Genomic DNA, 144,179 nt, shown 5'->3' on the forward strand with positions numbered 1-144,179 from the left:
AGCCCTTTTGGAAAACAGTATGGATGCTTCTCAAAAAATTAGAAATTGAGCTTCCATTTGACCCAGCAATACCACTCCTGGGAATATATCCCGGAGATGCAAAAAAGTACAGTCAAAATGACATCTGCACTTCTATGTTCATTGCTGCACTGTTCATAATAGCCAAAATTTGTTAAAAAAAAAAACCCGAGTGCCCAAGAACAGATGACTGGTTAAAGAAACTTTGGTACATCTACACTACGGAATATTATGCAGCTGTTAGAAAAGATGAAGTCATGGAATTTGCATACAAGTGGTACTACATGGAAAGTATCATGCTAAGTGAAATGAGTCTGAAAGAGATGGACAGACATAGAAAGATTACATTCATCTGTGGAATATAAAGTAACAGAATGGAAAACAAACACCCAAGATTAGTTGAGATAAATACCAGAAGGTTGAGATAAATACCAGGCGGTTTGCTCCATGGCTTGGAAGTCAGCAGAACATGCTGGGGGAAAAGGCAGCTGAGATATGGGAGGGAACATCAAGTAAAGGGTATTTGGACATCCGCTCTGGATGGGAGATGCGTGCTGAAAGTAGACGATAGACCATACATGATAACCACTCAATACGTCTATTGCAAACCACAACACCCTAAATAAAGGAAAGAGAGAGCAAAAGGGAATGCCCTGCCACAGAGGCAGGGCAGGGTGGGGGGTAGTTTGGGGGTGGAGAGGGTGAATGGGATCATGGGTACTTGATCATTGTATAACTGAAACCCAAGCATGAATGTTTGTAAGTTGACATTGGTACCTCATGGTGTCTCACTAATTAAAATTAAATTTTAAAAAAATAGTGTTCACGGAAACAAACCATGAAGTACACTGATATTATAAATGTACTAACTTTTGCTGAATTGATATCATTAAAAGACCCAAAGACTGTTCTGTGAAGTTTCTCAGTTCCCTATGAAGCATTTCTGATTCTTTAATAGCTGATGATAATCATAACCTCGGCACATTTCAAACTCATTATTGGAGGTGTTCCACACTTGAATATGATTTAACTTTTTCCTAAAAAAGTAATGATTCTGGAATTGGCATCTGAATGTTATTAAAATGACAAGTGGTGATCAGTGTCACCTTAGATAGTGTTGGTTAAAGGTTTCTCATTTACCAATATGAGCAGAGATCTTGCATGGATGCCCATTAATGTTCCTTTCTTTTTTAAAAAAATTATTATGTCTTTTATGATGTAACAGAGTAAAAAATTCTGATATTCCACAGCTCTTGCTTGAATGTTTCTATCTGAGAGTGACTCAGCATTTGCCTTAAGGATTTTGCCTGCTTATCCTCACCTTTTTGATTTCCAATGACATTATCAAGCAGTTGAGAATCATAACAATGCTAATTAGTTTCAAACTGGCTATGAGATATGTCAGCTGAGGAGTTCTGGAAGTCAGGAAGTCTTGGAGTTCAAATGAAATGTATTACCTCAGTTTTTAGCATGTACACTTAAAATTATTTGGTTGTTGGCATTTGATTTACATTAGATTCCTCTGTAAATACCATAAAAAGTCTTTAGAATTAAGTGTACTTAGGCAAGAAATAGATTCTATCTTTTAATTTTCTTGTGTATCATTTTATTCATCATTTGATGACATTTACTAATACAACATGACACTGACTTTTAGTTATTTAAAGCAATAAAAATAATTAAGAGTTAATAAAATATTTGGTCGATGGTGCTGAATCCTTTGCGGAACCCTGCTTGCTCGCATGGTTGTCCTTCATCTAGTGTTCTGCCAATCCTATTTAGGATGACTCGAGTGAACATCCTAAACATCCTCCGCAAAGGATTCAGCACGATTGACCATATCCACACAATAACCAAGCTCATTGAGGTTTCTCGGGAGTTCAAGATGCCGCTCTGTTTAACGTTCATTGATTTAAAGAAGGCCTTTGATTCTGTTGAGATGGAAGCGGTCATTGAAGCCCTAGCCAATCAGGGCATTCGAGCCCAATATATCAGGATCCTCCGTGAGCTGTATTGCGGATTCACTACCAGGATCTCACCATTCTACAAAGAAGTGATCGTTGATGTCAAGAGAGGGGTGCGGCAGGGTGATACCATTTCACCAAAACTCTTCAGTGCCACCCTCGAGAACATCATGCGATGACTGGAATGGGAAGGAATGGGAGTGAAGATAGATGGTCGGCAACTACACCACCTCTGCTTTGCTGATGAGATTGTTTTAATACCACCAAACATCAGCCAAGCGGCACAAATGCTGGCCTACTTTGACCGTGAGTGTGGAAAGGTAGGACTACAGCTGAATCTTACGAAGACAATGTTTATGAGAAACAGCCTTGTTCCTGATGCCCCATTCGCTCTCAATGGAACGACCATCTCCGAATGCAACAGCTATGTGTATCTAGGTCGAGAGGTCAACATGACAAATGACCTGGCACCCGACTGCGCAGGAGGAAGAGAGCGGCTTGGAACGCCTTCAAGAACGTCGAAGAAATAGCTAAGAGGACGAAGAACCTCCGGCTCCGGGCACATCTCTTTGATTCCACTGTTCTTCCTGCAGTAAGATATGCCTCAGAGACCTGGGCCCTACGCAAACAAGATGAGAACGCTATTCAGGTCTCCCAAAGAAGAATAGAAAGATCTATGCTTGGAATATCACGTTTCACTCAAATGAGAGAAAGAATACGGAGTTCTGACATCCGTCGACGATCAAGGATCAGGGATGCTGTCTCATTTGCCAAGGTGTCCAAAATCAGATGGGCTGGTCACGTAATGAGATTTGAAGACGACCGCTGGACTAGAGCTGTTACTGACTGGATTCCACGGGATGTCAAAAGACCGCTTGGCCGCCCACCTACTAGATGGTCAGACTTCTTTGTCAAGATCATGAACGATCAGTTTGAGGCCCTTCATGTTCCCGGAGCAAACAGATGCCATTGGGCTACAGTACGCGACAGGGACAAATGGAGACGTTACTGGCGCCCGCTCGAGCAAATCGATGACTAACGGGAAGTTAAGTGATTAAGTGATTTAATAAAATATTTTAATATTAAAATCAAAATTAGTTGTTTTCCTTTAAGGAATAACAAAAAATTGCTACTATTTTAATTAGTTTATAATATACTTGGTTAAGGTGCATCAAATTCACAGCAAGAATCTACTTTCCTGATCCAAGAGATAAAAGAAAATGAAGATTTGAAAATGGATGTTAATAAAGACAGAAATTGCACCTGGGAAATAATTCAAAAGGCTGGAGTTTTATTCTGGCACCACATGGTCCCACAAACACTAAGGTGTAGCTCCCTGAGGAAAACTGATAAAAGCTATCTTAAGTACTCCATTTAGTTAGGAGGTTGGGTGAAAATAGTCAGATAAAAATAAATGTATACTTTTGTAGTCTCAGCTGACTAGTAAAATGTAGAAATGGTAGTAATAGTAGTATATATATACATATATATTTAATTTTTATTAGTGAGACACCATGAGGTACAGTTGTATACTTACAAATTTTTGTCCTTGGGTTTCAATTATACATTAATCAAATACCCATCCCTCCACCAGTGCCCATTTCCGACCACCAGTATCCCTCCCACCCCTCATCCCCCCCATCCCACCTCGCCTCTGTGGCAGGGCATTCCCTTTTGTTCTCTAATGCCAATTGGTTCAACCCTTTTGGAAAAATAATAGTATATAGAATATGAAGCAGCAGAAGATATTTATGGCATATTTCATATGTCTAAAATTAAAACCACCAGAAGCGATTTTTAAAATGGAATACAAAACATGAAATGTATTAGAACTTGTTTACATGAGAAGACCATTCCCCCAATGAATTAAAAACTGGGTAATAACTAACCAATGAAAACCATTGTCCTGATTTGTTCAAAGTCTATAGTCTATCTCAGTACTTCTCAACCTTTCTTTTTCTGTGGTGCCCTTAAAACCTTGATTGAATTCTTGTGCCCCTGTGCCCATTCTACCGACTGACCCCTAATCTCATGTCATGTCCCCATTTATGTAATTTTCACTTGTGGCTCCTTGTAATATACAAGGGTTTTAGGAAGGCATATGATCATAAGTTAAGAAATAGTGATCTAAAACATATGATTTTAATAAATAGGCAAAAGTAAATTTTAATATTTAATAGGATTGAATAATATTTTAAAGGATCTTAAAGGGTAGAATTATTCTCAGATACTGTCACTGTCAACGAACAACGGGAGGGCCTTTACCTTTACCTTACCTTACTGTCACTGTCACTGTCACTGTCCTCCCATTGTTCATCGATTTGCTCGAGCGGACCCAGTAACATCTCCATTGGAGACTTTGCTGTTACTGTGTTTGGCATATCGAATACATCACGGGTAGCTTGCCAGGCTCTGTCGTGTGGGCGAGATACTCTCGGTAGCTTGCTGGGCTCTCCGAGAGGGATGGAGAAATAGAACTCTGGTCAGCCATGTTGGCTGTGTGCAAGGCAAATGCCCTACCACTGTGCTATCGCTCCAGCCCCCAGATACTGATTTATTCAAATAATAATTTCTCAAAACCTTGCTGCGATCTGACAGATTTAGTGTTAAAGATACAGAAATAAAATGATATGTGCTTATTATAGAATTGAAATATCAGTTGTAAAGGAGCTAGAAAGTCATATACATGCCCAAGAGTGCTTGGATATACTGTTTGTTTTTTCCAAAAGGAACTGAAGTCAAGTTTTATTCAATCAAATGATAGAATTTGGACATTTCTGTCAAGCTCCTAATTTAAAGCACTGGAGGCAATGATAATTATCAGGATATTTAGTTTAATTTTCTTTAATTTTGCACATATTTTGCAAAATATGTAGTGTTTTAATACAGGATTTTCTTAATCTAGGAAATTGATGGAGTTATATACAAGATGACTTGTTTTGCATGCAGTTTTTGATGATACACACATATGTATATATACATATTTATTCTTTGTCTTTTAAAAAAATTTAGGTAGTACCTAGCTGTCCTCAGGACTTACTGTCTCTCTGCTCAGGAATCACTGCTGGTGATGCTCAGGTGATATATGTGTGCCTGAGATTGAATATTTGTTGGTTGTGTGCAAAGGTACATACCTTATTGTTGAAGTATTTCTCTCCTCCCCATAGTTTATATATTTTCATAGAGCTTAGAATCTTGACATCAAAGTACCAAAGAGATAGTAGTGGAGGGAAGGCTCCTGCATTGTATTGCATATAGCTGCTTTGGCCTTAAATGGTTTTTGGTGGTTCAAATCCCCAACACCACACATGGTCCCCTCAGCACCTGCAAGGGTTACACTTGTGAATAGCCACTGAGCGTTGCAGGTGGGGCCCAGTTTTTACCATATTGAAATTTATAATGGTAAAATCTCATAACTCTTTATTTCAGTTTCTTTTGATTAAAGTAGTTTCTTTAGAAGACTCCAGTTTCAGTCAATAGAAAATAAAACTTTTGATATGGAATCCCCACGAATACAGATAATTTACCACAAATTTCTGTTTCAGAGAAATTTATACAAGAGAATATCAAGTAAGAAAGCCATGGTATGCAGGATATCTTAGATTGCTTACAAGAACTTTGACTCTCCAAGGAATGTTGTAACCCTGGGAAATCCTCTAATGCTCTTTTCCCTGAAATTGATATGTATTTTTATATGTATTATTGATACGTATTCACTTAGTATTATGAAAAGAAATTTTTTTCCCAGCCTCACTTAATCATTCTATCCATAAGGAAATGGAAATACCATCGCTACATCATTTCCTAAAGAGGCGAATTAAAACTTCATATAAAAAGTGAAGTAATACATTTTTTGGTGTTTCACTTAATCCAAGTTAAAATTCTTGCATAAATAATAATTGGGTTAAAAACAGCTACTACTTTGCCTATCTACTTTTCCTTACTTAGGTAAGTAGTCTATCAGATAGTCCTAATTTTTAATGCCTTTTTGTCACTAACAAAGAGTATAAAATAAAATTTTATACTGGATCATACGTATTCTGAAGGAATATAAGACATAATATTTAAAGTTCTGAAATGTTTTGAAAAGTTGTTACAGGAATATGGAGATTTCCACACACAAGAATGCTAAGACAGAAGAATTATTCTGTATTTGTTTATTTTTGGCTCCATACCTGGTTAAGCTGAGGGCTCACTCCTATCTCTGTACTCGGTCTCACTACTTCTAGGCTCAGAGAGACTATAGGTGGTGTCACAGATCAAGCTCAGGTCAGCTGTGTGCATGGCAAGCATCCTATTCCCCGTACTGTCACTCTCTCTCCTAACATAGAAGAATTCTTTTTTTTAATCCACAAGGTTTCTGGCCACTTATATTGGTTTTCTACATCATTGACAGCAGTTCAATCTTATGTTACTAAGTAACAGCTCACACAGTAGTTCTAAATGAGGATGAGGGTGGAGGAGTTGTAGAATCAGGATGGGGAGTTTTTCCAAACTACATATTCCCAACTCCATTATCTTAGCAGTGATGCTGATATCCTCCTACCAACTCCCATTTGAGAGTCACTTACATATAGCACATCCACAAATTTTCATTTGTTCCCAACTGGCAAAATTTAAACTAAGATTTAAAACCAAGCAGAAATTTTGCTAAGTAAAAAACTTTCTATGGCATCAAATAGTAGAAAGAGGAATCACATTTTTTATATTTGGAAATCCATTTGCAGTTTTATATTTTATATTTTATTATTTTTAAAATTTTTTATTAGTGAAACACCATGAGGTACAGTTATAGACTTACAAATTTTTGTGCTTGGGTTTCAGTTATACAATGATCAAGTATCCATCCCTCCACCAGTGCCCATCCTCCACTACCACGGGTCCCAGCATCCCTCCCACCCCTCATCCCCCTCATCCCACCCTGCCTCTGTGGCAGGGTATTCCTTTTTGTTCTCTCTCTCTCCTTTTGGGTTCTGTGGCTTGCAAGAGAGGCATTGAGTGGCAATCATGTTTGATCTATAGTCTACTTTCAGGATACTTCTCCCATCCTGGGAGGATCCTCCCAACACCCTTTATTTGGTGCTCCCTTCTCTATCTGAGCTTCCTTTTCCCCTAGTACATGTGACTGGTCTCCCAGTCATGGAGCAAAATTCCTGGTACTAATCTCGGCCACTCCTGGGTGTTAGTCTCCGATTTTGTTACTCTATGTTCCCCAGATTAATGCAATCTTTCTGTGTCTACCCTGTTCTTTCTGACTCATTTCACTTAACATGATACTTTCCATGTAGTACCACTTGTATGTAAATTTCATGACTTCATCTTTTCTAACAGCTACATCATACTCCATTGTGTATGTGTACCAGAGTTTCTTTAACCAGTCATCTGTTCTCGGGCACTCAGGTTATTTCCAGATTCTGGCCATTGTAAAGAGTGCTGCAATGAACAAACAACTGTATCTCATGGTGTTTCACTAATAAAAATAAAAAGAAAATAAGTAAAAATTTAAAAATAATAACATTAGAATCATTATTATTTTTAAATTTTTATTTATTTTATTTTATTATAATTTTTATTAGTGAAACACCATGAGATACAGATGTAGACTTACAAACTTTAGTGCTTGGGTTTCAGTTATACAATGATTCTATTAGTACTCTGTCAGTGCCCATTCTCTACCACCGATGATCCCAGCAGTCCTCCCATCCCCACAACCCCATCACCTCCACCCAACCCCACCTGTGTGGCAGGGCATTCCCTTTTGCTCATTATTTCCTTTAGAGTGTTGTAGTTTACAAGAGAGGTATTGAGTGGCCATCATGTTCGGTCTATAGTCTACTTTCAGCATGCGTCTCGCATTCCCATGGGAGTCCTCCAAACATCATTTACTTGTTGTTCCCTTCTTTATCTCAGTTGCTTTTTCCCCAGCATGTGCTGCCTGCTTCCAAGCCCTGAAGCAAGTTTTATCTAAACTATTCTTGAGTGTTGACTCCCATTCTGTTACTTTATATTCCCTAGATGAGTGCAGTTTTTCTATGTCTGTTCCTCTTTTTTTCTGGCTCATTTCGCTGAGGATGATGCTTTCCATGTAGAACCACTTGTATGTAAATTTCATGACTTCATATTTTCTAACAGCTGCATAGTATACCATTGTGTTGATGTACCAAAGTTTCTTTAACCAGTCATCTGTTCTCGGGCACTTGGGTTTTTTTTTCCCCAAATTTTAGCTATTGTGAAGAGTGCAGCAATGAACATAGAAGTGCAGATATCATTTCGACTGTACAGTTTTGCCTCTTCAGGATATATTTCCAGGAGTGGTATTGCTGGGTCAAATGGGAGCTCAATTTCTAATTTTTTGAGAAGCATCCAATATGTTTTCCAAAAGGGCTGAACCACTCGGCATTCCCACATGCAGTGAAGGAGAGTCCCTTTCTCACCACATCCATGCCAACACCGGTTGCTTTTGTTCATTTGGATGTGGGCCAGTCTCCATGGTGTGAATGATATCTCATTGTTGTTTTGATCTGCATCTCCCTGATTATTAGTAATGTAGAGCTTTTTCTCATGTGCCATTTTGCCATTCGGATTTGTTCTTTGAGAAAGTTTCTGTTCATTTCATCACCCCATTAACTGATGGGGTTGGATGTTTTCTTCTTGAGGAGTTCATCCAGTACTTTATATATCCTTGACATCAACCCCTTGTCAGATGGGTATTAGGCAAATATACTTTCCCATTCTGTAGACTGTCTTTGTATTTTGGTCACTGTTTCTTTGGAGGTGCAGAAGCTTTTTAGTTTAAGATAGTCCTATTTGTCTATCTCTGTTTTCACTTGCTTGGCCAGTGGCATGTCATCTTTGAAGATACCATTAGTTTCAATGTTGTGGAGAGTTTTGCCAACCTTGTCTTTAATGTACCTTATGGATTATGGCATGATATTGAGGTCTTTAATCCATTTTGATCTGATTTTTGTGCATTGTGTTAGGTCGATGTCTTTTTCCCAAGAATTGTTTTAACTATTCGTGGGGGTTTATTGTTCCATATGAATTTCAGGAGTGATTGCTCCAATTCTTTGAAGAATGTCATTGGTGTCTTTATAGGGATCACATTGAATTTCTACAATGCTTTGGAGAGTATTGCCAGTTTGACAATGTTAATACTCCAGATCCATGAGCAGGGATAGTTTTTTTTTTCATGTCACTTTCTTCATGTCACTTTCTTCTCTCTCATTATTTACATATAGAAAATCCATGGACTTTTGGGTATTGGTTTTATAGACTGCAACTTCATAAGTCTATTGTTTCTAGGAGTTTCTTGGTAGAGGTTTTAGGGTTCTCTAAGTATAGTATCATATCATCTGCGAATAGTGAGAGCTTGATATCTTCCGTTCCTTACTGAATGCCCTTAATAACTTTTTCTGCCTAATCTCTATTGCAAGTACATCCAGTATTATATTGAATAGCAGTGGAGAGAGTGGGCATCCTTTTCTCCTCCCTGATCTTAGAGGGAATGCTTTTAGTTTTTCCCCATTGAGGATGATGCTTGCCATAGGCTTTTGGAATTTGGCTTTAACTATATTGAGGACAGTCCTCTCTATTCACTTTTGGTGACTGTTTTCATTATAAATGGGTTCTGGATCTTGTTAAATGCTTTCTCTGCATTTATTGATATGAACATATAGTTTTTACCTTTTCTTTTGTTGATATGATTGGTTATGTTGATTGATTTCCGAATGTTAAACAATCCTTGCATCCCTGGGATGAACTCCACTTGGTCATGGTCTATGATCTTTTTGATGAGTTGTTGAATTCTATTTACTAGTATTTTGTTGAGAATCTTCACTTGCGAGTTCATCAGGGATATAGGCCTGTAGTCTTCTTTTCTTGTGGTGTCTTTGTTTGCTTTTGGTATTAGAGAGATGTGGGCTTCATAGCAACTGTTTGGGAGAGTTTCTGTTTCTTCAATTTCTTGGAAAAGCTTGAGAAGAACTGACAATAGGTCCTCGTAAATGTTTGGAAAAATTCACTAGTGAATGCTTTTGGACCTGTTTTTTTTTGGGGGGGGGAGACTATTGATTAAAGTTTCAATTTCCTTGATATTAATATTCAGGTATTCTAGATCTTCTTCATTCAGTCTTGGGAGATTATGGGAATCCAGGATTTAATCAATTTCTTCTAGGTTCTCCTGTTTCGTGAAATACTGAGTTTCAAAGTAATCTCTGATGATCTTTTAAATTTCTCTGGTTTCTGTTGTGATATCCCCCTTCTCACTTCTCATTCGTTTTATTAGGGTTCTTTCTCTCTCTTTTTGAGTCTTGCTAGTGGTTTATTTATCTTGTCTATTTTCTCAAAGAACCATCTCTTGGTTTTGTTGATCTTTCAGATTATTTTTTGGGTTTCTATGTCATTGATTTCTGCTCTAAGTTTTATGATATCTTTCCCTCTGCCTGATTTGGGCTCCTTTTGTTGAACATTTTCTAAGATCTTGAGCTGTTAGGTCAAGTTGTTTATGTGGACCCTTTCTTCCTTCCTGAGAAATGCTTGCAGAGCTATAAATTTTCCCCTTAATACAGCTTTAGCTGCATTTCAGAGGTTCTGATAGCTCGTTTCTTCATTCTCATTTGTTTTCAGGTATCTTTGATTTCTTCCTTGGTTTCTTTCCTGACTCACTCAATGTTAAACATTGAGTTGTTTGATTTTCAGGTGTTTGATTTGGTTTTCTGCATCTGTACATGATTTACTTCTATCTTCAGCACATCGTGGTCTCAGAAGGTAGTTGATACAATGTCTATCTTCCTGATTCTGTTGAGGTATGCTTTGTGTCTCAGCGCATGATCTATTCTGAAAAATTTTTCATGTGCACTGGAAAATAATGTGTATTCTTTTTGGGGGGTGTGTAAAGTCTTATATAGACCTATTAGCCCTTTGTCTTCTATTTCTTCCTCAAGAGCCATTATTTCCTTGCTGAGTTTTAATCTTATTGATCTATCTAGGGGTGATAAGGCAGTTTTGAAATCTACAACTACTATTGTGTTGCTTGTAATGTCCTTCCTAAGGTCTGTTCGCAGTGATTGTAGGTATTTGGCTGGTCCATCATTGAGTGTGTATATGTTTAGTGGTGTGGTTTCTTCCTGCTGTACATATCCCTTGATTAATAAAAATGGCCTTCACTGTCCCTTCTAATCTTTTCAACCTGAAATCTATGTTGTCCAATACTAGAAAGGCCACTCCAGCACTCCAGTTTTTTTGTGGGGGTTGTTTGCTTGAAGGATTGTTTTCCATCCTTTGAATTTGAGTCTGTTTTTGTTCTGATTGTTCAGATGTGTTTCTTGTAGACAGCAGAATGTTGGGTTCTGTCTCTGAATCCATTTTGCCACTCTGTGTCTCTTAATTGGTGAATTATACTGCTGACATCGAGAGAGATTATTGTTATGGGTTTTGTGTCATCTTTCTGTAAGGGTCTGTTGTGCTTGTAGGTTTTTCTTGTCTTACAGTAGCCCCTTTAGCCCTTCTTTTAGGTTTGGTCTTGAATCTAATAAGTTCCTGAGCTGTTGCTTATTCAGAAAATAGTGTACCGTTTCTTCGAGTTTGAGTGAGAGTTTAGCTGAATAAAGTGTTCTTGGTGAAGTGTTCATTTCAGTGAGTTTTTTTTTTCACTATATCCCCCCATTGCCTTCAGGCTTGGAGGGATTCCTCTGATAGGTCTGCTGTAAATCTAAGGGGTGTTCCTCTGTATGTGATTTTCTTCTTTGACCTTGCTACTTGCAAAATTGTGTCTCTATCCATGGCATCCATCATTCTAACTATGGTATGTCTTGGAGTGTTTTTGTTAGGGTCTCTTTTAGCTGGCACCCTTTGGTCCCTTGAATCTGGATGCCTGCACTGTCCAGCTTTGGTAACTTTTCAGCAATGATTTGTTTAACCATGACTTTTTCATTGGAACTGTTTCCCTGACCTTCTGGTACACCAGTGATTCTATGTTGTTCCTCTTAGAATCATCCCCTAGGACTCTATTTGCTCTAGAGCTGTTTTGAGGTCTCTTGCCATTGTTGTTGCCTGTAGGTTTTGTGCTGATAATCTTTCAGCTCACTGATTCTGTCTTCAGTTGTAGCTATTCTACTGTTGAGGGCACACACTGAGTTTATTTCATCTACCAAATCTTTTATTCAGGACATTTCTGTGTGTAGCTTTCTAATTTCTGCTCTCATTTATTACTGTATTTTCCTGATTGTTTCTTTCATATCCTCCTTTAATTTGCTGGATATCTGTCTCACTGTTTCATTAATTTCAGTGAACATCTTCATTACTTCATATCTGAATTCTTTATCAGAGAGCTCCCTTAAGTGAGTAACACTTAATGAGGCTTCTGGACTCCTTTCATCGTACCCCCCCTCGTGGTGGGGATTTGCGTTGTTTCTTCATGTTGGTGTGGTGGTATGGAGACTGAGAGATTACACAAGGTTATCGGGTATGAGAAATTTACCTGTGCCCCGAAATTAGGCTATGCCCACTTCTACAGAGGCCACACCCATTTCTGAAGTGGCCATGCCTCCTACGAGTACCTGGTGTGTGTGTCGGGTACAACCTGGGAGGAGAAAACCAGCACTGTATTGAGGACAAACAGGAAGAGGCTCTTGGATGGTGTGCATCCCAGGGTCCTAGAGGACGCCTGGGGCATGTGCGCAGGGAAAGAAAAGTCCCGGGTTCGAATAATGAGTAACCTGGGAGAAGTAGAACACTGGTGCTGCATTGGGGATGAACAGAAAGAGGCTCAGGGATGGTGGGCAGTCCAGGTTCCTAGAGGTTGCCCCAGGAGCGTGTGTGGGGAAAGCAAAGTCCCCGGTTTGAATAATGACTGACCTGAGAGAAGGAGAAATTCGGGCATGGCGCTGGGGACGAACAGGAAGAGGCTCCTAGAAGAATTCTTAGTTAATAATTGTCCCTGCAATGAGCATTCAGAAAACCAGAAAAAAAGTATATTTGACAATGCTTTTTAGGTTCTCAAGCAGTTGAGCACACGAGCTCTCAGCTCTTTCCCTGAATATAATTTTTTTTGCATTATGCTTCTGTGAGCTAATACAATGGAGTTCTAGGAACAACATTTTCAGTTAAAATAAAGAAACCTCTGAGAAAGATGACAATATTAAGACTAAAATAAAAATGTCACTGGATCAGTTAAATAGGAAACTTGATATTAAAGCACTGAATATGAATGCAGATCAAGAGAGATTAAACTGCGAGTAACCAAGGAAATATATGGAATAAACATGAATCACTTTTCAAAAATTGTTGAATTTACTAAATGGTCCAATGTGCATACTTTTGGAATTTCCTAAGGAAAAAAATACTAAACATGATGTAGAAAAATATTCTAAGTAGTAATGTAATATATGATAGAAGATCAATTTAAGGGACTGGAGGTGTAATATGGAAGGGAAGTCTGCCTTGCATGTGACCAACCTCAGATGGCCCCTGGCACCACATATAATCCACCAATCCACACCAGGAAAGCTCACTGAGCATGGAGCCAGAAGTAATCCCTGAGCACACAGGTATGGTCCCAAACCAAAACAACAAAACAGGAAAAAATTTAAAAATCTGAGAATATCATCATAGTTATTTCGGGTGAGTTTTGGTTCATACCAAGTGATGCTTAGGAATTTCTCCTGGCTCTTCACTTAGGAATTGTTCCTGGAGGTGCTTGGTAGCCGGTTTGAGATGTTGGAGACTGAACACAGGGGGTTGTGTGCACGCAAACACTCCAGCCCCTGTACTATCTCTTCAAACCTCAAAACTAAAATATTGTTAAGGAGAAGCATGAATAATGTAAAGAAAATAATTGCTGGAGATATCATAATCAAACTTCTGATAAGCAGAAACTTAAAGAAAATCTAGGGTCAAGAGATAGTTTAATAGGCCCGAGTGCATGCTTGCACACAGATGGCCAAGTTTGACCCTTGAAACGGTTCTTGAGAATGACTCTGCACAGCCATTGAGCAAAAACCTAGGAACACATGTCAAAAAAATAGGGGATCTCCAAGTGTGGCTCACCCCTTCTCCCAAAATAAATCTTGAAAACAAAAAAAAAACATATTCCAAAGAAAAGAATAATATAATTATTATCATAAATAACTTTTCATCAGAAATATTGGAACCCAAAGAGAAGAGAACCATTTTTAATTTTTTAAAAAAGATTTTATTATAAATCACTGTGAGATGAACCCTTACAAAGCTATTCATGATTAAGTTTCAGTCATACAGTGTTCCAACACCCATTCCCCAACCAGTGTCCCCAGTTTCCCTCCCATAATCCCCCACCCCCACCTCAGCCTGCCTCTGTGTAAGCTTCTTTTCGACTCTCTCTTTCTCTCTCTTACAAGAACCATTGTGACTGACCAGGCAGCAAGCTAGACTCCATAGGTCTTGGTAAGGGACATTTATAACTTATTGATTAGTCTGGCATCACTTTCCCCTGCTCCCATCAAAAGAATATGCATGCACCTTAAATGCAAATGCTCAGACATTTCCAAACCTGTGGCATAAGGTGATAAATAGCCAGTAAGTGCCTTTAATGTAGAACATAGAAGTTGTAGAAATCTCCTAATCTATACTAGCAGGGTGTTTCCTGCTGGGGCACCTGTTTTCAGCCCTCATTATTTAAATTAAGCTAATGATTTTTTACCCAGGGAACTATCCCGACCTTGGAGCTTTTATTAGAGGGATGATTTCTCATATATGTATATGTACAAAGTTTTAGTTTTTCAAAATTTGTTTAAAGTGAAATAATTACTAAAGATGAAGTAATAAAATTTTAAATCGTGGTTTATAAAATATTTAGAACTATAAGTCATAATATAGCTTAAGAGACAAACAAGTATAGTTATTGGAGATATATCCATTTGTAGTTTTATTTTGAGATATGAAATCACGATCACGATCACGACCACCCTGTTGTTCGTCGATTGCCTCGAGCAGGTGCCAGTAACGTCTTCTTCGTCCTAGCCCTGAGATTTTTTTTTTTTAAAGTGCCATGGGCTGGAGCGATAGCACAGCGGGTAGGGCGTTCGCCTTACAAGCGGACAACATCAACATGGCCAACCCGAGTTCGATTCCTCCGCCCCTCTCGGAGAGCCCGGCAAGCTACCGAGAGTATTCGATATGCCAGACACAGTAACAACAAAGTCTCCAATGGAGACGTTACTGGGCCCGCTTGAGCAAATCGACGATCAACGGGAGGGCCTTTACCTTACCTTAAAGTGCCATATTCAAGGCTTTTTCAGGGTTAGGAGAATGAGACCCATCATTGTTACTGGTATTTGGCATATTGGGTGTACCACGGGGAGTTTGCCAGACTCTGCCGTGTGGGCATGTTACATTTGGTAGCCTGCCAGTTTGACCGAATTAGGAATGAGATGATAAGATGATAAGATGATAAGATGTCGCGCTTCCGGGAGCTGAGTGTGATAATCTCTGGATCCTGGCCGTTGTTGGAGTTACACGGCAGTTGGTGGGTGTAACTGTCTAGTTACTGGCAGGTCCAGTCCCAAACTGTACAGGCTTGGAGATCTCAGCCCCGGGTCCCACACACCTGGGTTCTTCTGTCAGTTCTTTTATGCGTGAGGCTCATCCAAGTGTGTGGAGAGTGCTCCCAGCATGGCCTTGGCTGGGCCTCGGTGGTCTTCAGCTGTTGGGCCCTGGTGGAGACAGTCAGGCATAGGGTAGGAGACTCTGTCTTGTGAAATGTGAAATGAAAAGTCTGACTTTAATAAAATGAATGTTATATATATTTCCTGAATAAATCTAGTGCTAAATAATGTTGTATTTTTCCAGTAATGGAGATGAAGTCAGATACAGACAGAAGAAAGCAATGTAGAATGTATAAAGTGATGGATATAAACCCAATCATAATAATATACCCTATTAAAGGCAGAGGTCATGAAGTCTGGTGTAAAATTGTTTCCAAATAAATATTGTCTACAAGACATGGTCTTTACATATATAGACACAATCGAGTAAAAGGTGAAATCATACAACTTGTGGCTGTATCTGGAAATTATCTTTAGAACAAGAGGGACATACAAAGGATGATCTCTTGTACTTCGTATATAAAGTAGATAGAAAAGGCTACAAATACAAATGGCAGGCACTGAGAACTGATCTTTAATAGGGGGGACAGGATGGGGTGGAGACACAGGGACACTGGGGCATGGTAGAGGGAAGCTATCACTCTCCTGGAGGGGTAGTGCTATAATGTGTTTTGCACAAAACCCTGCCATTATCATTAATTTAAATCATGGTTCCTAAAATAATATTTTTAAAAGATGCAAATGAACTGAGTATAAGTAAAATAAACACCCCTTAAAGCTTATGTCTGAGTGAGTGTAGGATAACACTGTTTTGTCCTTCCTGCATAGCTTCAGATAGCTTAGGTTTATTGGGATGGTCCCATCACAGTATTCTTATTCCTCTGTGTTTATTTGTAACTTCTTTCTTTATGCTTTGTTGGCTTGTAAATATTGTTTTTCTCTTCTCCCTAAGTCCTTTGCATAGTTTATTCAGAGCAATGTCCTTTTTGCATGGACACAAGAAGACTGCATATGCTATGCTTTTGTAATGTGACTCTCAGTGATATTTTATTCCTGGGCTTCTGTTCTTTCACCTACGCCTCAGCTGCCTTTACTTCTTAGCACCCCCAAATACAGGGTCCCGACGAGGGACTGGATGGAACCAGGGCAAGCGGTAAGCTATATACTACCCTGGCATCAAGATGGGCCTGGCCAAAGCTCCATAATGCTTAACTATAAGTTAAGAGCTTGGTCATGGACAAATGCTGTCATGATCCAAAAAGTAATAACTAGATTTGAACCCTGCTAGGGTTAGGAATGATTAATCTGGCCTGAAGGCTATAGTCTGAGTCTGTGGCAAGATGTTCCCAGGAGAGCTGCCCTACAAGCCTCAATGATATCTCTTAATGTGTCCATACAAAAACAACTAGTATTAAGATGTTTATAGTTATTGCACTGAGGAAAGGAGAAAAACACCTTAGGGGGTATTTTGTCCTTGGGCAGTCAGGGAGGGCTTTGGAATACCTTTTAGATGGTGTTCCCTTTGAACTTGGTGGGCCCTCAGGAAGGGTTTTCTTATGTTGATTTTGCTACTGACTGGGTGCAGTGTCAGCCCAGAGTGCTGGGGAGTTGGAAAGGCAAGAGAGTTGGAGAATGAGAGAGAGAGAGAGAGAGAGAGAGAGAGAGAGAGAGAGAGAGAGAGAGAGAGAGAGAGAGAGAGCAGGGCAGCATGATGGACCACAGAGAGACGAGAGAGAATGTAGAAGAAAAATACAGGAGCAAGCACATGGAGAGAGAGCCCAACATGCGAGATGGAGAGCAGAGAGATGAGCAGGAGAGACAGAAGGAGACAGGAATGAGGAGCAGTGAAGACTAGAATAGGAGGCTCAGAGAGACTGGGGCAAGAGCACGGGGAGAATAGAATAAATGGCATCTAATCAACCGACCGGCCTGGACCCTTGTCTCCTCCACTGTCTGCCCCATAGCCCGAGCTGCCCCAGCTGGATGAGCGGCCTGGGCCCCCCAGAACCTGGGTGGCCAGCGGAAGAGCCTTCAGGGCCATCCCCTGGCCACCCTTGGAGTTCTTTACAGATGAGCAAGAATAAATTCATTACACCAGACCCACATGATTTTTTTCTTTTCAGAGAGGTGGGCTCCAAGTAATTTGCAGGAGACCTGCGGCCTCTCATGGGTGATTTTTGGCTTATTGGACCAGCAGTTTAGTATGTGTTCCAGACTATGGTGCTGGGTGGGTCCTACTGTGCTGTGGCTTACCTGTGTCTCTGACTCAGAGGCCTTCGGAACCACAACCAGTGGTTCCCTTCAGATGCCTTGGTGACAGAGACAAAAGTGGGTCAGTTACATGCAAGGACAGGGCTTAGTGAGGCATGCATCTATTCTCATGCTCTCTCTCCATTCCCCAGACATGGAAGGTTTTAAGACAATGTCATATACCTGGGTGTCCAACTTAGTACAGTTTAAATGATAGTTTGTAAAGAAGAGAAGCCTAATTACAGAAATAAAAAAATTTCTAAATTTATAAATCAAAACTGACATAAAAAGGAAAATTAATTCAGTATCAATATTGCAAACCACAATGGCCAAAAGGAAAAGAGAGGGTGTGTGTGTGAGAGAGAGAGACAGAGAGAGAGAAACAGATAGAAACGGAGACAGACAGAGAGAGAGGCAGAGACAGAGAGAGAGAGGAGAAAAGTGCCTGCCACAGAGGCAGGCTGTAGGGTGGGGGCTGATGGAAGGGAAATTGGGGACATTGGTGCTGGGAAATGTACACTGGTGGAAGGATGGGTATTGGAACACTATACTACTGAAACCTAATTATGAACAGCTTTGTAAGGGGCTATCTCACAGTGATTCAATAAAAAAAATTATCAGAAAGTAATTATATTTTAATAGAATTTTTTAAATAAAACCACATTTGAAGCATGATTGAAGTACAGATAGTGAACAAAGAAAGGCTCTATAAGTTCTTAAGGTCATGATAATAATTATATGAAAATTTTTATACTGTCTATTACTTAGACCTTAAGATAACTCTAAAATACAATCCAGGTATGGTGCTTTGAAAGCTCTGAGGTGAACTTCTGAGAGTGAACTATGAGGCCGTGTTGCTGCGCACTTCTGCAAGAAGCTCAGAAAAATACTGAAGCTTATCCTGATTAGCCCTAGACGTGTTGTCTCATTAACTAAATCTATATATTTCATCACTAGGCTCTATTTAGCTCTGAGTAATATACTTTAAAGTATGTATAGTCAGGGTTCACCCATTTTTTTTCTCAAGAGATCGCAGGGCAATAAACATGCTGACAGTAGCTTCCAGGCTTTTTGTTAAGAGCTGTGATTCAAAGAAACAATCAGTGTTTAATTTCAGAAGAAATTATAGAACAAAATAACTTACAGCACATAAAATCCTTCTAGAATATACTACTGTAGCTATGTTATTCAAAGACATGTTCTTATATAACTCTGTGTGATCTGAATATTGTGTATGCCTTTAAAATGTGCATAAAATGTTTTGTTCTAAAAGTTCCTAAATACTTCTTGAATATTCTATGAACATCTCCGATAGAGAGTCTTGTAATCAAGCACTGATTTAAAGGTCAGAGGAGTGACTGTAAATCTGTTATTATGCCCCAGTTTGAGCTTCTCTAAAGCCATGGTCTCTACACTTAGTGTAAGTCAGACTGACAGATGAGACACTATATCCCTTTGTCTCTTCTATTTGAAACTGTTCTATAAGACTTCATATGTTTTAGGTTAGAACTACCGAATAGATAAATGACTTACAGTCTGTCAAAATTATTATGGTCACAGCAATTGTTTTCCTTTCCATGGAATTCTTTGGCAGAATACCAACTATTCGTTATTCTAATGTACAATATTAAAATTTATGAGACTTGATCACTTGACATCCTGTCTGTTATTTATCGATATGCTCAAGTGGGCCTCAGTAACGTCTCCTTTTGTCCCTGTCACGTGCTAGTGTAGCCCAATGGCATCTACTTATTCTAGGAACATGAAAATCCTCAAAGTGATCGTTTAGGGTTTTGATGAAGAAGTCTGACCATCTCGTAGGTTGGAGGCCAGGTGATCTTTTGACGTCCCTTAGAATCCAATCGGTAATGGATCTAGTCCAGCAGTCATCTCCAAATCTCATTATATGTCCAGACCATCTGATTTTCAATGCTTTGGCAAACAAGAGAGTGTCCCTGATTCTCGATCGTTGATGGAGGTCGGAACTCCTGATTCTTTCTCTCATTTGAGTAAAGTGTGATACTCCAAGCATAGCTCTTTTGATTCTTTGGGAGAACCGAATAGCATTCTCATCCTGTTTTCATAGGGCCCAGGTCTCTGAGGAGTATGTTAATGCAAGAAGAATAGTGAAATTGAAGAGATGTGCCCGGAACCGGAGGTTCTTCGTCCTCTAGCTATTTCTTCAATGCTCTTGAAGGCATTCCAAGCCTCTCTCTCCTCCTGTGCAACTCAGGAGCCAGGTCATTCGTCAACTTGACTTCTCGACATAGGTACACATACTTGTTGCCTTCGAAGGTGTTCATTCTGTTGAGAGTGAATGGAACATCAGGAAAGAGACTGTTTCTCATAAACATTATATTCATGAAATTCAGCTATGAAGTCCGACCTTTCCACACTCACAGTTGAAGTTGGCCAGCATTTGTGCCACTTGGTTGATGTTTGGTGTTATTAGAACAATGTCATCAGCGAAGAGGAGATGGTGGAGTTGCTGACCGTCTATCTTCTCTCCCATTCTTTCCCATTCCAGTCATCACATGACATTCTCGAGGGTGGCACTGAAGAGTTTTGGTGAAATGGTATCAACCTATCAAACCCCTCTCTTTACATGGATGATCATTTCCATGTAGAATGGTGAGATTTTGGTAGTGAATCCATAATACAGTTCACAGAGGATCCTATTGTATTTAGTTTGAATGCCCTGATTGCCTAGGGCTTCAATGACCACTTCTGTCTCAACAGAATCAAAGGCCTTCTTTATTTATTTTTTTTAACTTTTATTAGTGAAGCACCATAAGGTACAGTTGTAGACTTACAAATTTTTGTGCTTGGGTTTCAGTTTTACAATGATCAAGTACCCATCCCTCTACCAGTGCCCATTTTCTACCACCACGGGTCCCAGTATCCCTCCCACCCCCATCCCTCCATCCCACCCTGCCTCTGTGGCAGGGCATTCCCTTTTGCTCTCTCTCTTTCTTTATTCTTTTGGGTGTTGTGGTTTGCAAAAGAGGCATTGAGTGGCAATCAAGTTTCATCTATAGTCTACTTTCAACTTGCTTCTCCCAACCTGGGAGGATCCTCCCAACACCCTTTATTTGGTGCTCCCTTATTTATCTGAACTCTCTTTTCCCCTAGCATTTATGGCTGGCCTCCAAGCCATGTAGCAAAATTCCTGGTACTAATCTCAGCCACTCTTGGGTTTTAATCTTGTATTTTGTTACTTTATGTTCCCCAGACGAATGCAATCTTTCTATGTCTATCCCTCTCTTTCTGACTCATTTCACTTAGCATGTAGTAGCACTTGTATGTAAATTTCATGACTTCATCTTTTCTAACAGCTACATAGTACTCCATTGTGTATATGTACCAAAGTTTCTTTAACCAGTCATCTGTTCTCGGGCACTCAGGTTTTTTCCAGATTCTGGCTGTTGTAAACAGAGTTGCAATGAATAAACAAGTACAGATGTCACTTTGACTATACATTTTTGCCTCTCTGGGATATATTCCCAGGAGTGGTATTGCTGAGTCAAATGGGAGCTCAATTATGAATTTTTTGAGAATCGCCCATACTGTTTTCCAAAAGGGCAGAACCAGTCAGCATTCCCAGCATCAGTGAAGGAGTGTCCCTTTCTCGCCACATCCACGCCAGCACCAGTTGCTTTCGTTCTTTTGCATGTGTCAAAGGCCCTCTTTAAATCAATGAACATTAGACAGAGAGGCATCTTGAACTCCTGAAAAACCTCAATGAGCTTAGTTATTGAGTGGATATGGTCCATCGTGCTGAATTCTTTGTGGAACCCAGCTTGCGCATATGGTTGTCCTCCATCTAGTGTTCTGCCAATCCTATTCAGAATGACTCAAGTGAACAGCTTGTAGATGACAGATAATCAGCAGTTTGGGCGATAATTGCCAATGTTGTGGATGTCTCCTTCTTGTACAGTACTACAGTCCTGCTGTATTCCATTGGGACGGAACCTTGCATTCAGACAGGTAGCATGTGAAGAGCCAAGCCAGTGTATTGATGAGTACTGAGGGCAGTTTCTTCAGTTGTTCGAGTATGACCTTGTCTGGGCCGGGTGCTCTCCGCTTCTTTACCGATGAAATGGCATGTCGGATTTTGTAAGGGAGAACATTGGGAATGATATATTCATACTGTGGAATTTGGTATGTGGGCAGGTGGATGTGGCTAGCAAAGAGATCTGAGTAGAAGTCATGGGTGATCTTCTCCATTGCCCTCCTGGAAGATGTGATATATCCATCAGAATGTTGGAGGGCAGTCATCTTCGTTTTATAGTTGGCAAAAGAGGGGGTGTTGCGAATGCTTTTCCCAGCTTCTGCCGCATCTACCAGCATCGCTGCTCTTCTCTCTTTGAGGACTTCCTTTATTGCTTCTCTGCACTTCTTTGTGAGCTCAGACCTTCGCTTGTGGTTTCCTGAGGCTTCAACAAGTCACTTTGGCAAATGTTCTCAAGAGTTTTCGAAGACAGACTTCTTTTTCTGTCTATCTCTCTCTTGGCATTCCTTGCACAAATCATGGAGGTGCTTAATCAGTTGATTGTATTCCTTGTCAGTGTTGTCAATGACAGCGTCTTCCCATGTTGTCACAATAGTGACAAAGAGCTCGCAGTTGGTGGTGGTACTGGGAGTTCTCTTCTTAAACTTTGCAGCTCTTTATCCCCACTCCGTGAAGTAGAATTTTGCATGATGGAGACGGTGGTCCGATCCTGTTTGGAATTTTGGGACAACAGCAACATAAGTCAGGCAATACCATCAATTGAATATGATGTGGTCAATTTCATTGTGGAACTGTCCACTGGGAGACTCCAATGTCCAATGTTTAGATTCAGCCTTCTGGAACTGTGAGTTACCATGGATAGTCTTGGTCACATGAACTCAGACATTCTCTCACCCTGTTCATTGCATTGTAGGCCATGGGTCCCAATGTGGAGTTCTTCGGCTGATCTCCTCGGTTCTATCTTGGCATTAAAATCACTGACAATGATTTTGTAGAAGGTGTGACCTTCTTTATAGAACTTCTCCAGCTCCATGTAGAACTTGTAAATTTTTTCTTCATCATAACTGGATGTTGGTGCATAGCCAATGAAGATAGAAACTTCTAGCAGTGACCCATGTCTATTCAAGTTTAATTGTCTGATTCGGGTTGTTAGGCATTTGAATGAATCAATGCTCATGGCCAAGTTCATGTTGACAGGTACACTGACACCACCAATGCTTCTCTTGTTCCATGTCCTGAGGAACAGTTCTTCTCCAGTGTCCAAAACGCATGATGTGATTGATGCCTTCTTGTCTCTGTCAGACCAATGACCTCTACTACCTCCACTACTCAGCTGCTGCCATGCTCCTGGATGCTTTCTGGATGTTCGGACTGAGACTCTAGCACTAGTGAAGACCCACAGAACCAGGTAAAAGATACTCTGTGACCTTGGACTCCCGGATCAACAGGAACATAGATCCTCTGCCTGCTCCCACCAATCTTTGGCGACCAAGGTATTAAAACCAGAAGCATCACACTACCCTGTCCTGTCCACTTCCACCAATCTCCAGCAACCCAGGGATTACACACAGAAGACCCACCCTGCCAGTACCAGATAAATACCTCATCAGCAGACCTCCACTACCTCTATTGCCTCCACTACCCAGCTGCAACCACGGTTCAGGAAGTTTGCCTGCTTTGTGGCCGCGTGACACATCATAAGAAACTTAATACCCATCTTCCAAGATTACTGCACCATATTTGATAGTGCTCAAATATCGTTTGAACCACGGGGAACACCTGTAAGGGCAATTAGAGGCTGCCCTAAAAGCTTCGATTCATCTCGGAGAGCCTGGCAAGCTACCGAGAATATCCTGCCCACATGGCAGAGCCTGGCAACCTATCCATGGCACATGTGATATGCTAAAACCAGTAAGTACAATGGGTCACATTCCCCTGACCCTGAAAGAGCCACCCATATGGCAGCGTTAAGAAGGATGATGAAGGAGAGGCTGATAAAATCTCAAGGCTGAACTAGGCTGCCAAAACAAAGGACAAAAATGACTGTCTGTACTTTCAATGCATGTACTCTGGTATCAGATGCATCAATGGAAGACCTGATGTTGCAAGTGCGAAAGATTAAGTACAACATGAGACTATCCAAGAAAATATAACTTTTTATTTATTCAGTTTTTTAAAATTTTTATTGGTGAAACACCATAAGGTACAGTTGTAGACTTACAGATTTTTGTGCTTGGGTTTCAATTATACAATAATCCAATACCCATCCCTCCACCTCTGCCCATTTCCCACCACCCATCCCTCCATCCCAACCTGCCTCTGTGGCAGGGCATTCCTTTTTGTTCTCTCTCTCTTCTTTTGGGTGTTGTGGTTTGCAAAAGAGCATTGAATGTCGATCATGTTTTCTCTATAATCTACTTTCAGCATGCTTCTCCCATCCTGGGAAGATCCTCCCAACACCCTTTATTTGGTGCTTCCTTCACTATCTGAGCTGCCTTTTCCCCTAGCGTGTGCGGCTGGCCTCCAAGCCATGGAGTAAACCTCCTGGTAGTAATCTTGGCCACTCTTGGCTGTTAGTCTCCTATTTTGATACTTTATGTTCCCCAGATGAATGCAATCTTTCTCTGTCTATCCCTCTCTTTCTGACTCATTTTGCTTAGCATGATACTTTCCATGTAGTACTACTTGTATGTAAAATTCATGACTTCATCTTTTCTAACAGCTTCATAGTACTCCATTGCGTAGATGTACCAAAATTTCTTTAACCAGTCATCTGTTCTCGGGCACTCAGGTTTTTTCCAGATTCTGGCTGTTGTAAATAGTGCTGCAATGAACAAACAAGTGCAGATGTCATTTTGACTATACATTTTTGCCTCTCTGGGATATATTCCCAGGAGTGGTATTGGTGGGTCAAATGGGAGCTCAATTATGAATTTTTTGAGAATCATCCATAATGTTTTCCTAAAGAGCTTTCCCACCAGCAGTGAAGGACAGTCCCTTTCTCGCCACATCTGCTCCAGCACCAGTTACTTTTGTTCTTTTGGATGTGGGCCAGTCTCTGTGGTGTGAGATGACATCTCATTGTGGTTTTGATCTGCAACTCCTTGATGATAAACTGTGTAGAACATTTCCTCATGTGCCTTTTTGCCATTCGGATTTCTTATTTGAGAAATTTTCTGTTCATTTCATCGCCCCATTTTTTGATGGGGTTGGATGTTTTCTTCTTGTGGAGTTCAACCAGTACTTTATATGTCCTTGATACCAACCCCTTGTCGGATGGGTATTGGACAAATATCCTTTCCCATTCTGTAGAATGTCTTTGTATTTTGGTCATTGTTTCTTTTGAGGTGCAGAAGCTTCTTAGTTTAAGATAGTCCTATTTGTCTATCTCTGATTTCACTTGCTCAGCCAGTGGCGTGACATCTTTGAAGATATCATTAGCTTCAATGTCATGAATGGTTTTACCAACTTTGTCTTCAGTGTACCTTATAGATTCTGGTCTGATGTTGAGGTCTTTAATCCATTTTGATCTTACTTTTGTACATTGTGTTAGGCAGAGATCTGAGCCCATATTTTTGCACGTAGATGTCCAGTTTTTCCAGCACCATTTGTTAAATAGATTTTCCTTACTCCACTTCACATTTCTTGCTCCTTTATCAAAGATTAGATGATCATATGTTTGAGAAGAGATGTCAGTATATTCAACCCTGTTCCATTGGTCTGCAGCTCTGCCATTGTTCCAGTACCATTCTGTTTTAATTGTTAGGGAGCTTGATTGCTCCCATTTTCTTTTTCCCAAGAATTTCTTTAGCTATTCCTGGGGGCTTATTGTTCCATATGAATTTCAGGAGTGTTTGATTTTTTTTCTTTGAAGAATTTCATGGGTATCCTTATAGGGATCACACTGAATTTGAGCAATGCTTTGGGATGTATTGCCCTTTTCACAATGTTAATTCTCCCGATCCATGAGCAGTGGATATCTTTCCAATTTTTCGTGTTCTTTTTTATTTCCTGAGGTACTGTTTTGTAGTTTTCTTTGTGCAGGTCCTTTACTTCCTTAGTTAAGCTGATTCCAAGGTACTTGATTTTCTGGGGCACAATTGTGAACGGGATTGTTTTTTTCATGTCACTTTCTTCTCTCTCACTGTTTGTGTATAGGAAAGCCATGAACTTTGGGTATTGATTTTATAGCCTGCCACTTTACTATACAAGTCTATTATTTCTAGGAGTTTCTTGGTAGAGGTTATAGGATTCTCTAAGTACAGTATCAGATCATCTGCGAATAGTGAGAGCTTGATTTCTTCCTTTCCTACCTGAATGTCCTTAATATCTTTTTCTTGCCTAACTGCTATTGTAAGTATTTCCAATACTATATTGAACAGCAGTGGAGAGAGTGGGCATCCTTGTCTCATCCCTGATCTTAGAGGAAAGGCTCTCAGTTTTTCCCCATTGAGGATGATGCTTGCTGTAGGCTTGTGGTAGATGGATTTAACTATATTGAAGAAAGTCTCTATACCCATTTTGGCAAGGGTTTTCATCATAAAGGGGTGCTGGATCTTGTCAAATTCTTTCTCTGCATATATTGATATGATCTTATGCTTTTTATCTTTTCTTTTGTTGATATGATGGATTATGTTGATCGTTTTCCGAATGTTAAACCATCCTTACATCCCTGGGATGAATACTTGGTCATGATATATGATCTTTTTGAGTAGTCATTGGATTCTATTTGCTAATACTTTGTTGAGGATCTTTGTGTCTGTGTTCATCAGGGATATCGCCCTGTAATTCTTTTTCTTTGTGGTATCTTTCTTTGCTTTTGGCATCAGGGTGATATTTTCTTCGTAGAAACTGTTCGCAATTTTTTTTCATTCTTTAAAGATTTGGAAGAATTCACAAGTGAATCCATCTGGGACGGGATTTTTGTCCTTGGGGAGACTTTTTATTACCATTTCAATTTCCTTGATGGTGATAGGTCTGTTCAGGTATTTCATGTCTTCTTGGGTCAGCCTTGGGAGTCTATAGGAATTTAGGTATTTATCCATTTCCTCGAGGTTTTCATGTTCCATGACATAAAGCTTCTCAAAATACTCCCTGAGGATCCTTTGAATTTCTGTAATTTCTGTTATAATGACCCCATTTTCACTTCTGATTTGATTTTTTAGGGTTGTCTCTCTCCCTTTCTTTGTGAGTTTTGCTAAAGGCTTATCGATCTTGTTAATTTTCTTGAAGAAACTTCTCTTGGTTTCATTGATCTTTCGAATTGTTTTTTGGGTTTCCATCTTTGCTCTGAGTTTTATCATTTCCTTCCTCCTGTTTGGGTTGGGCTCCTTTTGTTGGTCCTCATCCAAGCTCTTTTTTTTTTGAGTAATTTTTTTTTATTAGTGAAACACCATGAGGTACAGTTGTAGATTTACAATTTTTTGTGCTTGGGTTTCGATTATACAATGATCAGATACCCATCCCTCCACCAGTGCCCATTTTCCACCACCATGGATAATATCCCCCCCACCCCCATCCCCCCATCCCCCCCTGCCTCTGTGGCAGGGCAATCCCCTGTGTTCTCTCTCTCCTTTTGGGTGTTGTGGTCTGCAAAAGAGGCATTGAGTGGCAAACATGTTTAGTCCATAGTCTACTTTCGACATGCATCTCCCCTCCTGGGAGGATCCTCCAAACACCCTTTATTTGGTGCTCCCTTCTCTATCTGAACTGCCCTTTCCTCTAGAATACCCGGCTGGCCTCTAAGTTATGGAGTAATCCTCCTGGTGCTGATCTCAGCTATTCTTGGGTATTAATCTCATATTTTGTTATTTTATATCCCCCCAGATGAATGCAATCTTTCCAAGCTCTTAAGCTGTGAGGTTAGGTTACTTATGTGGGCTTGCTCCTCCTTCCTTAGGAATGCTTGCAGAGCTATAAACTTTCCTCTTAACACAGCTTTTGCTGTGTCCCATAAGTTTTGGTAACTCATATCCTCATTTTTATTCGTTTCTAGGAATTTTTTGATTTCCTCTTTGGTTACCTTTCTAAGCCACTCGTTGTCCAATAGTGCACTGTTTCCTTTCCAGGTGTTTGATTTAGTTTTCTGTTTTTCCATGTGATTTACTTCTAATTTCAGCACATTAAGTTCCGAGAAGATTGTTGATATAATCTCTATCTTCTTAATTCTATGGAGGTATGTTTTGTGGCTCAGCATGTGGTGTATCTTGGAGAGCATATGCTCATGTACACTAATTATATTAACATTTATGTTTAGTGATTCATAGAACATTTGTAAGTGATTTGTAAACACCTAGCTATTTTTAGTAGTTATTTAATAATAATATGATTGTAATCACAGATGGAGTGTATTCACCCATCATTTGGATTACCCAAATATTGAGGGATAAGAGCTAAACTGCCTGATCAAATAGCTACCAAATTCACTCATTGTTAAGGGTCAACTTTTAGGGTAAATTAGTGAGTCCACAAAATAATCAATATAGCCTAGTTGATTTTCCACAGGAAACATTGAAAAGGGACTTATAGATAAGACAGGTAACCTTCCTAGAACATGAAACTCAAGGAATTTTACATCAAATTCTTCTTATGCTTTCATATAAGAGAAAACATATACTATTGGTTACCTTCAAAATTAAGTGATAAGTGTTACTGAGTTATGTATTTTCATGATTTTCTGCTTTTATGCTAGAAGGGGAGATTTAGTTCTTTCCTTTATTGTCATCTGCTAAGGAATTGAATTTGTTTATATACCTTATAGCTGGAACTAGAGAAAAAGTAGTGTGAAAAGATATAGACCAGCAAGATGATAGGCCATATTGTGGGACTATAGGGATAGATACTTGGACTGTGGTAGGAATAGATAAATGTCTTCATGTTGGGACCTTGCAGTTAAAGAAGACAGTAGCAGTGGAATTTCTGGAGCTCCCTCAACAATAGAAAAGGGAAGAACATCTATGAGAGGGATGTTTTATGAGGTGTGTGAGCATGTGTGTATGTGTGTGGATAGAGAGAGAGAGAAAAAGATAGAGTTTTGAGGAAAATATTGTTAATCTTAAAGAGTCTTTCTTAAGATAGTTATGTGTGATTCAATTAAATTGAGTTAGACTCAATTAAAGTCATTGAGTCTAACCCAACAGTTATATCAGTATAAAGATAAAAGCAAACTTTTCATAAGTATTCACATAAATAAATACTGTTCTCACTTTCCTCATATCCACCTAATTATCCAGGTCTAAGAAGAGTTAAAACGAATAGAGTGAGATTAAAGAGTGAGAACAATCTTATCTTTATACCTAGTCAGCAGGATAGCAAGTCTAGTCCACATAAGAAGCGTGCAAAATTTTAATTAGGCATGTTGTAAATTCTAAAGAATACATCATAATACATCTTAGTAACTATTATTCTGATTTTTCAGAACTGAAAGTGCCTGAAACTTAATACAATTGGCACAAGCTGTTACCAAAAAAGCCACTGAAGGAAAATTTGCTAACTTCATTGTTTGTGTTATAAAGGAAAGAAGGACATATGCAAATTTATATATCTACTTTGCACATCTCTTTAAAATTACACATTTTATACACTTAGAATTTATGATTAGATGTGATGACCTTGACATTCAGATTAAATCAGAAAGTTTCTCTACCATTTGTTAAAATATGAATAAAATGTGCTGTTTAGGGAATAGAAGTTTTCTGTTCTAAAGAGATTGCTTCACAGTGATTTTTAATTAGATTTTTTGATACTGATAAGATTTTGATAGGGGTAAAAAGTTTCAGAAGGTTTTATTCCTAAAAATGCTGAATAATAATCAAATGCTGGTATCTCAGGAAATTTTTTAACCAGGAACATTTGAGATATACATCTTAGTGTTTATCCCTTCCTTCTACAAAGACAGAGAGAAAAATCAGTGCTCAAATTACAAAATAATTGTGATTAAGATAACTTTATTTGTTCTGAGTGTATAAAAATACATTTTATGGGCTCGAGAGACAATACCCGGGTAGGCCATTTGGATTGCATGAGGCAAACCTGGGTTTGATTCCCAGCACCCCAAATTGCCCTCTGAGCCCCTTCAAAAGTGACCCTTAAGTAAAGAGTCGGGATTAAACTCTGAGAACTGCCAGAAGTGACCTCAAACCAAAATAATAATAATAATAATAATAATAATAATAAAAAACAAGTACATTTTACATGTTAAACCTCTTACAGAATGATACTTTCAAAAAGAGACCACTTTAGTGATTATGGTCTCATTAGAGGCCATTTGAAAAAAATATTTATTTTAGAATTTATAAATGAGATATCATGCATATCACTTTCCCTCCTTTCAGCCACCATCCTCCTCCGGAATGACCACGTTCCTTCACCACTGTCTTAGTGTTCCCTTTTCTTTGCTTTTTTTTTCTTTCATTTTGGGTCATACCCAGCAATTCACAGGGATTACTCCTGGCTCATGCACACAGAAATTACTCCTGGCGGTGCTAGGGATATGGGATGCTGGGAATCCAACCCAGGTTGGCCGCGTCCAAGGCAAACACCCTACCTGCTGTGCTATTGCTCTAGCCCCAGTGTTCCCTTTACTGACCTATCCCTCACTTCTGCCCCACAGTATCTAGCTTCCTCTTACAAACTATTTCTAATGCTGTTTCTATTTCCTTTGGGCATGTTATCCCCGTACTATGTTTCTTTATATACTTCATATGTGAGAGATCATTCTATGTCTGTTTCTTTTCTTGAGACTAACTTTACCCAGCATGATACTCTGCAGATCCTTCCACATCGCAGCAAATTGTTTGATTTCATTTTTTTCTAATAGTCCTGTAGTGTTTCATCATATATAGGTGCCATAGCTTCTTTATCTAGTCATCTATTCTTCTGCACTTTTGTTGTTTCCAGGTTTTGGCTACTGACCTGCAGTGGGCATAGAGAAGCAGATGCCATTTCTACATTGTGTTTTTGGGCCCTTTGGGTATATTCCCAGAAGTGAAATTGCTGGGTCTTGTGGAAATTTCATCTCTAATTTTTTGAGGAATATCCATGTTGTTTTCCAAAGAGGCTGGACCAATCAACATTCCCATTTCCTCTCATCCACAATAATAATGCTTATTGTTTCTTTTTGTTGAATGCCCATTTCTCAATGTGGGATGAAATTTTATTGTTGTTTTTATTTAAATTTCCCTGAAGCTCAGTTCAGAGAAAATTAAATAAAATTTAGAACATTTTTATATGTCTTTTATTCATTTGTATTTCTTCTTTGAGGAAGTTTCTGATCATGTCTTCTCTCCATTTTTATTTTAGATGGAATTTGATTTTTTTCTTGTAAAGTTCTACCAATTCTTTATAATTGTGCCTCATAAAATCAATTACCAAGGAATCAGCTTAATAAAAGGTGTGTAAAACCTATGCAAAGAAAATTTCAGATCAGTTCTTTTGCCTCAGACTGTGACACATCTGCTATAGTCAGACAGAGGAACACAACTTAGACTTTGATTTCCATCACGAATTGCTTAAGTTTATATATTGCTATTGATTAAGGGGCTGAAAAGATAGTATAGCATGTAGGGTGCTTGCTTGAAAGCCATCAACCTGGGTTTGATCCCCAATACCTGGTATTGTCCCTGGAGCACCACCAGAATTAATTCCTGAGTCCAGAGCCAGGAGTAACCCCTGAGCATTGCTGAATGTACCCCCACTAAAATAAAATAAATATCTTGTGGCTGCAACTCTTAAAAAATTATTGGTGAATAAATTAGAGTTTCGGAGGACTGAAACTTGGGCAAATTTAGTTCCATTTTCAGTTAATGTCTTACTCTGCAATCAACTTGAAGTAGAAGGGTGTAATATATTATGAGTCTGAAGTAGATTGTGTTACTATGACCAATGATCTACTTCCTTGCACTCATCATAGCTCTTACCCTGACTCCTTGTAGTTTATAACATTCTTGTTATCAGACTAGGACAGATGACTTTCTTCTCTAATAAGCCATGAGTGGATTTAAATAGAAATGTTGAAAGTTATTGTATTTTATTGTTTTATTGTTTCCTTTTTTGCTTTTCTTCAGGAAAGGACAGTATGCACCAGTTAAGGGCGATATTATTGGCCTAAATTTGAAATAGAAAATAGATCTTACTCATTATGATTAGTAGATTTTACTCATCATGAGGAGTAAATTTTATTATTTTGAAGCCCTAAGACAGTGATTTTTGTTACTGTAGCTAAGAATAGCTAATTCAGAAAATGAGGCAATAACTGAATCCATTCCAGGGAAACAGTAAATTTGCTCTAAAGGGAGTGGTTTTCAGGGAGAAATTCTAGAAAAAGCAATTCAGGAGTTAACTTGTATATATATTTGAATTTTAGGAACTAGCAAAGTGTAGAGATTTGTTTGGTACTAGGATATGAAGAGAGAACCTAATGCAAAAGTCACTTTATTGATTCATTTATAAATGATTTATGAAATACCACTTAATGAATAAAACATGCTATGCCTTTGACAAGAACATAGTACTGTTCATTTTTGTTCACTTTTAAGCGCTTCTCAATTAGTAAATCTTATACTACTAAAGATGGTAGATCACAAGTATGCAAAGTAATTAAGTACCTAAAGAAAAATGAAATTTTGTGTGGGTCATTAAAGATTTTCTTACTACATAATACCTGAGATGAGCTTAGTAAGATTAATAACAACATTTCAGGCAGACAGGAAAGTGGAAAGATATTACAAGTATACAAAAAATATGTTAGTACCTATTGACTAGAACAAGATACAAAATGTTCACTGAAGTTGAAATGTTAAATGTAAACTGTCCACTGAAGTTGGAATGTTAGATACAATGCTATAAAAATAAACAATTAGGATCAAATCAAAGGGAGCCATTAATACTGAACTAAATAAGCTGGCAGTTGTTCTCTGTAATATAACTTTGTATGGAAAAATTTTAGTCAAGGAAGACGTATGGTATAATTTTCAGTTTTGAATGATCACTTTGGTAGTTAACAAATGGTCAGTTGAAAAGGACCAAGATTAGATCCAGAGGAGACTAAGAATCCATTTCAGTTGTTTTTAGAAACATTCAACATAATAGAGTAATGAAATGTGTGCATGGTTTAAATTCTAAGATAAAAGGTAAAGGTAAAGGCCCTCCTGTTGATCGTCGATTTGCTCGAGCGGGCCCAGTAACATCTCCATTGGAGATTTTGTTGTTACTGTGTCTGGCATATCGAATACTCTCGGTAGCTTGCCTGGCTCTCCGAGAGGGGCGGAGGAATCGAACTCGGGTCGGCCATGTTGGCTGCTTGTAAGGCGAACGCCCTACCGCTAATTGAAAAATAGCATATTACTCTGGAACATTCTTGAACTTTCTCATCGACCACAGCAAGAAGTCCAGCAGAAATATTTTTGCTCCGATTTTGAATAGGTAACAGTCTGCTACTAGTTCTTTTTATTCTAAGAGCAGTTAAATCATCGGATGTTTTTTAAATGTTTACAGTAAATGCTAGGACTTGTGATTCTACCAGAAAAATGAATTTTTCTGGACAAAAATTACATTTGTATAGTTGAGGAACAGTATATATTATGATAGTAAAATTTAAAAAAAATTTCTGCTACATATTTAGAGTATTTTTATAATAAATTACTTTTGGAGAGATTTTACTAAGAATTTTCAGGGATAAAGCATAAAAGAATTTAAGCATAGCCACCCCTAAAGTGACAAAATAACTCAGATATTTGCTTTTAAATATCAAACAATGACAAAAATAATCCAAAGAGGTTGGAGATAGGTGTGGTGACTGTGATACTGATAGAAAAATCTTTTGATCATTTGAATATAAAAAATGCATACTTTAAAGATAAAATTCCTTTTTTAAAACATCAATATGGGATCTTCAAAGGCTTAGTTACCACAAGCAATTATCACAAGATGAACACTCAAGAGTGACATTGGCTTTTGAAAAATAGGATTATTTTTGGAAATAGAATATAATGTTCTTATTAATGCCTACATAAATTAATTTTCCATGATATATAGGATGCTTTGGTATCTATTCTCTTTAACATGTGTTGCCACAAAGAGAGACAATTTTTCAATAATGCAGATTTATAATTATAATTAACTCACTCACAAGATATTTGCTTTTTTATTTCTTAGTTAAAAAGTCTTCATACATTTCCAGTTATAACATGAGGAATTTTAATTCCATATGCACTGCACTGTAGCATTGTCCTCCCGTTGTTCATCGATTTGCTCGAGCGGGCCCAGTAACGTCTCCATTGTGAGTCTTGTTGTTACTGTGTTTGGTGTATCAAATATGCCACAGGTAGCTTGCCTGGGCCGTAAGGGCGAGATACTCTTAGTAGCTTGCCAGGCTCTCCAAGGGAGGCGGAGGAATTGAACCTGGGTCAGCCAGGTTGACCACGTGCAAGGCAAATGCCCTACCCGCTGTGCTATCACCCCAGCCCATATGTGTTCATATATATATATATATATATATATATATATGTGTGTGTGTGTGTGTCTGTGTCGTTGTTGTGGTGGTTTATGGATTTCTAACTTTGCATTTCTGGTAGTTAAACTATTCTAAACTGAAAGGCACTTCAAAGGCACTTCAAAGGCACTACAAATGTAGGTCATTTAAATTATTTCTCTCTGATGGAAGAAAAAATTTAAAAAAGATCTGAAATTTTATTGTTCTTTATTTATGGAAAAGTATGTATTTTATTTTTCTTATTTACAAGTTCACAAGAAGGCTGAAGGGTAATAAAAATGATCTTATGTCTTCAAAGTATGTTTTATCAACTGTGATATTAAAATGGAAACAAATTAAAATGTATAATAAGTGGAATAATAGACACTCTTGTGTTTTATGGGATCTATTTTTGAATTAGTCAATTGCTATCTAAAAGTTTAATGATAATAGTATTTCATTTACTTTCTATTTTACTGCCTTGTGGATTTCATGAGAACTTTGTTTAATTATGCAGAGTAATGAAGATACTTAGTAGAAAGTGATCCTTTTGAGAAAGCTGATTAAAAGGGTTAGGAATTTCATACTTATTCTCTTAATTTTAGTTTGTATGATGGATCTCATTAATGTCTAGAGACAATGAAATAATCAGAATTGTGGTCAGACTTTGATTTCTCAGGATTTTTCCCCTTATTTTTCTAATTTTCCTTGTTTACATGTAGCTTTGGGATATTTGGTTCATTCAGATTTAGTTTGATATTTCTTTTGTTACCAACTTTGATATAATTAATTACTCTAAATTAGGTCCTCATCAGAACCTGGCAAGCTTCCCATGGCATATTTGATATGCCAAAAACAGTAACAACAAGTCTCACAATGGAGATATTACTGGTGCCCACTCAAGCAAATGGATGAACAAGGGGACAACAGTGCTACAGTGCCTGGTTCTTATCATATTGCACCAAGATTACATAGGAACAACTATCAAACTGTTCTTTTTGATCTTTTCTCCATAAAGATCTTGATTGCTCTACATTTCAGTGAATTGAAAGTAGGTGATTTTAAGCATGTTTGATAATCACTGAGTCAGGAGAGGTTTGTTGGTGGCCTCCTATGGATAAAAACGTTCTCTTTTCAGAGCCTCCACTATGTTGTCCTTGTCTATTTGTTGAATTTTTCATCTGTGTCTCATCACCTCATTTTCTCCATTCCTGTCAAATCTATCTAAGTCCTCGAAACCCCTTGAATTCCTGAAATTGTGTTAGGATCTTATATCTATGATTCCATACACTAGAATGTTTCCTTTATATGTTGAACATTAAAACTCAACTCAGATAGGTCCACCATAGAGAAGTGGAGTTCATCCCTTCTTTAGCTCCTGCCCCTAACCATGACTCCCCTGGCACATATTACAGAAACAAATCTCTTTTACTTATCTGTTTATGTGCTAGTCACTGCCATAAATCACTTAACTTACTTAAGGTTGTATAGATTTAAAATAAAGAATATGCTATTCATTGTTGCATCTTTATCCTACAGTTTTGTTACTCAATACTTAATAGGCACTCAAAAATATGATAAATCAGCTTGTTTAGTATATCTTAGTCTTACACATAAAACAAGCTATATTACATTTTGTCTTCACTAATAACTAATCTAATTTGAAACTTCTGTTTTATTGTTAGGTTCCTGAGTTGACAAATAATATTCTAGAAAATTCATTATGAACATTCATGAATGAAACTTAGCATTGAAATGCAAAAAATAAAAAATAAGTAACAGCAAAAATCCAGTAGGCCAAGAATTGATAACATATTCTTTGTGTTATTAGTGTTTTTTAAATGATTTTGAGCTTCTGTTCAAATTTAATTTCATACTTAGACAAAAATATTTAACCATAGTAAAAGCTGCTCTGTTTCATTCAATGTGATTACTATTTATTTATATATTAACTTGGCATTTGTAAGTAGAAAAAATTAAAATACATTTGCATGTATCCACTAAAATAAAATAAACAACATATGTTATCCATGGATACTCTTCAGTGAAGAAACTATTTTTCTGCAAGGTTAGATTCACACATCCTGGGCAGAAAAATGTGTTCTAAATAAAATTACTTTCCTTATTCCAGTCTTAAAGTAAAGTAGCCAAATTAACAACTTTTCAATAACAATTTTGCATGTTTATGGTTTAATGAATGTTTTCAATATTTCTACTAGAATTTGCATTATTTGTGCTGAGTAATATGTTAACCATCATGATTCTTCAAGAAATATTCTTACTCTGATTTTACTCAGGCATTAATCTTTCTCTAAGATTGTGAGATCCGTATATCTTATTCTGAAGACTTCTCGTAGGAACTTTTATTACTGTTTGAAGACACGTATGTCAGAATAGATTGAGCAGTGAACTTTCTCAATATTCTTTCCTTTTATAATATTTGTATATTTTCCCCATTTTATTTAGAAGACAATGCACTAAATTTTGAAAACTTTATGTGTAGTTCTATATTAATAAATATAGTTAAGTTTTGTGATTGGAAATAATAAATGACACTATTACTACTCTCCTTTGCATATCTGTTTTTATGTGTATCTGTACATATTATTTCTCATAAAGGTAAACAAGTGTCAAACACACTTGTTTGACAGAAGATAGGTAATTTGTTAAATTTAAGAGACAGCGACATGACTAGTCAAACTATATGCCCATGACAACATATAACTAATTGGCAAATATGTTCTGGTACAGTAGCTTTGTATATTTTGTGGTGTTTTATGTATATTTTGAGGCACTTTTAGACATTCATTTTTAATTGGGTATTTACTAAGATGTTTTTGTCTCTCAAGGGAAAAAAGTCACATTTCTTTCATGAGAAGATTAGACTACTCGGTTTTACTTTAACCTTGTTTTGCATCTACTCTTTACAGAAGATAGTTGGCAAGATTTTAGGGATTATAAGGGTATTTGATGAAGAAAAAAGATTACATTATCATTTTCTCATCCTAAAATTAAGAGAACGTGTTTTAGCAAAGTAAATGTGGCATAAGGCATGAAAGATAGAAAGCATCACCATACTTTCTTCTGTTCCTCTAATTAAACATGCAAGTTAATAAAAGATATGAACTTTTTAAATTTTTAAGCAGTTTAATCTCAAAATCTTCAGGAAGAGTTATAGGGGTTAGAGAGATAACACAGCAGGAAAGGCACTTGTGTTTGAGTGGCAATCTGGGTTCCACCACTGATATCCTATATGGTCACCTGGGCTGGACAAGGAATGATCTCGAACGCAGAGTCAGGCCTTGAGCACCGCCAGATGTGGCACAAAACATCCAGCGCCAAAGTACCAATATCCTCATATTACAGTATAGTTGATTGAGTCCCCTCCATCATTGTTTTACTTTTCCTTGTTCACTAATAGATCACTCAGATATGCAATGAGAATACAAGTGTCTGATTTGTTGTGCCTTTATCTATCCCTTCATTTTCTTATAGTCCACATTTGTGTGTGAACAGCTGGTACTTGTATTTCTCCATTTGACTTATTGAAAATACTTGTCTTTTTTATGGGATAAAATTTAAGAGATAAAGGAAGTGTTGACACAGAGCTTCTCAACTAACAGCTACTTTGCTGAGAACACGATGCCCAATTCTCTTCTCTTTCTTCTTTTTTCTAGGAATTAAAACAAGTTTATTTGGGATATAAGGGGTGAGAAAGAGAGTAAGCTATATGCTTAAAATGTTACTTTTTACACAGGATTCTTCAGAGTGAAAAAAACAAAGCTCACATCTCAGGAAGATGTCGAGCATTTTGCCAGGGGAACAGCACCTAAGTAAGGGAGTACACAGTATAGATGGGAATGTAGGAAGAAGCACCCAGAGGTTAAGAAAGGACCATTTCAAGAGTATATAAGCAAATGTATCACATTTATCTTTTCTACTTACTTTTGCAATTAACAAACCTTTTATAGGTTTATTTGCACCTGGGCTTCTCTCTCTCCCTCTCTCTCTTTGTTCTTGGCCCACACCTAGATGTGCCCAGGGCTTATTCCTGGCTCTGTGCACAGGGATCACCCCTGACAAGGCTTTGTGAACTATAAATCTATATATACACATATAGTACTATATATGTGTGTGTGTGTATATATATATGTATATATAACCCAGGTCATTCATTTACATGCAAGGAAAGTACCTGAGTCTGAATATCTCTCCAGTCCAGTGTCTTAATTTTATACTGAGATACTAGGACTGTGGATTATAACTTGGAATCTTAAATTTTCTGGTTGAAAATTCTTTCATTTAAAAAATGTTAGTTTTCTCTGTGATAAAAAGAGCTAAGAGTCTGCTAACTGAAAATACAAACTATAGGTACTTATTTTATCCTTAGTCTACATTATACTATAATAAAATTTCTACATACTACCATCCTTTTGCTAATTGTCATACTTCTCTTATTCAGCATATTAAATATCAATTAAATAAAGTTTATTAAAGATAAACAAGTAGTCCTCATGACATTTAAAGTTTCTTTGCAAAGGATAAGTGTTGGGGGGTATATTGGGAACACTGGTGGTGGAAAATATGCATTGGTGGAGGGATGGGTGTTCAATCATTGTATGACTGAAATGTAATCATGAAAGTTTGTAACTCTATCTTATGGTGATTTAATTTAAAATAAAGGATAAGTGATATATAAAAGGATAAGCAATATACAAAATGAAAATGTTTAAATAATATATCTGAATCCAAAATGTAAAAACACCTCAGAAATTTTCTTAGAAATGGATGAACATGGAGAGTATCATGCAGAATGAAATAATTCTATAGAAGGACAGACATAGAATAACGTCACTCATAAATAAGCATTGTTAAAGGCTATATCAGTTAGTGTTATTAAGGTTGTAGATTAATAAAAGCCCTCACATTATACCTTTTAAGGGAGATATTTTAACCATGAAACTCAGGAGTTGTAGAGGATATTTATGAACTACAGTCAAGATTTAAATGACAGCATCATCTGAAATTATGTAACTACTATTCTTCTTAAGGGTGATTAGAGGTCTCCCCAAAAGCCTCTATCCCTCTCGGAAAGACTGGCAAGCTACCGAGAGTATTCCGCCCGCACGGAAGAGCCTGGAAAGCTATCCGCTGTGTATTCGGTATGCCAAAACCAGTAACTACAACTGGTCTCATTCACCTGACCCTGAAGGCTTCACCGACATGGCAGCACTGAGAAGGATGAGAAAGGAGAGGCCGACAAAATCTCAAGGCCGACCTAGGCTGCCACAACGAAGGAAGACAAAAATGATCGTCTGTACTTTCAATGCACGTACACAAGCATCAGATGCATCCATCGAGGACCTGATGGTACAAGCGCAAATGATCAAGTACGACATCATTGGTCTGACCGAGACAAGAAGGCACGAATCTCACCATGCCGTTTTCAACACTGAAGAAGAATTGTTCCTCCTCGGAACATGTGATAAAAGAGGTGTTGGAGGCGTCGGTGTCCTTGTCAACACAAACTTGGCCAAGGGCATTGATTCATTTGAATGCCTAACAACCCTAATCGGACATTTACATTTGAATAGATGTGGATCACTGCCTGCAGTTTCTATCTTCGTTGTCTACGCACCAACATCTCATTATGATGAAAGAGAAATCGAGAAGTTCTACATGGAGCTAGAGAAGTTCTATAAAGAAGACCACACCTTCTACAAAATCATTGTGGGTGATTTAAATGCCAAGATAGGACCGAGAAGATCAGCTGAAGAACTTCACATCGGGACCCTTGGCCTAGAATGGAACGAACAGGGTGAGAGACTGTCTGAGTTCATCATGACGACCAAGACCATTCATGGTAACTCACAGTTCCAGAAGGCAGAATCTAAACGATGGACATGGGAGTCTCCCGGTGGACGATTCCACAAAGAAATAGACCACATCATATTCAATCGACGGTTTTGCCTGACTTGTCGCTGTTGTCCCAAAATGTCAAACGGGATCGGACCACCGTCTCCTTCGTGCAAAATTCTACTTCACAGAACAGGGAGAAAGGGCTGCAAAGTTCAAAAAGAGAACTCCCAGAATGACCACCAACTGGGAACTCTTTGGTACTATTGCGGCAACATGGGAAGATGCCATTGTTGACAACATTGACGAGGAATACGATTGACTGGTTCAGCACCTCCATGAATGTGCGAGGAACGCCAAGAGAGAGATAGCCACAAAAAATCGCCTATCTTCAAAAACTCTTGAGCTAATTCACCAGAGTGGTCTGGCGCATGCCTCAGGCAACCGCAAGCTAACGTCCGAGCTCGCAAAGCAGTGCAGAGATGCGATCAAGGAAGACCTCAAAGAGAGAAGAGCAGAAGTACTAGTAGATGCGGCAGAAGCCAGGAAAAGTATTCGTAACGCCAGCCTGTACTTCGCCAACTATAAGACCAAGATGACTGCCCTCCGACATCCTGATGGATCCATCACATCCTCCAGAACGGCAATGGAGAAGATTATCCATGACTTCTACTCAAATCTCTTCGATAGCCATGTCCACTTGCCGACATACCAAATTCCACAGGATGGATATGTCGTTCCCAACGTTCTCCCTTCCGAAATCGACACGCCATTTCGTCGGTAAAGAAACAAACAGCACCCGGCCCAGACAAGGTCAGACCTGAACACCTGAAGAACCTGCCGTCAGTACTCATCAATACACTGGCTCGGCTCTTCACTCGCTACCTATCTGAATGCAAGATTCCTTCCCAATGGAAAACCAGCAGGACTGTACTATTGTTCAAGAAGGGAGACATCCATGACATTGGCAACTATCGCCTGATCTGCCTATTGTCTGTCACCTACAAGCTGTTCACTCGAGTCATCCTAAATAGGATTGGCAGAACACTAGATGAAGGACAACCATGCGAGCAAGCAGCGTTCCGCAAAGGATGCAGCACCATCGACCATATCCACACTATAACCAAGCTCATTGAGGTTTCTCGGGAGTTCAAGATGCCTCTCTGTTTAACATTCATTGATTTAAAGAAGGCCTTTGATTCTGTTGAGACGGAAGCGGTCATTGAAGCCCTAGCCAATCAGGGCATTCAAGCCCAATACATTAGGATCCTCCGTGAGCTGTATTGCGGATTCACTACCAGGATCTCACCATTCTACAAAGAAGTGATCGTTGATGTCAAGAGAGGGGTGTGGCAGGGTGATACCATTTCACCAAAACTCTTCAGTGCCACCCTCGAGAACATCATGCGACGACTGGAATGGTAAGGAATGGGAGTGAAGATAGATGGTCGGCAACTACACCACCTCTGCTTTGCTGATGAGATTGTTTTAATACCACCAAACATCAGCCAAGTGGCACAAATGCTGGCCGACTTTGACCGTGAGTGTGGAAAGGTAGGACTACAGCTTAATCTTACGAAGACAATGTTTATGAGAAACAGCCTTGTTCCTGATGCCCCATTCGCTCTCAATGGAACGACCATCTCCGAATGCAACAGCTATGTGTACCTAGGTCGAGAGATCAACATGACAAATGACCTGGCACCCGAGCTGCGCAGGAGGAAGAGAGCGGCTTGGAACGCCTTCAAGAATGTCGAAGAAATAGCTAAGAGGACGAAGAACCTCCGGCTCCGGGCACATCTCTTTGATTCCACTGTTCTTCCTGCATTAACATATGCCTCAGAGACCTGGGCCCTACGCAAACAAGATGAGAACGCTATTCAGGTCTCCCAAAGAAGAATAGAAAGAGCTATGCTTGGAATATCACGTTTCACTCAAATGAGAGAAAGAATCTGGAGTTCTGACATCCTTCTACGATCAAGGATCAGGGATGCTGTCTCATTTGCCAAGGTGTCGAAAATCAGATGGGCTGGTCACGTAATGAGATTTAAAGACGACCGCTGGACTAGAGCTGTTACTGACCGGATTCCACGGGATGTTAAAAGACCGTGTGGCCGCCCACCTACCAGATGGTCAGACTTCTTCATCAAGATTATGAACGATCGGTTTGAGGCCCTTCATGTTCCCGGAGCGAACAGATGCCATTGGGCTACTCTAGCACGCGACAGGGACAAATGGAGACGTTACTGGCGCCCGCTTGAGCAAATCGACGACTAACGGGAAGTTAAGTGATTAAGTGATTAAGTGACTATTCTTCTTTGCTCAGCTCTGTCCTCCTTTACTGTGTTTTATGGCCATGGGCGTTCTTAGATCAATTGATGTGTAATATAATTATCTAAAGTCTTGCATTTATTTAGCTGACTATGTTAACTGAGTGGATCTTTCCCAAAAACTCTAGCAAAAGCATCACGTTTACTTCTATTTGAGTTCATGCCATTTATAATCAAACAGTGTCAGACCAGAAAGTGGACAGTAATGGTAACTTAAAAAGTTAATTTTTGCTATTTTTGTCTTTTATTCTTTTTTTTCACAGAAAAAGTTTGTCATTGTTCTTATAAGTTTTCTATTTTATATGCAGTCTTCTTTAATATTCTAACATCATATTTAACAATTTGTTAATATGTATTTACTTATCTGTCACATTTACACATATATAATATTTGTGTATATGAGATATCCACAAGAAATTTAGCTCAAATGAGGCAGAAATATTTATTCAAGCGAACATATATCATCCTCTGTGATAAATAGGTTATGCAGGTTATGTTCACATTCTGTCTTCATTTCCAGACAACCAAAGTGTGTCAAAACACAGTAAGAGAACTCATGTAACCCAGGAAAGCAGAGATTTGAAAAGATAGCGTTTTTTTGCTGCTTTTGGACCACCCAACTTCATCTATTTTTCTTTAATTTATGTGAATGGTGCTCAAATTTTATTCTTTCACATGACAGTATTCAATATGTTTTCTGCAACATTTAATGAGGAAAGGGTCTTTTATTCACATGAACACAGGCAATCACATTTATTGATTTATGTATGTTGAAACATCCTCGAGATAAATCTCACTTGGCCATGATTTAGTATTCTTTTAATGTGTTATTGTATTTAATTTTGCTAGAATTTATTGAGAATTCATGCATCTGTAGTCAACAGAGTTATTAGTCTGTAGTTTTCTCTTCTTATCTCATTTTGGTCTTAGGGCATACTGAACTTGTTTTATAAATTTGGGAGTGATCCATCCTCCAATTTTTTTAGTGTTTCAGATGGACTGGCTTTTGTAAGTGATCCCTCCACTGATTTTTAGAAGTGATTTAGATGGATTGAACTTTCTTTCTTTAACCATTGTTGGAATTCACTATGATGGTTTTCCTTGTCGAAACTTTTTTCTTTTTTCTTAATATCCTCCTTATTGATCAATTCAGATTTTCTATCATTTTATTTTTCAGATTGAGTTGTCTTTTATTCTTTAAACCTGTTTTATAAGTGACAAAGCTACTACTTTAATTGCATAATTATATGTATCAGTGAGGTTTTGTGTGCTTTTTCTTGTTTGTTAGTGTAATTTTTATCTTAAATGGGCCCCTTTCAGTTTGGCAATACTGGTTTAGTATGAATGCAACCCTTTTAATTTTGCTAATCTGGAAAGAAATCTTACCTTCATTTCTGAACATTAACTTTGATAAGTAAATAAAACTTGATTGAAAAAAATTTTCCTTTAGCACTTTGAATATGTTTTACCTCTGACCTAGCCTCAAAGATATCTATTGAAAAATCTGCTGATAACCTTGTGGAGTTTCTCTTGTGTGTAGCAAGCCTGTAACTTTAATTACATGTAATGGTGTGTGTTATTCTCATTTAAAACTGAGTTTACTGTATATGGATTATATTTTTTCTTCTTTAGATTATAAAATGTGTAGCTAGTATTTCTAAAAATACTTTTTCTTCCCCTTACTATTTATTCTCCTTCTGGGGCACCCATATGGTGAATATTATCACTCTAATGTTTTAATGGTTCCACTGGTTGTTTAGAATGTCTTTGCCTTTCTTAGTTTATTTTTTTAATATTGCTGCTTAATTTGAGTGAGTTGTATTGTTTTTCTTCCACTTCATTTATCTGTTCCTCTACATTATTCAATCTGAGGGTGGCATGTTAGTCTACTGTAATTTTGAGTTTTCTTGTATATTTTGGCTTCTAACTTGATTTGTATTTTCCTTAAAATTTCTAAGTCATCCATTCTTCTGATTTTTGGAATCTCCTTAACCTTTACTTTGAAGTATTTATCAAGTGGTATAAATATAATTTTTAATCTAGTACCTTCATAGTTTTTTTTGTTCTTCAGGATTTCATTTTGCTCTGTCATTTGGTTCATGTTCCTTTGCTATCTCATTTGCTGGATTATCTGTGCTTGTTCCTGTGTAATCACCTTCTCCACTGCTTCTCCTTATCTTGCAGGAAAGGGGTTTTAGAAGTGCAATTCTATGGAGCACCTTTCAGGAGGGCAGTCCCACGGCCAAGGCCCCCAGATTCCATATGTGTCCCTTTGTTGCTCGCACTCACCTTCATGGTACATTTGTGTAATGCAGTGTGTGGGATTCTCAACCCCAGATGATTGTGATGCGATAGGCAAATAGATGGGAGCGCAAACTGTGATGTATCAGGTGGTCCGTACTATGGTGCATGCCGGCAGAGATTACTGCCATTGCACAGTTAATACTAGGTGCCCATAGTTATCCTGTGAGTACAGTGGGGATCTGTGGTGGTTGTAGGTATGAAGTAATGATTCAAGTGCCAGGTAGTGAGGTTTCTGGGTGTGAGGAAGTAATGGGGATTTTCAGATGTTGGACATAGAATTCACTTGGGTTATAGGGTAATTAAACTCTAATCAGCCTCTACTAGGTTGTGGGAAGATTCCTAGACAGCAGACTGCACTGCTACAGTGCAGTCAGAATGTTCTCACTTTCATAGCCTTTCTACTTCTCAGGCAGCAAGATTGGTAAATGATTATTTTTCAGTTGTTTTCTAGGAACGAATGAGTCTGTATACATGTATACATGTTCTGTAGGGACCAGTTCTCTAGTCCCTATCATCTTTTGTTACTCCTGGATTTCCAGACTTTAATGTTGGTATGCTAGGCCACTCTCTTTGGAATTACACTTGGTTGAGTAGCCCCATGCCCAGACAGAGGTTTCTTCCTCCAGAAGAGATTATCTATGTACTTTCATTTTTAATCTTTGCAGTGGGATCTCTATTTATATCTTTCCTCAGAAATTATTCCTATTGTAAATGGAATAAAATTGTAAAAGGAATAAACAAAGTCATTAATTTGTTATGTCTGTAAGAAGAGTTCAGTTTAGATTTCCTATAGCTTCATGTTGAACACACATTTATGAGCATGATTTGAAAGCAATCCCTCTCCCTCTTGGTTGAGAGAGGATCTCCAGAGGAGGAATTGACTGAAAATACTCAAAAATTTAAAAAAATAGAATTACTAGTTTATACAAATTGGTGTTAAAATGTCTCATATTTGTCTTATCTTTTTGATAAAAGCCATATAAGGAATAGCTTGAGATAATCTTTACTAGGCATATTATATGATTTCTTTGCCTGAGAATTGTAGAATAAAAAGGAAAATGAGAATAGTGGCTCCACTACCCGCTCCCCAGGCTAGGTGATGATGGCTGATAAATATAATTCTGTGGGATTTTCTATGTTTCATCAAAAGACTCTTGGTTTGTGTGTACCTGCTTATGTATAATTGAGAGTGAGGGTGAGTTTCTGGTAAAAATGAAATTGAGAGACTGAATAAAATAATGTAAATGGCAAAAATATAATAAGACAAAATCTATCTTTACAAATGAAATTAAAAATAAAATAGGAATAATAAATTTTCAGATTTATAATGGTTTTATAGTAATTGTAAATTCAAAACATATTGCTTAGTCAGTATGTAGTCAATTTCTCTCTCAAAGTTTGACAAAGAAACATGTTTAAATGAGACTTTAGTTTAAACTGCAGATAATCTCCATTACAAGTAAAATTACTGGGCAAGTCATCTAATATAGAGATGCCCATTAATGCACCAGGCAATGAAGCTAGAAAGTAATCTGGAAGTTCCCACATGTCATTTCCTGAGTATTCATTTAAAGATAATTAAAAGATTAAATTAATAAAACTATATCTCTGCATGATGTCAAATGTTATTGTCATAAACTTGCCACCTTGTTTTTTAAATGCTGGATGGGGAAAAGAAATTAGAGACTGAAAAATATCTTAGTATATCATGCAAATGTTACTATCTTAGAAATGGTTTTGATACTGAGGTTGTCCACAATGAAAGAGACAATAAATAAAAATCAAACAAAATGAATAAAATTAGGGTTTTTGTTCATGATGCAGGTGTTAGAGTGTGTGTTAACCAGGGTTGATCCCAGGGATCACAAATTTCACCTCTGGGTCCCTGGGATACCACGTAGAGGTCCTCCACCAAAAATAAAGCATAAAGTTAATTTAGAGACTAATTTAAAGATGACTCTATGCATTTGTTTAATTTTATTTTTATCACTATGATCCACAATACTGATAATGATGGGATTCCATACATTTTGATATGTATTAACCCTAAATGTTTTAGGCTTCATCAGTGAATTGTCCCTTTTCTTCCTCCCAAAGAACTTTACCATCCTCATGTGAACATCCCTGATCCTCCGACTTTATCTTTTTTTTCTTACACTTTTTAAAAATTCTTTTTTGACTTTATGACTTTATTTTTTAATTGAATCACTATGACATAACACTGTCCTCCCATTGTTCATAGATTTGCTCGAGTGGGCCCAGTAACTTCTCCATTGTGAGACTTGCTGTTACTGTGTTTGGCATATCGAATACGTCATGGGTAGCTTTCCAGGCTTTGCCATGAGGGCGAGATACTCTCAGTAGCTTGCAGGGCTCTCTGAGAGGAGGGAGGAATCGAACCTGGGCTGACTGGGTCGGATGCGTGCAAGGCAAACAAACGCCCTACCCACTGTTACAAAATTTTTCATGATTGAATTTCAGTCATACAATAATTGAACATCCATCCCTCTACCAGTGTGCATTTTCTGCTACCAATGTCCTCTGTATCCCTCTCACTACCCCCACTCAACCCCAAACCCTGAATCTGTGGCAGGCACCTACCTTTTTACTCTCTCTCTACTTTTGGGCATTATGGTGTGCAATACATATACTGACAAGCCATCATGTTTGGTCCTTTGTATACTTTCAGCACACATCTCCCATCACGAATGATCCCTCCAACCATGATTAACTTAGTGGTTCCTTGTCTATCCCAACTGCCTTCTCTGCCAGCGCATGAAACAGGCTTCCAAACTGTGGAAATCCTCCTGGCCCTTGTCTCTACTGTCCTTACAAGTCAGACTCATGTTATTTTATATTACACAAATGAGTGCAGTCATTCTATGCCTGTCCCTATCTTTCTGACTCATTTCACTTAGCATGATACTCTCCATGATCATCCACTGATAAGCATATTTCATGAATTCATCTTTTCTAACGGCTGCATAGGACTGAATTCTGTAGATGTACCACAGTTTCTTTAACCGGTTTTCTGTTCTCAGGCATTCAGGTTGTTTCCAGATTCTGGCTATTGTGAACAGTGCAACAATAAACATACAGGAGCTGATGTAATTTCTACTGTGCTTTTTTGCATTCCCGGTATATATTCCCAGAAGTGGCATCACTGGGTAGTATGGAAGCTCAATTTCTATCAGAAAGTCTGGCCCAGTCCAGGCGGCATTCCCATCAACAATGAAAGGGAGTCCCTTTATCCTCACACCAGTTGTTCTTTTTGGTGTGTGCCAGTCCCTGAGTTTATCTTTAACTTTCTTTTGTGTTTTAACTCCATTGTCACAATTCCCCAAGTCATACTGGATACTTATGAGCAAAAACTTTCTGCTAACTCTGAATTTTGTATTTGTAGTGGATTAAATGCTTTTCTATTTCCCCTATAGCCATTTCTAATTTTACTGTAGAGCAATGTTCTTCACTTAACACAGAAAGACTGTTAATGCTATGCTTCTAATAATTGGGAGTTCATTGACTCTGAAATATATCTACTCATGGGCATCTGTCATAATTACTTGACTCAGACTTTGGCTGCTGTAGTTCCTAACACCCCAAAGGGAGGTCCTGTTGTGAGACTGGGATGGACCTGTGGCGAGTGGCGTAGCTACCCCAGCATTGAAATGGAAGAATCTAGAAAGCATAAATGCATGGTGTTGAACCAAGCTGTTATGACCTAAGAGAGAAAACCCCCATGTGGAAGGACAAGCTGAACAGGCCTGAGTTCTTAACCTAGGATTTACAGTAAAAGCCTTGCTTGTCCTCAGTGCTTAGAGACCTAAGTTTTGGAATCTGTATCTCTTACTGTGTTTATCCAAGTTACTGAAAAACATTAATAATAAGTAAACTTGATTCTTTATTATGTACAAGGATAGGGAAAGAGAAAAGCAATTTAGATGTCCTTGGGAGACAGAGTGTCTCCTTGAGTTAATCCCTCCAGGAGAATTGCCTCCACAGAATTGCTTTACCTCTGTAAATGATCAATCACATCTATGTGCAGTGCTATACCTCACGCTCCGCCCCACCCCTTAGATGTTCTATATGTATGCCAGCAGCTTTGCATTAAATGGGGCATTTTTAAATCAATCTGTGAGTCCCCTGTCTCCTTGTTGCTCTGCTGGGGAGGTCTGGAAAGTCTATTGTAGGCCACATAACACACCTGCCGTCACATGCAACCACACTTTGAGAACTCACAGCTCTTAGTTTTAATGTTTTGAAAATAGTTTTCTAGTACACTGGAATAAGAAGATTAAATTGTATAAGCAGTATTGTTCATTTAATTATATTTTAAGAGTTTTACTACTCAAGCACAAACCCCTAAAACCTTAAAGTTCCAAAGAGGTCATCAGAGAAATATGGAACACAGGAAAGTGAAGAGAAACATTTCTGCAAAATAAACTGTTAAAAAAGGTAAGGTTTATTTCCATGTATCTGCAACATTTAACTTGAAGATTATCATCTATACATAGGACACTGCCTTCAGTCATATATTAAGACAAAAAAAACCCCTAGATTAGGGTTTTTAAAATCAACTTCTGTATAACTTTAGAAGTTCAGAGTAGCAGACAGTGACAGTATTAAATCAAACACACTCAAGCACAAAGTGTCCTAGAGGAACAAACGCATAGTTCATCTCTTCAAATCATTAAAACTTATATCATGGCAGTGTTTGCTCTAGAGTATGAAAAATTGTCTTCTAGATACCTAAGGAAATTGAATACATTCTGTACTGAATACATGCATCAACCTGATGAAAGCAACTATGTCTTTGGAATGGGCCCACTTGTCACTCGAACCTGTGCTGGTGGGGGTTTGCTGTATACTTTATCTACTCTGTTAACTTCTTCTGGTCTGACAGCTTTGTGAACTGAACACCGGATTCTTTAGTTTGTCCACATTAGCTATTATACTGGACAAAGAGAGACAAAATCATTAATTTAACTAAAACATAACTAAAGTCCAACTAAAATGTTATAAAGCTATAAACCTAGTTGATACAGTTGGTCATTTTAAATCTTGCCTACATAGATGGTCAGCCTGTCTGACTTTCTGGGGATGGGCCACATTCTGCAGTGTTCAGGCCACGCTCTTGTCCCTGTGCTCATGTACCACTCCTGCCAGTTTCTGAGGACCATCGTAAATTCTGGAGTCAAATCCAGGTTAGTAGTGTGCAAGGGAAGTACCCTCCAGTTCTAGGCAATCTGTTTAGTGATTGAAATGGCTGTTGACTTAGTGGTGAAAATTGTAACATTAAAAGGGGAACACAGGGCAGGCAACTTACTCTTTAACTCTATGCTCACCTGGACGGTTGGCAGGACAAGCAGGTGGAGAATCAAGGAAAGCCAGAGAGCCACAGAGCCGACAGCACCAGCAAGCAGAGGCAGTCCAGAAAGTATCAGAGGAGTCTGGACCACTGGACTTCGAGGAACAGAACCACTGGGAGACTTGCCTGGACTAAGGACAGCATACAAGGAGTATTGGGCAGATTTTAAAACAGTGAGAAACTAGCATGGTGCCTGGATATAGGATAGTAGGGAAACTAAAATTACCTTCCTTAGTTGTTAATTGGGCTAGAGTAATAGCACAGCGGGTAGGACGTTCACCTTGCAAGCAGCCAGCATGGCCGACCCAAGTTCGATTCCTCCGCCCCTCTCAGAGAGCCCAGCAAGCTACTGAGAGTATATCACCCGCATGGCAAAGCCTGGCAAGATACCCGTGACATATTCGATATGCCAATCACAGTAACAATGGTCACAATGGAGACATTACTGGGCCCACTGGAGGAAATCGATAAACATTGGGAGGACAGTGACAGTGACAGTTGTTAATTAATAATTACAAAATCATAGACCCCAGGAGCTTTGTACTCGAATTTAACACACAATGACTTGTATACCCGCTAAGAACTGGGCCAGTTTAACCTGAATGATGTTAGTTTGCATTTGATTTAAATATAAAAAAGGGTTTTAATTTTCCTAAGGATGTTGATCCCAACTAGTTCATTTCATTTTGGAAAAACTGATAGATATAGTAGGTTCATAGATTCTGTGACAATAACACTGGAAGTCACTTTACATAGTGGGAAGTTCTTCTTTCCACTTTTCATTAGATGGACCCTAAGGGCTAATATGTGTGCATTTATTGAGTCTTCCATGTAACTTGTTTCTAGATTTTGTAACCAGTTTGACAGTAAATTCTCTTTGAAACCTAAGCACCTCTGTAAAAAGATTAGTTACAACAGTTTGAAAACAAAACGAGAGCTGATAAGGCAAATTTACCACCTAAGTCAAAAGAGAAGAATAGAAAATAAGTTTTCGATATATCACCTGTTATTTCTTGATATTTTCTGGCTGGAAACTGCCCTAAGTCTTGTTAAGGATAGCCACTAGCCTAGGGCCAAATTCACAGGAAATTGACTTTTATTTCCCCTTCTAGCAATTTAGCAACCGTACTGCCAGTTCAAGCAGGAATCACATCAGTAAGTTGAAGGGAGTCCTGTCAACATTGCTAATGAGAGAATTTTTCAAAATGTGTTTTCCAATCCTTCTGTTGAACAGAGTCCTCAGGTGCTGTTCAGCTCCTTAACTTGTTTTTGTCATTCAAAATGGAGACTGCACTGTCCAGCCTAGAACTTGCTGCCTCTATCAGAAAGCAGGTTCGCAGAGTTGAGGCAGAGAAGGAAGAACCAATGTTGGGTGAACTAAGTCATTGCATGTCATGAGAATATTTACCCAGTGCTGCAACTACATACAAGTCTATTTCTTCACCAGACAGTATTCCATTGAATGTTACTGACCTTCTTGTTACACTTAAAAATCTCTGTGTACATATTTTTGTAAAAGGAATAAATTACTTTTTCACAATTGAAGAGAAGTCTATGCTAGGAGCTATCATAGTAAATATAACACACAAATAACAAGTGTGAAATTGTCAGAAATATTATTTAGGGGCTAGCCTAGAATTGCCTTTAGACAAATTTCATGCAAGAAAATTTAGAAACCCTGAAGCATAATAAATATATCTCTTATGCCAAAAAAGCAGTCAAGCCAAAACTGTATCTTTTTTGTTAAAAAATAAATAAGTGATCAATACATTGTTTTCATTTTAAAATTCTTACTCTGAATTTTTAGCATTCTCTTTAGTTGTGGGGCCATATCCAGTGATCCTCAGAGGTTACTCCTGGCTTTTGCTTAGGGATCACTCCTTGTGGGCTCAGGGGACCATATACAGTGATGAGGATAAAACCTGGCTTTTCCATGTTCAAGACAAGCTCCTTACCTGCTCTAATATCACTCAGGCACCCAATTCTTTATATTCTCAAGTTAATAAAATGTTAAATGCATTGTGAGGCTTTGTTTCCTACAGAAGTTTTAAGTAATTAATAATATCTGCTTTGAGTTTGTTTGACTGGTTTTGGTTTTGGGGGCACAATGACCAGTACTCAGAGTTTACTTAGGCTCTGTGCTCAGGGATAACTTCTGGCAGGGTTGGGGGATCATATGTGGTGCCAGGGATAAAATCAAGAATGTGTGAATAAAAAGTAAGTACATTTTCTCCTGTACTGTAATATACACTTTGCAAGTTTGTTTTATCAAGCAAATTCTGGCTTTGTATTGGTAACTATTATCTAGGTTTTATGAACTCAGTGACAAAAAACTTGCTTTAAAAGTTTTCACATAGGTAATGATAGCTGATTTTTTTTCTTTTTGATCTGCTTATGGGTCACATCTAGCGATTCTCAGGAGTTACTCATGACTCTACACTTTGATATTATTTCTGGTGGAGGATCACAGACTGTATGAGGTGCTCTCTATTGACCCTGGATAGGTCAGGTGCAAAGCAAGCACCCTACCCACTATACTATCTCTACAGCCTCTGAATTGTTTGATGTATTCATGAGAGCAGTGATCTTTTCAATGAGAAAAATAACTCACAAAGTGACTCAATTATCATATGTATTTTTGAGATGAGACACACTTGTTCATTAACTATCGTGCCAAACAATATTTCAATGTCTAAGGACAAAAATGACAAGATAAAATAAAATCTAAGGGGTATATAAAAACAGTAAGATTTTCTGTAAGCATCCTTTGAGAAATTTACATTATGTTTTTCAATATATCATATACATTATAAAAAGCATAGTACTTTTTTTTTTAAATGAAGAATAATATCAGGTACCCATTTCAGTCACACACACACACACACACACACACACACACACACACACACACACAGTTCTTTCAAATGTAAAGAGTAAGGGAAGTAGGCCAAAAGCATTTCAGTTCCCCACAAGATAGAAAACATTAGGATCTTGTAAGATGAAGAAATGTAACTAACAGCATTTCACAAATAATGGCATAGAACTTCTATATTGAAATTTATTCTTTGAAAATTTTTCTTTTACTTCTGCATACTGTCTACTCTTAAGTAGCCACACACGCATGTCAATGAATGGAAAAGCCAGATACTAAACCAAACTGTTATGTTTGTTACTCTTCAGTTACATACAAAATTTTAGAAATTTATATATGAATCTTATTCTAATAGAGAAGAATAATAAATATTAATTATTAAATATTATTACTAATATGGATACATTTTGGAGTATAACGTAAAACCTTTTTGAGTTTTTAAAATGAAACCCAGGCTTTCAAGAAACTCAAGTTTTTGAAACACTGCTTGGAGTGAGATATATATCTGGAGTGATATGTATATATGTGTGTGTGTGTGTGTGTATGTATGTATGTATAAATAAGCCTAAACATTATTATTACTAGTCTTTTAAATTATGCAATTAATTATGCAATTAATAATGTCATGAAGCTCACTTGAAGAAGTTAATCCATCTTTTGGATAAGACATTGTAGGGAAATATAAAATAGGTTTTTATTTGAATTAAGTTTTTATTTGAATTCTATAGATTGAAGATCTATCCATGCCCAGATTTAAATTATGGTACCTAAATAAAAATTGTAAGAACAAAATAAACAAAAACCTGGATCCTATAAATTCTATAGTATTTATAACCAATAACAAATCAATAGAACATTTCATTTTCTAATAGTTTACAGATATTGAGTAACCAGCATTGCCTATATACATAGAGTCTTTCAGATGAGAAGAATAATATAAAGTATTTGTATTTGTAGATATAGTCTAAACTACTAAACAATAAATGGTATGTGGATGTCTGTATATCTTTTATTTCTATAAAATTCCTACTGAGTGTTGCAGACAGTTCAGGGGTTTAAGTCTCATTTTAAATGCTCTGTGCCTTCTGATCAACTAGAAATTGCGCATTAATAACTCATTTGGTTTCCAATAAATGCCTTAAAAAGCAGAGAATAAGCAGAATCCCCTGTGGAAACATAATTTTTCCAAAGTCAGCAGAACCTACCATCTTTAAATTTGGGCCATTAGTGATTATTAAGGCCTTTTCGGTCTAGTTCTCCTGCTGTGCATGCATCTTATTGTGAACAGCAGGATCCAGCCTGGCACAGCTGGAGAAAAACATTACAGAATTTCAGTGCCCCAGACATTCTAAAATGGTCTATGATTTCCCGACACACCCATTTGAAAATGCTATGCTCCGATCTTTTATTCACGTGTGTTTCTTCTTATGAAAATTACTTAAAATGCTGGTTGGGAAACATGATTCATGATGAGACATTGATTATGTATAAAAATTGTAAAAATATTTGTTCATGGTGTAGTGGTTGAATAAGATTGTGTAGGTAAGACTTTTCATTTATTGGAGTTGTATATTAACTATTCAATGAAACAAAACATCATTACATTTTCTTCACAGGAAAATTCAGGGTATTATTTTATCCAATATTGTACTATTTATCATAAAGTTTCTAAATTTGATGTGATTTTGGATTTCTGTTTTATTTATAAAATTTTGGTGATTATATAATTAGAATTATGGAAATCTCATTTTTGAAAAGGTATTCTAGTGAGACCTTTCCTCAACAATACAAAAGAAATATTTATTTTGGTTTACTGTAAGTATAGAAGTAGTGTAAATATCTAAAAAATTAAAAATTCTCTGGGCAGTACTGACACTATATGATAGTCAACATACTGAATGAATATGCACAATGTAATAAATCTTGCTATGACTATTTGATTTGGGAAATGGTTGTTAGTTTTTTAATGTACTTAACTAATCTTTTTTCAGTGGAGGGGGCAAACTCAGTGGTACTCAAGAACCACTCCTGGGATTGTATATATATAGTAACAGGACACATTTATGCCTATATATATATATATATATATATATATATATATGTATTATGTAGGAGTACTGCTAATTATTCAGCCACTGATTAGCTGATTGAATTGGCCATGAACTCCACCTTACTTTTTTTTCATAATTTTATTTATTTTTTAATTTTTCTTCTTATATTTATTTATTGAATCACTGTGGGAAAAGTTACAAAGCTTTCAGGTTTAGGTCTCGGGTCTCGGTCATACAATGATCAAACACCTTTCCCTTCACTAGTACTCATTTTTCACCACCAAGAACCACAATATAATCCCCTTCCCACCCCTCCCAATGCCTGTAAGGCAGATGATTTCTACTTAACTCTTCTCTACATTGATTGCATTCATTATTTTGACAAAAGATGCACCATTATTGTTTAGAATTCCCGCCCCCTCCCAACAATCAGAATTGCTGAAAAGGCATTATAAAATACGTTGTTTTCTATAGCTGGTTATGAGAATCATATAATGATTTTGGATTTCTGCAAATAGCCAGATAATTATGAGATTGGTTTCTGTGCATCTGGTGTTGTGGCGTGCCGGAGAGCCACACATGGGGGGCAACTCATGACCACAGTAGGACGTGAAGGATGAGCCAGTACTACCCCCATGAGACTGCAGTTGCCCCATCACTGCCGGCTCATACCTGGCTTTCCAATAAGCTCTGAGGCGGCAGCCACCTTGCTGCCAACGGGGAAAAAGGTGGAAGGGAGCAACACCCCTTCACTCCTGGGGAGGCATGGTGCTGTAGTTTAACACATGGTCCATTCACTTTTCTGCCACAAGCTGCTGGGCTCTGACTAAGTCCTTTTGGCTCTGGAGCCATGACAGACAGCTGCTCGTGGGGGGCAACTCGTGACCTCAGTAGGGCGTGAAGGACGAGCTGGTACTGTCCCCCTTCCCATGAGCCTGCAGTTGCCCTGTCACTGCTGGCTCATACCTGGCTTTCCAATAAGCTTTGAGGTGCCAGCTATCTTGTATGCAGTCCAGATGGATTTCTGCCAAAAGCCGCTGGGTTTTGAGATTTGTTTCTTAGTCTCTGGGATCATGACCATTAAGCAGCTTGCTCAGGAGCCAGAGTGGCTGTTTGTAGGCAGTGACTCGGGGTCTCGTTGGGATGGGGAAAAAAGGGCCGGTTCCACCCCCATCTGGTGAGTCCCCACGTGTCTCGTCACTGAGTGCCCAACCTGACTGTCCAGTGGCCTCTGGAGGATGGTGGTCACTGGGCCGCCAGGGGGAACAGGCCAAGGCACGAAACCCATTCCCACCTGGAGTGGCCCAGCGCCAGTAACCTACTACAGTAACAGGACACATTTATGCCAAAAGCTTTGGGTTCCGAGATTCGTTTCTGAGTCTCTGAGATCTTGGCCATTAAGCAGTTCGATCAGGAACCAGAGAGGTCATGCCTCCAATTATATAGCTGAGCTGGAGGTGGTTTGTGGGTGTGTCTCCCACATACCTAACTTTTGGCCGTTTACTTTCTTGATAAACTTTGCCCCAAGTTTTTGGGGTCTTACCAAAGGCACAGCAGCAATTTTGTGGTATCTGAAAGTCTGACGGTGCCATCAGGCTGCTGATGCACTCTCCTCACATGTACAGATTGACCTGCTGGTGTCACCATATCCCCGATTGTATATGTTGATGAGGATTGCCCTGGGTTGGTCACATGCAGACAAATGCCTTACCCACTTTATAATTTCTTTGGCTCCTGTATTCATTATTAATTGATTGAAAACTTTTTTAGAAGATGTGGTGTGTAAGAAATATTAAAATTTGTATTGAAAATTTTGATTTACAACAGTTTAATGATTAAAGAAACAAGAAATATGTATGATCAGACTGTGACTAGAAAAAAATAGAGCACACCTCTATCACAGAGAAAAAAATATATGCTAATTAAGTCAAACAACAAAGCCCTAACAAAGTGTATAAGAAAATGCTTAAAGCGTCAATATCACCCTCTGTAACAAACAATAATTACATCTATTCTTAAGCTACATACATTAAGTTTTATAAACTGTTTGAATATTTTTGAAATAATTTTATGTTTAAAAAACATGCTATAAAGAGACAAGAGACTATTCTTAAACCTATTATACATAGACAAGGAAATGGAAGAATAAGAAGTAGCTAGTATGTTCTTTTCTTTTCTTCTTTCTTTTTTTTTTTTTTTTTTTTTTTGCAGCTGGAGTATAGCAATGCTACCAGGGATACCTGAGTGGAAAGCGTTTATAAACAAAAGAGTCCAGTTAGAAAATTTTATTGATGTTAACCTATTGATTCATTACAATTAACAGTCGCTGCCCCATCTCAACTTTAATATACCAGTTATATTGATCACTTATGGCTTTAATTTAATTTTTCCCTAAATTTTATTCAACTGGCATGTTGTAACGATCTGCACGCTGACAAACACTCATTTGCCTAGGTCTCTGGGTAACACCTGTTGGTTCTCTCTTCACCGGTTGGCACTGTTGCCACCCCCTCTCCCTGACACGGTAAGGCAGTGAACCATCAACTGCTGGAGTAGAGCCGTTACCTACTGGATTCCACGGGATGTTCAAAGGAACGTCTGGCCGCCCATGTATGAGATGGTCAGACTTCTTCATCAAGACCCTGAGAGAACAGTTTGATGCTCTTCATGTTTCTGGAAAGAGCAGATGCCATTGCGCCACACTATCATGTGACAGGGATGAATGGACTCATTGCTACCACACGCTCGAGCAAATCGATGAGCAACGGGATGACAAGTGATATAAGTGAAATTTTATTCAAAAACTGTGATTTGCAATACTCTTAATGATATGGTTTCATGCATCCAACATTTCAACCCCACTCTCTGCCCCAGAGCCTCTCTTTCCCTCCGCCACTGTTTCCTATCCTGCCCCTTCCTCTGGCTGAGGGAAGCTCATTTTTGCAGACCAGATCTTAGACTTTGTTGCCTTTGACCATTTGTTGTTCTCTTACTGTATGTTTTTATATCACACATTTCAGAGAAATCATGGTTTTTAACATAAAATTAACCTTTAAGAAATATTTATCATTGGTAGGTTAGGTAATTTTTTAAATTAAATGATTCTCAGATTACATATTAAATTAAGAAAAAGAAAAAATGTTTTTGTTTTGTTTTGTTTTGAAGTATAAATTAGAACATGATACATGATTATTCAGAATTTATGTTGGCTTTAAAAAGTGACATTCCCTTGGATTGAGATTCTTTCAGATTTCTATCTATCATGGCTCTGTTTCTCTCTCTCTCTCTCTCTCACTCTCTCTCTCTCATCACTAAACACACACATACACACACATACATTGACAAAATGTGTAACTATAAACTTAATCTCATCTGGATCTTATCTCTGATGCCTGTACTTATTCTTCAAGACTGGAGGAAATGCATGGTATTAATCACCTTTGGCAAATATAAATGGAAGATTTTAACTGAAAACATCAAAATACTAGTCTCAAACTAGAGATAGGAGAGATGAGGAGATGATGCCAGGGGAGTACAATATAGTTATAAAATGAGGAAGTTTTGGAGATTTAACTTATAGCATAATAGCACTGTAGCACGTCGTGTAGCACTGTCCTCCCATGGTTCATCAGTTTGCTCGAGTGGGCCCAGTAACATCTCCATTGTGAGACTTGTTGTTACTGTGTTTGGCATATTGAATACATCACGGGTAGCTTGCCAGGCTTTGCCTGCGGGCGAGATATTCTCTTGGTAGCTTGTCGGACTCTCTGAGAGGGGCGGAGGAATTGAACCTGGGTCAGCGAGACTGGCCTTGTACAAGGCAAACATCCTACTACTGTGCTATAGCATAATAATTGTAGCTAAAATGATATTGTACTATGTATACTTGAAAGTAAATGGAATAGACATTTTCTGTTCTCATTACAAAAAATTGTCTTTATGTAATGAAGTAGTAATTATATTTCTACATTTATACTTTTATAAAGTCATCACATAATACATCTTGCATAATGTTATATGAAACCAAATATCATATAAACTCATGGAGTTTTGTGGAGTTTCTTGATTTTTTACAAGCACAATTGGCATAATAGAGCAAGAAGTATGTTACACAGATACATATATACACACATATATACTAGTTAAACACATATATAAGCATGTACACATATATTAACAGCAATAATAATATATGTGCCTATGATATATGCTTCATTTTCTTGCTGACAATTATTTATCATATGCCTGATTTTGACTAAAAAATGCGGAAACAAATTAAAAGTGTGACTAATACTTTTAAGAGAAGACTTGAAATAAGCCAATAATTACAATATATAATTACTAGTTCAATCATCTAATAAAATATAGTAGGGCACACATAGATTTTACATATATATTTAGCATTATTATATTATATATTATTAATTATTATTAATAATAATTATTATATATTATTTATATATTATTATTTATACATTATATATTATATAAAGATTAACAATAATTCTTTCATTGTGTAATGATTGCATATAGTGAATGCTATTTTATAGTGTATTTTATGTCAGATGACTTTACTAAGGTCGGTCTTATGTTAGTCTTTTCATTGATAGTTTACTACTACTTGGTATGCATGATTTCACTTGTACTTTAGCCTTCAATTTCCCTCTATACTTATGATACTCAAAATTATTTCTCCCAGCTTGATCTCTTTTTAAAATTCCATAATGTTTTTGGGTGATGTTGTGAATTGATTTAAGCCAATTTTCTCAGATGACTGTTTGAACTGAAAGAGGGTTCTAATATTCTGTAAGACTATCTTGAAAGTTGGTGCAGGCAAATTCAACTCCCATATACAGCTTATTAATAAGCAAGTACAAACCAGCTCATATAGCCTTTCATTCTGTGAGTAAAAGAAAAGTTAATATGCATCACATGTCTAATGTGTTTTGTCTGCATTTTATAATTTATTGTAATCTAACCACTCCATACAGTAAAATGGTCTTTATTTTTATATCTATTTATTCCAGACTAATACTTTTATGAAATACATCAATGACTACTCAATGAAACATAGCTGAAATTTTAACAATGAGGATATTTTGTTTAAAACATTCAACATCCAAATTCAAGAGTTTATATATACACACACACACACACACACACACACACACACATATATATATATCACTGTCCTCCCGTTGTTCATCGATTTGCTTGAGTGGACCCAGTAATGTCTCCATCATGAGACTTGTTGTTACTGTATTTGGCATATCGAGTACATCACGAGTAGCTTGCCAGGCTCTGCCGTGCGGGCGAGATACTCTTGACAGCTTGCCGACCTGTCCGAGAGGGACAGAGGAATCGAACTCGAGTCGGCCATGTTGGTTGCATGCAAGGCAAACGCCCTACCGCTGTGCTATCGCTCCAGCCTATATATATATATATATTTTTTTTTTCTTAATGAAACACCATCAGGTACAGTTGTAGACTTACAAAATTTTGTGCTTGGGTTTCAGTTATACAATGATCAAGTACCCATCCCTCCACCAGTGCCCATTCTCCACAAGCAATGATACCAGTATCCCAACACGCATCTGTAGCAGGGAATTCCCTTTTGTTCTCTCTCTCCTTTCAGGTGTTGTGGTTTGCAAAAGAGGTATTGAGTGGCAATCATATTCGGTCTACTTTCAGCATGTACCTCCCATTCTGGGCGAATCCGCTCAACACCCTTTACTTGGTGTTTCCTTCTCTGTCTGAGCTGACTTTTCCCCAAGCATGTTAGGCTGGCCTCCAAGCCATGGAGTGAACCTCCTGGTACATATCTCAACTGTTCTTGGTGTTAGTCTCCTATTTGTTACTTTACATTGCCCAGATGAATGCAATATTTCTATGTATGTCCCTCGCTTATGACTCATTTTACTTAGCATGATACATTCCATGTAGAACCACTTGTATGTAAATTTCATGACTTTATGTTTTCAAACAGCTGCATAGTACTCCATTGTGTAGATGTACCAAAGTTTCTTTAACCAGTCGTCTGTTCTTGGTCACTTGGGTATTTTTCAGATTTTGGCTATCGTGAACAGTGCAGCAATGAACATACAAGTGCAGATGCCATTTCAACTATACTTTTTTCCATCTCCAGGATATATTCCCAGGAGTGGTATTGCTGGGGCAAATGGGATCTCAATTTCTAATTTTTTGAGAATCTTCCATACTGTTTTTCAAAAAGGCTGAACCAGTCAGCATTCCCACCAGCATTGAAGGAGGGTCCCTTTCTCGCCATATCCGTGCCAACATGGGTTGCTTTTGTTCTTTTGGATGTGGGCTAGTCTCTGTGGTATGAGATTATATCTCATTATTATTTTGATCTGTATCTCGCTGATGATTACTGATGTATAGAATTTTCTCATTTGCCTTTTTGCCATTCATATTTCTTCCTTGAGAAAGTTTCTGTTCATTTCATCACACAATATTTTGATGGGTTGGATGTTTTCTTGTGGAGATCAACCAGTGCTTTGTATATCCTTGATATCAACCCCTTATCAGGTGGGTATTGGGTGAATATCCTTTCCCATTCTGTAGACTGTCTTCGTATTTTGGTCACTGTATCTTTTGAGGTGCAGGAGCTTCTTAGTTTAAGATAGTCCCATTTGTTTATCTTCGTTTCCACTTGGTTGGTCAGGGGATTGTTGTCTTTGAAGATACTGTTAGCCTCAATATCGTGGAGGGTTTTGCCGAACTTGTCTTAAGTGTACCTTATGAATTTTGGCCTGATGTTGAGATCTTTATTCATTTTTACCTGACTTTTGTGCGTGGTGTTAGGTCGATTCTAAACCCATTTTTTGCATGTGGTTGTCCAGTTATGCCAGCACCATTTGTTAAAGAGGCTTTCCTTGCTGCATTTCACATTTCTTGCTCCCTTATCAAAGATTAGATATTCATACACTTGGGGTTGTTTGTAAGGATATTGCAACCTGTTCCATTTGTCTATGGCTCTGCCTTTCTTCCAATACCATGCTGTTTTAATTATTACCGCTTTGTAGTAGAGTTTGAGGTTGGGGAGGATGATGCCTACCTATGTTTTTTTCCCCTAAGAATTGCTTTAGCTATTCGTGGGCATTGCTTTAGCTATTCGTGGGCGTTTGTTGTTAAATTCAATTTCTGAAGTGCTTTATCTATTTCTTTGAAGAATTTCATGGGTATCCTTATAGGGATCACATTGAATCTGTATAATGCTTTTGGAGTAATGCCATTTAGACAATGTTACTTCTTTCTATCTATGAGCAGGGGATATGTTTTTTTTTCCCTCGTGTCCTCTTTTATTTCATGAAATAGCATTTGTAGTTTTCGTTATAGAGGTCCTTTACCTCTGTGGTTAGGCTGATCCCAAGGTACTTTATTTTCTGGGGCATGATTGTCAATGGGATTTTTTTTCTTGTCACTTTCCTCTGTCTCATTATTTCTGTATAGGAAGGCCATGGATTTCTGGGTATTAATTTTTTTTAGACTGCGACTTCACTGTACAAGTCTATTGTTTCTAGGAGTTTCTTGGTAGAGGATTTAGGATTCTAGAGATGTAGTATCATATCATCTACAAATAGTGAGAGCTTGATTTCTTCCTTTCCTGTCTGGATGCCTTTAATGCCTTTTTCTTGCCTAATCGCTATTGCAAGTACTTCCAGTAATACATTGAACAGAAGTGGTGATAGTGGGCATCCTTGTTTTTTCCCTGATCTTGGAGGAAAAGCCCTTAGTTTTGAGGATAATGCTTGCCATGGGTTTGTCATAGATGACTTTAACTATCTTGTGGAAAGTTCCTTCAAAACCCATTTTGGTGAGAGTTTTCAACATAAACGGGTGCTGGATCTTGTCAAATGCTTTCTCTGTGTCTATTGATATGATCATATGTTTTTGTCTTTACTTTTGTTGATATGATTATGTTGATTGATTTCCAAATGTTAAACCATCCTTGCATCCCCGGGAATTAATCCCACTTGGTCATGGTGTATGATCTTTTTGATGAGTTGTTGGATGATTCTATTTGGTAATATTTTGTTGAGGATCTTTGCATCCATGTTCTTCAGGGATATTGGCCTATAGTTTTCTTTGTTTGTGGTGTCTTTGTTTGCTTTTGGTATTATGGAGATATGTGCCTCATAGAAACTGGGAGAGGTCCTGTTTTTTCAATTTCCTGTAAAAGCTTGAGGAGAACTTGTAATAGGTCTTCTTTAAGTGTTTGAAAAAATTCACTAGTGAATCCATTGGGTCTGGGCTATTGTGTTTGGGAAGACTTTTGATTACAGTTTCAATTTCCTTGCTATGAATGGGTTTATTCAGGTTTTCCAAGTCTTGGTTCAATCTTGGGAGATTATAAGTATCCAGGAATTTCTCCGTTTCTTCTAGCTTCTCTTGTTTCGTGACATACAAACTCTCAAAGTAGACTTTGATAATCTTTGAATTTCATTGGTTTCTGTTGTGATGTCCCCTTTTCGTTTTTGATTTAGTTTATTAGGATTATCTCTCTTTCTTTCTAAGTCTTTCTAGTGGTTTATCATTCTTGTTTATTTTTTCAAAGAAATAGTTCTTGGTTTCACATACCTTTTATATTGTTTTTTTTTGTGTGTGTGTGTGTTTCCATGCCGTTATTTCTGCTCTATGTTTTATTATTTTTTTCTTCTGACAAATTTGGATTCATTTTGTTGGTCTTTTTTCTAAGATCTTGAGCCGTGAAGTCAGGTTATCAATGTAGGCCCTTTCTTCCTTCCTTGGAATGCTTGCAGAGCTACAAATTTTCCTCTTAACACAGATTTTAGCTGTATCTCATAGGTTCTCGTAGCTCTTATCTTCATTCTCATTTGTTTCTAGGATTCTTTTGATTTTGTCTCCGACTTCCTTCCTGACCCACTCGTTGTTCAACATTGAGTAGTGTAATATTCAGGATATAAAAAAAAATTTTTTTTAATAGTGAGACATCATGAAGTACAGTAGCAGACTTACACATTTTTGTGCTTGGGTTTCAATTATACATTATCAAATACCCATCCCTCCACCAGTGTCCATTTCCCACCACCACGGATCCCAATATCCCTCCCACCCTCCATCCCCCCATCCCATCCTGCCTCTGTGGCAGGGCATTTTCGTTTGTTCTCTCTCTCTTTTTGGGTGTTGTGGTTTGCAAAAGAGTCAATGGGTGACAATCATGTTTAGTCTATAGTCTACTTTCAGCATGCTTCTTCTATCCTGGGAGGATCCTCCCAACACCTTTATTTGGTGTTCCCTTCTCTATCTGAGCTCCCTTTTGCCCTGGCATGTGTGGTTGGCCTCCAAGCCATGCAGTAAAATTCCTGGTACTAATCTCGGCCATTCTTGGGTGTTAGTCTCCTATTTTGTTACTTTATGTTCCCCCAGATGAATGCAATCTTTCTATTCTATCCATGTCTTTCTGAGTCATTTCGCTTAACATGATACTTTCCATGTAGTACCACTTGTATGTAAATTTCGTGACTTCGTCTTTTCTAACAGCTACATAGTACCCCATTGTGTAAATGTACCAAAGTTTCTTTAACCAGTCATCTGTCCTCGGGCACTCAGGTTTTTTCCAGATTCTGGCTATTGTAGAGAGTGCTGCAATGAACAGATAATTGCAGATGTCACTTGGACTACTTTTATGCCTCTCTGGGATATATTCCCATGAGTGATATTGCTGGATCAAATGAGATCTCAATTTCTAATTTTTTGAGAAAAGTCCATACTGTTTTCCAAAAGGGCTGAACCAGTCGGCATTCCCACCAACAGTGAAGGAGTGTCCCTTTCTCGCCACATCTGCACCAGTACCGGTTGCTTTTGTTCTTGTGGATATGGACCAGTCTCTGTGGTGTGAAATGATATCTCATTGTGGTTTTGATCTGCATTTCCCTGATGATTAATGATGTGGAACATTTTCTCATGTGCCTTTTAGCCATTTGGATTTCTTCTTTGTGAAAGTTTCTATTCATTTCATCTCCCCATTTTTTATGGGCTTGAATGTTTTTTTTTTTTTTTGTGGAGTTTAACCAGTAATTTGTATATCCTTGACATTAACCCCTTATCGGATGTGTATTTGGTGAATATCCTTTCCCATTTTGTATACTGTCTTTGTATTTTGGTCACTGTTTCTTTTGAGGTGCAGAAGCTTCTTAGTTTAAGATAGTCCCATTTGTCTATCTCTGTTTTCACTTGCTCTGCCAATGGTGTGACATCTTTGAAGACACCATTAGCTTCTATGTCATGGAATGGTTTGCCAACTTTTTCCTCAATGTACCTTATGGATTCTGGTCTGATGATGAGGTCGTTAATCAACTTTGATCTTACTTTTGTACACGCAGTTAGGCAGAGATCTGAGCCCATTTTTTTGCATGTAGCCGTCCAATTTTTGCCAGCACAATTTGTAAAAGAGGTTTTCCCTGCTCCACTTCACTTTTCTTGCCCCCTTATAGAAGATTAGAAGCTCGTATGTTTGTGGGGAGATGTCAGTATATTCAACCCTGTTCCATTGGTCTACTGCCTTGTAGTAGAGTTTGTAGTTAGGGAGGTTGATTCCTCCCATTTTCTTTTTCCCAAGAATTGCTTTAGCTATTCGTGGGGGCTTATTGCTCCATAAATTTCAGGAGTGTTTGCTCCATTTCTTTGAAGAATGTCATGGGTATCCTTATAGGGATCGCACTGAATTTATACAGTGCTTTGGGAAGTATTGCCATTTTGACAATGTTAATTCTCCCGATCCATGAACAGGGGATATTTTTCCATTTCCTCATATCCTCTTTTATTTCCAGAGGTAGCATTTTGTAGTTTTCTTTGTACAGGCCCTTTACTTCCTTAGTTAAGCTGATTCATAGGTACTTGATTTTCTGGGGCACAATTGTAAACGGGATTGTTTTCTTCATGTCACTTTCTTCTCTTTCACTATTTGCATATAGGAAAGCCATGGACTTTTGGGTATTGATTTTATAGCCTGCAACTTTACTATATAAGCCTATTGTTGCCAGAAGTTTCTTGGTAGAGGTTTTAGGGTTCTCTAAGTATAGTATCATATCATCTGCGAATAGTGAGAGCTTGTTTTCTTCCTTTCCTACCTGGATGCCCTTAATATCTTTTTCTTGCCTAATCGCTATTGCAAGTATTTCCAGTACTATATTGAACAGCAGTGTAGAGAGTGGACATCCTTGTCTCATCCCTGATCTTAGAGCGAAGGCTCTCAGTTCTTCCCCATTGAGGACGATGTTTGTTGTAGGCTTGTGGTAGATGGCTTTGACTATATTGAGGAAAGTGCCCTCTATCCCCATTTTGGCTAAGGTCTTCATCAAAAGTGGGTGCTGGATCTTGTCAAATGCTTTCTCTGCATCTATTGATATGATCATAAGATTTTTATCTTTTCTTCTGTTGATATGGTGGATTATGTTGATTGATTTCCGAGTGTTAAACCAGACTTGCATCCCCGGGATGAATCCTACTTGATCATGGTGTATGATCTTTTTGATGAGTTGTTAAATTCTATTTGCTAGCATTTTGTTGAGAATCTTCGCATCTGTGTTCATCAGGGATATCGGCCTGTACGTTTCTTTTCTCGTGGTGACTTTGTTTCCTTTTGAAAATATGGGCTTCATAGAAACTGTTTGGGTGAGTTTTCATTTTTTCAATTTCCTGGAAAGCTTGATAAGGACTGGCAGTAGGTCCTCCTTAAATGTTTGGAAAAATTCCCAAGTGAATCCATCTGGACCTGGGCATTTTTTTTTTGGGAAGACTTTTGATAACAGTTTTAATTTCCTTCATGTTAATAGGTCTACTCAGATACTCCAGATCTTCTTGGTTCAGCTTTGGGAGATTATAGGATTCCAGACATTTGTCCATTTATTCTAGGTTCTCTTGTTTAGTGGCATACAGACTTTCAAAGTAGTCTCTGATGATCTTTTGGATTTCTTTGGTTTCTGTTGTGATATCCCCCTTCTCATTCTGATTCGGTTTATTAGGATTCTCTCTCTCTGTTTATTTGTGAGTGTTGCTAGTGGTTTATCTATCTTGTTTATTTTCTCGAAGAACCAGCTCTTGGTTTCATTGATCTTTCAGATTGTTTCTTTGGTTTCCATGTCATTGATTTCTGCTCTAAGTTTTATGATCTCTTTCCTTCTGCCTAATCAGGCTCTTTGTGTTGATCCTTTTCTAAGCTTTGAGGTCAAGTTGTTTGTGTGCATCCTTTCTACAGACCTAAGATATGCTTGCAGAGCTATAAATTTTCCCCTTAATACGGCTCTCGCTGCATCCCATAGGTTCTGGTAGCTCGTGTCTTTTTCTCATTTGTTTCCAGGTGTCTTTTGATTTTGTCCTTGACTTCGTTCCTGAACCATTCGTTGTTTAGCATTGAGTTGTTTAATTTCCAGGTGTTTGATTTGGTTTTCCGTGTCTGCGTATGATTCACTTCTATCCTCAGTGCATCATGGTCTGAAAAGATGGCTGATACTATTTCTATCTTCCTGATTCTGTTGAGGTAAGTTTTGTGTCCTAGCGCATGGTCTATTTTGGAAAATGTTCTGGGTGCCCTGGAGAAGAATGTGTATTCTTTCTTTTTGGGGTGTAAAACCCTGTATAGGTCTATAACCTCTTTCTCTTCTATTTCTTCTTTCAAAGCCAATGATTTCTTGCTGGGTTTTGTTCTTGTTGATCTGTCCAGAGGTGATAAGGTGATGTTGAAGTCTCCAAGTACTATTGTGTTGCTAGCAATGTCCTCCTTAAAATCTATTAGCAGTTGTTTTAAATAGTTAGCTGTTCCCTCATTAGGTGCGTATACATTTAAGAGTGTGATTTCTTCCTGTTGTACGTATCCCTTCACAATCAATCACAAATCACAAATCATCCTGTTATTCGTCGATTGCCTCGAGCAGGCCCCAGTAACGTCTCCTTCATCCTAGCCCTGAGATTATATTCAAGGCTCTTTCGGAGAATGAGACCCATCATTGTTATTGGTATTTGGCATATTGGGTACGCCACGGGGAGTTTGCCAGACTCTACCGTGTAGGCAGGCTACATTCGGTAGCCTGCTAGTTTGTCCAAAGTAGGAATGAGATAATGAGATGTCATAATAAGATGACATCATTCACGGCCACGCAGTTCTGGGAGCTGGTTTTTATAGTCTCTGAGTCTTGGCCGCTGATGGGATTACACTGCGCCAGGGGGCCAGTTGGTGGGTGTGACCCCTGCCTACTGGAATTTGGAGGATCTGGGTGGAGGATGCTCGGCCCCGATCCGAGTAGGCTTGGAGACGGTGGTGGCTGGTCCTGGAGGTCTTCGGCTGCCGGAGCCCTGGTCGGGGTGGGGAGGAAAGCTCAACCCGCTCCCCTTCAAGGGGCCCGGTGAGGACAGCCAGGCACGGGGGCAGGAGACTGCACTGTTCTCTTCCGCGAGATTCACGTATCCCTTGATGAAGAGAAAATAGCCTTTACTGTCCCTTCTAATCTTTTTCAAGGTGAAATTAATGTTGTTGGATACTAGTAGTCTCTAGGCCAAGACTCAGAGACTATAAAAACCAGATATCTGAACCACGTGGCCGCATTTGCAGCCGCGCGACATTTTATTATAACATCTTATTATCTCATTCCTACTTTGGACAAACTGGCAGGCTACCAAATGTAGCCTGCCCACACAGCAGAGTCTGGCAAACTCCCTGTGGCGTACCCAATATGCCAAATACCAGTAACAATGATGGGTCTTATTCTCCTAAAGAGCCTTGAATATAATCTCAGGGCTAGGATGAAGGAGACGTTACTGGGGCCTGCTCGAGGCAATCGACGACTAACAGGATGATTTGTGATTTGTGATTGTGGATACTAGTATGGCCACCCCAGCTTTTTTTGAAGGAGCTGTTTGCTTGCAGGATTGTTTTCCATCCTTTGACTTTGAGTCTGTGTTTTCTCCAGCTGTTGAGATGAGTTTCTTGTAGGCAGCAGAATGTTGGGTTCTGTCTCTGTATTCATTTTGCCACTCTGTGTCTCTTAAATGGTGAATTTAGACCGTTGACATTGAGAGAGAGTATGGTTATGGGGTTTTGTGTCATCTTTCTGTAAGGGTGTGTTGTGGTTGTAGGGTTTGTCTTCTCTTATAGTAGCCTCTTTAGCCCTTGTTTTAGGTTTGGTTTTGAGTCTATGAAGTTCCTGAGCTTCTGTTTATCTAGAAAATAGTGCACCATTCCTTAGATTTTGAGTGACAGTTTAGCCGGATGGAGTATTCTTGGTGAAGCATTCATTTCAGTGAGCTTTTTCACTATATCTCGCCACTGCCTTTGGGTTTTGAGGGTTTTCTCTGATAGGTCTGCTGTGAATCTAAGGGGTGCTCCTTTGTATGTGATTTCCTTCTTTGCTCTTGCTTATTGCAGTATTGTGTCTCTATTGGCAGCATCGTTCATTCTAACTATGATATGTCCTGGAGTGTTTTTTTCGGGTCTCTTTTAGCTGGCACCCTTCGGGCTTCTTGAATCTGAATGGCTGTGTTGTGGAGCTCTGGGAATTTCTCGGTGACGATTTGTTTAACCATGGTTTTTTCCTTGGGATTGTTTCCCTGAGCTCCTGGTAGTCCAATGATTCTAATATTGTTTCTTTGGGAATCGTCTCCTGGGACTCTGATTTTCTGTAGAGATATTTTGAGGTCCCTTGCCACTGTTTGTTGTTAGCATGTTGGCTTGGTGCAGCTGATCTTCCAACTCACAGATTCTTTCCTCAGCTGTGGTCATTCTATTTTTGAGTGCACAGACTGAGTTTTTTATTTCATTTATGAAATCTCTGATCCATGCTATTTTTGTGCGAAGCTTTCCAATTTCACTCTCATTTCCTCCTGTATTTTGTCGATTGTGTGATAGATTGTTTCTTTCATATCCTCTTTCATTTTACTGGATATCTGTCTGATTGTTTCATTGAGTTGATTGAACATCTTCATGACTTCATATCTGAATTCTTTGTCAGAGAGGTCCCTAAGGTGGCTAGCACCTACTGAGGCTTCTGGAATTGTTTCCTTGTCGTCTCCCTGTGGCAGGGATTTGCATTGTTTCTTCATGTTGGTGTGTAGGTGTAGGGCTTAGATTTCTTGGTATGAGTAAACTACTTGCGGCTGGCCCCAAAATAGGCCACGCCCACTTTTTAAAAGCCACGTCCTCTTCTAAAATGGCCACACCCCCACGGATACCTGGTGTGTGTCCTGGGTGGGGGGGTAAAGACTGGGTGGGGAGAAGATACCAGCTCGGATTGGGCGGCAGAAAGGGAGAGGCAGAGAGGCTCAGATCTGCTTTGTCTTCTGGCATCCAGAGGACGCTTGGGGGCTTGCAGGGTCAAATCCAAGTCCCGCGTTCGAGAAGTGGCAGTAAAACTGACCTGGGTGGGGAGAAGAGCTAATATTCAGGTTTTTTATTTGTTTCTTCGTGTCTGTGTGTGATTAGCTTCTATCTTCAGCGCATCAAGGTCTGAAAAGATTGTTGATACAATTTCTATCTTCCTGATTCTATTGAGGTACTTTTTGTGGCCTAGCACAGGTCTATTTTGGAAAATGTTCCTTGTGCACTGGAAAAGAATGTGTATTCTTTCCTTTTGGGGTTTAAAGCCCTGTATAGGTCTATTAGTCCTCTTACTTCTATGTCTTCCTTCAAAGCCAATGTTTCCTTGATGAGTTTTATTCTTGTTTATCTATCCATAGGTGATAATGCGATGTTGAAGTCTTCAACTACTATTGTGTTGCTAGCAATGTTCTACTTAAAATCTGTTAGCAGCTATTTTACTATTTAACTGGTGCCTCATTTGGTGTGTGTACACTTAAGAGTGTGATTTCTTTCTGTTGCACATATACCTTGATAAATTGAAAATGGCCTTGGCTGTCCCTTCTAATCTTTTCAACCTGAAATATATGTTGACGGATATTAGTATGGCCAACCCAGCTTTTAGAGGTAATTGTTGGCTTGAAGGATTGTTTTCCATCCTTTAACTTTGCGTCTGTATTTGCTCTGACTGTTCAAATGTGTTTCTTGTAGGCAGCAGAATCTTGATTTCAGTGTCTGGATCCATTTTGCCACTCTGTGTCTCTTGATTGGTGCATTTAGATTATTGACATTGAGAGAGATTATTGTCTTGGGGTTTTGTGCCATTTTTATGTAGGGGTTGGTTGTGCTTATAGGTGTTTTCCTTCATGTTTTACAGGAGTCAAGCCCCTTAATCCTTCTTTTAGTTTTGGTTTTGAGTCTATGAATTTCCTGAGCTGTTGTTTATTGATAAAATCTGTATCTTTCCATCGAGTTTGAGTGAGAGTTTAGCTGGATAAAGTATTCTTGGTGAGGCATTCCTTTTTTTGAGTTTTTTTTTTTCACCATATCCCACTATTGTCTTCGGGTTTGGAATGTTTCCTCTGATATGTCTGCTGTAAATCTAAGGGGTGCTCCTTTGTATGTGATTTCCTTCTTTGATCTTGCTGCTTGCAGTATTGTGTCTCTATCCATGGCATTCATTGTTGGAGTACAAGAAGCTTAGGTTTATCTGGTTACACCCATCACAGTGCTCCAGAGGCACTTCCACTTCCATTGTGTTTACATGTAAACATGTAAACAGTCTTCCCTATGCTCTCCTTCCCACCCAGTTAATCAGCTTCCCCCTTAATCAGACTTTGTTAATTTTTAAGATCATTTCATTTCATTTCATCATCCTGTTACTCGTCGATTGCCTCGAGCAGGCCCCAGTAACGTCTCTTTCATCCTAGCCCTGAGATTATATTCACGGCTCTTTAGGAGAATGAGACCCATCATTGTTACTGGTATTTGGCATATATGGTACGCCACGGGGAGTTTGCCAGACTCTGCCCTGTGGGCAGGCTACATTCAATAGCCTGCAAGTTTGTCCAAAGTAGGAATGAGATAATAAGATGTCATAAAAAAAAGTTCTGATAAGATGTCGCGCAGCCGCAAATGCGGCCGAGTGGTTCCGGGATCTGGATTTTATAGTCTCTGAGTCTTGGCCACTGATGGGATTACACGGCTCCAGGGGGCCAGGTGGTGGGTGTGACCCCCACCTACTAGAATTTGGAGGATCTGGATGGAAGATGCTCGACTCCAATCCGAGTAAGCTTGGAGGTCTCGGCCCCGGAACCCGCATGGCTTTGTCCCTCTGCCAGTACCTTCATGTGTGCGGAGAGTGGTCTCAGCATGGTGGTGGCTGGTCCTGGACGTCTTCGGCTGCCGGAGCTCCGGTCGGGGCGGGGAGGAAAGCTCAACCCGCTCCCCTCCAAGGGGTCCCGACGAGGGACACCCAGGCGCGGGGACAGAAGACTGCACTGTTCTCGTCTGGGATCTGGATTTTATAAGATTTTGTAAGATCAGTTTCCCAGAAATCTATGATTTTCTATGTAGGAGTGAAATATTGCCTTTCTCCTCTCCTTATGCCTTATGAACAGTTTACCTTAAAGTAATATCCTTTTTGTATAGATATAGGAAGACCATTAACATTATGCTTTGTAACTCAGGATTTCATTGGCCTTGAATATTATTCACTCCCGGGCATCTTCTTTCTCGACTTAAGCCTCAGTTGCCCTTAGTTCCTAACACCCCAAAAGCAGGGTCCCGACGAGGGACTGAATGGACCCAGGGCAAGCGGTCAGCTACCCTGGCAGCAAAATGGGCCAGGCCAAAGTGTCACGATTCTTAACTATAAGTTAAGAGTTTGATCATAGACAAATGCTGTCATGATCCAAAGGTAACGATGAAACTAGGACCCTGCTAGTGATAGGAAAGACTATCTGGCCTGAGCACCCTAGTCTGAGATCGAGATGGCCCTAGGAGAGCAATTCTATAAGTTTAAGATATTTCTTACTGTATCCATACAAAATGATTTATATTATATTCTTATATGCTTGTCGGACAAGGAGAGGAGAGGCACGCCCATGGGATTATGCTCTAGGGTGGGTCCTCCTGCTGAGGAAGGATCTGTCCTAGGAGCAGTCTTCCCTGAGGCCAAGATTTCTACCCCTGTTGATCTCCACCCCTATTGATTGTGACCACACCTATATGTAATTTTTCCCCCAATTCCTCATGGAGAGAGGATTTAAGGAGACTGTAGGAGTGGGCTGGGGGTTCAGAGAGGATCAGAACCCAGACTCCAGAGAAGGAGGATGAAGGGAAATGGAGAAGGAGAATGAAGTAGCTGGGGGAGGAAGAATGGGGAGCAGAGAGACAGAAGGAGAAGGGGGCAGAGAGAGATGAAGAGAGAATCAGAATAAACTACGACTAATACCTACCGGCCTGGCCCTCGTTCCTTCCTCCGCCTGACCATCGCCATCGACCTCTCCAGGGTGGGAGAAGGGTGAGACTACCGAACGCGGGTGGCGGGAGAGATAGAGCCACCGCCACTGTGTGGGTGCCGAGCCCCCCTTGTGTGAGTCTACACAATTCATCAATCTGACTATGACATGTCTTGAAGTGTTTTTATTAGGGTCTCTTTTAGCTGTCACCCTTCTGGCTCCTTGGATCTGGATGTCTGCATTCTTTTAACTCTGGAAACTTTGCAGCAATGATTTCTTTGACTGTGGCTTTTTCATTGCAATTTCCTCCCTGTCCTTCTGGCATTTCAATGATTCTAATGTTGCTTCTCTTGGTGTCATCCCCTAGGTGCCTGGTTCACCTTAGAGTTATTTTGAGGTCTTTTTCCATTGTTTGTTGTGGCCTATACATTGCCCTTCTGCTGCTCATCTTCAAACTCAATAATCCTGTCTTTGGCTGGAGTCATTCTACTTCTGAGGGCACCCACTGAGTTTTTAATTTCATCTACCGAATTCTGTATTTGTAACACTTCTTTTTGTAGCTTTTTTATTTCTTCTCTCATTTCTTTCTGTATTTTCTCTACAATCTGTTCCACTGTTTCTTTCATTTCTTCCTTTAATTTCTGGATGTCTGCACCATTGAATATTTGAGTTCCTTGAACATCTTGGAATTCTTTATTGGAGAGATCATATTTTTGGGTAATCCCTGTTGAGTATTCAGGACTCTTTTCTTTGTCCTCTCCTTGTACTGCAGATTTGTGCTGTTTCTTCATGTTGTTGTAGTTGTATAGAGGTAAAATCTTCAAGTTCACTAGTACTGTTCCCTCTTATAGTGGGAGAGGGTTCTGAATGAGCTCGGTCGATGGTGGTCACTCTTTTCCCTTTCTGGAATACGTCCTTCCTCTCAGACATTATTCTGTGACTTATAATAGGTATCTACTGAAGCATTGGAGGATGTGCTCTTTTATATAGGGCTTGTACAGCTTTTTTTGTGTACACTGGTCTTTTAATGGAGTTGGTGTAGGCCAGTGGATTACTCTCACAGCGTTTGAGGAGGCCAGGACGTTTTTGACAGAATTAGGTGATATAGCTTGCATATGAGTTGAAACTGCTGGGAATGGGGAAAATAACTGTGGTCCCTTTAGTACCCAGGTGACACAGAAGACCACGCCAACTTTTGAGGAGGCCATGCCCCCTACAATGGACTGGCTACACCACCAGCCAGTCCCGGATGCTAGTCCCTGATTCTGTCTGGCTGCCCTGCGGTAGGGGCACGGCGCCGTGAAAGGACGTGCAGGGTGAGTGGGACAGGGATAGACTCACTGAGGAACCTGCAGAAGAGGGCACCACCTCCACAAGTTGGGTGGATGCTCCTGTGAAACTCGGGCAGGTGTCCCCCAAAGTCCTCCAGCTTCCCAGTGGTGGGGATGCAGTGAGGGGGAAGGAGCACTCCGGGCTCACAGGGGACAGGGACACACTGAATTACGAATCTGCAGAGAAGGGCAGCATGGCGACGAGGTGGGCGTGCTCTCCCTCATGGGTTTACTTTAATGAAAACACATTTCTTGATTAAATTATTTATTCAATTTATCAAACAGTTCTCAAAAAGGACCAGTTGGCTTAAGTGTTTGTAGCAGACTTATAAACTGCGTTTTTTATAAACTGCATTAGCCTGGAGAATGAGTTCTTAATCATGTTCAATATCAATCCAGTTTGGTAGCTAAAACATCACCCTTTCTAAAAAGAAATCTGGTTTGTGGGTAGATACCCCAATGTGAAATTTCTGGGTTATACGATTGCTTAGTTTTAAGTTGACTGAGAATTCTTTTTTTTTTGTAGGAGTACTGCTATTTATTCAGCCACTGATTAGCTGATTGAATTGGGCATGAACTCCATCTTAATTTTTTAAAAAAATGTTATTTATTTTTTCTTTTTGTATTTATTTATTGAATCACTGTGGGAAAGTTACTAAGCTTTCAGGTTTAAGTCTCAGTCATACAATGATCAAACACCTTTCCCTTCACCAGTACTCATTTTTCACCACCAGGAACCCCAGTATACCCCCCTTCCCACCCCTCCTGATGCCTGTGAGGCAGATGATTTCTACTTAACTCTTCTATACATTGATTACACTCATTATTTCGACAAAAGACGCACCATTATTGTTTAGAATTTCCCCCCAAACAATCAGAATTGCTGAAAAGGCATTGTGAAATATTTTGTTTTCTATAGCTGGTTATGGAAATCAGATAATGTCACACGGCCACGATTTTGGATTTCTGCAAAGGGTCAGATAATTACGAGATTGGTTTCTGGCTGTCTGGAGCCATGGCCATGCCAGAGAGCTGCTCGTGGGGGTAAACTCGTGACCTCAGTAGGGCATGAAGGATGAGCCGGTACCGTCTCCCTTCCCATGAGACTGCAGTTGCCCCATCACGGCGGGCTCATACCTGGCTTTCTAATAAGTTCTGAGGTGGCGGCCACCTTGCTGCCAGGGGGGGAAAAGGTGTAAGGGAGCAACACCCTTTCCCTCCCCGGGGAGGCATGGTGCCATAGTTTAACTCATGGTCTATTCACTTTTCTTCTGCAAGCTGCTGAGCTCTGGACTAAGTCCTTTTGCCTCTGGAGCCATGGCCATGCCAGAGAGCCACTTGTGGGAGGCAACTCGTGACCTCGGTAGGTTGTGAAGGACGAGCCGTTACTGTCCCCTTTCTCATGAGACTGCAGTTGCCCCGTCACTGCTGGCTCATACCTGGCTTTCCAATAAGTTCTGAGCTGGTGGCCACCTTGTATGCAGTCCAGATGCATTTCTTCCAAAAGCTTTTGGGTTCCGAATTCATTTCTGCGTCTCTGGGATCATGGCCATTAAGCAGTTTGATCAGGAACCAGAGAGCCATGTCTCTAATTATATAGCTGAGCCAGAGGTGGTTTGTGGGTGTGTCTCCCACATACCTAACTTTTGGCCGTTTACTTTCTTGGTAAACTTTGCCCCAAGTTTTTGGGGTCTGGCCAAAGGCACAGCAGCAATTTTGGGGTATCTGAAAGTCTGACGTTGCCATTAGGCTGGTGATGCACTCTCCTCACATGTACAGATTAACCTGCTGGTGGCACTATACCCCCTTGACTGAGAATTCTTAATACTGTTTTGCACAAGGATTGAAGAAGGCAACATTTCCACCAGCAGTGATGAGAGTTTCTTTTTCACCACTTCCCCACCAACACAGATTGTTCCCATTAAAACTAATGATATATGCTGTTCTCACTAGTGTGACATGGTATCTCATTGTCATCTTAATTTGGATTTTCCTAAAAAGTGATGGTGAGCATTTTATTATGTGCCTATTGGTGATTTGTTGGTCTTCCTTAGAGAAGTCCTTGTTCATTTCCTCTTCCCTTTATTTGATGTGGTTTTTTTATTGTTCTTGTTACTGATCTTCTGATCTTTGTAAATACTCTATATATTCTGGAAATAAAAAACCTAAACATTCATCCAAAGGAAGTATGCACTCATTATTGATTGCAATACTCAGCAGAACAGCTAAGGTTTGAAATCATCTAGATGTCCAACAACAGATTATATATATATGGGCTGGAGCGATAGCACAGCAGGTAGGTCGTTTGCCTTGCACGCAGCCAACATGGCCCACCCGACTTCCATTCCTCCGCCCCTTTTGGAGAGCCCAGCAAGCTACCGAGATTGTCTCGCCCACAGGGCAAAGCCTGGCAAGCTCCCCTTGAAGTATTCAATATGCCAAACACAGTAACAAGTCTTATAATGTTACTGGGCCCGCTCGAGCAAATCAATGAACAATGGGGGAACAGTGAAACCAGTTATATATATATATATATATATATATATATATGTTATATATATATATATCTTCATGACATAATGGTTTACTTTAATTAAAATACATCTCTTTATTAAATTATCCTTCAATTTATCAAACAGTTCTCAATGGCTTGTGGGTGGGCTGAAGTGTTTGTAGCAACCTTATAAACTGCCTTTTTATTGAAAATTATCTAGTGCCTGGAGACTGAATTCTTAGTCATATTCAGTACAACTCTACTTTGGTGGCTAAAGCATCACCCTTTCTAAAAAGATATCTGTCCTGGGGGTAGGTTGAAAAGTGAAATTGTTGTGTCTTATGGTTATATACATATACATGTATAATATATATACTATATAATATATATATATATATATATATGTAGCACTGTCCTCCTGTTGTTCATCAATTTGTTCCAGCCGATCCTCTCGGAGAGCCCGGAAAGCTACCAAGAGTATCCTGCATGCACAGCAAAGCTTGGCAAACTCCCTGTGGTTTATTTGATATGCTAAAAACAGTAACAACAAGTCTCACAATGGAAATGTTACTGGTGCCCACTTGAGCAAATTGATGAACAACGGAAGAACAGTGCTACAGTGCCACACACACATACACATGCACACACACACATACACACACACACCACACATTGAAATACTATGTCGCTAAGGAAAGATGAAGTCATGCAATTTCCTGCTACATGGTTGGATTAGAAGATAGCATGCTAATAAAGTAAGCCAGAATAAGGAAAAACACAGGATGATATCAGTTATATGTGGTATTTAGAGTAATTGGAAGAGGAAATGATTTAAGGTTGCGAATACCTAAATCACCCTTGATTCTAGAGTATAGGAAGAAGGAAAGAAATAGATTGAAGAGGAAGGGGGCAAGAGATAGATGAGAAGCAGCAGGGCCAGGGTTCAAGGGAATTCATGTGTATAGGTGGTGTTAAGGAATGATAAAGCTACATATCCAATCCACAGAGTTACAACACTGAAAAGCTGAAACTCACATTTTAATAACCAAACATAAAACGTGTCTGTCAAGAGAGCAGATTGGAGCTGGGAAAGGGTTCTGGTGGAGGGGGAGGTGTAGTAGAGGGACTCTGGGATCATGGGTGGAGGGAAGTTGACACTGGTGGTGGGTACGGTGATGGAACATTGTATGTCAAAAACCCAACTATGAATAACTTTATATCTCACAGTGCTTTAATAAAATCACTGTCACTGTCCTCTCGAGTTTCATTGATTTTGCTCAAGTGGGAAACAGTAACGTCTCACAATAAATTGTGAGACTTGTTGTTACTGTTTTTGGCATATTGAATACATCATGGATAGCTTATCAGGCTTTGCTGTGCAGGCGAGATACTCTCGGTAGCTTGCCAGGCTCTCCGAGAGGGGAGGAGGAATCAAACCTGGGTCAGCTCTGTGCAAGGCAGACACCCTACCTGCTGTGCTATCGCTCCAGCCCTTTAATAAAATTAGGTTTGGAAAATTAAATAAAATTAAATGTTCTAAGTAAGTTATAGTTACCATTATATTTGTTCTATTATTCCAGACCCAGTGAATCTCAAATTCAGCTTACTATGCTTTATAGTCTATGTCTTCTCTTTATAGTCTGTATATGGAATTCAAGTGAGGACATAGTGGCAAGTTCTACTGTTTTCCAGTTGCCTGACCTTGACAAGCTTATGTCTTCTGAATAAACAAAAAACTAGAACAGAGTAAAATGAAAATGATGGACACTGAACTTATAATTGGGCCCTTTTCCTAAACCATAAAATGTCCCTTTGTTGAGTTTCTGGAACATAGGCAAACATCGCTAGTTTAAAAAACCAACAGCAAAATCTCCAAGGTGCAATAGAAAAATGAAACAGCAACAAAATAAAAAATTCAATTAAATTAAACAGAAACAAAATTGGACTTTTCTTATGAATTAGTAGATAAGAAGCTTTCTCTGGGGGGAGGTGTATTTGCGACCATACCTAGTGGTTTTCAGGCTTACTCTGATTGTGTTCAGGGATCACTCCTGGTGACGCTCATTGGTTCATATATGGTATTGGGGGTGAAACCATGGTCTACAGTTGTAAGGCAAATGCTCATACCTGTGTTATTATATCTATGCCCCAATAAGGTGATTTTTGAATAAAACTGACTTAAATTAAATCCTTTTAATTAAAAATCATTTAAATTAAAGTAACAATGCAGAAGTAATTTACTTAGATTTCAGATATACATCATTATAAATCACCATCTGTATTTATATGGTATGTTTGCTACTGAGACCCATTGTAATTACTGGTTTTGGTATATCTCTTTGATAGCCACGTCCACCTGCCCACATATAAATTCATCAGGATGGATATGCCATTCCCAATGTTCTCCCTTCTGAAATCAGACAGGCCATTTCATCGGTAAAGAAAGGAACAGCACCTGGCCCAGACAAGATCAGACCTGAACACCTGAAAAACCTGCTGTCAGTCCTCATCAATACACTGGCCAGGCTCTTCATGTGCTACTTGTCTGAATGCAATGTTCCATACCAATGGAAAACCAGCAGGAATGTACTACTGTACAAGAAGGGAAACATCCACGACATTGGCAACTATCGCCCGTTCTGCCTATTGTCTGTCATCTACAAGTTGTTCACTTGAGTCATCCTGAATAGGATTGGCAGAACACTAGATGAAGGACAACCATGCGAGCAAGCTGGGTTCTGCAAAGGATTCAGCATGATCGACCATATCCACACAATAACCAAGCTCATTGAGGTTTCTCGGGAGTTCAAGATGCCGCTCTGTCTAACATTCATTGATTTAATGGCCTTTGAATCTGTTGAGATGGAAGCGGTCATCGAAGCCCTAGCAAATCAGGGCGTTCAAACTCAATACATCAGGATCCTCCGTGAGCTGTATTACGGATTCACTACCAGGATCTCACCATTCTACAAAGAAGAGATCATCCATGTCAAGAGAGGGGTTTGGCAGGGTGATACCATTTCACCGAAACTTTTCAGTGCCACCCTCGAGAACATCATGTGAGGACTGGAATGGGAAGGAATGGGAGTGAAGATAGACGCTCGGCAACCACACCACTTCCGCTTTGCTGATGACATCGTTCTAATAACACCAAACAACATTCAAGTGGCACAAATGCTGACTGACTTCAACTGTAAGTGTGGAAAGGTCGGACTCCAGCTGAATCTCACGAAGACAATGTTTATGAGAAACAGTCTCATTCCTTATGTTCCATTCACTCTCAACAGAACGACCATCTCTGAATGCAACAGTTATGTGTACCTAGGTCGAGAAATCAACATAACGAACGACCTGGCACCTGAGTTGCACAGGAGGAAGAGAGCTGATTGGAACGCCTTCAAATGCATCAAAGAAATAACTAAGAGGACTAAGAACCTCCAACTGCAGGCATATCTCTTCGATTCCACTGTTCTTCCTGCACTAACATACGCCTCAGAGACCTGGGCCCTACGAAAACTGGATGAGAAGGCTATTCGGGTCTCCTAAAGAGGAATTGAAAGAGCTATGCTTGGAGTGTCACATTTCACTCAAATGAGAGAAAGAATCCGGAGTTCTGACCTCCATCGAAGGTCAACAACCAGGGATGCTGTCTCGTTTGCCAAGGTATCAACAACCAGATAGACTGGACACGTAATGAGATTTGGAGACGACTGCTGCACTAGAGCTGTTACCAACTAGATTCCATGGGATGTCAAAAGACCTGATGGCCACCCACCTACAAGATGGTTATACTTCTTCGTCAAGACCCTGAACGATCAGTTTGAGGCTCTTCGTGTTTCTAGAATGAACAAACACCATTGGGCTACTCTAGCATGAAACAGGGACAGATGGAGACATTACTGGCGCCCGCTCGAGCAAATTGACGATTAACGAGAAGTCAAGTGATCAAATGATCAAGTGATGTTTGCTACTAAAGCATGAGTTGATCCTTCATGTAACACCGTGTTCTAGTTACTCTTCCTTCTCCCTTTCTTCCTGGTAAGTATTGCTTAGGGCTAATAGCCTGCATGCTTGTTTCTGTTGTATATCACTCAAATACTTTTTTGGTACAGTTTCCTTTTGTATATCTTAGGAATAAATTTATGGTTTCGGCCTTTCACTGTTTGGTTTACTTCACTAAACAAAATGTCTCTGGTTTCATGTATGTTGAAAATGACAGGATGTCATCATTGTAAAGCTGTGTAGTAATCCTCCAAGGTATCTCTCTTTATCTCCCTTTTTCATATATATGTATATATATAAAACACATAGATATTTGCATATCTATATATGTATGTACAAAGTACTGTGGGTCCAACCCAGGTTGGCGTTGTGCAAGGCAAATGACCTACCTGCTGCACTATGGTTTTGGCCCAAGGATAATGCTTATTTTTAATTTGGAATGCTGTAATTTAATTTGGACATTGTGTAAAATGTGTAGAATTACATTTTCCAAATCATCTCTTAGTGAAACTTACTCTTATTATTTTTTCCCTCCTTTAAGCAATAAATTACAAAAAGAGGCTCTATGTGAATAGGGGTGAGAAAATGAAATTGGTATTTCTTTTGTTCTGCACTCTGGCATATTCACACTTGAACCCTTCTGCTAATAAATAAAAGCACTGTTTTTGTAGCCATGTTGGAAAGAGGCTAAAAATAGCTGATGTGGAAAGAACACAAAAAGTTTTATGACATGTGATTCATTTCTTTTCTACTAAGAAATACGTGCCTGGAGGAGATGCTTTCAGTGAAAGGAAGATGAGCAAATCTAATTCCATCATAAATAACTGACAAAATAGTAAATAAACAAATTGCACTTTATCAGAGATGCTTTACAATTTAGGGAAACAACTTAAAGCTATTCTAACTACATAATTATTATAGTGAATAAGTTTATACTCTATGAATTTTAATGTATGGCCCCTTAGGAAAGCCATATAAGTTATATAAATATGTTCTGTAAATAAGAATACTTTATTAAATAAAATCATGCCGCTGAGTAAAGCAGTTGGCATACTTCACTACAATCTTTGTTTCTTTGTATTTTTAAAATTGGTCATGGTCATGGTCCTCCCGTTGTTCATTGATTTGCTCGAAAGGGCCCAGTAATGTCTCCATCATGAGACTTCTTGTTACTGTGTTTGGCATATCAAATACATCACGGGTAGCTTGCCAGGCTCTGCCGTGCGGGCGAGATACTCTTGGTAGCTTGCCGGGGCTCTCCGAGAGGGGTGGAGGAATCGAACTAGGGTTGGCCATGTTGGCTGCTTGTAAGGAAAACGCCCTACTGCTGTGCTTATCGGTGATTATTTTCTAGGTATGATTTCTGATTTTTTCTCTAGTCTCTCTTGGCTATTTAATGTTTATGTTAGTTCAGTTTGAAATTTCAAATTATAATATTGTAGTATTGGTATGGACTGGAGTGATAGCACAGCAGGTAGGCTGTTTGCCTTGCACGCAGGTGACCAGGCTGTCCCAGGTCTGATTCTTCCGTCTTCAATTCCTCCATCCCTCTCGGAGAGCCTGGCAAGCTACCAAGAGTATCTTGCCTGCACGGCAAAGCCTGGCAAGCTACCAGTGATGTATTCTATATGCCAAACACAGTAAGAACCAAGTCTCACAATGTTACTGGGCCTGCTTGAGCAAATCGTTGAACAACGGGAGGACAGTGACAGTGATAGTGAAAGTAATGGTATGATTTAGATAATTAGTTTGCTATCCTAAAATTATCTATGAAGTCTGATGTCAGTAAAATGTATAATATATATTTGCAGATTTGCTTAATATATTTCAGAGAAAATAATTTTTATCTTTACTTTTCTGTAAAAAAAATTCTTGGACGCATTCTCTTTCCTAATCCAAGATATTTAGTATAGATATGTCAAGTCCAAACCAGATAATTTTATGAGTGAACTATTACATTTAAAATATTGATATTTTCTACACTAGTATATTTTCCTCTATTTCTCGGAATCTTCTATCTCTTTAAACAGACATCTTTGTATTTGGGCAATGCCTCAAATTATTTTTCTGGTTAATTCTTATAACAGACATTTAATTACTTAACAGATAGTTTATTATCTTTCATTTAAATAATATACTTTATTATTTTAGTGCTGAAAATGAGAAAAAATTGATTACAAGAAAGACTCAAACACACTTACATATAAAGAAAATAGTTGACAATCTTTTAAAAATTGAAATGTTTCAAAATGTCCACTTTCTCTTCCTTCTATTGATGGGTTGGAGTCTGCTTGGCTCTGGTGTTCTCATATTTAGTTGTACTTTTCTCAGAAAGACACATCAGCCTGTTATGCTTTCTGAGGGGTAATACTACTTTTAGTTACAGTGTTTGCCCATAGGCAAGCTAAGAGTTTTATTCTTTTAAATAAAAATTAGAAAAATGCTCTACATCACTAATCATCAGGGAGATGCAAATCAAAATAATGAGATATCATTTTATACCACAGAGACTGTCACACATCAAAAAGAATAAAAACATCTAGTGCTGGCTCGGATGTGGGGAGAAAGAGACTCTCATTTTTGATGGGAATACTGACTGGACTGGCCCAGCCTTTTTGGAAAACAATATGGGCATTCCTCAAAAAACTAGAAATTCAGCTTCCATATTGTGAGTTTCCAAAAGAAAGGCCCGCTGGCACTCAAGGGACTGAAGCATTTGGTGGCAGAGAGCTGTTCCCCTGGATGGCCCATGGAAAAAAGAAGGAAAAAGGGCTGGGGGAACAGAGAAACAGGGTCCCAAATGCATTGGTTGTTAGTTTATTTCTCTCTGCTCCCCAGTGTAGTTCGATTTGTCCCTTACAGCACAACTGTAGTCGTACTTTTGGTCGTAGTCCCAGTCATCATAGTTTCCACCTCCTAATCTCATCATAGATCTCAAATTTCTCTCTTTTATTACATCTTCTTCCACATCTTGTCCTGGTATCATAGTACCCTCCTCCCCCTTACAGCATAGTTATATAAGAGTAATGAATAGTGAGGGAACACTTAGAAGGGTTGAACATTTTCATAACAACAAACAGAGGCAAAGCCACTTTTCAGGGAATGTTCTAGGACATTAATTCAAGACAAAATCTCATCTGAGGGTTCAGTACTCCAGATTAAACGAGATCTGCTCAAGGGTGAGACTCCGTGCAGGGTGTATTGCTTTCTCCTTTCCTCAGCTAGTAATTCATTTAAACACTCGTAACAAATTTACTTATCATATTTCTAGTCATTTTGTATGAACACTGTAGGATAACAATTGATTTGTCCTTTCTCTCTTGACACAGAAGCTTAGGTTCATCAGGTTACACCCATCACAGTGTTGCTGAGTCACTCCCATTCCTTTGTTTATCTGTAACGACTTCTATATGCTCTCTTCCCCAACCAGTTAATCAGCTTTCCCCCATAATCAGACTCTGTTAATTTGTAAGGTCAGATCCTTCTAGGACACTGAACTTGTATTGTAAGTTAATAGTGCCTTTCTCCTCTCCTTCTGTCTTATGAATAGTTTACTTTAAAGCAATGCCTTTTTTTGGTATAGATACAGGAAGAAAGTTAATATTATGCTTTGTAACTTAGGATTTAATTGACTTTGATATTATTCACTCCCAGGCATCTGCTTTCTCAACTTAAGCCTCAGTTGCCCTTAGTTCCTAACACCCCCAAAGCAGGGTCCCGATGAGGGACTGAATGGACCCAGGGCAAGCTGTGAGCTACCCTGGAATTGAAATGGGCCAGGCCAAAGTGCCACGATTCTTAACTATAAGTTAAAAGCTTGATCATAGACAAATGCTGTCAGGATCCAAAAGTAACGATGAGACTAGGACCCTGCTAGTGATAGGAAGACTATCTGGCCTGAGCATTGTAGTCTGAGATTGAGATGGACCTAGGAGAGCAATTCTATAAGCTTAAAGTATTTCTTACTGTGTCCATACAAAATGATTATTATTATGTATGTTTATATGTTTGTTGGACAAGGAGAGGGGAAACACACCCATGGGATTCGGCTCTTGGGTGGTTCGTCCTGCTGAGAGAGTATCTGTCCTAGAAGTACCCCCTGAGGGAAAGAACTTTACCCTTATTGATTTACCCTATGTGTAAGCCCCAACCCTTCATACGGGGGGGGGGGGGGGAGTTTAACTGGATGGTAAGAGTGGCCTGGCGGATCCAGATACAGATTCCAGAGCCAGAAGAAGAATGAAGGGGGATCGAGAAGGAGAATGAAGTAGCACAGGGGAGGAAGAAGCAGGAGGAAAATAAGAGGAGAATGGAGTTGGGAATGGAATAAACTGCAACTGACACCAACCAGCCTGGCTCTCATTTCCTTCCTTTACCTGTCCATCACCATCAACCTCCCAGAGTGGGGAAATGGCGTGAGACTACTGAACGCAGGTGGCGGGACAGATAGAGCCACTGCTGTCTTTTTGTGTTCACACAGAAGACAGTAAGAGATATATTAAGTTTAAAGGTTGGCTCTTCCTGGGGACATCACACTATTATTTCAGATCACAGTCCTCAGACTAGGTTAGTCTTTCCTAACCCCAACAGGGTCCTTATTCAGTTACTTCCTTTTGGGTCATGACTTGGTTTGTTCCATAACTGTGATCTTAACTTATTATACTAATGGTGCTTAACTTGTACCCTTTAGATACCAGGGTAGCTTTCATCTTGCCCTGGGTCCATCCAGTCCCTTTGTTGGAACTTTCTTTTTGGGGGTGTTAGGAAGTAAGGCAACTGAGGCTTAAGTCAGGTAAATATGATGAATGGCCAGGAGTAGATATTATTTTGAGTCAATTAACTCCTATGTTAAAAAATCATAGCATCAACTGTCTTCCTGTGGCTATACAAAAAGGACACTAATAAACCATGCAAATGACACAAAAGATAGAGAAAATCAATATAGAATAATTAATACCTGATGGATTTGGGTGTGCCTCAGAGGCACTGTTATAGGAATAACTCAATAAATCTAAGCTCCTTGAAGAGGGAGCAAGGACAACACAATGTTATCCAATACATATGACCCAGGATTGCCAGTTCTGGTAATATACCCTGGGGTGCGAAAAAGTGAAGTAGAAATGACATCTGCACCTGTATTTTCATTACAGCACTGTCCACAATAGTCAGAATATGGAAACAACATGAGTGCCGAGAACAGGTGAGTGGTTAAGGAAACTTTGGTACATCTACATAATGGAATACTATGCTGCTATTAGGAAAGATGAAGTTATGAAATTTGCTTATAAGTGGATAAACATTATCATTCTAAGTTCAATGAGTCAGAAAGAGAGGGACATATATAGAATGACTGCGTTTGTATGTGGAATATAAAATAACATAATATGCGACTAACACCCAAGTACAGTAGAACAAGGGCCAAGAAGATTGTTCCACAGTTTTGAAGCCTGCCTCATGTTCTGGGGGAAAAGGCAGTTGGGATAGAGAAGAGACAACTAAGTCACTGATGGTTGGAGGGATCATTCAGGATGGCAGATGTGTGCTGAAAGTAGACAAAGGACCAAACATGATGGCCTCTAAGTTTCTGTATTGCAAACCTTAACAAGGTTGATATCCCAATATGGAATCAACATTAGCTATTAAGGACCTTGAAAAAAAAGTATCTTTTTAAACCATGAATCACAAAATTTAACACAGGCATACAAACTCACATAAACACATACAGATAAATAAAATATATTTTTACAAGACTTGCAATGGTGACCCATAACTCACTAGGGAACTTAACACTTTTTCCAAGGTGTTCAAAAATATTTTCACCATAATTTTAGACTGCATTACTGTTATATTGAGATCTTGACTGATGTTAAGAAAAAACAATAGAAGGCAAATGCCCGCCTTCTTAATAAGAATGAATTAATCAACTCTCCATTATATTTCTGTTTAGATCATCTATTTCTATTTATCACTATGCACTATGTAACTATATGTAACTATATTAAATTATATTAACTATATTAATTATACTAACTATATGTAACTATATTAAATTATATTAACTATATGTAACTATATTAAATTTATTTATTAAATATAGTTTTCACTTAAGATTGTCCTAATAACATGGAGTGATAGTGCAGGGGCTAACACTCACTTGCTTTGAAAGTGGCTGACCTTAGGTCAATCTCTGGCCCTGCATGTGGTCCCCTGAGTGCCTCCAGGAGATTCCCAGAGCACAAAGTCAGGAGTCAACTCTGTGTCCTGCTGGGTGTGCTTCTACCACCCAGAGCCCAAAGTGAAAAAAGAAATGAATATCTTGTTGAGGAGTAAATATTATTAATTGCTGTTTAAGTATAGTTATTGTTTTAATAAATGCATTTTCATAATTAAGTATAATTTTATCAAAACACCTTTGCAAACCAAAATTATGATGACCTCTCTAACAGGAATGCTTGTTAGAGAGTTATAATATTGAGTTATAATATGAAACTTTTTTTATAATGCAGCATGTTTATCTGAAAGAATATCTGACAAGTAAATTATGATTGGGACATTAAGTTCCCAATGTCCAAATTGGAAACTTCCTTGAAAATAAACAAAGTGATTCTTATCACATGAAAACATAAATTTGTAATTTTACACTTTGTAGCTTCCTGATATTTAACAACAAGTTATTTTTTCCATGAGGCTTCATGACAATATTAACAGACATGTCTTTTTGTGAGTAGTAACTGAATTCATAATAATTTACTACCATCACAAATAAGTTATGTGACACTACAATGATTATTGAAATAAAATAAAATCTTTTACTTATACAAGAACAGTAGAAAAATATGTATAAACACTTAAAGATTTTAAACTTAAATCTATACATTAAAAAGCATACTTCATATATATACTTAATTTATTGCTAAGCATAAAATATATCTAAATAAATATATGGTTTAAAAACTAACATTCTAAACAAGATGTTTAATCCAATTTGCAGCTCTGCCTTTGGGGAAAACACTAGCTTATAGATGAGAAATAAGAGTCAATCTATCAAGGATGGCATTATAATTATAGCAAATGTCTTAGCTGAAAACCTCAATTGATTCCTAAACTTGGGATCTATTTTCCCCTCCAGTCTCATTTGTCAGCTTGGCAACTGTGAATAACCTTCAAGGCTTTCTAGTCATGTTATCTCTTTCAGAAAGAAGAAATTCCATATTTTACTTTTCCAAATAAGGCACTTAGCAGATTCATTTCAAGAAGGCACTGAAGATGGCAATAAATGTAAAAACATAGTATGCATTAAAGAAATATTCCCAAGGAACATCAATTTTTTGGCAGAATTCCCCCAATGACAGTATGACTGTATAATCTAGTCTGTTTGCATTCAGATGTTGTCATTAATAGTTTCAAATGAAATATATAGCTTGGAATACCATCATGTTTGAATTTCACACTTATTCTCTGCTACATGCCTATAAGCTTAAAAATAGATAGCTGCCTCAGACATGGTAATTATATTCAACAGGCATTTGTAAAGATGTAATTTTACCTAAAGTTCTCAAGTTTCAAATTTTGGTAACAGTGTAGGTGATCTGTGTGTAGCAAGAATAAGTATTTCTATTCCTAGGGGAAATATTGTTAGAAAGCTGACAAATAATTTTTTCATAATTCTAAATTAGCAGGTTAATATATAACCTAGATTAAAGAGACATATGCACCACAGTACTACAGAGAGCAAAATCTATGTGTTAATTGAATTACATATACTAACAATTGTGAAAAATTTAAGTTGGAGGCTATAAAAGAAGGATATAAAAATATGTACATTTCATAATTCAAAAACTCTAAATTACTGCTTACTTCGAGTAAAAAGATACTATTAACTTAAATCTTTCCATAAAATAACTGCCAGGTCCGAAACATAGCTTAATTTTGAGGGTTCAAGTCTGCGGTTTTATGTTCAGCATTGCTTGGTCCCCTAAACATCACTAAAAATAACTTTTGAACACTGATCTGGGAATAGTGCTAAAACAACTGCAGCTATTAAAAAAAGAGAGAGAGAATGAGAGAGAAGGAAAGAAAAATAGGTATAAATTAAAATATTCCATGGGAAACACCTTATGAGTTTATGATGGATAATGCTAACCAATTCAGTTTAGCCTATAGACATGTCATTCTCAGATTAATATAGTACAGTGATATTTAGCAGACTTCATGAATGCTACTATGAGTATAATTTTCAGACTATTTTACTAAGTATATACAAATATAAATATATGTTTTATATATTTATAAAACTGCTTGGAAGGCAGCTATGCTAGCCACTATACCACCAACGCAGAGTTTCCTGACCCCGCGCCTGGCTGTCCTTGCCGGGGCCCCTTGGAGGGGAGCGGGTTGAGTTTCCCTCCCCGCCCCGACCAGGGCTCCAGCAGCCGAAGACCTCCAGAACCAGCCACCAACATGCTGAGACCACTCTCCACACGCATGAAGGTATCGGCAGAGGAACACAGGCATGTGGAGCCCAGGGCTGAGATCTCCAAGCCTGCTCGGATGGGGGCTGAGCATCCTCCACTCAGAGCCTCCATATTCAAGTAGGCAGAGCTCACACCCACCAACTGGCCCCCTTGTACCGTGTAATCCCATCAATGGCCAAGACCCAGAGACTATAAAACCCAGCTCCCGAAGCGGGCAGCCGCATTCATGGCCGTGCGACATCTTATTATCTCATTCTTACCTTGGACAAACTGGCAGGCTACTGAAAGTAAACTGCTCACATGGCAGAGTCTGGCAAACTCCCCGTGGCATACCCAATATGCCAAATACCAGTAACAATGATGGATCTCATTCTCTTAACCCTGAAAGAGCCTTGAATATGGCACTTTTTAAAAAATCTCAGGGCTAGGATGAAGGAGACGTTACTGGGGCCTGCTCGAGGCAATCGACAAACAACAGGATGGTTGTGATCGTCGTGATGTAATTGATCACTTTCATGCAATTTTTCCACTCTCCCTATCACCCTAGTGACTACAGTTTTGTTTATAGCCTAGAAGTTTATTTTTATTCCATTCTTTTTGTTTATGTGTCACATGTGAGTGAAATCATATGGTCATATGGTGTTTATCTATGATCTTTATCTGAATTATTTCACTAATCATAATATCCTCATCAGTGTAAATGTTAGAGTTTAATTATTTTTTATAGTTGACTAATATTCTATTGTGTATATACCACCTCTTCATCCAATCTTCTATCATTGGGGATTTTGGTTGTTTCTAGTTCCTTTATAAGTAGTGCTCTGAGGAAAATGAGAATGCATTATATCTCAAAATAGTATTATTGTTCTTCTGGTTGATGCCCAGAAGTTGGACGACTGAATCATGTGAAATTTCCTTTTTTAAATTTTTTGAAAAGTCTTTTTACATTCCCACAATAGGTCCCTTTTGCTTCAGATTACCTTCAGTATTTGTTTGGAGACTTTTTGATATTCTCTTAAGTGTGAAATGGTTTCCCATTGCAATTTTGATATGCATTTTCCTAATAATAGGAAACAATGAACATCTTTTTATGCATTTGCTTGTCATCTGTTTCTACACTGGATAAATTTCTACTCAGGTCTACTTCCCATTTTGAAAAAAGTTTTGTTGAGTTAAATGGATTATTTAAAATTGGATATTAGAGAATATTTTGTGTCATGAAATTTTAGTAAGGCAACTTTTAATAACTTGCCCTACTCATGATCACAAAAATTACTTCTGGGTAGCTATAATATTTTCCTATTAAACAATACAATATCATTACCTATACCAAATTTATCTACATTTTTAGAACCCTAAAATAGCTAATACAATATATGTGATAGCTTATTTTGGCAAGGTGACTATGCTGTTTAATTTATACAACTGCGTATACTGAGATCTCACTGAAAACCTATACTGAAATCATGATTGTGATAGCACTGTAGCACTGTCCTCCCGTTGTTCATCAATTTGTTTGAGCAGGCCCATTGTGAGACTTGTTGTTGCTGTGTTTGGCATATAGAACACGTCACGGGGAGCTTGCCAGGCTTTGCCGTGCAGGCGAGATACTCCGGTGGCTTGCCAGGCTCTCAGAGAAAGGCTGAAGAATCGAACCCGGTCAGCAGGGTCAGCTGCGTGCAAGGCAAACACCCTATTCACTATGCTATGGTTGTGGTAGATGGCATAATTTTCTCTCTCAACAAGCAGTCTTGAACTTGTTTGAACAAATTTGTCTTTTTTTTTTCTTTTTGGGTCATACTGGTGATGCACAGGGGTTACTCCTGGCTCTGCACTCAGGAATTACACCTGGCAGTGCTCAGGGGACCATATGGAATGCTAGGAATCGAACCCAGTCAGCCTCATGCAAGGCAAACACCTTACCCGCTGTGCTATTGCTCGAGACCTAAACAAGTTTGTCTTGAGCAAACTCCAGAACTTGTGGATATATTGCCTGACTTAGCAAAAGAGGTGTTACAAAAGGAACTTTACAGATGTCAGTAAAGATACTGAGACAAGGATATTCTCCTGGACTATCTTGAAAGTCCCAATTTAATCACTGGAGTCCTTAATCAGAGCGGCTTTGCTAACTGGTTCCAGAAATGAAATAGAAGGAGGGGGACTTGCAATTCCCAAAAGACCCAGCTGCTCTTGTTCACTTTAAAGATGTCAAGGACCATGCACAAAACATAAAAGCTGGGAAGGATTCTGGCTAACAGATAGCAAGAAAACAGATCTCTCAGCTCTCTGTCACTGTCACTATCCTCACATTGTTCATCGGTTTGTTCAAGCGGGCCCAGTAATGTCTCCATTGTGACACTTGTTACTGTGTTTGACATATCAAATACATCACGGGTAGCTTGCCAGGCTTTGCCATGCGGGCGAAATACTCTCTGTAGCTTGCCGGGCTCTCCGAAAGGGTCAAAGGAATCAAACCTTGGTCGGCCAGATCATCCGCGTGCAAGGCAAACGCCCTACCCGCTGTGCTATCGCTCCAACCCACAGCTCTCTAAGACACAATATGTAGGTCATTTCCAGACACCACAGAAAGAAATACAATTCTGACAGTATGTTGAATTTTTTTTGAGACCCATGTCAGATATTCTTTTCTTTTTTTCTGTTCTTTTTTTTTTTTTTTTTGGGCCCCCAGACAGCAATGCTCAAGCAATGCTCCTAGTTCTGCACTCAGAAATCACTCCTGACAGTGCTCAGAGGACCATATGGGATGCCAGAGATTGAACTTTGGTTGGCCATGTGCAAGGCAAGTGCCCTACCTGGTGCATTATCTCTCTGCCACTCCCTGCTCACCTTTGTCAAATTTCTTTTAACATTTTTTTTAAAGGTCAGAGGGATAGTACAATGGAAAAATTATTTGCTCTGCTTGCGGCTGACTGGGGTTCCAGTCCCCGTACCTATATATTCCCCTGAGTCTTCCAGGTGTGTACAGAGTAGTTACAGAGCCAGAAATAAACCCTGGGATATACTAGGGGTTGCCTAAATTTTTGGGGGGGTCACACCCAGTGATGCTCAGGAGATTACTCCTGGCTCTGCAATCAGTAATTACTCCTGGCAGTGCTCAGGGGACCATATGGGATGCTTGGAATCGGACCTGGGTCAGCCGAGCACAAGACAAATGCCTTACCTGCTTCAAATGCAAATGCCTATTGCTTCAGCCCCGGGATTGCCTACATTTTAAAAATATTATTGAAATTCTACTTTAGGTCACAATATTGTTAATGTCTACGGCACTGATATAAAAGGTTGTTGTACTCCAAATTGTCTAAGACTCTCCATTTCTGTTTCTATGTGACATTTAATCCACCTCTTCACTTCATTTCACCTCCCCAACCACTTCTGGCTAACCTGAGATATTTAATGCAGGGACACAAGTTTGGATGTTGACTCCCCCACATTTTTTTCTCTCTCTCTACCACAGAACAGTGAAATTATTGGGCATTTGTCCTCCCTTTGTTGTATTTCACTCAGAAAGATACCCTCTGGCATCATACTCATTGCAGAAAACTGAAATATTTGCTCTGTAATAGAATAGATAGGTGTGTAGCAATATATTATGGATAAGTGCCAAAACTTCATTTTGGAGGGAAGGAGTCTTGGGCCACCTCAAGAGGGGCTTACTCTGTTCTCAGAGTACCTGGTAGTACTTGGGGAAATATATGTGTTCAAGTAGAACAGAGGGGTAGGGCACTTGCCTTGCACATGCTGATCCAGGTTCAGTCTCTGGCATTCCATATAACTCCCTTAGCACCGACAAGGGTGATGTGAAAGGCAAACACCTAAATCCCTGTATTATCTCTCCTGCACAAATTTATTTGTTAATTTGTCATTGAAAACTTGGGTTGGTTGCTTTATTCTGGCTATTATACAGTGTTGTTGTAAAAACATAGGTATTAATACCTATTTTTAAGATTACTGTTTTGTCTGTGGAAACTTGATTTAATATGGGAGATCAAACCTTACTTTTCTGTGAATCTCCATATTTTTAGCCAATGAAGCTGAACAAAAGAATATTCATGTTTCCTATCTTTTTGATTGTTTCATGATCTGAGATGATATCTCATAACTCTTTAGATCACATTTCCTTAATACATGGTGATGTTCAGGGTCTACTCCTAGTTCTGCGCTCAGAGATCACTCCTGATAGGGCTCAAGGGATATGTGGTGCTTAGGATAGAATCTCCCCTCTCGGAGAGCCTGGCAAGCTACCGAGAGTATCTCGCCCACATTGCAAAGCCTGACGAGCTCCCTGTGATGTATTCAATATGCCAAAAAACAGTAACAACAAGTCTCACAATTTGTTACTGGTGCCTGCTCGAGCAAAACCGATGAACAATGGTAGGACAGAGTAGTAACAGGATAGAATCTGTGTCAAGGCAAGCAACCTACTGGCTATGCTCTCTCTCTAGCTCCAATGGTTTTTCATTTTTGTTTTTAATAATGAATGAATGTAGAATTTTGTCCAAAACATTATCTGTATCTACTGATATAGATAATGTTTTTCCTTTGTCCTACATTCATTGATTTGTATAATTTGGACCAACTTTACATGCATGGAATGAATCTCACTTGATCATGGTGTTTAATACCTTTGATATATTGTAGGATTTTAATTACTAATATTTTATGAACCATTTTAATCAATATTTAGCAGGGTTATCAAGCTGCATTTTTTACATAAAATATCTTGCCTAATTTTGGTAATTATTTACTTACTTATTTACTTAATTTATGTAATTATTTACTTAATTATGTTAATGTTGGTCTCATAGAAGCTGTTAGGGATTAATATTTCTTTGATATATTGAAGAGCTTAAGGATATGGGCAGTAAGCCTCACGGTCCGGTCCTCCCGTTGTTCATCAATTTGCTCGAGCGGGCAACGTCTCCATCATGAGACCTGTTGTTACTGTGTTTGGCATATCGAATACGTCACGGGTAGCTTGCCAGGCTCTGCCGTGCTCTGCCGTGCGGGCGAGATACTCTCGGTAGCTTGCCGGGCTCTCCGAGAGGGGTGGAGGAATCGAACTCGGGTCGGCCATGTTGGCCGCTTGTAAGGCAAACGCCCTACCGCTGTGCTATTGCTCCAGCCCATGGGCAGTAAGCCTACTTTATTAAAATTTGATAGAATTCACTAGTGAACCTATCTGGATCAAAGCTTTGTCCTTGAAGTTATTTATTATTTTTCTAATTTTCTTACTTGTGATTGGTACTAAGGTTTTCTTTTTCTTTTTTTTTGTTGAAGAAATTTTTTTTCTTCCTCCAGATTCAATCTTGAAAGGTTGTGTGATTCTCAGCATTCATCCATTTTTCTAGCTTCTTCAGCATGTTCAGAGGAACCTCTATGATCTTTCGTATTTCTGGTGTGTGGTGTGATTTCTCCTCTTTAACCTCTGGTACTACTTTTATCTCATGAGTCTAGGTAAGTTTTTGTCAGTCTTTCACATTCTTTCCAAAACCAGCTCCTGGTTTCATTATTCTCTTGATTCATATGTCATTGACTTCTGCTTTCATTGTTTTCTTCTACTAAGTTTGGCACTTATTCATCATTTTCTTCTTTTTCAAGGCATGAGATTCAGTGCTGGGCTGGAGCGATAGCACAGCGGGTAGGGCATTTGCCTTGCATGCAGACAACATGGCCGACCTGAGTTCGATTCCTCCGCCCCTCTTGGGGAGCCTGGCAAGCTACCAAGAGTATCTCACCCGCATGGCAAAGCCTGGCAAGCTACCCGTGACGTATTCAATATGCTGAACACAGTAACAATAAGTCTCACAATAGAGACGTTACTGGGCCTGCTCAAGCAAATCAATGAACAACGGGAGGATCGTGACCGAGATTTAGGTACTGATTTGAGCTTTCCCTTGTTTCCTGATTTAAGTCTAGGTTGCTCTGTAAGTGTTCCATGCTGCTTCTGCTGTGACCAAGAGATCCTGACAGCTTGCATCTTTATTTTTGTTTGCTCAGAGCAATATTCTAAATTTTCTAATTTAATTTTTGTGTGTGTGTGAAGCCAATAGTTTTATTGAAACTTAATTAGAAAGATGTGAGGGTAAAGAAAGAGAAAAGATGTGCTGGAGAGAGAACACCGTTTTTTACAGACTGGAAATAGGCAGCAAAGAAGCAGACATATGTGTTCAAGGGAGGATATGGGTTTGAAAAAACAAGCCTAATTTTTCTGTCTTTCTTTTAGGTTTAGTAGTTATTTTACGGGGCTAGAGTGATAGCACAGAGGGTAGGGTGTTTGCCTTACACATGGCTGACTTGGGTTCAATTCCTCCAACTCTCTTGAGAGCCCAGCAAGCTACTGAGATTATCCTGCCCACACAGCAGAGCCTGGTAAGCTACCCGTGGCGTATTCGATATGCCAAAAACAAGTCTCACAATGGAGACATTAAAATATTTTTTTGGTGCCCACTCAAGCAAATCAATGAACAACAGGACGACGATGCTACAGTGCAGTTATTTTACAATATGCTGGTCACTTTCCAAATTCTGGAGATTTTCCTTACCCACTTTATTTTTTCTTTTAATTTTGGGGCCATGTGGCAATGCTCAGGGTTTATCTTGGCTCAGGATCTTTTCCTGGCAGCTCTCAGGTGACAAAATGGGGTGTTGGGGGGTTGAAGCTGGGTCCCACACATGTAAAGCCGGCACCCTACCTGCTGTACTATTACTCCATCCCCAACCAACTCACTTTTAATGATTCTCTCCAGTATTCATGGCTTTGAATTCTGAAAGTTAGTTGATTCCTTTTTGCCTTAGTTGACATGCGAATTGTAAGCCACCATGCATTCTGTTCTGGAAAATATTTCTTATAACAAAGAAGAATGTACATTCATATTTTTGGGGGGAGAGTTCCTTATATTTATATTTCATTCAATTTCTCATTTATAGCTCTTGATTTTTTTATTGACATTCTGTCAGATTAATTTATCCAATGACAAAAGTCAGTATTAAAGTCACACTTTACTCCAGTAATTTTGTCAATGTGCTCCCTCACTAGATTAGCAGTAGTTTTACTAGGTTGCTGCCTCTTCATTTGCTATATAAATACTAAGAGTTAAGTCATCTTGATTGATTAATTCCTTTACCATTACGTTATGAACACCCCTCTTATTGTTATCTTTAGTTTCTACATTATTTTGTTTGGTACAAATATGGATGCCCTAGTTTTGTTCATCTACAATTAGCTGGTGTGATGGTTCCAAACTTTTATTTTGGTCCTGTGCTTATCATGACAGTTTAAGTGTGTCTCTTGGAGGCAACATAGGTTCAGTTTAATTTCCTAATTCACAGAGTCACTCTGTGGCCTTTTATAGGAGAGTTAAGTCTATTAATATCTAGAAAAATTAGTGTCATTTCTTTGAAAAACTTTATTTTCGCCATTTGAGATTTGTATCATTTTAATAGTCTCTCAATTTAGTATTTCTTGCAGAACTAGTTTAGATGCAAACTTCTCTTAAACTATTGTTAATTTGAGATAGTAACTTTATAAAGTATTAGTTATAACTTTGCAGGCTAGCATTTCTTGGTTAGAGGTTCTTTAGATTCAGTACTTTGAATAAGTTATTCCATTCTCATCCCTCTTTCAGAGTTTTGAGAATATCTGTGAAGTTTATTTTGTTTTCTTGGGTTTGAGACTGTCTTCTCTCTTGTCACTTTGAGCAGTCTTTATCTTTGGTTCTTGCCATTTTTATTACAGGTGCCTTGAAGTTTTCCCTTTTTGGGTTTATTTTGTTTGACACTCTTTGAACCTTCTGCATCAGTGCAGTAGCACAAGACTTCCTACTCAGCCTGGGAAATTTGTCAGCTATTATCTCATCCAGGAGCTATTATTCCCATTCTTGTCTCTTTCTGGCATTCTTGTGATTTAACGATTGTTCCTCTTGCTATTGTTCATTAAATATCTTAAATTTTTGTTATTAAAAAAACTTTTCCATTACTTCTTTGTTGATGATTCTCTGTTCCTTGTCACTGATTTGACTTTTTTGCTCTTTTATTCTGTTGTGGAATATTGCTAAGATGTTACTGACCTCCTGTTTCAATGAGTCTTTCATGTTTTCAAGCAATATTTCCTAAATTTTATTAAATTTAATAAATTGTCACTGTCACTGTCCTCCCGTTGTTCATCGATTTGCTCGAGTGGGCCCAGTAACATCTTCATTGTGAGACTTCTTGTTACTGTATTTGGCTGGAGAGATAGCACAGCGATAGGGCGTTTGCCTTGCGCGCAGCCAGCCCGGCTGAGCCGACTCCAATTCCTCTGCTCCTCTTGGAGAGCCTGGCAAGCTACTGAGAGTATTCAATCTGCCAAATTTAATAAATTAACTCCTAAATTCAGCAATTATTGAGAAATATTTGCCATTAAGTCACCTTCATGCATCATTGAAACTTCTGGTTTTATTGTCTGGACTTTTGTCCTTAACTGTTGTTATGGGTGAAATCTTTCCTTCCTTCCCTCCTTCCCTCCCTCCCTCCCTCCCTCCTTTCTTTCTTTCTTTCTTTCTTTCTTTCTTTCTTTCTTTCTTTCTTTCTTTCTTTCTTTCTCTTTCCTGTCCTCTGAGCAGTGATCAGGTATTCACATTTGCATTATTAATACACTGCCTATGACTCTATTCATTTCTGGAAGCCACAAATGTCTTGTGAATATTTAACTATTCATGATTACAATGATAAAACTGGTGCTAGTGATCTGATCTGTTTCCCCTTGATGATGAGAGCACATTTGTAGCTTCTATAGCACTAAAGCATTTCTGGCTTCGTCTCTGGCCTAGGCTTGCCGGTTGCTGGTGACTGGAAATTCATATGACATCACAGTTCAATTGATTTGCACAGTGACTGGCATTGTGATCACCTGTATCTAATCAAAGCTGTTCAGGATGCTGATAACTGAAGGGGGTTTTGTATGTGTCTATATTAGTTCCAGGATAGTTCCTTGAATGAGGGCCTATTGGTGGTGCCCACCTCTGGGTGTCTACAACCTGTCTCATGTCGGGGATGAGAGATGCTCCCAGTTGCCTTCTTTGGAGTGACAGCTCCTGAGAATGGCCTGGAGACTAGTTTAACCTCTCTCTTTTCTTTACTGTCTTACCCAAATGTATAGGCACACAATTGAACCCATTTGGATCCTTTAGTGCTAGGTGTCTTCCAACTTAATTTGGGCATTAAGTCTGGTGTATCCATCTGGGATTCCTTCCTCTGGGTCTCAGCTAGTTGCCATGACAATTCTGTTGTCTGACTGATAAAGGGTGGGGCCAGCTGTGTGGGGAAATTCTGTGAATATAGGGGGGCTGGCAGAAAGGGTGAACCTGTTAGGTTGGAGTCTGTCTGGGACACCCTGCTGGATGCAGCTGAGTCTGGCACCCACTAGGGAGTGTTAACCTCCAGAAGAACTCTTCCCAGCATGGCCAGTTGTGTCCATACCCTCTGTTAGGTCTAGATTGTTCTGATACTCCAGCACTCCGAGTATCCAGTATACACTCTGTAAATCCAAATTGCACAGCAGGGATCTGTCTGATCAGGAGTGGGATGAGACTGTGTCAGGTCAGGAAGCGAGCCTGGAGGGTGGGAGTTGAGACTCATTGCTGCTGGATATGGCTGATGTCAGAAGGGGCTGCACTCTGCTTAAGCTGCGCTGGCAGTCCACATCATTGTGCAGTCGGAGCAAAGAATAATCTCAACTTCCTGGGTGCTGATATAAAAGGTATATTCTGGTAGTCCTTTGCTCAACTTCTGCTCACCCTATGTTGGCATGTTTTTTTCTGGTTCCAGTTAGCTTCTTCCCTCCCTCTGACCAGGAAAGTTCTTAGCTCTGAATGTCCACAAAACTGTCTTCACCTGCCTCCTTGGGAGTTGCATCTCACTGCGGCGATGACTCCTTGTGTGTTTTCTCAGTGATACCACCTTGGGGATGCTGTACTCCGTTTAGTTTTGATGAGTTCATCATGTTGATCTCACAGGAGGACTCAGAGAACTGCTCCTTTCCAGTCACCTTGATCTTGTTCTCCTCCATGTCAGATTTCTGACCTCCAAAACTATCAGATAACAAATTTCTTTGTTGGACACTAGGTTTGTTCTAATGTAGCATGAGAGCAGTAGAAAACTAACACCTTTTGCAACCTCCCTCATTTTAGCAAAATGAGAGTCTCTTTGCTCTAGTTCTTTCATTTGTGCACAGAGAAATTTTATTTCCAACTGCACAGATTCACACATGCCTTTTCATATTTATATAAAGCTAAGTAAAATGTCTAAATGATTCACAGTAATTAAATCTGTGATAAGTTTAACAAAATGTGTTAGTCTTAGAATACAGTCATGTCTGATGATTTACTGAGCTCTCAATCTTGCTTATATCTATTTAATAAATCATCAATGTAGCTTGCATTTATGTAGTGGTAATTTCTTTTGATATCACTACTGGAAATAAAAAATTCTCTTCTGAAGAGCTAGTATTTACTTTTTGCTTTTGAAGGATTTTCTGAAAAGATTTTTAAATTTACATTTAAATGTGTATTTATCCAAGCTAATTAAAAACAAGAGAAAATCTAAGCAACTTATTTAAAAGAAGTTGAGCAAAAGGACATTAATCACTTAATCACTTAACTTCCCATTAGTCATCGATTTGCTCGAGTGGGTGCCAGTAATGTCTCCATTTGTCCCTGTCACATGCTAGTATAGCCCAATGGCATCTGTTCGCTCTGGGAACATGAAGAGCCTCAAACCGATCATTCATGATCTTCACGAAGAAGTCTGACCATCTGGTAGGTGGGCGGCCATGCGGTCTTTTGACGTCCCATGGAATCCAGTCAGTAACAGCTCTAGTCCAGCGGTCATCTTTAAATCTCATTACGTGACCAGCCCATCTGATTTTTGACACCTTGGCAAATGAGACAGCGTCCCTGATTCTTGATCGTCGACAGATGTTGGAACTCCGGATTTTTTCTCTCATTTGAGTGAAACGTGATATTCCAAGCATAGCTCTTTCTATTATTCTTTGGGAGACCTGAATAGGGTTCTCATCCTGTTTGCGTAGGGCCCAGGTCGCTGAGGCATATGTTAATGCAGGAAGAACAGTGGAATCAAAGAGAAGTGCCCGGAGCCGGAGGTTCTTCATCCTCTTAGCTATTTCTTCGACGTTCTTGAAGGCGTTCCAAGCCGCTCTCTTCCTCCTGCGCAGCTCGGGTGCCAGGTCATTAGTCATGTTGACTTCTCGACCTAGGTACACATAGCTGTTGCATTTGGAGATGGTCATTCCATTGAGAGCGAATGGGGCATCAGGAACGAGGCTGTTTCTCATAAACATTGTCTTCGTACGATTCAGCTGTAATCCTACCTTTCCACACTCACGGTCAAAGTCGGCCAGCATTTGTACCATTTGGCTGATGTTTGGTGTTATTAAAACAATGTCATCAGCAAAGCAGAGGTGGTGTAATTGCCGACCATCTATCTTCACTCCCATTCCTTCCCATTCCAGTCGTCGCATGATGTTCTCGAGGGTGGCACTGAATAGTTTCGGTGAAATGGTATCACCCTGCCGAACCCCTCTCTTGACATCAACGATCACTTCTTTGTAGAATGGTGAGATCCTAGTAGTGAATTCGCAATACAGCTCACGGAGGATCTTGATGTACTGGGCTTGAATGCCCTGATTGGCTAGGACTTCAATGACCACTTCCATCTCAACAGAATCAAAGGCCTTCTTTAAATCAATGAGCGTTAATCAGAGCAGCATCTTGAACTCCCGAGAAACCTCAATGAGTTTGGTTATTGTGTGGATATGGTCGATGGTGCTGAATCCTTTGCAGAACCCAGCTTGCTCACATGGTTGTCCTTCATCTAGTGTTCTGCGAATCCTATTTAGGATGACTCGAGTGAACAACTTGTAGATGACAGACAATAGGCAGATAGGGCGATAGTTGCCAATGTCATGGATGTCTCCCTTCTTGAACAGTAGTACAGTGCTGCTGGTTTTCCACTGGGACAGAACCTTGCATTCAGACAGATAGCAAGTGAAGAGCCGAGCCAGTGTATTGATGAGTACTAATGGCAGGTTCTTCAGGTGTTCAGTTCTGACCTTGTCTGGGCCGGGTGCTGTTTATTTCTTTACCGACGAAATGGCGTGTTGGATTTCGGAAGGGAGAACAATGGGAATGACATATCCATGTCAGCAAGTGGACATGGCTATCGAAGAGATTTGAGTAGAAGTCATGGATAATCTTCTCCTTTGCCGTTCTGGAGGATGTGATGGATCCATCAGGACATCGGAGGGCAGTCATCTTTGTCTTTTAGTTGGTGAATGACAGGCGGGCATAACGAATACTTCTCCCAGCTTCTGCCGCATCTACCAGTACTTCTGCTCTTCTCCCTTTGAGGTCTTCCTTGATCGCATCTCTGCACTGCTTTGCAAGCTTGGACCTTAGCTTGCGGTTGCCTGAGGCATGTGCCAAACCACGCTGGTGAATTAGCTCAAGAGTTTTTGAAGACAGGCATTTTTTTGTGGCTATCTCTCTCTTGGCATTCCTCGCATTTTCATGGAGGTGCTGAACCAGTTGATCGTATTCCTCATCAATGTTGTCAACAATGGCATCTTCCTATGTTGCCGCAATAGTGCCAAAGAGTTCCCAGTTGGTGGTCGTTCTGGGAGTTCTCTTTTTGAACTTTGCAGCCCTTTCTCCCCGCTATGTGAAGTAGAATTTTGCACAAAGGAGACAGTGCTCTGACCCCGTTCGAATTTTTGGGACAACAGCGACATCGGTCAGGCAAAAGCGTTGATTGAATATGATGTGGTCTATTTCGTTGTGGAATCGTCCACCGGGAGACTCCCATGTCCAACGTTTAGATTCTGCCTTCTGGAACTGTGAGTTACCATGGATGGTCTTGGTCAACATGATGAACTCAGACAGTCTCTCACCCTGTTCGTTCCATTGTAGGCCATGGGTCCCGATGTGAAGTTCTTCAGCTGATCTTCTCGGTCCTATCTTGGCATTAAAATCACCCACGATGATCTTGTAGAAGGTGTGGTCTTCTTTATAGAACTTCTCAAGCTCCATGTAGAACTTCTCGATTTCTTTTTCATCAGAATGAGATGTTGGTGCGTAGACAACGAAGATAGAAACTGCAGGCAGTGAGCCACATCTATTTAAATGTAAACGTCAGATTCGGGTTGTTAGGCATTTGAATGAATCAATGCTCTTGGCCAAGTTTGTGTTGACAAGGACACTGACGCCTCCAACACCTCTTTTATCGCATGTTCCGAGGAACAATTCTTCTCCAGTGTCGAAAACGGCATGGTGAGATTCGTGCCTTCTTGTCTCGGTCAGACCAATGATGTCGTAGTTGATCATTTGTGCTTTTACCATCAGGTCCTCGATGGATGCGTCTGATGCTAGTGTACTTCCATTGAAAGTACAGATGATCATTTTTGTCTTCCTTCATTGTGGCATCCTAGTTCGGCCTTGAGATTTTGTCAGCCTCTCCTTTCTCATCCTTCTCAGTGCTGCCATGTCGGTGAAGCCTTCAGGGTCAGGTGAATGAGACCAGTTGTAGTTACTGGTTTTGTAGCCACTACCTCCACTACCCAGGCGTCGCCACACTCCAGGATGCTTTCCGGACCCGTGCGGCCGCAAAGCGGCGTACGACACATCATAAGACACATCATAAAACACTAAATACCCATCTTCCAGAATTGTCGTATCATATTTGATAGCGTTCAAATATGGTAACACCTACAAGGGTGATTAGAGGTCTCCCCAAAAGCCTCTATCCCTCTTGGGAAGACTGGCAAGCTACCGAGAGTATTCCGCCCGCACGGAAGAGCCTGGCAAGCTATCCGTTGTGTATTCGATATGCCAAAACCAGTAAAAGGACATTACGCATTTAAAAAAATGCTCATTACCACTTGTTATTAGGGAAATGTAAATCAAAACAACAGTGATATATCACTTCATTCTAGTGACACTGCCTTATGTCACCAAGGCGGAAACTGTAAATGCTGGTGAAAGCAAGGATAAAAAGGTACAAACTGCTTCACCCTCTATGGATAACTGTTGGAGTACACGGAGCTTAGGTTTATCAGGTTGCACCCATCACAGTGCTCCCGAGCCACTCCCATTACTTTGTCTGTCTGTAACCTCTTCTATGCTCTCTTCCCCAACCAATTTGTAAGGTCTCATCCTGCTTAGACACTGAAGCTGTACTGTAAGTTAATATTGCCTTTCTCGACACTTTGGCCAATTCCGACCTGGGGAAAGCAATTCTGCACTTTGAGATCAGCTTCACCCTAGTAAAGCTCTGGCTTTCAATGCTCGGATCAGACTAGTGACAGCATGTATAACATTGAGCTCCTTTACAGATTAGGCTGTTTTACCTACAGACAGTAAACCAAGTTTTATCTAAATTTCCCCAAAGGGGGTACCCTTTAGATCAAGATTAGGATACATTTATTCAATCACCTCTGTAGAATTAGAAGCTGATTCTTACAAAAAGCAAGTTACAGAAACATGGTTTTCTCTCCACCTTCATTTTAAAACGTTGCAAAATAGTTTAACAAATCTGTCTTGTTCTTTTGCATAAACACAGTAAGATTAGAGAACTCTCCATTTGGGATACCCCATTATTTACTGAGAAGTCCTGGGGATCAGCTAAAGACAGAAGACACACCAATAGTGGCATTAATCTTATCTGGCACATCAGAGCTACCCAGGCCTGGCCAGAAGATGTCCCGCGATGAACTGGATGGATGGCCTTGAACCTCCTGGTTGAGCTGGATGTAGCTTTGGGCCTAATTTTCACAGAGATGTCCTGGCATAAAGGAGTCCATCCCATCCCTTCTTCAGGGGTGGGAGAAATCCTGGTTTCCAGGTTTTTCCTTGACGCTGAGAGTAGGCCCAGACTGAGTTAGTCATTGCAGAGTCCTAGATTCCTCATTCTCCATAGCAGTGATGATTTCCAGTGATGATTTCTTTTCTTGAGCCTGCCTGTCTCTAGGGTCGCCCTGAGGTTTGTAGCGTACTTGAAACAGTACCTGTTAAGTCCCTGCTCCTGTCATTTAGACAGATCCCCTGACTGTTTCCCTGGAAGAGGGCTTTGGGGTCCCATGGCTGGTTTTTCCTGTCTGCATGAGGGGTAGACCCTATTACAGAGAAGAAAGACTTGTCTGTATTTATGCAAACCAACGTAGTGCCATGAAGCATCAAAAACATCTGAAGATAAAAAAGAAGAGAAAAGCAAGCTTTTCACCTTACTCACAGCGAGGTGTAATGCACCCATTTGCTGTGGGTCTTCCCCAACCAATTGTAAGGTCTCATCCTGTTTAGACACTGAAGCTGTACTGTAAGTTAATATTGCCTTTCTCCTCTCCTTATGTCTTTTGAGCAGTTTACTTTACTGCAATGTCCTTTTGTATAGATACAGGAAGACAATTAATTAATATGCTCGGTAACTTAGGAATTGATTGGCTTTGAATATTATTCACTCCTGGGCATCTGCCTTCTCAACTTAAGCCTCAGTTTCCCTCACTTCCTAGCACCTCAAGGGCAGGGCCCCGACGTGGGACTGGATGGAACCAGGGCAAGCCGGTAAGTTATGTGCTACCCTAGCATCGCGATGGACCAGGCCAAGGTGCCACGATTCTTAACTACAAATTAAGAGGTTGATCATAGGCAAATGATGTCATGATCCAAAAGTAACAACGAGACTAGGGCCCTGCTGCTAGGAATAAGAAAGATATCTGGCCTGAGCACTGCAGTCTGAGATTGAGATGGCCCTAGGAGAGCAATTCTATAAGCTCAAAGTATTTCTTACTGTGTCCATACAAAATGATTAATATTATATATGCTTATAAGTTGGTTGGACAAGGAGAGGAGAAACACGTCCTAGAAGCAGTTTTCCTGTGTGTCCTGACTAGCTTGGATGAGACTGCTTTCTCCCCTTCAACCTGCCTTCAGCAAATGATTTCAGTATATTGAGGTAGTTTCTCTTATCTCACAGGAACCTAGCTGGCCTTAGGTATACAGATCCTAGGTGCTAAACCAGGCCTGGTCTTTGGGATGCAGATGCTTGGCTCCAGGCTGGCTGATTTTGGAGATGTAGATTGGAAGCTCTAGCAGATTGGTCTTTGTTGTGCTAATCTAAGTGCTTGTAGTTTATAAAAAGGTGAGGCCAGGATTACTGGCCTGTGGATGTAAAGAAACAATGTATGTTTTGCCTCAGTGTTCTTTCTATAACTCCTTTTGATGACATCACTATATTGCACCCTTTTGAAGTACTATGATCTATATAAGGGAGATTTCAGGGCTCTGGGGTGACACGTGCATCAGAGAACCTGGGAAGATGGGGCTGAGGACAGAAGCTGAGAGAACAAAGGTGCACGTGCTTGAGAGATCCTGTGGCCTCCATGACATATATCTTTTCCATGTAATAAACGGCTGTTAAGACCAACCAGCTTGGCCTCGTTTCCTTCCTTTGCCTGACCATCGCCATCGACCTCCGTGGAGTGGGGAAACGGCCTGACCGCCGGCCTTTTTATTTTTTGTGTGTTTACACAGATAACATTACGAAAATTTCTCAAAAAAATTCAAAATAGATCTATTATTTTGTCCAGCAATTCCAATTCTAACTACACACACCTTGAATTACTACTCAATTATAAGAGTAAGTATGTTATTCTTGCTACAGTATGAATAGAAGAGAAGTGGGTCTTTCTAAATGAAGTATAAAGGCAAATACTAGATGAGTTCTCTCATGTAATATATAAAGAAACAAAGCAACAAAACAATATCCTTTGAAAATAATTCTTAGACTTGCCCACAGAATGGAGCTTAACAAGGTGAAAGGGGAGGGTCTGAAACAATCCGATGCACTGTAATGGAAGAATATTGGCATTTTTGTGATATGTGCTGCATGGTAATGCACTACTTTTATCTAAATAATATGTACATGTATATTTATATGCACATGCATATATACTAGTCAAGAAACATTTTTATTCATGGAAATTTACTTAGAGAAAAATGAGGGATATGAAATTGAAAAATACAGATTTAAGAGAGAACATGGAATTTTTCACAGGGAAAGCACCTAAAATATAAACTAAAAATAATTAAAGTTCTTTAGGGAGACTATCACTGGAAATTGTTTATTCTTTTATTATATTTCTTTATACTCTCTATATAAGTGACATCAATTTTCAAGTAACTAAATCAAATGAACTTATAAATTATATTTAAAAATTTAGTTTTTATAGTTTTTTAGATTTCTTTAGATTTATAGTTTTCTTTCAATATAAGTCATTTATCTCTTTTGTTAAACTGATTCCAAATTACTAGATAATTTTAATTTCTTGTTTATTCATTTTAAGTACTTTATTTTTAAACTATTTATTTAAAGAGGCATGATATACAAAGTTATTAATAATTGGGCTTTAAGCATACACAAAATATTTTGATACCAATCCTACCACCATTGTCAACTTCTCTCCACCAGTGTCCCTAGGCCCCCTCTACATGCCCTCCCTAACTCACCTGCCACCTTGACAGGTACATTTCAGAGTACTGTGGTTATGGTTTAGATCTCTTGCTTTCCTTGTTGTTGAGTCTGTGCTTTGGATATATAACACTCTCCAACATGACCAGTATAAATGAGGCTCCTGTTCTCTCTTCCCCATTACTTCCCTTTCACTTCTCTACCTCCTCCCTAATTTCTTTCCTTCCTTTCTTTCTATCTATATTCTGGACTCAAGGCTGATTTAGGCATAGCCCGTTCACCCCACTATATTTCCTTGTTCATTTGTTTGTATTATCACGGATAAGAATATAAGTAAGATCATCCTATGTTTGTCCTTCTCTGACTTACTTGACTCAGCATGATATCTTCTAGCTCCATTCAGATTTCAGCAAATCGCATTATTTCATCTTTCCTTGTACCTGCATTGTGTACTTCATTGTGCATATATACCTTTTTCTTTATAATCTGTTATTGGATACCTGGATGATTCCAAATCTTGGCTCTTGTTCTAAGTGCTGCAATAAATAATAATGAATTATGTCATTTTCAACTGATGTTTTTCTCTCCTGGGGGTAGAAGCCCAACAGCAGTACTTCTGGGTCATATGCAGTCCAATTCAAAATTCAATGAGGATGCTCCAAACTGTTTTCCAGCAGGCATTAACCAGAGAGCATGCCCACCAGTTGTCTGAATGAGAGTTTCTTCTGTGCCACATCCCTGTCAACATAGATTTTGCCCACTATTTTTTGATATGTGGTATTCTAGACTGGTGGGAGATGATAGTGTCCTCTTGATTTGCGATTTCTCTAATAATATGAGATGCTCAGTACTTTTTATGTCTCTACTGGCCATCTGCCTATATTCCTCTGAGAACTGTCTTCATTTCCTTCCCCCATTTTTTGATGAGGTTTTCATATTTTTGTTGTTGTTGATATTTGTAAATATTGAGGCACAACTGCATGGTGTTCTTTTTTAAATTTATCTCTTCAATTTTACTTTGTATACATATGTAGTATCAATAAGTTAATAGATACAGTATATATACAGTATATTTACTATATCTTTACTATATTTAAACATAGCATATCGCTGTATCACTATATCACTGTCATCTCATTGTTCATCGATTTACTCGAGTGGGTGCCAGTACCGTCTCTATATGTCCCAGCCCTGAGATTTTGGCTGTCTCTCCTTACTCTTCTTTCCCAATGATTGGAGGCTCTTTGAGGGTGAGACTTGTTATATTTATTGTTTTTGACATATCAAATATGCCACAGGGAGCTTGAAGGACTCTGCCCGTACAGGCGGGATACTCTCAGTAGCTTGTTGGCCTCTCTGAGAGGCATATTTCTCTCTATGATTTGTTGTTTTCTGTCTGAAGCCCATAGAACATGGTGTGGTAATTATGGAAAATGGGTAGGAAGTGTTTTATGATGTGTTTTATGGTGTGTTTTATGGCCACAAAGCAGCCACATGGTCCCAAAAGCGGTCTGGAGCATGGTAGCAATTGGATGGTGGAGGTCAGCTGCCGGGGCTAGGTCCCTTGGGATGGGGAGGGCTCTCACCCCCCCACCCTCCTTCTGGGGAACCCCGAGTGAAGACAGCCTGGCGTGTAGTCTGGTGGAATGGCTACAGGAGCCTCATTTTATGCTCCTTTCCAGGAGAAGCAGTTTTGAGTTCTAGAGGGTGGCCGATGAGTAGTTTATCTGAAGCCAGCAGGGAGTGGCTTATGGGTGTGATCCTTGGGTTGCCAGAGACTGGGGGAAGCAGGAAGAGGATCTCTGCTTCTGGGACCTGTTGAGCCCAAAGTCTGAGGACACAAGGTTTTGCATTACCTGGGTTCTGGGGTATTTCTCTCATGCATAAGTCTCAGACTGAGTGTCTGGAAAGCGGCCTCAAGAGCGGTGGCAGTTGGGTAGTGGAGGTTGGATGCCGGGGCCTGGCCTTGGATCAGGGAGGGCTCTCACAAAGCATATATATGCATAAATCTATATAATAAACATTTTGTAGCCTGCTACTTTACTGGACAGGTTTAGTTTTTCTAGGACGGATTTTTTGGGAAGTACTTTTTTGAATAGAAAAAGTGTCTCTCTTTATATACACTGATTATAATAGAAAATTATATTACAAAGACATTAGAAGAATTAGGAAAACATCTCTTTTCCATTTGCCTTACTTATGGGAATAACAATGGATTTTTTAACAATAGTTTGATTAATACATTGCTCAAATTTATGAGTTGAGAAAGTTTTCAAAGAAGCTTCATCTCAGCAAAAATTTCTTGTGAAATTTTATGTTAGGTATTTAGATAGGTCTAAAATGTGAACTAAAATTTTGAGTGGTAAAGCACTATTCAAAACTCTATTGTTCTTAACCCAATGAGAATTTCTCATTTTGTTTTGATCAGATTTGAAAATCTGCCTATGAATATTTTTTACATGGCATTGTTATTATTTGGTGTTTCCTTTTTTTTTTTTTTTTTGCTTTTTGGGTCACACCCGGTGATGCACAGGGCTTACTCCTGGCTCTTCACTCAGGAATTACTCCTGGTGGTGCTCGGTGAACCATATGGGATGCTGGGAATCAAACCCAGATAGGTCGCGTGCAAGGTAAACACACTACCCACTGTGCTATCGCTCCAGCCCCTGGTGTTTCCTTTTGTATATTATACTGTCTGCTCAGGAATTGAGTCTATTACAAAGAAACACAATAAGTATTGGTGGTGAATAATGTGTCTTTTTTATGATTGAGTCTAAGTCATAAAATGATTGACATCCATCTCTCCACCTGTGAACAATTTTCAACCCCGATGTCCCCAGGATCTCTACCTCAACTGCTCCCTGCCCCCACCTCCACTTTTATAGCGAGTGCTTTCCCTTTTATTCTCTCTCTCTCTCTCTCTCTTTCCTTTTGGGCATTACTGTGTGAAATACATATTTTGAGAGGAACCTTTGTCTACTTTCAGCACTCCAAGCGATCCCTCAAATAATCATTGACTTAGAGTTCCCTTCTCTTACCCAACTGCCTTCTCCCCCAGCTTATGAGGCAGGCCTCCAACCATGGACTAATCCTCCTAGCTCTTTTCTCTACTGTTCTTGGGTGTTAGTCTCATATAACATTATTTTATTCCACAAGTGAATGCAGTCATTCTTTGTTTCTTCCTTTTTTTTTAAATGGAATCAACAAGGTCTTTATTTTCTTTCCTTAAATTTTTATTAGTGAAACACCATGAGGTATAGTTGTAGACTTACAAATTTTTGTGCTTGAGTTTCAGTTATACAATTATGGAATACCCATCCCTCCACCAGTGTCCATTCTCCACCACCACTGATCGATGTATCCCTCCCACCTCCCATCCCCCCATCCCATCCTACCTCTGTGGCAGGGCATTCCCTTTTGTTATCTCTCTCCTTCTAAGTGCTGTGCTTTGCAAAAGAGACATTGAGTGGCAATCATATTCAGTCTATAGTATACTCTCATCACGTATCTCCAATCCTGAGAGGAACGGCCTAACACACTTTATTTGGTGCTCCCTTCTCTATCTGAGCTGCCTTTGCCCCTAGTATGTGCAGTTGGTCTCAAAGCCATGGAGTAATCCTCCTGGTACTTATCTCGTCTATACTTTATGTTACTTTATGTTCCCCAGATGAATTCAATCTTTCTATGTCTGTCCCTCTCTTTCTGACTCATTTCATTTAGCATGATGCTTTCCACGTAATACCACATGTTTATGAATTTCATGACTTCATCTTTTTTAACAGCTGCATGGTACTCCATTGTGTAGATGTACCAAAGTTTCTTTAACCAGTCGTCTGTTCTCAGGCACTCAGGTTTTTTCCAGATTCTGGCTATTGTAAAGAGTGCTGCAATGAACAAACAAGTGCAGATGTCACTTCGACTACACATTTTTGCCTCTTTGGGATATATTCCCAGGAGTGGTATTGCTGGGTCAAATGGGAGCTCAATTATGAATTTTTTGATAATCGCCCATACTGTTTTCCAAAAGGGCTGAACTAGTCAGCATTCCCACCAGCAGTGAAGGAGAGTCGCTTTCTCCCTACATCCGCACCAACACTGGTTGCTTTTGGTCTTTTGGATGTGGATCAGTCTCTGTGGTGTGAAATTATATCTCATTGTTGTTTTGATCTGCATCTTCTTGATGATTAATGATGTAGAGCACTTTCTCATGTGCCTTTTAGCCATTTGGATTTCTTCTTTGGAAAAGTTTCTGTTCATTTTGTCAACCCATTTTTTGATGGGGTTGGATGTTTTCTTCTTGTGGAGTTCAATCAGTACTTTGTATTACCTTGATATCAACTCCTTGTGGGATGAAGATTCGGGGGATATACTGTCCCATTCTGTAGACTGTCTTTGGATTTTGGCCACTGTTTCTTTTGAGGTGCAGAAGCTTCTTAGTTTAAGATAGTCCCATTTGTCTATCTCTATTTACACTTGCTTGGCCAGTGGCGTGACAACTTTGAAGATACCATTAGCATCAATGTCATTGAGGGTTTTGCCAACTTTGTCCTCAATGTACCTTATAGATTCCGGTCTGATGTTGAGGTCTTTCATCCATTTGATCTTACTTTTGTACATGGTGTTAGGGAGAGATCTGAGCCCACTTTTTTGCATGTAGCTGTCCAGTTTTGCCAGCACAATTTGTTAAAGAGGCTTTCCTTGCTCCACTCCACATTTCTTACCCCTTTATCAAAGATTAGATGATCATATGCTTGGGTTGAGATTTCAGTATATTCAACCCTGTTACATTGGTCCGCAGCTCTGTCTTTGTTCCAATACCATGCTGTTTTAATTATAACTGCTTTGTAGTAGAGTTTGTAGTTAGGGAGGTAGATTCCTCCCATTTTATTTTTCCCAAGAATTGCTTTAGCTATTCGAGGGTGATTATTCTTCCATATGAATTTCAGGAGTGTTTGCTCCATTTCTTTGAAGAATGTCATGGGTATAGTTATAGGGATTGCATTCAATTTGTACAATGCTTTGGGGAGTATTGCTATTTTGACAATGTTAATTCTCCCAATGCATAAGCAGAGGATATATTTCCACTTCCTCATGTCCTCTTTTATTTCCTGAAGTAGCATTTTGTAGTTTTCTTTGTACAGGACCTTTACTTCCTTAGTTAAGCTGATTCCTAGGTACTTGGTTTTCTGGGGCAAAATTATGAACGGGATTGTTTTTTTCATGTCACTTTATTCTCTTTCAGTATTTGCATATAGGATAGCCATGACGTTTGGGTAAAGATTTTATAGCCTGCAACTTTACTACACAAGTCTATTGTTTCTAGGAGTTTCTTGGTAGAGGTTTTAGGGTTCTTTAAGTATAGTATCATATCATCTGCAAATAGTGAGAGCTTGATTTCTTCCTTTCCTACCTGGATGCCCTTAATATCTTTTTCTTGCCTAATCGCTATTGCAAGTACTTCCAGTACTATATAGAACAGTAGTGGAGTGAGTGGACATCTTTGTCTCATCCCTGATCTTAGAGGAAAGGCTCTCAGTTTTTCCCCATTGAGGATGATGCTTGCTGTAGGTTTGTGGTAGATGGCTTTAACTATATTGAGGAAAGTCCCCTCTATCCCCATTATGGCGAGGTTTTCATCGCCATAAACTGGTGCTGGATCTTGTCAAATGCTTTCTCTGCATCTATTGATATGATCACATTTTTTTATCTTTTTTTTATCTTTTCTTTTGCTGATATGATGGATTATGTTGATTGATTTCTGATTGTTAAACCACCCTTATATTCCTGTGATGAATCCCACTTGGTCATGGTGTATGATCTTTTTGATGAGTTGTTGAATTGTATTTGCTAGAATTTTGTTGAGGATCTTCGCATCTGTGTTCATCAGTGATATTGACCTGTAGTTTTCTTTTCTTTTGGTATCTTTGTTTCCTTTCACTATTAGAGAGATATGGGCTTCATAAAAAACGGTTTGGGAGAGTTTCTGTTTCTTCAATTTCCTGGAAAAGTTTGAGAAGAACTGGTAAAAAGTCCTCTTTAAATGTTTGGTAAAATTCGACAGTGAATCCATCTTGACCTGGATTTTTGTTTTTGGGAAGACTTTTGATTACAGTTTCAATTTCCTGGATGTTTATAGGTCTATTCAGATACTCTATATCTTCTTGATTCAGCCTTGGGAGATTATAGGAATCCATAAATTTATCCATTTTTTCTATGTTCTCTTGTTTTGTGGCATACAGACTTTCAAAGTAGTCTATTATGATGTTCTTAGTTTCTTTGGTTTCTGTTGTGATATCCCCCTTCTCATTTCTGATTCGGTTTATTAGGATTCTTTCTCTCTCTTTCTTTGTGAGTGTTGCTAGTGCTTTATCCATCTTATTTATTTTCTCGAAGAACCAGCTCTTGGTTTCATTGATCTTTCGGATTTTTTTTTTTAGTTTCCATGTCATTGATATCTGCTGTAAGTTTTATGATCTCTTTCCTTCTGCCTGATTTGGGCTCCTTCTATGGCTCCTTTTTAAAGATCTTTAGCTGTGAAGTCAAATTGTTTATGTGGACCCTTTCTTCCTTCCTGAGAAATGCTTGCAGAGCTATAAATTTTCCCCTTAACACGGCTTCTACTGCATCCCATAGGTTCTGGTAGCTCGTGTCTTCATTCTCATTTGTTTCCAGGTATCTTTTGATTTTGTCCTTGACTTCCTTCCTGATCCACTAGTTGTTCAACATTGAGTTGCTTATTTTCCAGGTGTTTGATTTGGTTCTCCATGTCTGTGTGTGATTCACTTCTATTCTCAGTGCATCGTGGTCTGAAAAGATTCCCGATACTATTTCTATCTTCCTGATTCTATTGATGTATGTTTTGTGTCCTAGCACATGGTCTATTTTGGAAAATGTTCCGTGTGCATTGGAGAAGAATGTGTATTCTTTCTTTTGCGGGTGTAAAGCCCTGTATTGGTCTATAAGCCCTCTCTCTTCTAAATCTTCTTTCAAAGCCAATGTTTCCTTGTTGAATTTTGTTCTTGTTTATCTATCCAGAGGTGATAAGGTGATGTTGAAGTCTGTGGCTACTATTGTGTTGCTAGCAAAGTCCTCCTTAAAATTCGTTAGCAGATTTTTTTAAATATTTAGCTGTTCCCTCATTAGGTGCATATACATTTAAGAGCGTGATTTCCTCCTGTTGTACGTATCCCTTCATGAATAGAAAATGGCCTTCACTGTCCCTTCTAATCTTTTTCAACCTGAAATTGATGTTGTCGGTTGCTAGTATGGCCACCCCAGCTGTTTTTTATGGAGCTGTTTGCTTTCAGGATTATTTTCCATCTTTTAACTTTGATTCTGTGTTTGCTCTGACTATTGAGATGAGTTTCTTATAGGCAGCAGAATGTTGGGTTCTGTCTCTGAATCCATTTTGTCACTCTGTCTCTTAATTGGTGAATTTAGACCTTTGACATTGAGAGAGATTATTGTTATGGGGTTTTGTGTCATCTTTCTGTAAGGGTCTGTTGTGTTTGTAAGGTTTGTCTTATCTTGTAGTACCACCTTTAGCCCTTGTTTTAGGTTTGGTTTTGAATCTATGAAGTTCCTGAGCTGCTGTTTATCTAGAAAATAATGTACCATTCTTTCGAGTTTGAGCAAGAGTTTAGCCAGATAGAGTATTTTTGGTGAAGCATTCATTTCAGTGAGTTTTTTCACTATATCCCACCATTGCTATTGGCTTGGAAGGTTTCCTCTGATAGGTCTGCTGTGAATCTAAGGGGTGCTCCTTGTATGTGATTTCCTTCTTTGACCTTGCTGCTTGCAGTATTGAGTCTCTATCGGCGGCATTGATCATTGTAACTATGATATCTCTTGTAGTGTTTTTGTTAGGGTCTCTTTTAACTGGCACCCTTTGGGCTCCTTGAATCTGAATGACTGCATTGTCGAGCTCTGGGAATTTTTCAGCAATGGTTTTTTTGACCATGATTTTTTCATTGGGATTGTTTCCCTGAGCTTCTGGCACTTCTATGATTCTAATGTTGTTCCTTTTGGGATCATCTCCTAGGACTCTGATTCTCTCTAGAGCTATTTTGAGGTCTCTTGCCATTGTTTGCTGTTGCCTGTTGGCTTGATGCAGCTGATCTTCCAGCTCACTGATTCTGTCTTCAGCTGTGGTCATTCTTCTTTTGAGGGCACAGACTGAGTTTTTTATTTCTTGTATGGAAACTTTCATTCGTGCCATTTCTGTGCGTAGCTTTCCAATTTCTGCTCTCATTTCTTCCTGTATTTTCTCGATTGTGTGATCCATTCTTTCTTTCATGACCTCTTTCAATTTACTGGATATCTGTCTGACTGTTTCATTGAGTTCACGGAACATCTTCATTACTTCATATCTGAATTCTTTCTCAAAGAGGTCCCTTAGGTGAGTAGCACCTACTGAGGCTTCTGGACTCTTTTCATCATCCTCTCCACATGGTGAGGATTTGTGTTGTTTCTTCATGTTGGTGTGTAGGTATAAGAACTGTGATGTCACAGTAGATTTCTTGGTATACTAAACTATCTGTGGCCGAGTGAGTGTTGGCCCAGCCTAAAATTAAGTCACTCCCAGTTCTTCCAAAGCCAAGCCCACTTCTTAAGAGGCCACGCCCTCACGGGAACCTGGTTTGTTTTGGGGGTGAAGGCTGGGTAGGGAAGAAGTCCAGCGGAGCTGCTTTGGGGAGGAAGAGGAAGAGGTTCAGGTTCGCTTTTGTTCCAGGGTTCAGAGAGGACGCCATTTGCAGGGCGAAAGCCAAGTCCATGTCTTTTTGTTTTGGTATTTGAGCCTCACCCTGCAGCGCTCAGAGTTTGTTCCTAATTGTGAGCTCAGGAACCTGAGTGGGATCTGGTGGGACCTGGTATGCTGCTTACTAGGTAAACACCCTACCCACTGTACTATCCCTTAGGCACGTGTGTTCTGGGCGACACCTGGCAGTGTTCAGGGCTTACTTCTGGCTCTGTTCTCAGGGTCTCTCCTGCAGTGCTCTGAAGACCTTATACAGAGTCAAGGGTGGAACTTGGTCTGTCACATGCAAGGCAAGTGCTTTCCCCCTTTGTTATGTCTATAACTTCCTATGTGCATTTTCATTAGTGAGAGGTTTTTGAGCAGAGTGGACATTTTTCCTACTCTCTGAGATCCTATGTGACTGGTGGAGAAATCAAATTAACTCAGACATATTATAGAAAAAGTAACAAATTGAAGTGAATGCAGATAGAGTATATCACTGTGAATTCTGAAAGGAGTAAATAAATAGAACAAAAAAAAAAAGTATTGATATCCTTCCTTAAAGAACTGAACCACTCTTTACTGAAAATTTTACTTTAGATGCAGTTAAACACATAGGGCACTTGTCATGCACAAGGCTGACCTGCATTCAGTCCTTGTCACCAAATATGTTCCCCATAGCACCGCAAAGAGTGATCCCTGAGTGCAAAGCCAGGAGTATGCCCTGAGTATCTATGGGTGTGGCCCCAAATAAACAAACAGAAGTCTACTTTAAAAACTGTAATGAAAGAGAGAGAGAGAGAGAGAGAGAGAGAGAGAGAGAGAGATCAAACCAAAATCCTTGTATAGCTAAAGAAACAATGAAACAAGATGCACCTTGGGCCATAGAGGAAGTATAAGGGGAAAGGTGCTTACAGCCAGCCAAATAGAGTTTGATCTCTGGAGCTGCATAAGGTCCCCAGAACCCAACTGGAAGTGACTCCTAAGCAAAGAGCCGGGAGTAAGCCCAGAGCACTATCAGGTGTGGCCCCAAAATGAACAAACGAAATAAAGCAAAACTCAGAAAACTTCTTAGAGAAGGAGAATATTAGCACACTGTTGATCTGAAAAAGGAGGTACTATCCAAGATAAATATTTACAAAATTCAACAGCAATATTAAAACCTCCCCACTAAAAATAAAGCCTTGAGATAGTTGAACACATACTGTTCAAGTAAAACAATAGATGAATAACAGGTTTGTGTAAAAGTGCTCATCATCACATGTTATCAGGAAATACAATCAAATTGCAAGTTTGCTATTGTAACTAGGATTTATTTAGTTAAAATTTTTTAAGTAGTTTTATTGTATAGAAACACTATTGATTTTTTATATTAACATTTTATCCTGGAATTTAAATCATTTGATTAACTCTCCAAGTGTTTTGGTTAAGCGATTTAGTTAAGTGATTTTGGTTTGACTAAATGATTTTGATTGGTTTGGTTAAATGATTTTAATTGCATTATCTGTAAATAAAATGTCATTTTCATATAGAAACAAATTTATTTATTCATTTTCAATTTTTTTAAGTTTTATTTTATTTTTATAAAGTAGTTCACAATATTTCATTACATTTGATATTCAGACACAATCTTACGACCATTACAGTTTCCCACCACCATGTTTCAGATATTTCCATCCTGAATCCCAACCCCTGACACAAAACAGAACCAAAATAATTTATTTTGTATTGTTTGTTTTGAATAAACCACTGAAAATGCTCCAAAAAAGTTTCCTTAAAGGAAAGTGTGTGAAGATTGTTGTGTTTCACCGAGGAGCCATTAAGCCTTTCTGAAAGAGATTACTAACGTTGTTAAAGGTTGAGACTTGTGGCTATATATATATATATATATATATATATATGTAAAAATATATTTTCTTCCAAGATTGGTTTCCTTCTACTTTAAACCCCATCAAATGTTGGGCACTACTCTTGGAATATGAGTGGTGTGAGGTATGAGATGTCACGTGGCCACAAATGCAGCTATATGGTAAAGGAATAGGTTCCCTCATGGGTAAGGCTTGGCCCAAGTGTGTGGACAGTGGTCAAGAGCATGGCCACAGTTGAGTTCTGGAGGTTTTCGGCTGCAGGGGCTGGGTCCTTTGGTGCGGAGAGGGGCCTCTCTCTGGGGTGCCCTGAATGAAACAGCCTGGTACAGAATCCGGCAGCATGACTATGGCGAGTCCTCTTTTTTCAATTTTTATATTACTTTTTTTTCTTACTAAATGGGACTATTAAGAATGGGCTCCTTGTCTTATTTATCAACTTAAATAGCTTTTAACTTTATACCACTGAATGTATTTACTGTGGGATTATCATAAATAGCCTTTATTAGATTAAGTTTCTCTATGCCAAATATGTTGACTTTTTATCATAAATATATGTGATCAAATGATAGAAAATAGATTTATCATTAAAATGAAATATTCTCAATTAAGATTAAAGTACTTGAGTGTGGCTAAAATTTCTAAAGATAGAAAATACCAGTCGTTCAGCTAAATTATAACAAAAAAATACCACATTTTATGCAATGGAGAACATATTAGCACTGTAGCACTGTCCTACCGTTGTTCATTGATTTGCTCAAGCAGACACCAGTAGCGTTTCCATTGTGAGACTTGTTACTATTTTTGGCATATCGAATACACCACGGGGAGCTTGCCAGGCTCTGGCATGTGAGCAGGGCACTCTCAATAGCTTGCCGGGCTCTCTGAAAGGGACAGAGGAATCAAACCTGGTGGCTGGAACGATAGTACAGTGGGTAGGGCATTTGCGTTGCATGCAGCCCACCCAAGTTCAATTCCCAGTATCCCATATGGTCCCCGGAGCACTGCCAAAAGTAATCCCTGGGTGCATGAGCCAGGAGTAACCCCTGTGCATTGCCATGCATGACTCAAAAAGAAAAAAAAAAAAACAGAAAACCAACTAACCTTTCCCTGATTATATTTTTCATTAATAGACAATTTTTATTCCTCCTTTGTCTCAAAGGATGATTATACTGCAGTGAATAAGGTAATCCTTGATTCATAATATATATAATACAGAAATATCAAAGTTAACATTAGCCTGGTACCTATGTAATTATGTGAGAAAGAATGCTTCTATCAGTAGATTAATGCAAAACAAACAAACAAAAACTTGTTGAAATATCCTTCTGTGGTATGTGATTTTTTGGGACCAAAACTGACTGATACTTTACTGGCTATACACACCCATTAGGTATGTATAGAAAAATCTAGGGCACAACAACGGCTTATTTGCTTGTCTTTAATCTCTCTCAAATTTTGCTCCATTCTCCATTTCATATAATTTGACAGATAAATTCATAAACACTTAGTAAGTTTATCCTCTATTTTATGGTTATCTTTGTATAGATTATCTTCCCTCAGAACTTTTATTTTCTTAGCGTGTTTATATTTCAAAATGTTAATCTTAATAAAAATTATATGCAAAAATACAAAATATGTGCAGAAATTTATTATCTCTAATTTTAAACATACTTAAAAATTTAGACTGATGCTATGAAAAAAGTCACATCTATATGAAGACTCTGGAAAATATTTTAGTAGTCTGTTCATAAAATTTTTCTTTTTAGTATGTTTTTTCTTGTAGATAGTTAATGAGTTGAAAACAGTAAGTTCAGAAGTTCTGAAATGAAGTTGTTAGAATACAAATTACAAAAATTTCAAAGCAAGAGTGTATTCCAATAATATAGAAATTCTCAGTCTATTACCTGAAAAAAATATGCATGTTTGAAAAGTTTGAGATATAATGTCAGGAAATATGCAATTGTTTTCAATTTTATCTCTCATAACCATATAGACTCAATTACACTGTTTTCCATTATGGAAGCCTAATTAGTTTTACACAATTGTCACTTTTGCAGTGCAAAGGTATCATAATTGGGATTCCAGCTTTTAGTTTCTATGTATCTATGCTTTGATATTTGGCTTGTGCTAAATTATTCTACTTTTGTCTTTTGAAGAGATATTTTTCTTTTTCCTTTGAAGTTTATTAGTGTTTACTCAGAAAGAAAATGTAGCATTTTTTAGAACATGAAGAAACTTAAAGAGAAAAAAAATGAAGTGTATCTTTATACTTCTATAGCAAACCAAAATATATTTCTCATTCTTTGTTTTTAACCTTTGGTATCTTGCTCCAGAAACCATCCAACTAAGCCACAATTTTATCTCAGTTTTGAAAGAAAAAAGATGACAAGATAAGAAATACATAAAAAGAGAAGTGAATTAAATAAAATATATGGTAGAACAGAATAAGGGAGGATAAGATAGGAAGCTAATGAATGTTTTATCAGCTGATATACGACCTTCCAATTTTGCGGCATTGCTAAATTTGATATTATGTGAGTAAAGGACATCCAATAGGATATGGACATTCATGAGTTCATGGAGATGTAGTGGAAGAGTGAATAGGGAAATAAGAAAACAATTAGTAAATATGAGATAACTGATAGGCCAAATAAAATTGTATAAAAGAATTTATCAGAGAAAGACAAAACATTGTAAGATGAAGTAAGTTTCTTCATTGATGTCTCTTCCCTATAGCTGATAAAAATTAGCTCATTTATGAATAATTTTAATCATAAATTTAGGTGTCAGCTCTAAATAACCAAAGTATTCAAAGCTCATATATGCATATAGGCTCCTACATATTAGAAGGTATATGCACATGGTAAGTGGATGATAATTTAATTTAGATAGGTTCACCTTTTGTGACATGGAATAAATCTAGAAACTCCTAGTATTATACTATAATTAAATCTCTGGAATATTCTTTTCTGAATAAGTAATCAATTTAACTAATCACAGCACTTATTAATGTAAGACTTGCTATATAAATGTCATATGAACTTGCTTTGCTTTTTACCAACTCAAATAGACTTTATGCTACGATTCTTTTTTATTATTTGAATCCTATGTGGTTAGAAATATAAGTTAACTTGCAAATACTAAGTTTTCATGGGGTAAAAGTAGAATATCCAAAGCAGTAATCTTATGTATAAGGTAATAAAAAATAAATATAAGAAAGATGTTCAGTGAATCATTGAACAGTTTTGCTTACTAATACACCAGAAATACATATATTGAATTTTAAATAGTACAATTTCACACTGCTATTTATTGAATAAATGTGGTTTCTTTAAAATATTTAAAATTTAAAATTAAAAAAGAATAAAAATTAAAAAACATGAAAGCTTTGTAACTGTATCTCATGGTGATTTAACTAAAAACATTAAAAGATTAAGTGATCAGAAAAAAAGTATTTAAGATTTATAACTGAAAGTGACAGGACCATAAACTTTGTTGAGATTTTCCAATGCATTTTTTCATAGAAACTGAATATTAACATAAAATAATATTTTTACCTTTTGACTTTAAATATATAGAAAATGAAGAGATCCTATATTTGATTGTTTTAGCATATATTATTTTCGATTGAGTTAAGCAGAATATTTATTAAATCTGATCTCTGATTTTCGCACAGTTGACCACACCATGTAACAGATTGCATATTATTCAAAATCCAGTATTTCGCATCTTCTGCAGAATTTAAAGAAGGCATAAATTTAAAGTTTCCTTTGTTTCTAACTACCATTTTATAACTATAAAATAAATGGAAATTTTAGTAGGGAGAGAAACTTTGAGCAACAACTATTGCATGTGTTTGAAATGTTAGTATGTAGTAACCACAGCTAGATCTGGAAGGAAGTACTATTTGATATTTCATGCGATTAATTTGAGCAACTAATTCTTGTGAAATACTTAATATAGACTGCATATATGCATATATGTATATATATAGTGTTTTACAGTAAAACTTTATATACTGGGTAAAATTGTTCTTAGAACATCAAATTTCTTTTTTCAGTTTCAATATTTACTTGTGAATCTTTCTTTTATGTAAAGCCTGCTTAGAAAGTATTTCACCTTTCATCATCTTTCAGAAATAAGGGTTATATATCTAAAAATGAAGATCTAGCATAGAATTCAGAAATATGTTTTCTCAAAATAATTTTAATTTGATCATTATAACATTTTCCTTCTAATTGCTGTATTTTCCTGTTTTATTTTTCTGGGTTTTGGGACACACCTGACTGTGTGCCTTACTCCTGTCTCTGTGCTACAGATCACTCCTAATGGTGCTCGGGTTCCCGGGATTGAATCTGATCAGCCTATGTAAGACAAACTCTTTACACACTAGATCTATTTTAACTTGTGAGTTTTATAAAGTATATTTGTCTTTACGTGTAATTTACCTTAGGGAATTAGCCTTTTTCTTTGTTATTCTTACAATAGCATTTGATATTAAAAGAATTTTCATTTTTCATTTTCAAGTATTATTGAAAGCCTGAATCTCCAGGTTTGCTTTTCACAAGGATCACCCACCCAGGAATCATCCTTGACTATAGAGCCAGGAGTAGGCTTTGAGCACAGCAGGGTATAACCCAAATCTCTTTCCATATAATTCTCTCTCTCTCTCTCTCTCATTTGTGCTGATTTCTCATATGTAAAATAATGTAAGTTTCTGAGAATCTACTGATTTTGACATTTAAACTTAGTAAAACAAGTTAAATTTAAATTTCTAGAAAAAACAATCCCCCTACCTTTTTTAAAAAAATTTATTAGTGAAACACCATGAGGTACAGTTCTAGACTTACAAATTTTTGTGCTTGTGTTTCAGTTATACAATGATCGAGTACCCATCCCTTCACCAGTGCCCATTCTCCACTACCACTAATCCCAGTATCCCTCCCCCCATCCCCCATCCTACCTTGCCTCTGTGGCAGAATGCTCCCTTTTGTTCTTTCTCTCTTTTTGGTTGCTGTGGTTTGCAAAAGAGGAATTGAGTGGCTATTGTGTTCAGTCTATAGTCTACTTTCAGCATGCATTTCCCATCTGTTAGAAAGATGAAGTCATGAAATTTACATATAAGTGGTACTACATGGAAAGTATCATGTTAAGTGAAATGAGTCAGAAAGAGAGGGACAGACATAGAAAGATTGCATTCATCTGGGGAACATAAAGTAACAAAATAGGAGACTAACACCCAAGAATAGCCGAGATAAATACCAGGAGGTTTACTCCATAGCTCGGAGGCCAGCCGCACACTCTAAGGGTAAAGGCAGTTCAGATAGAGAAGAGAGCACCAAATAAAGGGTGTTGGGAAGATCCCCCTACCTTTTGATTTTAAGCTCTAGGGTCTCTTCTGCTAACTCAAGGTAAATAAATCACATGAGAGAAAGACCAATAATATTGGTAAACTTTGAGGTCTTTATCAGCTGCAAAAATCTCTGTCAATTTATAAGTTAAAGTAATGAAAAGTGTTCATAACTTTTCTGTAAATTTCCCTTTTTCTTTTTCTTTTCGTTGAATTTCCCTTTTAGTTCTCACATGTTGGGATGTTCCTCCAGAACCTATAACTCAAATTCATACACAGTTCACTGTCTCCTGAAATGCCATTGTCCTCCAGTAAAAACTAGTTTCTATTATCCTTGAACTTTTCTAGTCTGTAATCATTGTTGGATATCATAAACACTTATTTATTTTAACTATTGAAGAACGGATGAAAGAAATAGCCAAAACTTTTATTAAAGGCCTTGCTACTAGAACAATCAAGTGTAATAGGTACAGAGTAAGACTTAATATCCACTAGATTTAGTATATTGCAAACTGTACTTGCCAAATATTTTATGACCTGTTAGTCTTTAATACTTCTATTGTCAATGGTGAACTTTACCTGATGTTGTGACATTCATTACATACTTTATGTCTGATATGGTAAATATAAAATATATTTTAAATTTAGTACTTCAAGTTTTATGCATTAACTAGAGTCAGATATATTTATTAACTCTTAGAGAAAAAGAGGTTTTACTACAGCAAGAATACTATGCATCATTCTGCCTTAAATATATGAGTTTTACTAAGAAAATGCTCATCTGTCACAGAATATGAATTTAAATAAAATTCAATCTTCTCAACATTCTATAAAATCTGTCTTTGGTTCACCAAAGAGTTTTAAACATTGGACAGGCTTTGGGAATTAGGACACTCTTGGTTCTAAACTGTTTCATTTGATTCGTGTATAGAAAAGCCCTGCCCACAGGAAGTTTAAAATTTTCTTCATGTTGTGGATATGGTAGAAAAAATTCATACCAGAAAAGATCAGAAATGAGTTATGATTCAGCTATATTATAAGCAAGATGCTCTTAATGTAGGGCAATAAAATTAATGTGACCTATATTATAAAACAACCCCGAAATTGCAAGTGAATCTTTCTTAAATACTAAGTTTTAGGATGCTAAATATTAATAAATTGTGACTATGGTAGATTTTCAAATGTTGAGCTGAGAAATATCTAATTTATTTATCTTTAGAAAGATTTGTTACTAGTCCTCTCATTCTCTACAAAGACTTTTTATGGCAACAAAGTTTTAAATTTTATAAATTAAGAGTATTTTACAGCTTCTGTGTTTTGAGTCATGCCTAAGGAATAGAAAATGTATACACACATATGTATATATATATATGTGTGTGTATTTGAATAACATTCAGCAGTGTTCAAGGATTATTCCTGGCAATGCACTCAGGGATCACTTCTGATTGTGTTAGGGGTATCATGTGGAGTGCCAGGGATTGAATCCCAAATCAGTCATATAAAAGGCAACTCTTTGTACTATATCTCCAGACCCCAGGAATAATTGCCAAGACCTAGATTATTCATATTTTCTCAAGGCAAGTAGAGAGATTGTTTTACTAGTATTTGACTGCATTAGAACTGATATTGTTTAAAATGTTTTCTGGTTTTGTTTCTTTGACCAAAGGAAAGATATTTCTGGTAATTTTGTTTTTGAATATGTAGTGATCTTTATGCTTGTTTTTGTGTATGTACAGTGAATTTAATTGAAAGACAGATGGCTAACAATACCTTGTTGAATGTTGAAGGCTGGGAAATGTATTTAGAGCAGACTTAAAATTATATTGAGAAATAAGAGGGTTACATAACTTTATATATATTAAAATCATTAATGTGTTCTGACTTACAAAATTAAGTGATAAAATCAATCATTGGTATCTTATTTTTGGTAGGGTAATTTGGGCAACATTTCCTTGTGAAGGAATGCAAATAATCTGGTGGATGGTGTGGTATTGAAACATTGCATGCATGAAACCCTATAATTAATCATATTGTAAATCACAGTGCCTAAATACAATATTTTTGATTCTATCTATTAGTAGAAGAAAGATAAACTCTTGCCACTAAGATTTTGCAGCAATTAAAATCAGAAGTTTGATGTTACTGAAGTATAAATTAAAGTTTTGTTGTATTCCAAGCAAGAGACATTATAAGAATGAGAGTTAGATGTCATTCCCTGGTGGTTTCAAGACAATTGTGGTAGCTGCTCCCTTGAGGTCCAGGAGTGCAGAAACTAAAAACAAAATTTCCACGTATGAGTTTCACCTATTTACACTAGGAACTGAGAATGTTTATACAGACATGTGGAAAGTTTTACTGTAATCTGGAAAAGATGAAGAAACAAGATACTCTCTGTGGCTTAGTCAATCATAGAGACAAGGATATTCGAAAACCCTTTTGATTCTATAGACACCTGGATAAGCAAAAAAGGAAAAGTATCTCACCTCTAGTAAAATCTGAAATCTTAAGATATGATAGTAACAAAGCTGGAATCTATCACAAAATCTGAATTGACTGAAGGCCACATATTTTGATTGAAGATTCTAATATATTTCAGTGTGAAGATATGTTTGAAAAATATACATATAAATGAGGAGAAAAACTTTTATTCTGTAAACTGTCTAATCCTGTTCAAAGTAGATAAAATATGTTTCGAATTTCTTTCAGCAAATGGATAATATTCTATCTTATTTCACAAATCCTTTAGGACTCAAGAATTTGAATTTGATTCAGAGTCATTCTAATGAGTTTTCTCATAAGAGATATTGTGGTTACAAATACTAAAACCATTCAAAATCTTGGGCCTGGTGGGGGGGAAGCTCAATGAATGTGGTAAACAACAGATCCTGCACAGAGCCCCCAGCACCGCATAGCTCATGCATTCCTAAGTGTGGCCCTAATAACCTTAAGTGCTACTGGGTAAAGACCACGTGGCTTGTGACCTTGACCTGCCCTTGCAGGATGGAGTTCTGCAGAGGTGGCCTTGAACCCCCAGAACAGAGGAGTGTAACCCTCTAAAAAACTTTAGTCATTTATTATATTCTATAATATAGTATTTAATTAATATTTACTACTTGTTTTTGTTTTTATAGTAATTTTAAAATGTACTATTTTGTCTTTAGTAGCAGTTTCTAATGTTAAATCTATGCAAGTTCTTTAGAGTGTCTAGCATAAAGTATAGATAATGAATGGTAGCTATGCACTATAGCAATCACTTTGAATTGTGGTTTATATTTATAACATGTGTAGAGTGCATAGAACTGTCTCAAGTTTCATGAAGATAGTGTTACATTCACTTTGCAAGCATTTAGTCCAGGAATCTAACACAGTAACTTCTTTATACACAGAAAGCGTTTTACCACAGGAATTGATGCTGGAATGACTTTACTGATAACAAAATACCAATGGCTGATTTTACCACTTACTTTTGTATGTCAGAGCATATTAATGGTTCTCATACATATAACAGTATGAAAGTCTCTTTGGGTTTCTAATACAGTGTGAAGTATGCAATTAACACATTTCAAGGCCTTAGTAATCTAAGTTAAAACTTTTATGATTTGATTTTTTTACTTTCCTCAAGATGGTGCTAGCCACCTGTCTTGCAGGTCTTCATTTTTACAGAGAAACATCACTGGATACACAAAAACAAGCATACCAATCACTGCCGCAGGCCCAGGCTTGATCCCTAGCACCCCATGTAGTCCCCAAAACCTGCCAGGAGTGATCCTTGAGTGCAGATCCAGGAGTACTGAGCAATGTCTTGTGTGGCGCCCAAACAAATAAAAAAACAAAGTAAGCAATATCAATGCAACTTCTGTCAAATATTAGAAAAACAATCCCTCTATTTACCTTTTTAAAGTATGAATGATCTAGTTTTGGGCAATTATTTATGGGGTCTGAGTACATAGTACAATAAGTTGGGAGCTGTCTTGCATGCGATCAACTTAAGTTCAATAATTAATATCCCATACGGTATCATTAGCACTACCAGAAGTAATTCTTGAGCAGAACAAGGAGTAAGTCCTGAGCACTGCTGAGTTTGGCTCCCAAACAAACAAACAAACAAACAAACGTATATATATATATATATATATATATATATATATATATTTAATATGCACACAAAATAGACATAGCTCAAAATATAGTCTGTAATTGAAAAAATGATACAGCTGATTTAAAAGGTAAAGGTCCTCCCGTTGATCGTTGATTTGCTCGAGTGGGCCCAGTAACGTCTCCATTGGAGACTTTGTTGTTACTGTGTCTGGCATATCGAATATTCTTGGTAGCTTGCCGGGCTCTCCGAAACAATTTAAAACTTTGTTTTTATAAAAAACAGATGTTCCATAGATGGGATTTTACTTCCGTATCTTTCCCTGAAACAGAGTACCTTTGCCATGTCCCATGGAGTGAGAAAGATTGTCTAGTTTTCATGAAGACAATGGGTATAATTTCTACCGATCACTAGCAGAGGAACAAAGACATGCAGGTCCTGGGGCTGAGATCTCCAAGCCTACTCGGATCGGGGCTGAGCATCCTCCACCCAGATCCTCCAAATTCCAGTAGGCGGGGCTCACACCCACCAACTGGCCCCCTGGCGCCGTGTAATCCCATCAACGGCCAAGACTCAGAGACTATAAAACCGAGCTCCCGGAAGCGCGTGGCCGCATTTGCAGCTGTGCGACATCTTATCATCTCATTCCTACTTGGACAAACTGGCAGGCTATGGAATGTAACCTGCCCACACGGCAGAGTCTGGCAAACTCCCTGTGGCATACCCAATATGCCAAATACCAGTAACAATGATGGGTCTCATTCTCCTAACTCTGAAAGAGCCTTGAATATGGCACTTTTTAAAAAATCTCAGGGCTAGGACAAAGGAGACGTTACTGGGGCCTGCTCGAGGCAATTGACAAATCAAAAGGATAGCAGCACTGTAGCACTGACCTCCTGTTGTACCTCAATTTGCTCAAGCGGGCCCAGTAACGTCTCCATTGTGAGACTTGTTACTGTGTTTGGCATATCAAATACATCATGGGGAGCTTGCCAAGCTCTGCCTTGCAGGCGAGATACTCTCAATAGCTTGCTGAACTCTCTGAGAGGGGCGGAGGAATCGATCCTGGGTCAGCTGTGTCAGCCGTGTGCAGCAAAAAGGCCCTACCAACTGTGCTATCGCTCCAGCCCAAAAGGATAGTAAATATTGTTAATTTTGTGATAGAATTGTTTCGGATCCGGTGTTAGAGAATGACACCTGTGTGATGTGTGCTCAGTAATAGTCCCAGTATGACGTACTCTTTTTGTTCCCTCTCTCTTGTTTCCCCTTGTTTCCCTCTCTTATTTCCCTCTCTTTGTTTCCTTTCACTCATAATAACTATAATTTCATAATTTTCTTTGCTGGCTCTCCCACTTTAGCAAACACCATGAAGTGAGGCTTATTCTAACACTATATCTTATAAGGTATATATCTTGTAAGGTATATCCCTCTAGCTAGTCATTCATTCCTATCAGGGTGGTTTCATGAATTAAATTTGAAGCAAGGAAGGAAAGGTTGCTTTTAGATTTGGCTCCACCTTTCGTTTACAATTTTTGATGTTTCTGTAGTGAGTCATCAAACACATCATTTGCCACCACATAGTTTGTAGCACAGAAGTAATGATGGTTCCCACTCCCATCCCTCTAAATCAGTAAAATTTATAGGAAACCTGAAATCTGATTCGGAACAAGGTAGGGGAAGAGTTTGATTAATGGAGCTGAGGAGACACAAAATAAATGACATAAGAAGGGCTCCCTTATTATAAAAGATATATGATGTGGCTTAGCTTTGATTTAGGAAAATGTTTAAGAGTTTCTCTCAATCATATATTTTAGTCCTTTCGTTTATGGTCTTTGTGTGTGTGTGTGGGGGGGGGGGGGGTTCTGGTGTTGGGGCCACATCCAGAAATAATCAGAACTTACTCCTTGTTCTGCACTCAGGAATCACTCCTGGCAGTGCTTGTGGAACTCTCTGGGATGAGAGGGACCGAATCTAGGTCAGCCACATGCAAGGCAAGCACTTGGCCTTCTGCAGTCCATCTACCCCTCCCACACCCCACCCCCGGCCCCATGTCATGATCTTATACAATGTTTGCTGGACACAATCTATAGTTACTGTGCCAAGCAAACATTTGGATCAAAATTGAGAAACTTAGATCTGAAACTCTTCCTCAATCTCAGAAAAGTTCTTAAAATATAGTTACATTAAAAAAAAATCTCTCCCCCAATGCTATTTCACTGATGAAGCATGATTTGCAATACTGTCAATGACAGTTTCATGCATAATTTTTCCAACAGCACACCACCTCCACCAGAGTATTTGTTACTCTCAAAAAGGTCCCATGGGACCTTCCTCACTGCCCCTCCATATCCCATAACCCCTTAATTGCCCTCCTCAGGTAAGTTCAGTCTATAGTCTAGCCCTTCTGTTCTTTTGCCTTTGGTCACTTGTTCCCCTACTCTATTTCCTTGTATCTCACATGCCAGGGAGATCATTTCACATCTGTCCCTCTCCTTGTGACTGACTTAACTCAGCAATATACTCTCATTTTCATCTATAAGATGGCAAATAGCATGAGTTATCTTTTATTAAGTACCTGAATAGTATTCCATTGTGAATATATACCATAATCTCTTTATTCTATCATTTACTGTCAGGCACTCAGTTCCTTTCTACATCTTGGCTATTGTAAATAGTGATGGCATCTTTTGTGGACAGATGCCAAGACATGGAATTATTGGGGCATATAGAAGCTCAATTATTAGCTTAATGAGGTGTACCATACTGTTATCCAAAGAGGCTGAGCCAGTAGGTATACTCACCAACACTGAATAAGAGTTCTTTTCCCCCATATCTATGCCACATCAATTGTTTCTTTTCTTTTTGATGTATACCACGGTGACTGATATGAGTTAATATATCATTTTATTTAATTTTAATGTTTTTGTTTGGGGTTACTCCCAGTATTGCATGCAGTCATTATCCCTGGTTGTGATCAGGAGACCGTATGGGATGCTGGGAATCAAAGCCATGTAAGTCACAAGGAAGACATATGCCCTACCTACTGTAATATCTTTCCATCTCATAATAGCTCATTTTAATTTGTATTTCCCCAGTGATAAGTGTCAAAGTAACGAATTGGGCATCTTTAAAACATAATATCTTATGTCTCTTTAAATTATATCTGTATCTATTTAAAGAATATCTTTTAAAGAGCTGTAATGTACAATATGTCAGTTTCAGTATTTCAAAGGCGTATTTATATACCAATCACATATATTTGGGCAAGCAATTTTTTTAATGATAGTCTGAGAAAATTTGGGTGTTCTAATTTCTCAAACCTTTAAGCAAAAAATTAATCATGATTCTCTTCACTCATTTCTTCATAAACATGGCTCATTCAAAACTCTATCAAAACTCTTGTTCCCACTCTCTTGTCAGAATTAGTCCTGTTCTACACACTCTGCAGGTTGTCTTTGACCTGATATACTGACATACTCAAATAATAATATAAAATTCCTCTAAAGACTAGGGCACTTTTTACAATAGCCACTGAACTGAAGAAGACACCCCAGACTTATTAAATAAAACTAAGAGAATATGCAACAGGCCTTATGTTCTAAAATCATAAATACATCCTGGAACAATTACATATAGTGATTCAATAAATGTAAGCATTCGCAAGTCAATCAACACAATCCATCATATCAATAAAAGAAAAAATAAAAACATATGATTATATCAATAGATGCTGAGAAAGCATTTGACAAGATCCAGCACCTGTTTATGATGAAAACTCTCAGCAAAATGAGCATTGAAGGAACTCTCCTCAATATAGTCAATGTCATCCAGCACAAACCCACAGCAAACATCATCTTCAATGGGAAGAAACTAAAAGCCTTCCCTCTACGATCAGGGTTGCCCATTCTTGCCACTCCTATTCAATATAGTACTGGATGCTCTGGCCATAGCAGTTTAGGTAAAGGAAAAGATATCAAGGGCATCCAGATAGGAATGGAAGAGTTCGAGTTATCACCATTTGCAGACCATGTGATACTATACTTAAAAAATTCTAAAGACTCTATAAAAAAATCTCCTAGATACAATAGGTTTGTAAAGTAAAGTGGCAGGCTACAAAATTATCACCCAAAAGTCCATGGTTTTCCTGTATATAAATAATGAAAGAGAAGAAAGAGATATTTAAAAAAAATCCTGTCCACAATAGAAAATCAGAAAATCAAGTACGTTGGAATCAGCTTAACTAAAGTGTTGAAGGACCAGGAAAATTACAGTACACTACTTCGAGAAATTAAACATGACACTAGGAAATGGAGAACCATCCCTGTTCATGGATAGGAAGGGTTAACATTATCAAAATGGCATTCAATACATCCCAAAGCACTATACAGATTTAATGCGGTCCCCATCCCGATAACCATGACACTTTTCAAAGAAATAGATAAAACACTCCTGAAATTCATATGTAACAATAAACCCCCACGACTAACTAAAGCAATCACTGAGGGAAAAAGATGGGTGCTATCACCTTCCCCAACTTCAAACTGTACTACAAAGCAGTAGTAATTAAAACAGCATAGTATTGGACTAGAAACAGGCCCGAAGATCAATGAAACAGAGTTGAATATTCTGTCACAGACTTTCAAATATATGATCACTTAAGCTTTGATAAAGGAGCAATAAATGTGAAGTGGAGCAGGGAAAGCCTCTCCTCTTCAACAAGTGGTGATGGGAAAACTGGACAGCTACCTGCAAAAAAATGAACTCTGACTTCTGTCTAATGCCAGGCACAAAAGTCAGATCAAAGTGGATTAAACAGCTCATTATTAGACCTGAATCCATAAGGTACATGAAGAAAAATGTAAGCAGAACACTACATGATATTGAAATTAATAGCATCTTTACCTATGTAACACTACTGACCAAGTAAATGGAAACTAACATAAACAAATGGTACTACATTGAACTAAGAGACTTTTGCACCTTAAAAGAAACAGAGACCAAACTACAGAGAGAGCCCACTGAATGGGAAAATTTATTTTGTAACAATAAACCAATAAACATACCCAGCAGATAAAGTGATAATATCCAGCATATAGAAGACACTGATAGAACTTTACAAGAAAAAAAGTCCTCCAACCCCATCAAAAAATGGGGAGAAGAAATGAACAGACGCTTCCTCAGAAAAGAAATACAAGTGGCCTTAAGGCACATGAAAAAAATGCTTTACATCGCTCACCAGAGAGATGTAAATTAAAACAACAATGAGATAACATCTCACACTACAGAGACTGGCAAACATTCAATAAAACAAATGCAACCAGTGCTGGCTTGGGTGTGGGGAAAACAGATGCTCTTTCACTGTTTTTGGGAATGCTGACTGACCCAGCCTTTCTTGAAAACAGTATGAACATTCACCAAAAGACTAGAAATTGAGTTCATATTTGGACCAGTAATACCACCTCTGGGAATATCTCCCAGGGATGCAAAAAAAGCAAAGTAGAAATGACATCTGCACTTGTATGTTCATTGTAGCATTGTTCACAATAGTCAGAATCTGGAAACAACCCCAGTGCCTGAGAACACACAATGGAATACTATGTGGCTGTTAGAAAAAATGAGGTTATGAAATTAGCTTATAACTGGATGATCATGGAGAATATCATGCTAAGTAAAATGAGTTAGAAAGAGAGGGACAGGCAGAGAATAACTGCACTCATTTGTGGAATATAAAATAGCATAATATGAGATTGACACCCAAGAATAGACACAAGGGCCAGGGATATTGCTCCACAGTTGGAAGCCTGTCTCATGAGCTGGGGGAGAAGGCAGCTGGAATAGAGAAGGGATCACTAAGCCAGTGATGGTTGGACAAATTGATTGGCATGGGGGATGTGTGCTGAAAGTAGATAAATGACCTAATGTGATGGCCTCTCAGTCTCTATACTGCAAACCATAATTACCCAAAGTAGAGAAAGAGTATGGGGGAATTTGTCTGCCAGAGAGGCAGAGAGAGGGTTGGAAAGGTGTGGTATACTGGGGACATTGGTGGTGGGGAACATGCACTGGTGGAGGGATGGTTGTTCGATCATTGTATGACTGAAACTCAAACATGAAAGCTTTGTAACTGTATCTCACAGTGATTCAATAATAATAAAAAATAATAAATGTAAGCAATGACTCAGACATGCTTAGGTGTTTTTTTTCAATTTTTAAAAGGTAACACCACCATAATATTTTTAAAATTAATATGAAATGGGAGAAACTTTTAACCGTGTGTTAATTAGAAGATCTATGGTCTATAAAAAGCATCTCTAAAATTGTACAAAATTATAGAAACAACTATTTCAGAGGGCTGCAATTTGACCAGAGACATAGAAAGACCTATACAAGTATTTATCTTTGTTTTGTTTCGTTTGGCTCTTTGGTCAGGATTTGTTCAGGTGAGCAGCACTTGGGTTTATTCCTGATTCTACATGCAAGAATCACTCGTGGTTGTACTTTAGAGTTCACCTCAAAATTTACTAGCTTTGCTAATTGGAGAAATCTGCTTACATAACTTTAAGTCTTAAAAATTAGGATTAATAGTTTCAACTTTTTCGAAGTTAGGGACATCCAAAGACATTAGTATATTTGGATGTTGGTACATCTGAATGAAAAACACATGTAAAGTATATGCAGTCTGTATTAATGCATAAAAGATGGTTTCACTTCAAGGGCATTTGCAACTGCAACAGACATTTTTCTGGAAATTAATACCACATAAAAATAAAATGTTATCATCTTGAAGCCACTAATTTTATTGTTTATGAGCAGACAATAATTTTACCTATATTAACTTTTGCAATACTTGCACAAATAACATTACAGTGGAAAAAGCAAATACTATAATTAGGAAGGAAATTATTTTGATCTCTGAATTCTTTGTAAGAATATTATGAATTCAAAGGTCATAGACTATATAAAGAGTCACTGGGAAGAGAAACAGGGGACAGTAGATGTAAAAGATGCAAATAAAATCAAATTGTAAGGATTTTCTCAAATGTCTTTCTCAAATTTCATAAATACATGATGAATTTAAATATGTCTTTTGTTACATTTTACCTTCTTTTTAAATGACTTAGCCAAAGTGCTGTGTGCTGAGTTTCAATCCCTGGCATCACATAGGGTGTGCTGAGCACTCACGGAAATGATGGTAGCCCAGAACCAGGAGGAAATGCTCAGCACATCTGGGAGTGGCCCCCAAACCAAAGGAGAATAGATAAATTGATTACTTCTCTATATTATTTTTCTAACTGACTTGCTCTTTAAAGCTTTTTAAAATTGGTTCTTTCTTTTGCTATAATCACTTTAAGTTTCCTGCAAAGCTTACCAGGTAACTACTGAAACGTGGTTTATAAATCTTGAGTATTCTCTCACTCTTTGAGCAGACTGAAAAGAGTTGAAAGCAGTTTTTAACTCCAATGTAACCTAAGATAATTAAATTTAGTAACTCATATTATTTTACAGTTTCTCTGAAACTGAGAAAAGCCTTCAGCTTCAAATATTTAAATTGAAGCTGTTGGCATACTAATTACTTTTCCATTTAATTACAACAAAACAGCACAGAACAAATGGCCCGGTTTGCACAGCAAACAAAAGTCTGGAAGGATAATATCCTCTTGACCTTTTCACATGTGGTTTTAAACATCATGCTCTTCTTGTGACCTACTTAGGTTTATAAGATTTTCTGGTTATTACACAATGTGCCATGCTTGAAGATGCTAGGAAGACACATTATGGGCATAATATTCTACATAAATTATTTATAGTTGCATCTTCATTCTAGAGATACATTTTGTGTCATTTTACTTAAGTTCAGACATTGGCAGCATTGGTTATTCTATATGTAACTTAAATATTTTCATGGAAGAAGTAAGTCTCTAATTCCTAATTCCATGTTGTGACATGGGGTGGTGAGTGAGGCACAGAAATAACAGTTGGAATTGAACTTTTTACTTAAAATAGAAAAAAAAATTTCTCTTTTAAATCATACCATGTAGGTCATAGTATTAGTTTGCTTTTGAAATTTGCCAATTTCCCTTGTTAATTTGTTGTGTTTATCTTCATATTTCTTCTTTGTGCAAGATGTTCTTATGCTTATTTGGGGCCACATCTGGCTATACTCAAGGATCACTCCTGATTCCATCTTCTGGGATCACTCCTAGAAGGGCACGGGGGACCACATAGCATCCTAGGGATCAAATATGAGTAGTACGTGTGTTAGGCAAGTGCTCGGCTTGCTGCCTTATTTCCCCAGCCTCTAGTAGATTATTTTTAGTCTATGGTTAAAACGCAGTTTATTATAAAATTTTGCTATTTTATCAAAAATTTTAAATTTCCAAAACCATTCTGCCATTTGAAAATTTTTGCAGATTCCTTCAAAGGTGCTGTGTGTGAGATCATTAAAAAAATGTATACACAATAACTTCTAAGTAATTAGTATTCAAGGAAAAGTCATATTAGGTGCATATAAATGAACTCTTTTCCTATTTTCAAAAATTAATTATTGCTATGATAAATGATAGAATGAGCTGTTTCACAAGTTTGCATCAAAATTTCCAGCTATGTAGTATCTTTATTTTATACTTATCTTATTTTTCTGGTTTCTGCCACAGGCAGATTTAGCTAGACTTTAGATGGTGATGCTTTTCTGGTCTCAAAAAAATTGCATTCTCTGAAGCTTTCATTAAGGTATTTTCTCTGAGAGAAAGCAATTTTTTTGACAGAGTAATCGAATTTGCAGCAATGTGTTGATAACAAATAGTCTGAAGCTTAAAAGTCAATGCTAGAAAATTATTATTATCTACCATCATCTCCAAAATATATGAATGCAAAAAAATAATCATGTGTCTCATTCAGGAACATGAAGAAGGCAAAAATGAGGAAGTGTGTTTCTCCTATGAACTGCTTTAGTTAGACTATGTCACAAAAGCTAAAGTTCTTTCCACTATGAGAATAAGCTTGATGTAATAATAATAATTAAAAAAAACTTGGGAAAACATTCATTTAGAAATGTATTTATAAGACAGAAAATAGCTAGCAAAAATATCCAAGTATTTGATATCAAGATACTTTTCTTCACATAGAGAAGCAATTCTCAAAGAGTGATATTCAGCTTGGCTACACCAAAATCACCCGGGGTGCTTATTAAAAATGTGTCATGAGTTATTTTCAAGATGTTGTATCCGATTATCTGGGTTGGGACTGAAGGGTCTGAATTTTTAATAGGAACCTCCAGGGGATTCAACAAATGTTGAAGTTTGGAAACTGCTGACTGGGACCTTGGGCATTGTCTTTATATTTTGATGAGAGCTAAATTTTTCTCAAGTGTCCACTTCCTTACAATAAAATTTTATATATCTGACATTTGTGTACACTAATTCTAAAAATTTTCTATTGTAAACAAAATTTGGACATTAATTCATCAGCCGATGAAATCGATTAAATCTGTCATGTAGTGGGGTTGCATTTCAGCCAAGAATTTTGCTTCTACAAACTCAATTCATTTGTCTTTGCAGCATTGTTGTTGTACTTATATGTAAAATATTGCTTTTGTTCCAAATATCATAAAAATAATATAAAATAGATTAAAGCTAGTGGTTCTCAGTGAGAATTAATGCAGTGATATTACTGTAAGTACACTAGATAATGAAAGGCAGTGACACATGACATAAATAATGAAATTTGAAGAAAAATAAGTATGCATGTATATGACCTATGAAAATTGCATTTGTTTAAAAGTGTATCTAAAATATGTTGTAATTAAGGATTTTAGGAAACATTTTATCCTTTTTGAGTTAAACTCTATCAAGTCACCCATTTTTCTTTATATATGTCTTTATCCTAACATTTTCCTGGAAAATATTATGTATTAAATAAGAGTTTTTCTCTATAGTATTGGGGTATTTGTTTATTGATTGAATAAATATTTATTGAAAATCTAGCCTATTGTAGGTAATTTTCTATAAACATAATATATTGTAATAGCAGATCAAAAATAAGTTTGAAACTCTCAACAATCTCCCATTCTAATACGAGAGGTAGGGATACAAATAAAAAAAATATTAGGTCAAGACAAAAACTCAGCAATCAGCTATATAAAATGGCCAGAGAAAATCTCCTTGATTACTCACCATCTAAATAAGGACCTGAAATGAGTGAAGTTGATCGCTATTTATATAGTTATAGATAAGATGGACTCTATGTACTCAAAATCTAAGTGCCAAGATTTTAAGGCAGAGATTTCCAGAACAGAACTGAGAGACTATCAGAAAATCAGTGCTCCTAGAGTAAGGGAAGGGAGAGTCCTAGAAAGTGATGAGATCAGTCAAGTAGCAGGGGACTTGAAGTCATAAAGCCTGTTGTGAGAACTTTGAGGAAAGCATGTGGATGAAGCATGAAGCTACAGGCAGACTTAAAGAAGAATGATACTATTTTCCACATGTTATAAAGAACTGCTCAGATTTCTGGGTGTGAAAAGAGCTGTAGAAGTTTGCCATGGTCTAGACATGACATTGCCTAGTCTAGTAATCATATATACCACATATAGGTGAAACCATCCTGTGTTTGTCCTTCTTCTGGTTTACTTCATTTAGTATAGTTTCCACTACAGAGCTCGGCAAGCTACCCGTGATGTATTAGATATTACAAAAACAGTAACAATAATGGGTCTCATTCCCCTGACCCTGAAAGAGCCTCCAATAAGTCAGTGTTCAGAAAGATGAGTAAGGGGAGGCTGCTAAAATCTCAGGGCTGGGATTAATGGAGACATTACTGGCACCTGCTCTAGTAAATTGATGAACAGCAGGATGACGGTGATACAATGAACATGGTATCATCCAGTTCCATCTAGGTTGTAGTGACTTGCTTGATTTCATCGCTCCTTACAGTTGCATGAAATTCCATCGTGTATTCATATCACATCTTCACGATTCACTTGCCTCTAGAGTGTAGGGACGAGAAAGGCAAAGAAGAAAAAAAAACAGAAAAACTAGGTAGTAGTGACCAGGGTTCAAAGGGATCCAAGTACATTGATATGAAGGAGCAGTACAACTAAACATCCAAACCATAAGGTCAACAACACTGAAAACAAAAAATCTAATCCAAATTTCAACAACCAAGCTTAGAAATGTGCCTACTAAGGTGGAAGACTGATTGCAGTGGACATGAGGAAATCCTAGATGTTGTCTTTCTTTCATAGATTTTACAGGGATGGATAAGATAAGGAAACACTGGTTTTCATTTTTTAATAGTCTTATTCCTAAGGACTTAACTGGACTTTGATTTTGAATTTAGGTTCTAATTCCCTTTGAGCTGGTTTCAAGTCTAAAAGAAATGACATGGGGTGAGGGGTATGAAATTTCTCTCTCTCTCTCTGGGTCTTTCTCTCCCTCTATCCAACTCTCTCTCTCCTTCTCTCTCTATAGTCATGTCTCCTCTCTTTCTCTCTATCTTCCTCTCTCTCCAGCTCTCACTCCATTTCTTTCTTTGTTGACAGCTCTCTCCAGCTCTTTCTTTTCCTTCCCCTCCTCTCTCTCTCTTTCTTTCTCTCTCCAGCACTCTCTCTCTGTATATCTGTGTGATTGATCCACAGTCCCATTGATTCTAAATCCAAAACATATTATAGTCTTCTCTGAACTATATCCAAGATGTTAAGACATTTCTCTACTGCAATGTCCTCTTATTTTTTATATTTTTGCTTCTCCACAACCTGTTCTCTAGAATGCATTCTTTTAAAATGTCATATATATACTCCAAAAGGATCACGATCATGATCATCCTGTCTCAATATTTTCAATAAGAATGAAATTCAAACTTCTAATCTAGAAGTTGAATGCCCAAGGACTCAGCTTACTCTCTTCTCAGTCCTTTTTTCCACCCATGCCAGCTACAGTGATTTCTCTTCTACAGAAGTCACATTCTCTCTTATCTTTTCCCTTTCTCTTCTCTCTGAAATGCATTTCTATTAATATTATTTAGTGCAGTAAAAAAGTCAATTGCTAAAAAATAAAAACTTCCTTTTAGGTCAATTTGACTAATTGCACATTTTGATTTTTTTAATATAGTTCTAATGCTATGACTTTGTTAAATCAACCTTGTGAAAAATAGCCTCTGGGTGCCAGATGGTGGGCCTCAGTTTGATAGAGGTCACAGGAGAAATGGAAATAGAGAGGTCTATTATTCACAAATCCTGGAGGAGGTCTACTCCAAGGCATGCTAGGACGGGTCACACTGAATGATCAGCAAGAGGTACAAATACACAGAGAGGCAGGACCTCGTCAAGATACCTTTGTTAGGGAGTCTTCCAAGAATTGTTTCACTGCTCCTGGGATAAGGGTGGATTAGTAAATCCAGTAAACCAAATGGAACAGGATTTTGTAAACTTTCTGGAGAAGGGAAGTACTTAAGCGACCTTCAAGTAAATGGCCCTGGAACCATGTGATATGTTTTTAAATCACAAGGGCTCTGGGAAAGACATACCAAGAACTTATATTTGCTTGTGATTTGGGTACCTTATATAGGCCAGGTGCTTGCCAGAAATTACTAATATCCATTAAGACTTCTGCAGGCAAAAGAAAAATGAATGTTGTGGGAGATTCATGGAGTAACAGCTAAACTCTCAACAAATTGCTATTTTTTTAATTTTTCTTCTTGGCTTGTGTATTTATTCCCTTATATCGTGAATTATACCACACTGAATGATAGGAATTAGTGTACTTAAGAGACTAAAATATATCCAGCTTTGTGAAAAGCCCTTGAACATATTAATCTCAATAATTATTCACTAAAGCTAGAAATTCCTCACCTATAGAAAAAGGCAACATAATAAACTGACAATTTCAGGAATTTTATTACTGTTCCAAAATGGTCATCTCCAGTTTAGCATAACCTGGTAAATATTAGAAGCGTAGTGGACACTTGCTTATAATTGTATCATTATTAAACAAAGATGAATGCTATGTCTGGTTGGATACTCACTGGAGATCTTTTTCTCAGAGTCAGTTGTTCTAAAATGATCCACTGATCCACTGGTGGTATAGAATTAGTATTGGTCAATGATTTGTTCGATTCCTCCCTTCCTCTCGGAGAACCCAGCAAGCTACTGAGACTATTCCGCCCACACAGCAGAGCCTCCCAAGCTCCTTGTGGCAGATGCGATTTGCCAAAAAACAGTAAGAACAGTTACAAGAAGTTTCACAGTGGAGACACTACTGGTGCCTGCTCGAGTAAATTGCTGAACAACATGAGGGCAGAGCTACAGTGCTAATGATTTGAAAACCAGATTCAAAAAGTTATTTACTGCTTTAAGAAAGATCATCATAGTCAATGAACTTTCATATTTCATAGTATTTTGAAAGTTTTCCAAAGAGTTTGTACTTCTGTTCCAAAACTTGGTCTTTATTACAACCTCCAAACTCCGTATCTTCAGTAAGTGATTGGATGAGTTGCTATAATTTTTAAGTGAATTGCTATAGGGCGTTATTTCCTTCTCAGTATTTAAAAATTGGGGTTAGTTTTCTAGTACTATCTTGAGGCAAATTTCTTTTAAACTTTATTACTCTAGAAATTGGCATTGCTAATTATTTTAAAATTTTGATTGCATTTTTCAGTTAATGGTTTCAGTAGATACTGAAAGCCCTTGAGGTATGCTTGTTATTCATTTTACTAGACTTCACTTCCTAATGTTAGTGCTTTTAAAGGTATAGTATTTGTGCACAGTTGTGACCACATATTTCCAAAAACAACCATGCCCCGAAAACCTAAAACGTAATTTGAAAATCTTTGATTATCAGCCCCAATGATTTAAGAAAGTTTTATTTTATTGAACTATACATAGTTCAGACTATCTTAAAAAATTCAGTTATCCTTAAATTCACTGTGCGAAATAAATATATCTTGGCCAAGTTTTTATTTTGAACCTTTCTGTGGAACATAATTTCTACTCGGAATATAATTTTCTTCTTGTACTGATTGACGGGTATCTTATGTGTAAACCAGACTGAATTTTAATGGCATAAAGAAAAAAAAGTATTTATGGAAGTTAATCTCCATCCACTCAGAGTTCTTCAGAATGAAAGAGTTATCTCTAACTTTTCTTTATTTTTCTTTCTTTAGAGCTCCGTGTATATTAATGTATTGTCACTGTCACTGTCTTCCCGTTGTTCATTGATTTGCTCCAGCAGGCCCAATAACATTGTGAGACTTGTTAATGTGTTTGGCATATGGAATACGGCAAGGGTAGTTTGCCAGGCTTTGGTTGCTGTTGGGTGCGATACTCTCAGTAGCTTGCCTGGTTCTCCCAGAGGGGCGGAGGAACCTAAGCCAGAGGAATTGAACTTGGGTTGTTCAGGCCAGCCGCGTGCAAGGCAAACACCCTACAAGCTGTGCTATCGCTCCAGCCCATTAATATATTATACACACAAAATTATAATTTAAGATATTATTCTTATTTCTCTCAAACATGTTAACCAAACACACGACTAGTTCTTTAAGAAAAATAATCTTTGCATATACTGAAAAACAAATAACAATTACAAGTTTCCCAAATATGCAGATGAAAATAAAGCAATTTCTGCTTCTATTACTAAGTCTTTAAAATATGTGACATAGCTAGAGTTCTGCAATCTCAAAAATGAAAACCCAAAAATTCTAACCTTCATTTTGATCAGAAACTATGTCACAGTATGGATTGTCAGAATTTGAAATAAAACACTAGATGGCGCTCTGCTTTTAGAGAACTATTGAATTCAAAGACTTGAATCTAGTGTTACCAAGGCAACTGAATTAGCTTCCCTGGCTTGTTTTCCCTTATTCCCCTTTCCTTCTCTCCTTCCCATTTCCAAATATATTGCAGACATAAATTTACATTAGGTCCAAGGGATGGAGGGGAAAGGTGTTATATAGTAAATGCTTAATTATTTTTACTTTGCCTTTTGTTTATTGATAGCATTAGTGTTGTGATGTCTCTGGGTTGTTAGGAATCACAATAGCATTAATAAGCATCCCACTTTTTTTGTTATTGTTCTGTGTTTGGTATTTTGTTTGTTTTTTTGGGGGGTCACTTCTTTCTGTGCTTAGGTGGTCATATGGTGATAGAGTTTGAACTGGGCCTGCCAACAGCAAGACAAGCTTTCTACCTGCTCTACTATCTTTTCAGCCTCCTAAGGGTCACATGGATGACATGGAGTGTGCAAAGGCTTGAACTCCAACTCTCTTATGCAAGGCAGGGATCCGACCACTGAGTCACAGTACCAGGCTTAGAATATACCATGTGAAAATAATCACTACTTGGCAGCCTTCTGGGGGGAATACAAAGGAGGTTTTGGTCATGCACTAAAATAGCTTATGGACACATTCATGATAAACTCATGAAGGAAAATTATGCAAATATGAAATACCTTGCTTACAAGTATACACGTGAGTTATGTTAGTTTGTTTTGTTTAATGGGCCACACCATCATGCTCAGGGGTTACTACTGGGTTTGCATTCAAGGATCACTCCTAGCCATACTCGGTGGAACAATATGGGATTCCAGAAACTGAACCGAGTTCAGCCATGTGCAAGGCAAATGCCCTACTGTTTGTACTGCCACTCTAGCCCCATATGTGGGCTATTTTTTTAAGGATTATTCTCTCAAAAACACATTATCTCATATATTAGATGATAATCAAAATGAGTGAGCCATTAATAATTGGATTCAATGGCACAATTTATTTAACCTCCTTAATCTCAGTTGTTGAAAATAGTGGTCTCTGAAACTTCATAATCAAATGACATGGTTTTTCTAATTTAGAAGGAGATAGTCTCTCATGGAAGCCGTGAGAGGGTGGGAAAGGGGGTATACTGGGGATATTGGTGGTGGGGAATATGCACTGGTGGAGGGATGGGTGTTTGATCACTGTGTGACTTTAACCAAAACATGAAAGCTTATAACTATCTCACGGTAATTCAATAAAATTTAAAAAAAAAAAGAAAAAGATAATACAGGAAATTTTAGGTCGCAATAGTTGGAAAAATTTCATGAATGAATGCAAATATGAAAATGCAATGTCTGAAAAAGAGAATCAGTTAAGCTGTCAAATCTGCTATTTATGAGTAGTGATTTACACCTGAGAGGCACAGACTGGAAGTACTTTGTTCAGCTCCGAGGGCTCAGGCACACACAGGCTGTGCTCGGTGTACACTCAGAGTAATACCTCTCCTCGGGTGCTTTTCAATTAGTGTTTTTGTGTCCTTCAGATCAAAAACACACTGATTTCATAGGCTGGAGTGATAGCACTGTGAGCAGGGCACATGCCTTGCATACAGGCTCGGTCCCCAGCACCCTACATGCTCCCTAAAGCCACAGGGAATGATCCCTGAGTGTTGGGTGAGGCCCTGAAACAAAACAATAACTAAAACAGACTGATTTCAGATGGAATTTTTTTTTAAAGAAATCCACTTACCATTTTCTATAAAGATCCTGTCAATTTACGTTGTCACCAAGCATCTTTGTTTACAACAGAATTCTCATCAACAAATGGTGTTTTCAGTCTTATTTATATTGCTGGTGTGAGATGATTGCATCTTCTGAATAAGCAATGTAGTATCTTTTGTTTACTCATCTGTGGACCATCTGTATGTCTCTGTAAAAAAAAAATTCTGCTTATGTCCTTTGTCCCTTCTTTTGTTAGATTTACCTTATCTTTTTTCTGTTGCATGAAGCCTATTAATTGGGTGTATGTGTAATCTGAGTTGATAGCTGGCCTTTTTGTTTTTGTGGTAGTCTTTTCTATGTAGATTGATTTTATTTTGATATGATTCCATGTGTTTATTGATTTTTTTCACCTTTGAATTTGGAATTTCATCTCTGAATGCATCTCTGATATTGATGTCTGTAGTATA

Source organism: Sorex fumeus, unplaced genomic scaffold (assembly GCF_029834395.1).
Source record: "Sorex fumeus unplaced genomic scaffold, SorFum_2.1 ptg000018l, whole genome shotgun sequence".
Classification (NCBI taxonomy): Eukaryota; Metazoa; Chordata; class Mammalia; order Eulipotyphla; family Soricidae; genus Sorex; species Sorex fumeus.